The sequence below is a fragment of the Muscardinus avellanarius genome, assembly GCF_963383645.1.
Source record: "Muscardinus avellanarius genome assembly, chromosome: 16".
Taxonomy (NCBI): domain Eukaryota; kingdom Metazoa; phylum Chordata; class Mammalia; order Rodentia; family Gliridae; genus Muscardinus; species Muscardinus avellanarius.
Window position 1 is genome coordinate 60,465,355 of NC_137802.1, and position 111,015 is coordinate 60,576,369.

At 53.3% G+C, this 111,015-nt stretch overlaps 2 protein-coding genes across 2 annotated transcripts; both read right to left on the minus strand.

Moving 5' to 3' along the window:
* Positions 1 to 502: 502 nt before the first annotated feature.
* On the minus strand, positions 503 to 11,268 carry CACNG1 (calcium voltage-gated channel auxiliary subunit gamma 1; the record flags this gene model as incomplete). The annotated part of the gene is made up of 4 exons (XM_080712458.1): positions 503 to 729; positions 961 to 1,098; positions 1,518 to 1,592; positions 11,034 to 11,268. The coding sequence occupies 4 exons, from the start codon at positions 11,266 to 11,268 to the stop codon at positions 503 to 505; spliced, it is 675 nt and encodes a 224-aa protein (XP_080568584.1).
* Positions 11,269 to 27,166: 15,898 nt separating this feature from the next.
* Positions 27,167 to 74,162, minus strand: CACNG4 (calcium voltage-gated channel auxiliary subunit gamma 4; the record flags this gene model as incomplete). The annotated part of the gene is made up of 4 exons (XM_080712456.1): positions 27,167 to 27,705; positions 29,104 to 29,244; positions 34,821 to 34,904; positions 73,943 to 74,162. 4 exons carry the CDS (start codon positions 74,160 to 74,162, stop codon positions 27,167 to 27,169), a joined length of 984 nt encoding a protein of 327 aa, XP_080568582.1.
* Positions 74,163 to 111,015: the final 36,853 nt, after the last annotated feature.

The window sequence follows — 111,015 nt, forward strand, 5'->3', positions numbered from 1 at the left end:
AGCGGGCATTCCCGCCTCCCAGGCCCGCACCTCCCCGGAGACAGGCCTTCCCTTCTCCTCCAGGGTCTGGGGCCCCTGGGCAGCTGCCGGGAATCCAAGCGATTGCTATGTAAGGCTCGAGGGAGAAGCCAGTGTTGGGGCAGCTTTTATTTCAAACCACAGGCGTATTCTACCCAACAGGGCTCCTGGTAGCCGAGGAGGGGCGTTCAGTTCACTGGAAAGGAGAGTTGCTGGCTCTGGACGCAGGGGACTCCCAGGACTCCTAACTGAGCACAGGGCGTCCCTGCAAAGCTTTTAAAGACGCCTGGAGCCTGCTCATGGGAGACAGCCAGGGGCAGGGCTGTGCGCAGGTGCGCTTGCTCTGATCCCAGAAGAACCTGTGCAGCCTGCGAGTACCTCTGAGTGGGGGAGAGCCCGGACGCCATGGCTGGGCTGGCGGGGCACGGGGCTGATGTGAAACTCCGCCTCCGCCCCAAGGCTCTAGGCTGGGGCCGCTTGAGGCCTAGTGCTCGGGCTCGGCGTCCATGCAGGACTCCCAGGGGTTCTGGGGCATTCGAGGCAGGGAGAAGAGCAGAAGCGCCAGGCCTCCCAGGAAGAGCAGGACGAAGGCTGCGCAGGCGCAGGCGAAGGACCAGGAGTAGTAGTATTCGATCCACACGGTGTCCTCGCTGTCAATCATGCGCTTCACCGACTGGCGCATCACCTCCACCGAGACGAAGATGCAGAGCCCTGGGGAGGAGCGCAGAGCGCTGGGGAGGAGCGGGCTCAGGCCTCGGGGCTCCAGCTGCCACCCCTCCCTCGCCAAGGGCGTCAGTGACCCCACCCTTCTTTCTTTGGGTCGGGGCTTTCTGGCAAGTTCCCCCAGTGTCTTGAGGATAAAAAAGAGCAAGGTCTTTTTCCCTCCTTGCCCTCTAGGGACCACCGAGGCTTCTGATCCCTCCCCCAGCCCCCGGACTCTACCTGCAAAGGCATAGAACATGGACGCCGGCCTCAGCAGGTAATCCCGCTTTCCGCAGAAGGACAGCAGCGCGCAGGCGGTGCCCGCGATGATGAAGACCAGGCTGAAGATGGAGATGGCCGCCGCCGAGATGCTGTACTCTGCAAAACAGGGTGCCTCGCAACTGGCCGGTGGCCCGTGGCCTCTGGGTTCTTGGAACAGAGAGGCTTCCACCTGCCCCACCTGCTGAGAATTCTCAGAGGACCGTGAGCACTCCTGAGACGTTTTCTCAGCTACTTTTACAACAGCCTTCCTAGGCTTTGCTGCAAAACGTGCTCCCAGGCCACTCAGAGCCAGCCAGGAAGTGTCTCCTGCAAGGGCTGTCCCCAGCCCTGATGCATCGCTGGGCCGTGCTGGAGAGGGCTGCTGTCCTGCAGTCCCCAGAGTGGAGAGGTGACCAGGCTCGCCGCACCAGGCCCCCGCTGCTCCCCACCAGGAGCCGGGAAGTCAGCGTTTTTCTTTTCTGCCAAGTGACTCTGGCTCAGTTACCTCCCGCCGCCCCTGCCCTCCCCAGCCTCACCCTTCTGAGTGGTGAATTCAAAGATCTCCGAACTCTCTCCGGGGTTGAAATGCCTGAAGTAGGAACAGTTTCTCTCTGCAAAGGAGGGAGACAGCCGTGGGTGGGAGAAAGGATCACCGCCCCAGTGGAAGCGCCCTGGGCCTGCGGGGTCTTCTGGCTGGCTGGCTTTCCCCAGAGTCCTGAATCTGGGCCAAAGCATCTCTCTGGCGCCTAGAACGTTTCAGCAGGACAACCGTGTTGCATAAGACAGGCGGTGCTGAGCCGCCAGGCACATGGAGCAGCGGAGACCCGCGCCCAAGTAATTTGTCGGGGGTACGGGACACCCGGTCACTCAAGAGCCGGACAGTGATCCCCAAGCCAGGCCTCTCCCCGGGGGACTCTGGGCAGAGCCTGGAGACTTCTTGGACCAAAGAAGAGGTGCTCTGGGCATCTAGTGGTGGAGACCAGGGGCACTGCCAAACATCCTACTATGCACAGAACAGCCCCCAATATCAATATATTAGAAATACCCAGCTCCAAATATCAATAGCTAAGAAACTCTGGATCTACCCCAAAGCCCTTTTCAGAATTCAGGCCCTCTCTGATTCACCAGCGGACTCAGGAAGCAGCAGTTTCCAAACGCTTGCCAGGAGATTCTGATGGTCGGCCAGGTTGGGAACCCCTGCTCCAGGTGCCTCTAAGTGCTAAGCAAAGGGTCTCCCTCCCTCCCTCCCTCCCTCCCCCCCCCTCTCCCTCTCTCTCTCTCTCTCTCTCTCTCTCTCTCTCTCTCTCTCTCTCTCTCTCGGTGGTACTGGGGTTCCTGGAAGCCCTTCTACCTCCGGGCTACACTCCCAGACCTACTTTGGAAACAGGGTCTCTTAAGCGCCCGGCTCTTTTTTTTATTTTGAAACAGGGTCTTGCCAAATTGCCCAGGTTGGACTCAAACTTGTGAACCTTCTGTCTCATCCTTCCAAGTATTGGGATTACAGGTGTGTGTCACCTCCCCCAGCTTATTTTATATTATTTGATGTTTCCTTAAAAAAATTAGCTGGGTGAGGCCGGGCGTGGTGGCGCACGCTTGTAATCCCCGTGCTTGGGAGGCGGAGACAGGAGGATCGCGCAGGTTCGAAGCCAGCCGCGCTGGCGTAAGAGACCCTGTTTCAGAAATATAAAATAGGTCTGGGAGTGTAGCCCGGAGATAGAAGGGCTTCCAGGAACCCCAGTACCAAAAAAAAAAAAAAAAAAAAAAAAAAAATTAGCTGGGTGTGTTAGCAAACCCTTATAAGCCCAGTACTTGGGAGGCTGACACAGGAGGATCTCAGGTTCTCAACCAGCCTCAGCTACTTAGTGAGACCTTGTTTCAAAATAAAGGCGTGGTGCCGCACACTTGTAATCCCAGCATTTGGGAGGCTGAGATAGGAGGATCATGGTTCGCGGACAGCCTCAGCTACTCATTGAGGTCCTTTGCAACTCAGTGAGACCCGGTTTCAAAACAAAGAATAAAAAATAGGGCTGGAGGTGTAGCTCAGAGATAGTCTGCCCCTGGGTTCCATCCCCAGTGCTGAAAAAAAAAAAAAAGTCTAAAAAATAGGGCTTGAGGTGTAGCTCAGAGGAAGAATGTCCCTGGGTTCCAGTACCTCAAAACAAAACAAAACAAAAAACCCCCAAAAAAGTAGGTTGCTTTTTATTTGTGTGAGGACCTTTATTGATTTCTTTTTCCTGGGGCTCCATGACCCTCAATATAAATACATCTCTCTGCCTTTGGCTTAACTGGCATCTAGTTTGTGAGTTCCCGGCTTCGCCTCCAGGCTATATTTGCATGATCACAAGGGGTCTAATGCACAGTTGCTTCCGGGAATGTGCCCGGCGCTGCCCAAGTCATGGCTTTCCTTAGAAGAAGCCTTCCTTTGCCTTTTTGCACCAAGGATGGGCCGCAGGGCATTCTACCTCTAAGTCACACCCCTGACTGTTTTTATTTTGAATTAGGGTCTACCTAGGATGCCGAGACGCTTGCTCAGTTGCAGAGGCTGGCCTCGAACCTGTGACCCTCCAGTCTCAGCAGCGTCCTTCTATCTGGACACATTATCTTACAAGCGCTGGTGCCTGTGTTCTCCTCCCCTTCCTTCCTCTCCTGAGGTTAGGAAGGAGAGGACCTGGGGGACGGAGTTTAGCAGCAGCAAGTGCTCCTGGGGGGAAACGGCCTTCTCGAGAGCCTCTGTATTGAAATCTTCCTCCTTCAGAACCGAGCTCCCTGGGGTTCCTGCCGCCGAGGTCGGAACTGATTCTGCATTTTCCTCTTACACAGCACCCGCTGCTACTCTAATTCATAACGGGAAGCTCTCGTATGTGTTAGACAATTAGTCATTAACTGTAGATTCTCTTGAACCGCTGTTTCGAAGCGGCTCATGTCATAAGTCTCCCCGGGCCTCCCTCTGGACAAAGGAACCTTTCTGTTTTGTTCTTGAAGGGCCAATTTCAGCTGTCATTGAAAACCCTCCGAGAAGAATTGACCGATTCAAGTGGATTTCACGGTCAGCCGCCTCTGGCGACTGGCCTCTCTATCTGTGAGTTAAAATCCCTGCAGCGGGTGCTGTGAGCTAAGCCACCTCCAGAGCCTGGCCGGGCACAGCTGTTTGGCCCTTCTGGATTGCTGGGGTGACTTTCCCCAGGAGCGTTTGGGGGTCAGCCCCCACCAGGTAAACACCGGGCTCGACTCTGCCAGACGGGACCGCTGCCAGGCATCGGCATGGGAACTGAGTGCGCTGCGGGCCAGGCCGGGCGTGCGCCTTGGGGGACTGTGTCCTCGGGTGGTCCAGGCCCTTCTTGGTCACTGATGGCCCTGAATGGGGCCAGGGTCACCCCAGGAGGACACAGGATTCTGTCACACAGGCCGATCCTGGCCTCACATCTGGGTGGGTGGTAGCTGGGAAACGGAGCGTCTAGACACCTTAAAAAGGAAGGACTTCCTGTCGGCAGATTAATGGATTAGGAAACTAGGGTCTCTACACACAATGGAATTTTACTCGTCCATAAAGAAGAACAAAATTTTGCCCTTTGCAGGAAAATGGATGGAACTCGAGAACATTATGCTAAGTGAAAAAGTTCCAGAATGTCGAGGGCCATGTATTCTCTCTCATATGTGAAAGCTCACACAAATGAGGAGGGAAGAACAGGGGCAGGGGACTTGGGGAGGGAGCTGGGAAGGAGAAAGGGGAGACTTGATGGAGGAGACGGTTCACAGAACACTGTGTCCATACATGAAGCTATCATGCCGTGACCCGTATGGGGGAGAGAGGGAGCCGGTGAAATCCAGAGGGAGACACACCAGTGCTGCGTGGCCCTATCGCTCGGAACCTCATCGTGATGTCATTACAGTGCACCAACAAAAGTGTTCTTTTTTTAAAAAAAAAGGAAGGGCATCCAAAATGGGTTCTGAGTGGGCCACTTGGTTGCGATGCAAGGACCCTGCCTCTCTGACATCCCTCACATCCCTACCCCAACCTCTACCCCACCCTTTGCACAAAGCCTGGGGGACTCACAGCTTTGCCTCGAGGGGCTCTGGCCCCTTCTTGGGGAGGAAAGCAGCAATTGTTACAGACTGGGAGGGGCCGAGAGCCCTTTGCCAGGACGACGATCCAGGACAAAGGCAGGTCCACTGAGACTCCCCCTTGTTCCTCTGCAAATGGCTTATGGTGATTTCAGCACGTCTAAGACTCAGTGGTCTAAAACTGTGAAGTGGGTTTCTGCTCAGAAAAAGCGGTGAACTCGGCTATCAGGTTGCAGCAGTCTGGCTGAGCACCTGTTCTGGCAGAAGGCGTCTGTAATGGTTTGGAAATAGAAAGTCCCCAGCCCTCATGACAATGGGGTGGCGATGTTGGAAGCAGGGCTTGGTTGTAATCCCAGCAGTGGGTAAATCCGTTATAATGACTGTAATGGGTTTATTGGGTGGTGGCCCAGGCTGGTGGGGTGTGGTTGGCGAAGCTGGGCCCCTGCAGGGGCTGCAGCCTTGGGGATTATGCATGATTTCTCCTCCCCTTGCTCGCTCTCTTGCTTCTGGCCTCCATGATATGAGCGTGAAGGCTTGCGCTCTGCCTCTCTCTCTGCTTCCTGCTGCCGCCATGTCCTGAGATCTGCGGTCCCCGGGCCTCCCATGGGCTGAACTTGAAATCTCCAAACTGTGAGCAAACAAACCTCTCTTCCTCTAAGTTACATGGTTGGTCTTTTAGGTTATATCTGTGAGAATGCTAAGGCAGAGTCCCAGGTGGGGCCGAGCCTTGCTAAGTGTACCAGTTTCAGAGGACCAGAAGAGAAGAAAATTAAACTCCAAGGTGAACTTGAATATGTATGGTACTAGGGATTGAACCCAGGGGCATCCTATCTCTGAACTATACCCTCAGCCCTTTTTATTTTTACTTTTTGTGGTACATGGGCTTTCTACCTCCAGGATTCACTCCCAGACCTATTTTTATATTTTATTTGCAATCAGGGTCTCACTAAGTAGCTGCGGCTGGCTTCAAACCTGTGCGATCCTCCTGTCTCAGCCTCCCAAGCACTGGGATTACAAGTGTACTCCACCACGCCTGGCCTCCCAGCCCTTTTTATGTATGTATGTATGTATGTATGTATGTATGTATGTATGTATTTGTTTGAGTTGCTGAGAATCTCACTAGTTGCTGAGGCTGTCTTCAAACCTGGGATCCTCCTGTCTCTGCCTCCCCAGTACAGGGATTATAGACATATACTACTATACCTGGTCAAGGTGAACTTGGATTAATGAGGATAATTGTGGATTATCATGGAGAACCTAGTCCATTGGGGAAGCAAGTGCCTGTCTGTGAAGACTGTAATATTCTAAGAATAATTCATTGAGTTGCACAAAACTTGTGTGGGGTTGGGAGAAAGCTCTCACTTGAATTGATGCCAGTGTTGTCTCCAGCCTTTTTAAAAAGATGTTTATAAACTGGGCTTGTTGGCGCATGCCTGTAATCCCAGTACCTGGGAGGCCAAGACAGGAGGATGGATTGCAGGTTTGATGCCAGCATCAGCAGTTTAGTGAGGCCCTCAGCAACTTAGTGAGACCCTATTTCAAAATAAAGAAAATAAAATAGAACTGGGGGTGTAGCTCACAGGTCGAATGTCCTTGGGTTCAATTCCCAGTTCCACAAACAACAAAACCACTGGCTGGAGAGATCCAGGACCTGAGTCCAGCACTTCGGAGCGCTGCTCTTTGATAGGGAAAGTCTAGTTATGACCCTGGTCTCTAACATAGACTTACACAAGTGGTGAGGGAAGCCCCTGGAATTCTTGGGGTCCGTGGCACGATGCTCTTTCATGCAACCCCAGTATCCACACTAAGATGGGGGAGGACACAGGCTACAAGGAAAGTAGGGTCTGCTAAAGGGGCAGAGGCTGAAGGGAGCGAGGCCAGGTGGCCTCCTCGGGACTCCCCTGGACTTTGAGACATGTGGTCTCTTCTGACAGCTGGGGGACCCCCTACGCTGGCCACAGGCCTTGAGGCGGGCCTCAGATGTGGGTCCTGTGCACAGCCTCCTTCTGAGGTGCCTGGGAAGGTAGAGCATCACACAGCTCCTGTCCTCAAGCCCCAGCCCTCTGTGTCTCCTCTGGCACCAGCTCCTGTCTTGCAGCCCCAAACCAAGCACGTCAAAGCTGGCCGCCCTGGGCTCGTCAGAGTCAGCGGTTCTTTGAACAGTGTTTGTATGTGTCCTGGAGGTGAGGTGGGGTCTGGAGGGCAGGGGGCTCTGGGTTCAAGACTCCAGTGTTGAACTCCCAGTTGTTAGAGGAGCAGGCTTGGGAAGGCCAGGCCCAGCCTCACTGTCCCTCCCTGCAGAATGAAAGCCACCTGCTGGGCAGGGTGGTACATGCCTGTAAGCCCAGTACTTGGGAGGCTGAGACAGGAGGATCACAAGTTCAAGGACATCCTCAGCAGCATAGTGAGGCTCTCAGCAACCTAGTTAAGACTCTGTTTCAAAACAAGAGCATAAAAATGCTTAGGGGGTATGGTTCAGAGGTAGGGTGCTCCTGGATTCAATCCCTAGACCACAAGAAAGAAAAAAAAAAAAGAAAAGAAAAGGAAGGAAGGAAAGAAAGAAAAGAAAAGCCACCTGTAAGAGAAGAACCCGTGCACTGAGTTGCTGGACGGCAGCATAATGCAGCGACTGAGAAAGGGGGTGAGTGTTGGGACAGAGGTAGCTCAGTGTGACCCTGGCCAAATCACTCAACCTCTCTGGGCCTCTTTTTTCTTTTCTTTTCTTTTCTTTTCTTTTCTTTTCTTTTCTTTTCTTTTTTTTTTCCTTTCCTTTTCTTTTCTTTTCAGTACTGGAGATGGAGCCTGGGGGCATTCTACCTCTGAGCTATACCCCTGCCCTATTTTTTATTCTTTATTTTGAAACAGGATCTCACTGAGTTGCAGAGGGCCTCACTAAGTAGCTGAGGCTGGCTGCAAACCATGATCCTCCTGTCTCAGCCTCCCCAATGCTGGGATTACAAACAAGCGTGCGCCACCACGCCTGGCCCTCATTTCCCATAAGATGAGATGATGATATAATAGTGTGGACTTCATGGAAGTTTCTCAGAGGCTCCGATGAGGTAATGACTGTGTGTCACCACTGCCTTCCAGCCGCCACAGCGTATCTTAGGAAGGGCCCTGTGTGTGATGAGTCACTTCTTTCTGTTTTCAAGACTGTGTCCTCATTGCCTGTAATTCCTGGCTGAAATAAGAGGATTGAAGGCTCAAGGCCAGCCCTAGCAATTTGGCATGACCCTGTTTCAAAATAAAAATGGCTGGGAGGTATAGTTTAGAGGTAGGACATCCCTGGTTCAGTACCACACACACAAAGAAATTCTTTCCCTCCCTTCTACTTTTCCTCCCTTCCTTCCCTCTGTCTCCTTCCTTTTTTTCTCTTTCTGTCTTCCTCTGTCTCTGACTCTCTCTCTCTCTGTCTGTCTCTCCTGGGGATTGAACTCTTCTACCTCCTTAGCTACCTCCTAGCTGCCCCCCCCCCACCATTTTGTTTTTTGAAACAGGGTCTCAAGTAGCTGAAGGTCTTGCTAAATCCTGAGGCTGGCCTCAAACCTGCGATTCTCCAATCTCAGCCTCCCGAGTTCTGGGATTGCAGGTGTGTGTTACCATGCTTGGCTCTGTCTTTATCTTTCAAGAGCCTGATTATGCAGTGACTGGGTGGGTCTCTGAGTTTATTCTACTCAGGGTTCATTGAGTTTCACGGATTTGTAGATTAATATTTCATCCCATTAGGGAGCGTTTGACCACTGATTTTTGCACATTCTCTCTCTCTCGCCCTCCCGGGACTCCCATAGGGATATGTTGGTGTGCTGGGTGGGGTCTCACAAGCCCCAGAGACCCTTTCATTCTTTTTTTTTTTTTTTTCCTATCTGTTCCCAGACTGGCTGATCTCAGCGGAGCTATCCTTATGCTCACTGACTCGCTTTGGCCTTCTCAGATCTGCTCTTGATCCCTGTCTCGTGAAGTTTTCATTTTAGATATTATACATCTAATGCCAGAATTTTTATTTGACCCTTTAAAATTAGAATTGTTGTCACTAAGAGAGGAGAGAACACGTATGAACTCTCATGCAGAAAAGAATGATCCCAGGAAGCCCAGGAAGGGCGGATGGAAAGAGAAAGGAAACTCCATTTGCAGAGAAAAGGGTGGTGGCAGAGAGCACACAGCGCCTGCTTCGGGGAGTGTTGGTATGACTCATGGCTGGACCAGGACGAGAGGGAGAGACAGACTCTGCTCAACCTCAAGGCCACGCAATGGCCGCCGCAGGTCCCCTGAGGCTGGCGCTCCCCAGGCCAGCCGGCCTCTCCCCTGCACAAACGCCCATGCTTACTGTTCTGACTTTAAAAAGCAGATGGCTCCAAGGACAGGTGGACAGGACCATTCTGTGCATTCCATGCAGGGTCCCTGGAGAAGCTGCCTCGCCCCGCCCCGCCCCGCCCTGATGGAGTTGGCTGGCTGATGATTCTGTTTACAAGTGGGCAGTGGCAGCCAAGGGCCGTGGGCGTCTGCGCTACGTGATACCCGCAAAGCCATGCCTGTCACAGCCCTCAGCCCCTGTGGGCCCAAGACAGCTGAGTATTTAGGAGTCTCTGAGCGCCCAGTGGGGGTAAGCAAGGCTGAGGGTCCCTGAAACAAGCAAGAGGGAGGAAGAGGAAGAGGAGGAGGAAGAGGAGGAGGAGGAGGAGGAGGAGGAGCAGGAGGAGGAGTAGGAGGGTTGGACTTGGGCTCTTGGCCTTACATGAGAGATTTGCTGGGCTCAGTACCAGCTCCCTTATATCTGATGTAGCACTAGAAGGGATAATTCCGAATGTCAGGAAGGATTTCACACAGACCCTGGTCCATGGCCACCTCGAGCCCTGTTTGTTAGCACCGGAAGGGAGGAGGAGACGGAGGCCGAGATCGGCCTCATCCTTCACGAACAGCCATTTAGGAGGTGGCGAGCACTGGCGGCCAGAGCCAGCCCTGACTCTCCACGGAGCACTTCCTGCTCCGTGTGCTCGGAATCCCCAGAGCTCCATGTTTGCAGAGTAGAGACCAGTCACACGAGCACCCAGGTTTGTTCCTGAGTCAGGAGCTCACCTGCAGGGTGACTGGGTCAGAGGGTGGGAGATGGAGGGCTACCCTCAAGTTCCAGGGGAAGGGATGCTGTGTCCGGAGGAGGAGGAGGGAGATGAGCAGGAGGACCTCAGCTCTTCACGACAGGGCAAGCGGCTAGTCCAGGACCAGCCCCGCATCACCCTCTGTGCGCCCTGCACCCCAGCACCCCTGCCAGGCCTGGCCCCCAGCAGGGGCCATACTTGCTGTCACAATTAGCTTCAAATTCTCAGCCACTAGGAACAAGGCGCCCTGTGTTTTCACTGCGCACAGGCCCCCATGAATTGTGCAGCAGAATTCCTGTCTACACTCCTGCTCAGAGGCCGAGGAACGAGCCCGCCAGCCCCATGGCTCCCTCCAGCCTGAAAACATGGGGCCACCCAGCTTGTCTCTGCAGAGAAGGAATACAGCTGGGATCCAGGGAGGGACACATCTTAGGAACCTCTTACTCCTCGTGCCCTGCAGTCCACTCTGGATGTGAAACACCCCGCAAAACAGAAGTAGCTGGAGAAAAATGCCTTTTGTTTTTTCAGTAATGGGGATGGAACCCAGGGTCATTCTACCTCTGAGCTTCACCCCTCCCCTAGGGTCTCACTAAGTTGCAGAGGGCCTCACTAAGTAGCTGAGGCCAGCCGCGAACCTGCAATCCTCCCGTCTCAGCCTCCCGAGTACTGGGATTACAAGCGTGCACCACCATACCCGGCTACAAATGCCCTCTTTTGACAACCAGCTCCGGCCATCAGCACAGCCACACGCGATTCTGACCCTCCTACCCCAGCAGGAAGGGCTGGGTGGATGCTCTGTTCTGAGATAGAGAGTCCTGCGTTGCTTTCTCCAGGGGAACAGATCTGGGGTCCTGGGCAGGGCAGGAGGCGGGGAGGGGGCAAGTGTGGGTACGTTACCCCTGGGCAGGGTGAGGGTTCCACAGTTCTTGTCCTCGCCGTGGTCCGGGAGAACGCGTGTGGTGCAGATCCTCCAGAGGCCGAAGTGGGCCGCCTCGCAGGTGGCATTGTGCTGCTCCCCGTGTGGGCTCAGCACGGCCCAGTGGTCGGTGACCACGGCCGCCATGGCTAGCACCATACCCACCAGGATGCAGAAAAGCGTCACGCGGACCTTCAGCGTTTGGGTCTGGGACATGGCGGTCGCTGGGGTGTGGGGTGCTCTGGGTGGGGGGCAGCGGCGTCTCTCAGGGGAGGTGACAGCCCAGCTAGGTGGTGGCCGTGCTTTTTGAGCCGGGGCGGAGGCTAAGTTTAGTGTGCCTGGCTGAGCCAGAGGGGGCTGGCCTTGGGGTTGAGGGACGCCTGCGGCCGGGCTGAGCAGCTGCCCAGACGCGTCAGGGGCCTGAGGGAGACTTCTATTAAGGCCGGCTCGTGTCACAGGGCGGCTTCTGCTCAGGTTTCAAGGATTTCTTCTCCTCTTGGAGCCAGAAATACCCCAGGGTAGGGCAAGGAGAGAAGGCTCTAGACCTCTAGACGGTGACTTGAGACCTGGATGGGGTGGAGTCGGAAAGGGGCGAGGAGGAGGAGGAGGCAGGCTCCCTGCTCGGGGCTGAAGGGCACCGTCAGGAAAGGGCAGGTGGCAGGGGTGAGGGACACAGGTGCACGCCTTCCTGATCTTACCCCCACAGGGCGGGCACCAAGGCGGGGCAAGCAAGTTCTCACCCTGGGGACCTAGGGACTGCCTAGGAATGCCTCAGGGACCCCAGCCGGGGCCCAGCAGCCCGCCTCCCAGCAAGGCACTCTAGCCACAAACCCCACTCTGCCAAACTGCAGGAAGATGCCAGCAGGTCCCCAGGCCCGGCCTTGCCCAACTCTGAGCCCACCGTGACAACACAACTGCCTTTCCAATTCTCTTCCACCCCACCCTTGGATCCAGAAGAAAAGCTCCATCTGGGGTTAGAAACCCCTAAACACCTTTCTGACGCCCTTTGCAGACCGCCCTTTGAAACCAAGATGGGCGCCAAGAGCCCAGCCGGGCCGGATGGCCGCTGGGCCTCCCTGAGCTTTTCCGCTTCCGCTTCTACCAGCAGTTGGTAATAGGGATCTCCCTCTTGTGTTTCCATGGGGAAAAAATAAGTGAGTATGTAAAAAAGATTAGACGTGGGTTGATTTACAGCCATTGGGTGCACACTTATACGAGAGAACCTATGAGGGTTTAGGGCCCCCGCCTGAGGGTCCTGCCCACCACGTGTCCCCCAGGCTGGCCCTTGACTTTCTGCTCCTCCATCCCCCGACCCCCCCCCCCCGCTTTTATAGTTCCTTTGTTCTTGGCTCAGCACCGGCCCTTTTTGGGTGGACACGTGGCAGGAATAGAGCCCTGAGCTGGGCAGGGCCTTGAGCTGACACAGATTACAGAAGCACTCTGCCCGGGCCGGCCTGGAGAAACACTTCAGTGCCCACCCCTGAGAGCCTGGGATGTTGACGACACTGGTAACAGTGATAACTGCTGGTTTCAGGGAGCGCTTGCTGCCTGCCAGGCGGTCTGCTAAGCCTTCCCGCGGTTCCTCAGTTGGTCTTACACTCACCCAGGAGGAGGGCAGCCATCTCTCCCAGTTTACAGGTGAGGACACAGAGGCTCAGAGACGTGAAGCAACTTGTCCAAATTTACACAGTGACGAAATGGGGAAGCAAGCGGCAAAACGCAGAGCCTGGACTGGACCAGTGGGTGAAGCTGAGAGAAACCTCCAAGATCCACCGTGACCCAGGAGGAATCCGTAGCCCCAAGAGAAGATGGGAAAAGCCAAGACCAGCCAGGGAACAGGGGCCGGGGCTGAGCTGAGGCCTCACGTCCCCGGCCATGGGCTGCATCAGTGCGCTTCCGTCTGAATTTTTATTTGTACAAAACCCACCTCCCACCAGAATGTTATCTTCTAGGAGCTACTCTTGAAGGTATTCTTGTCTTTTTGTTTTTTTGGCTACTGGGGATTGAACCCAGGAGCATTCTACCTCGAAGTTATAACCCCGGCCCTATTTTATTATCATTATTATTATCTTTTGTTTTGAAACAGGGTCTCACTAAGTTGCTGAGGGTGTCTCTCTAAGTTGCTGAGGCTGGCTTCGAACCTGTGATCCTCCTGTCTCAGCCTCCCAAATATTGATTATGGGCATATGCCATCATGCCGGGCTAGTCGTTTTTATCTCTGCTCCCTTCCCCTGCCCCTGCCCGTGGGGATGATCCATCACAGTGCCTGAATGCTGAGGGACCTGCTCAGCTCAGAGCGGGACCTTCTACACCCCCGGGGCGGTGCAAGGCAAGTCCTCTCCAGGGAGAACTCCTGGAAGCTGGGAGGAGGCCCGCCCGGCCTTGTGGCCTAGCCCGAGTCCCTGTCCTCCTGTGGACCCAGCTTCAGCAGCCAGGCAGCCCGGGCTTTCCGGTGCTGGCAGCCTCAGGTAGACCCATTCCTTGCAAAGCAGCAGGAATTCCCAGGATTTTAAGACAGACACATAGATAGAGGCTGTTTAATTTTAGCTTAGGAGTAACTGTGGGGTCATTTGAAGAAATATGAACGCACTTTGACTTTCCCAGTGTGGTGGGCACCCGTGCCTTCCGGTGCTACCCCTGGAGGTCTTGGGAAATGTCCCCAGTGCGGCCGGTGCACGGGTTCGCTCCGCATTGACTGGTGTGACATTGTGGGACCATCAAAGAAGCCAGGCTCGGGCGGGGCAGCGTGAGCAACTCGTGCTGGGCGCTCCCTCCGCAGGGCAGGTTTGCGCCAAGTCCTCAACCCAGCGTGACTGGAAGCCTGAGAGGTAGACGCCTCTTCCTTTTGAAGTCACCTTTGTGTGAAGAGCTCCTCTCAGCCAGCAGCTCCTTCTCTTCCCTGTTTAGTCAATCTCTTCAAACAGACCTGTTCTGCCCACAGAGGCCACAGTCAAGCCGCCTGCTTGGCTCCCCCCGGGCCTTGCTGGGCCAGGATGGGGTCCGGACAGTGGCCCCATGTGGCCGAGGGCATTTGCTGGAGCCAGGGCAGGGTGACGGCCATCTGCTCCCAGTCAGGTGCACCGCTATCCAGGGCATCAGAGCGGTGTCTCTGTGGGCAGAAGCTGGCTGGGATGGAGGACAAACCCAGCTGGGCTGCTCCCCAGCTGAGCGGCTTCCAGCAGGTCCTGAGCCCGGCTAAGCTGCCCTTTCCTCCTCTGTAAAACGAGGGCAATGGGCCTGGAGGGAGCTGGCGTGAGGACTGGAGACGGCGTATTTGCCAGCTGAGCCTGTGACACATGCTACAAATTGAAGTGTGACCCTTGAAGTTCGTCTGTTGAGGCCCTGGCCCTTAATATGAAGGTGAGGTGTTTAGACGAGGCCTTTGGAAAGGAATTTGGTTTAGATGAGGTCAGGAGGATGGCAGATTTTTTTTTTTTTTTTTTTTTTTTTTTTTTTTTTTTTTTTTTTTTTTTTAGTGCTAGGGACTGAACCCAGAGGCATTCTACCTCTGAGCTACATCCTAGCCCTATTTTATTTTTTTATTTGGAAACAGGGTCTCGCTAGTTTGCCAAGAGCCTCACTAAGTTGCCAAGGCTGGCTTCAAACCTGTAATCCTCCTATCTCAGCTTCCCAAGTATTGGGATCATAGGCATGCCACCATGCCTGGCTGTGATGGGATTGTTAGAAAAGACCATCTATTCACTCTTTAACCTCTCTGCCCTGTGAGCAAGTGAGCAGAGAGGCATCTGGAGGCCAGGGAAGGGAGGGGGCCCCCAGCAAGATCCAGCTGTGCTGGCGCCTGGATCTTGGCCTCCCCACTTCCAGAACTGTGAGGGCACACGTTTCTGCTGGTTGAGCCACCCAGGCTATGGTGTTTTCTTATGGCAGTCTCAGCTGAATAACACAGCAAGAAGTTGATCCAGAATGGTGGTTATTATTATTTGTAGACTACAGATGGATCGATTTTTCCTGCTAGTCGGTAAGTGTCTGAAAGACAAAGACACTAAAGTTATGTTATATACTCATTACAGGTCTCCTCTAAGGGCTCAGCCCAAAGTAGAATTTTCATGAATGCTTTATGGAATGACTGTTGGATGGATGGGTGGATGGATGGATGAGTGGATGGATGGATGAGTGAGTGGATGGATGGATGGTTGGATGAGTGGATGGATGGATGAGTGAGTGGATGGATGGATGGATGGATGTATGGTTGGATGAGTGGATGGATGGATGAGTGGATGGATGGATGAGTGGCTGGATGGATGAGTGAGTGGATGGATGGATGGATGGATGGATGGATGGATGGATGGATGGTTGGGTGCGCAGATGGATGGATGAGTGAATGGATGGATGGATGGATGGATGGATGGATGGATGGATGGTTGTATGTGAATATGTGTGGATGGTTGGGTGGGTGGACGGATGGTTTGTTGGATGAGTATATATATGAATGGTTGGATGAGTGGATGGATGGATTGATTGACAGAGGAACTAAATAAGGGCACAGGAGCTTAAATGCTTTGTTCTACCAGATAACCCAAAGGGCATTGCCACATGTTTAAGGTCATAGGAACCTAAGAGTGGCATTAGGGACAGCTTTTGGACCACCTGGACTAGTAATTTGCTTTTCAGTGCTCAGGGATGTCTCAGGAGGACACAACCATCCCCTGTGAGATCAGGTTCAAAAGGAAGCTGCCTCCTGAGATCCAACATTCCTGTAATCTTCCAAGTGGACAGGCCTCACTCAGCTAATTCAGAGTGAATCAGTTTTGTCCTAAAATACTATTCTCCCAAGAAGGACCAGAATATAACTAGGGGGAAGAATGCACCATCTTTCAGAGGTAGGCTTCATTCTGAACCCAGGGTCAGGCAGTTCTTTAGTAATGTGCTGACCTGGTTTTGGGCCTTTCATGTTTAATCTTTTTTTTTTTTTCTTTTGGTGGTACTGGGGATGGAACCCAGGGGCTTTCTACCCCTGGGCTACACTCCCAGACCTATTTTATAATTTTATTTGAAAACAGGGTCTCACTAAGTTGCTGAGAGCCTCACTAAGTCGCTGAGGCTGGCTTCGAATCTGCATGATCCTCCCATTTTAGCCTCCCAAGTACTGGGATTACAAGCGTGTGCCACCGTGCCCAGATTTTGTGTTTAATTTCAAAATACTATAAACAAGCTAAACCCTTCCCAGTTGGTCCCAACTCCCCAACCACCTTCTCCTTGCCCCTCCAGCACCTTTTGAATCAGACTGTCGGTTGCTTCAAGCTGATGGCCCTCTGTTCTATCCCATAAACCTCTGCCCAGTGTGGTTCCAGGACTGTGTTACCTGCATCTTCCCTGAAACCCTTCCCAGAGCTCCTAGGGAGGCAGATCCTGGTGGGAAAATATGTATTTAATAAAGCACAAAAAACATCATTCGACACAGTGCAAAATGGTGTGATATCAGTTGCCCATAACACCTGGCCTGGCTGTTGCATGAGGTTGGAGATGCCCTCATCCTGTTCATGCTGCCCCAGCCCCTGGGCTCAGCAGGGCTCCTGTCCAGCCTCACCTTCCCTGCAAGCCTCTCTGGACCACCCCGATCACAGGGGCGTCTCCCTCTCTGTTCCTTCAGGACCCTTTTGGACCATCCAGCACACACAGCAGGCCGGGGCCCTTGCAGGACTCCCGCCCTAATACAGTAGGAGAAGATGTACTTCCAGCCTTTGAAAAGTCTGCAGACGCTGGGCGTGGTGGCGCACGCTTGTAATCCCCGCGCTTGGGAGGCGGACAAGAGGTCATGGTGGTCACCATGGGCCGGTCCCAAGGGGATTTGGTGAGTGACAAAATATGGAAGCGAAGGGTGGGGACCAAAGCTGTAGAACACGGGTGGGTAGTAATGCATTTGACAAAGACGAAACATGCTAGGAGAAAGACTGGGTTCTAGGCTGATGGGTTCTGGTTCAGACACTGTAGCCTTCACTCTAGGATCATTGCTACCTATGTCTTCCCTGAAACTCTTCCCTGAGCTCCTAGGAATATGAATATGTATATATATATATATATATATATATATATATATATATATATACTGGTGGTACTAGGGATTGAACTGAGTGATCTGCCTCTGAGCTACAATACAACCTTATTTTGAAATGGGGTCTTGCTAAGTTGCTGAGTCTGGCCTTGGACCTGTGATCCTCCTGTCTTAGCCTCTCAAGTACTGAGATTATAGGTGTGCACTATCACACCTGACTTCCTAGGATTTTTTTTTTAAAGTAAAAGTGTATTAACCTTAGAATTAGGAAAGCATTGGTTTATTATTAATTTTTAAATAGACCCAACTATTGTAAGTTAATCTGTGGGCTCTGGGTGTCCCATAGGGAAAAAAGGTCAGGACGGAGTCCACTAAGCCTGCCGGGGTCCAGCCTCGACCAGTCCAGGGGTCTTGAAGGAGGCGTAGGGTCGGCGAAATTGAAGAATGAGAGATGCCGTGCTTAGTAGCAGGGGGAAGGCATCTCTGCCTGTGCCCTAGAATATACTTTATTTATACATGAATCTGACAAATTACAGCAAGCCACATCATACGTATTTTGCTTTTCATTTAGTTTTTTTAAAACCACATTACACATACATTGCTTTTCATTTAGCTTTTCATTAACCTGAATTCCATGTAGCAGGCACACCTCGAAGCCACCTGTTTTTCCTGTTTTTGCTTTTTGTATGCTTTTACATGGAAATACTTGGTATTAACAACTTTTGGCAAAACATGTCCTTAATATACCTGGATATAAACAACTTTTAACAATATATGTTTTTAACATATGTAGGTATATTATGCACTATATTTGGAATAATTCAACCTGCCTCAATGAGCTCATATCCCAGTACCCGAAATTATCCAAATTAACGTTATACAAATCATTGTGGTTACCTAGCCACAAACATCAATTTTATTCTAATTATTAACCTAACAATGGAGCTCTGCGAAGCACATTCAAATCTAAAGCTAAACCCAAAGTACAGAAAACAAGGGGCTTTTCCATTAAAAGGAACACAAAGATTTTAAAAGATCTTTAAGGGGCACAAAACATTTTACTTTTGCATTTTATATCTTTAAATACCAAATATACAATTTATTTTCTTAAATTCTTATGATCTTTGATCAAAAACACTAGAAAGGGGGGGGGGCTCTACCTCGCCGATTTCTCCATCACACATAATAAACTTTAACTAAACTTATCCTTAACTACTAAATGCTAAATTTAACTATTTTTACTTCTAAAATTAGCTGCTAATTTTATTTCTTATTTTTAACTACTAGGTATTCTATAACTTATTTTGACCCAACCACCAAATTTATACTAAACTTATTTTATTTTTTTAACATACAATGCCTACATCTAATTTCCTATAATACCTATTAAGTTGTTTACCAAGAGAACTCTTTTGTCTTTAGTGAGCAGTCACCAAGAAGGTCCCCGCCTGCCCAACCCTCTGTAGGAACGGCAGAGTCCTGACATCAAGCCATTTTCCAGTAATATTAACTCTGTGTTTTCCAATGATCATCGCTCCTTACAGGAAAGTGGAGGATGGTTGGAGGTGGAAGAGTATTCTGATTAGTGCTATCCCCTTGAGGGGGATACTATAGTCGACCCCCCTAACTTCTAAGCAGTCATATGGAGGGCCTTGCACAGTAGGTATAATTTGCCTAAAGTTATTTTTTTCCTTTCATAACTAAAACTTTAAGTGAGTCAGGTGTTGTAAGCAGAGGAGCAAAGAATTCTTTTTTATGTAGCTTTTTGAAAGTTTTCTCATAGTCATATTCTTCTTAATGCTATTCCCAGCACAAATCTTAGGGCATTTTTCAATCATTTTCACATCAATTTTCAGATTATTATAAAACATCAATCTTCAATCAAAGCAATATTCAAATTTCATTAATATTATCATTATTATGACTAAAATCAAGAGGGATAATGGCTTCAGTTTTGCCAGAGTCCTCCAGCCCTGCGGAATTCTCTTCCCAGCTGCGACCCTCTCATACAGCAGGAATGGTGCAGCCTCCGCCATAAGCCCTTTCCCTGGGAGTATAAACACAGGCATGAAGCCTGTGATCCTCTGTGGCTGCAGGCTTCCATTTTTGTGGCTTCTCTGCAGTTTTGTTGAAAGCTGCAAGTTTAAAAATACCCTAATGTGCCAGGTGTGGTGGCGCACGCTTGTAAGCCCAGCATTGGGGAGGCTGAGACAGGAGGATCGAAGTTCGCAGACAGCCTCAGCTACTTAGTGAAGCCCTTTGCAACTCAGTGAGACCCTGTTTCAAAATAAAGAATTAAAAAAAAATAGGGCTGGGGGTGTAGCTTGGAGGTAGAATGCCCCCTGGGTTCCATCCCCAGTACCACACACACACACACACACACACACACACACACACCTTAATATACATGATGTACATTCACAAACATATCAAAGTCAATCACTAAGCCAAACATGAGAAGGAGGGAGGAAGAGGGAATGGGTGGGATTGGGGAAGAGCTGAGTGAGTGATGTGTGCATGTATGCCTCCACCATCTTGTACCCCATTAAGAGGTATGACTACAGTGCACCGATAAAAAAAAAAAAAGTAAAGTTAGAGCCAGGCATGGTAGTGCACGCTTGTAATCCCCGTGCTTGGGAGGCTGAGACAGGAGGATCGCACAGGTTTGAAGCCAGCCTCAGCTACTGAGTGAGGCTCTCAGCAACTTAGTGAGACCCTGTTTCCAAATAAAATAAAAAATAGGTCTGGGAGTACAGCCTGGAGGTAGAAAAGCCCCTAGGTTCCACCCCCAGTAACACACACACACACACACACACACACACACACACACACACACACATTAAAGTTAAAAACAATGAAAAAAAGTACCAGTATCAAGCATATCTTCCCCATCTCCCCTCTGGATCCTGAGGTCCCCAGGCAGCCCCTCTGCCCTGTTCCTCCTCTCTGTCCGCCTCTCATCTGGGCAGCAGGGTGTTACACTGGGTTCAAGTGCAGGGGGCTCAAGTCACCTGGCTGGTTCTGTGTCCCCTCTCTTCTTCTGCACCACCAGCTCAGGTGGCTCCACCTTAAGGACCAGAACAGGCCCCCTGATGGTGCAGCTAGATGCCCAGAGCTCCTGGGAACTGTCAGGATAGGGCTGCTGCAGCTTTCTGTCACCTTTGTGAACCTGGGAATGCCCCGGGGGGCTTTGAGTTGCCAGGACCTGCAAAGAAAGCTGCGGCCACAAAGTTCCTTGGCTACCTACCACCTCCCAACAGCCCAGGGGACATCAAAAATAGAAATGGACATCAGCAAGAGAGGGGCCCTGGCAGCAGGAGGCCTCTCCGGGTTGGATGATGAGTTCTTCCCAACCATAAAAGTGGGCTCAGGCAGCTCTCGGAGCACCACCTCCAAGGGCTGTTTTAGAACAATCCATCATGGGAAACCTCTTGGGTGCTATCAGCAGACCCTGCAGAAGGCGCACACGGATGCTGGTCATTGAGAGGGGGCATGCATGAATGTCCTGTTTAATTCATTCTCCCAGCACCTTGGTAGGGAGGAGCTGCTTAGAGGGAGCAGGACTGAGGGCCCAGGTAACTTGCCCAGTGCTGTCCTGGGAGCAGGAGCTGGGAAGGCTGGATCTCCATGTTTCTGGCCCTCAGCTGCCAGGCTGTGGGCAAAGGAGACCATCACGGAGCTGTGGGTCCCTGGGTTAAGCAGGGCCAGACTTCCAGTCTTGCAAAGTTCTGTTCCCAAACCTGGGAACAAAGGCTTTGAGGAGTGTTCTACCTGTTATACTCAAAGTCTGGGACCCCAGGGTGACAGAGACCACTACCACATACAGTAATGCAAACAACAGGAAGGGGTTTATTGGGGAACTAGCTCGAGCTGGGGTCCAAGTCCCTCCGACACAGTGGAGTCTTGACAAGGACCCCGAGTCTTTGTTCCAAGACAGTTTTATACATTTCAGTCACTCGGGCTGTGATTTACAAAGGAGTTATCTTTAAACCAAAAGGAATCTTTGCTGCTGTTATCACAAGCAACTGGACAGGATACTTGGTGCCTCCCATTTGGTTCGTGCCTCCTGGGGTTGGTTGGGAGTTTCTCATCCTGACCCAGGTGCCAAAACTGGCACTTAAGTGTTAGTCGTATTCCTGGGAAACTGAAACTTAGGCCTAGAGTGTTTGCTGTATGGATGAAGCCTGTCATGGCCCCGCTTTGGTCCTACACTACCCTTCACCTTTAACCAGGGTTATTTCCCCAACTTCTATTTCTGAAACTGGCGGCTTAAAAGTGAAGAGGGGGAAAAAAGGTAGAAATCTCACTAGACCACAGAGAGCAAATAGACCAGCTTTCCTAACAGGCCCCAGCTGGGTTGCAGTTTTCATGCTTATGAAAATTCTCGAAGAAAAAAAAAAAGCTGACTTCCTTGCTTTAGTGTTCTGGTCCTCCCTTCCTTGCTCCTTGGGCTTGAGTCTTCTTCTAGGATGACCTGATTGAACGAGACAATTCCTAAGGGACTGGCCAGTTCTGCTGGTCATGGTGTTCGACGATATTGTGTTCCTGTTTGGCGGAGGCACAAGTTCACTTTGGCTCAGGAGGAAGGTGGCAAGAATCCACTCTATAGATGCGTGTCTGGGGGAGATGAGGCCAGAGAGCACAGCAGAGCTGGAGGCATAAAGTTTGATGGGGTCCCAGACTGAAGTTTCGATCACTTTGAAGTGGGCAGACTTGAAATGATGGGGCACCTAGGCAAAGGAGGGCAGTACCTTACTCTGCCTGGGGTTGACCTGATTTCTGTCCCCCGGCTAGACTACATTTCCCACACTCCTTTGCTTTGAGATGTGACCACATGACTGAGTTCTGGTGGGTGGCTAGTGGACAGAGGGGGAAGTCATGGCTTCCTGGTCCCTTGACGTCTCCCACAATACCCTCTACCCACAGATCATCTACTGTGGCTGTCTTCCCTCAGCACAACTGCCGAGGGGATTTGAACTACTGTTTTAGCCGCTATTTCTTTGGGGATTGTAGTTGGCCAACTCTGAGTAACACTGCTGAACCAGAGTGGGGCTCTGAGCATTTTTAAATTTTTATTTCTTGTGGTACTGGGGGTTAAACCCTGAGCTACACCCCCTTATTTATTATTAAATAAGTGGCATATTATTTTTATTTTTTATTTTGAAACAGGGACTCGCTAAGTTGATGAGGCCGGCCTTGAACTTGCGAGCTTCCTGTCTCAGCCTCCCAAATGCTGGGATTACAGGCATGTGTTGCCGTACCCAGTTAACGATGTTTTCACTGGGGAACTAGCACATCTCTTTCTGGGTCAGCTCTTGTGGACCTAACTCTTGCAAGTTATATGTACCAGTATTGGGAATGGCCTAGGAAGATTTGAGAAAGCTCTGATTATTAATAGATATATTTCAAAAATAATTGTGTCAAATTGGCGGCAAACCTGGGGAAAGAAAGACTTGGTTTAGGTTTCAGTCAGGAAGCAAACAGCTATTGAAACTTAAATTAACCTAGCTAAAGGTAATTAGCAAGACTATAGGAGAGGGGAACTAGGACTTCCTCATCCTCATTCTAAAGACAGGTTTTCATGATAATTGGATAATCTAGCTAGGATGGGAGGAGGGGGTTGACCTTCGACCTTCATGAAAGGAGACATTTTGGTGGGGAAGGAACCTTACAGGGTTTTTACCAGAATTACATGAACAAGATGGAGGGTGTCATGTATAAAATGTCCGGTCCACATGTTGTATCTTTGGGTGAATTCGTTCGAAACCCCCCCCCCCCACCATGCCACTCTTGAATGGCATGGGGCTGTAACTGTCTTCTGTATTTCTATCTTTTTAATAAACTTCTTTAAATCTTCAGCAAGAGTCTGGGCTAATGTGTATTTATCCTTAGCTCAGGACAAGAACCCGCACATTTTTATCTTTTTATCTTGTTGTGGTTTGAGGGAAATTGTGTCCAGGACCCTAACAGGGGTCCCTGGGGACAGTTTCCCCAAAACCATATCATCTCAAACTGTAACATTATGGAGGCGGAGTCTTTACCTGAATGTGACCTTGAATTTACCTGAATGTGGAGGGGAGTCAGTAAATGTGCTGGCGATCCCACATGCTGGCTGTGAGGCTAGTGCTGAGCCCGAGTTTCCTTGGTGCTAAGAATAAACAAGGGGTACAGAATATCTGAAGCAAGCAGCCTTGGCTCCAGGCTGATAGCCTGATTAGCCTGAAGTGGGGGTCACTTGGTGCAGCCTGGCAAAAGCCTGCACCCCCCAGGGTGGGGGGCTCAGCTTGTCTGCAAATATCCTTTTCCCCAGGGTACCCTTTTCAGGCAGGAGGAAACAAGGTCTGAGCTGGGCATGGTGGTGCTCACCTGTAATCCCAGTACTTGGGATGCTGAGATAGGAGGATTGCAGGTTTGAGGCCAGCCTCAGCAACTTAGTGAGGTCCCTCAGCAAGCTAGTGAGATGCTATTTTAAGATAAAATATAGATGAGCCGGGCTTGGTGGCGCATGCTTATGATCCCAGCATTTGGGAGACTGAGACAGGAGGATCGCAGATTTGTGGCCAGCCTCAGCTACTTAGTGAGGCCCTTTGCAAGTCAGTGAGACCCTCTTTCAAAATAAAGAATAAAAAATAGGGCTAGGGGTGTAGCTCAGAGGTAGAATGACCCTGGGTTCCATCCCCAGTACTGAAAAGAAAAAAAAAAAAAAGGAATAGGACTGGGGGTATAGCTTGGAGGTAGAATGCTCCTGGGGTCAATCCCCAGTAACAGGGCAGGGGTGTGTGGGGACACCAGCATCAGCCTTTCTCTTTGCTTCCTGTTTGCGAAAGGCCTTCGTAGGAACAGTTCTGTTGACAGAAGCTCGGGTGTTCAGTCCTCCGGGTCCTCAGAAACAGTGCAGCCCGCGGCTCTCGGGAAGAAGACTGCAGGCCACACACCTGAAAGAAGCGGTGGTGGCCCAGCTGGATGTGGAGGTGCCGGGAGCAGACCCGGGGGAGGCCACCCACTGTCCTTCCTGGAGCCTCTAAGGCAGGAAGGCTGCCATCCAGCCGGGTACACCTCCAAGTGCAACCCTGGTGGCTTACAGCAGGAGCTGCTGGGGCCTGGGGGATATGCCACGTGGTGCCTGGACCAAGACGGCCACTCTGGTCCCTTTCTCTGGCCCTTACCTTGCTCCTCCCAAGGCTGGGGTGGGGCGCCGGCCGCCCTGCCTGAGATCAGGTGGCTTGTTCTGAAAACAATAGAAGAAAGCCCCCCGCCCCTTTACAGTACTGGGGATGGAACCCAGGGGCATTCTACCTCCAAGGTACACCTCCTGCCTTATTTTTTATTCTTTATTTTGAAACAGGGTCTCATTGAGTTGCAAAGGGCTTCACTAAGTAGCTGAGGCTGTCCATGAGCCTGCAATCTTCCTGTCTCAGCCTCCCAAATCCTGAGATTATAAGTGTGCGTCACCACGCCCGGCAGAAGGAAGCTCTTTTGACCTCTCACCTGAGCTACTTTCTCCTGCCCAGTGTGGCCAGCCATAAGGCTCACATTTTGGTACTAAAGCCCACCCTCTCTCTTGGGATTCCTTATTTCAGAGCTTGATGGGAAAGGAGGCTGGTTAGTGGACTTCCTTAGAGGTACCTTGGGGCCTCTGCAGCTTGGCCTGGCCTGGTCGGGCCTCACCTGCAGATTCTGAGACCGGGCTGAGTCTGCTCAGCCGCCTGTCTGTCTATCCCTGTAAAGGCACCTCGGAGAGGTGGCAGTGCCCCAGATCCCAGCCAGAGAACCTGGCCTCGGCCAGTCTCCCCCTCAGTCCCCAGCTTCTCTGGGAGGGTCCACAGTGTCCTCAGGACCCCGATACCAAGTGCCCTCAAAGACTCCAGGGGAGTCTCCCCCACCTCCCCATATCAAGAAGAGACGATTTCAAAAATGTTTTTATTTAATTAGAAAAAAAGACAGGACTAACAACCCCAGACCAGTGGAGAAAATGGGATCACAGGTGCCCAAGGGGGAAACACAGGGCGGGAGGGCAGGAGGAGGCGGGCGGGGCCACACACGCCCCCTACTGGGTGCAGGGATCCGGCCAGCTGAGGCCGGGGCCTAGGGTCCCCGGGGATGGTGGAGAGGGAGGCTCTGAAGGCTGGGACATCTGAGGTTCTCTTGATCCTTGCACCTCTTCCCCCATGTTCTCTGCCTGGGACCGGGTCAGAGGTAGGATTCAGTGGGACGCAGCTTTCTCTGCGGAATCACAGAAACTCCTGGGCAGCGGTGGGGGCGGTGGCTCATGGAGGAAAGGCAGAAGACAGGCCTGGGAACTTGCTGCTGGGTGAAGAAGGGTCCTCCTGCAGCCCGGTGAGACGGCAGGGCCGTGGGGTGGAGGGGAGGCGGGGCTGGTGGCCGCTGACACCCCGCATGCTCGGACACATCACAGTACAGGGCCAACCTTGTCGGGAGAAAAGGGTTTTAAGCAAGCACAAGGGGGTTTCGGCTCGCCTGGTGTCTCAGCTCACCCGGACACGGGGCAGTCAGCGGGAGCCGCGGCCAGGGACGTCCTCTCTGTGGGGTGAAGGCTGGGCAGGGCAGAAAACGGTCATCACAAGGCCCAGTGGACCTGGGTCTGAACTTCTAGGACCAAGTCCCCCGGGGCTCCGTGAGCAGGTGGCTGAGGTAAGAATTTCTCATCACTTCTAAGTGCGGCAGCTACCGGGGGTCACAGAGGGCTGTTCAAGATGGGATCGAAAGTCTGAAAAAGTAAGAAATCATGTACCCTTAGAAAGTGGGGGTTTTATAGAAAAGAGGGTAAGGTCCATGTTCCAGAGAGTTCTTCAGAACTTGGACACACTTCCACTTTCTTGGCTTGCTTGAGGAAGGGGGGAAATGGTTGGAAAAACACAGAAGCCACTTCTTCCTTTCCACACATAGCGCTGAGGCTTCTCTCTCCTAGTGAGGAAGGAGGAGAAGCCTCGCTCGGTCCCTTTAGTCAGATTTCCTCCACTGCGTCCTTTCCAGGGGTAGCAGAATAAATTACAATAATAGGAGTCGGGGAACGTGTTGCTGCTAATTTATAAGACAAGGAAATGAGTGTAACTTGCTCTTTTGACACCGATTTGCAGTAGATCGTGATTGATAACCAGCTGGGAAGTGGATATTGTCCTCTGTTTTGATTTTTGTTTTTGGTTGCTATGGACCCTCTGGTCTCCCTTCCTTGCACAGGAGTTCAAGCTTCTGTTGCCAGACACGATTTGTGGGTGGAGGTCTGCCCTGCAGCTCAGGGGCCAGCAGGAAAGGTCACAGCCAGAGGCCACAGGCTGCCTTTCCTCTGGCCCATAGAATCCTCCAGACCATCAGTGTGTCCTGTCTCTTCAGAAGGAGGGGGAAACTTCCAGAAGCAGATAGGAAAGCCCACGGTGGCCCCACCCTTTCCCTCAGACTCCTCCAGGAGCCTGGGTCTCCTCAGGTGGGGGGAAGCTGGCCCGGGGACAGTGCAGGGACAAAGCACCAGAAAGCCACAGAGCTTTCTCTTCGGGATGACTGTTTATCAACAACGGGCGCTTGCCAGAGTGCCAGGGAGAGGCTGAGAGAGGAGAGAGGGAGAAGGAGAGGGAGGAAGGGAGCGAGCTTTAGCATCCTCCTCTCTTGTTCAGGGACTTGGGAACTTCTGGTTTGAACACAGCTGACAAGAGTCCAGCAGCTCCTTGTGCTGGAGAAGCCTTCCAGTGGCCCAGGGCCTGGCAGGGGGCGAAGGCCCTGGAATCCCATTCTTCTGGCAAGATTTGTTTCCAAGAGGAGATAATGGCTCAATTTTATGTTCCCGTGCAGCCCCAGGAAAGCTTTTGGGCCTCCTTGGAGATTTCAGAAGGCCCGGAGTGGGGACAGCAAAACGCCCTTTGGGGAGTTAAAGTCAGCCCTCATCTCGTACCCCAGCCCGGATTCCAGCCTCCTGGCTTCCTTCACGCGAAGCCAGCCCGCGGCATCTTCTGGAGACCGGGAAAGGTGGCATCTGACTCCAATTCATTGTCTGTCCGTCCGTCTGAAGAATCACGCCTTCCGGTGGTGTGACACAGACAGCCGTCCTGGGGAGAGGCCAGCGCAGCGCTGAGAGAGGGGCTGGGCAGCTCACACGGGGGTCGTCCGCCGGCTCAGCATGCTGACATGGAAGCCCTCCTTCAGGTCCTGTTGGAAGAAATCGTGCACCTGCAGGAAGCCGGCGTCCTGGTCGGGGCTGTAGCTGGCGGCTGTGGTCACCTTGAGGGGCTCTCTGGACAGCGTGTACATGGACAGCTCGCCCATGGGGATGGCCCCAGCAATCTTCAGGCCCACGGGAGACGCGTCCCTGGAGGGCGAGGCCTCAGTGGACCTGGAGCTGGACCGGGAGCGCCGTCGCCGGTACCTGTAGCTCGGCATCCTGGCATAAGGAGAAGAGGAAGAAGCCTTAAGGAACTCCCGTTTGGTCTTAAACCTCAACTCTTTATTTTTCTCAATGTAAATGTTCACAGCCAGGACGCCCACGGTCTCGGCCACAATGAACGACAGGGCTCCGAAGTAGAAAGACCAGCCGTAGTTGTAATGGTTCTTCTTGTCTTCGTCTCGCTTGTCGCTGGGGTCGCCTGTGTTGCTGGAGATGTAGACGATGATGCCGATGATGTTACTGAGGCCTGAAAAGGAAGCGGGGAGAGGGGCCGGGAGGAGAGAGGCAGAGATCAGACCCACAGGACAAGGGCGGGTGGCCATTCCCCTCCTAGAAGAGCAAAGAATATTTCTGTACCCTGGTAAGCTAATATTTTCTTTAATTTTTATTTTTTTAAGGTAATGGGGTTTGAACCAGGAGTATTCTACCTCTGAGCTACACCTAAAGCTACTAAAAATTTTTATTTTTTGAAACAAGTTCTTGCTAAGTTGCTGAGGCTTTCCTTGAACCTGTGATCCTTCTGTCTCAGCCTCCCAAGTGCTGAGATTATAGGCTTGCGCCACCGTGCCTGGCTTCTGACACGGCTAATTTTTCTTCTAAGTAAAGTCATCTCTCAGTACCTGCAGGAGACTGGTTCCACAGGTACTAATATCTGCGGATGCTTGAGTCTGTTGCATAAAAGAGCAGAGCCCTTGCACATCACCTGTGCACGCCTCCTGGGTGTGCAACCATCTCTGGATAACTTGAAGTACCTAATACAGTGTAAGCGCTGTGTAAGTAGCTGCAGGCCTGCTTTTGCCTGACTGCCACACAGGTCTGTTCTGTCACCGTGTCTTCACCTGGCTCCCTCCTTCAGGTCTTGGCTTCCTATGATGACCCCAGGTACCTCCCTGATTTGGTTAGGCATCTCCCTACAGATCTGAAAAGCACACGGCACTGGGCTTTGGTGGCATTTCGCACACCCAACTTTCTTTTTATTTATTTTATTGTATCTTTTTGGTGGTACTGGGGTTCCTGGAAACCCTTCCACCTCCGGGCTACACTCCCAGACCTATTTTCATACTTTTTTATTTGGAAACAGGGTCTCTTAAGCCAGCACGGCTGGCTTTGAACCTGTGCGATCCTCCTGTCTCTTTCTTCCTCCGTTTCTTCCCCCACCCCCTTTTTGTGGTACTGGGGATTGAACCCAGGAGCATTCTACCTCTGAGCTGCACCCTCAGCTCCATTTTATTTTTTATTTTGAAACAAGGCCTTCTTAAGTTGCTGAGGACCTCGCTATGTTGCTGAGGCTGGCGTGATCCTCCTGTCTCAGCCTCCCAAGTCCTGGGGTTATGGGCTTAAAATGAACTTTTGAAAGTGCACAAATTCAGTGGCCTTTGGTACTTCCACAATGATGGGATGGAGGTACCACCTTTATCTAGTTCCAAAACATTTTTGTCACCTCAGAAGCCCTCATTAGATGGTAGCTCCCCAGCCCGCGCACACTCGGACTTTTCATATTACGCGTGGCGATGCCACAGTCTGCTCTCCAGGTTGGGATGCATGCTCTCCCCGGTGACGGAGACCACGTGTCTACCTAGACACAGCATCCCCAGTGCACATCTCAGAGCCGGCACCAGCGGGGCGGCCGGAGCTGGTCGCTTACCTGCAGCCACGAAGAGGATGCCGGCACTGAGCACGATGTTGTTTTTGCGGCTGTAGATCCTTCCGGCGCCGATGCAGAGTCCCCCGAGCAGGAGCAGGATGGTGCTGAGGATGGGAAAGACGCTGGAGGCCCGCACGATACCTGGGCAGGGTGGGAGACAGAACAGAGGGCAATGAGACCAGCCACCCTCCCGCCCACGGTCACAGAAGTCTCCCAAGAGCCCTGGAGCTAGATGTCCCCACGCCCCAGGACGTGAATGTCCCCATCCGGACCTGACTCACACGGGGTCAGGAGATGTGTGGTCCAGGGCAGCAAGACCCAAGGGCGCGTGGAGGCTCAGGCCTGCTCTTTACTGTCCCGAGTGCCATGTGGCCTAGACACACATCCGCGACCCCTCCCTCATCCTCTCCCCGGCGTGGTCACTGGGGAGGCCATAGTAACAGTTGTTGAAATCTGGGATGGGATCACATCTTTGTAGCACCCACAAACCGCCCGGAGCTTTCGCAGACAGTCTCCACGAAGCCTCAAAAGCCTGGGGAGGGGGGTGTCTTCAAGAGGCGGCCCTCCTTCGTGGTGGGCGTCACGGCCTTTGGGGCTTTAGGTAGGACTGGGTGTTGGCCCAGCTCTGTGACACAGGACTGTGTGGCCTCGGCCAAATTACCGTATCTTTGCAGAACTGTTTCCCTACCTGTGAAACATGGCTTATAATACCACGGGCCGCACCCCATCTGCTCCTGCTGTGGAGGGGGGGAAGGAGCCCCAAGGCCATCCGCCCTCCAGCCACACCCCAGCAGCCTAGGTCACCACCCAGATAAATCTACCGTGATGGATTTAGCCACTGCTGGGATTGCAACCCTCAAGACTCAAATATATCAACTCCAAATGCTGATTCATGGGCTCCTCCAGGGGCCATTCTAGAGCTAACTGGCCTCAAACCTGCAGTCCTGTCTCAGCTTCCCACCCACCAAGAATACAGACGTGCACCACCAAGCCCGACTGCTTTCTGACGTTTTAGCTAACTTTGATTCAAAAACATGACACAGAAAACTCCAGAAATAATGCCTGTTTTAAAAGATTTTCATTGCACTATATTGTTATAATTGTTTTATTAGTTGTTATGAATCTCAAATCACACCTGATTCGTGAGTTAAACTTGATGACAGACATGTACATATAGGAAAATACAGTATGTATAAAGGCTCGGTACTGTGCACAGTTTGAGGCCTCCACCGTAGGACCTGGTGTAAGGTGTGAGTCACCCCCCTACCCCACAGGGGGCAGGGCCGAAGCTAGAAGGTGGAGCCTGCAATTCCGGGGACCAGGCCTCCCGCCCCGGAAGAGGGAGTTCAGAGAGGACCCGGAGAGGGAGGGAGGTATTCTCCCGCCGGCCACCGGCCCCCGCGGCCACGCGGGGGCTGGGGGTTGACCCCCCACGAATAAAGCCTCTCGTAATTTATTATGGATCTCGGCGTGTCTCTATGCTAGTGGGGCACCCCGCATTTTTCTACAATTTTACACCTGGGATGTCCAGGCCCTCGGCAACTTAATGAGACCCTGTTTCAAAATAAAAAAATAAAACTGGATTGAGGGTGTAGCCCAGAGGTAGAATGCCCCTGGGTTCAATCTCTAGTACCACGCCCCCCCCAACAAATAAAAATAAATTGAAAATAAATAAAATAGGGCTGAGGGTGTTGCTCAGAGGTAAACCCTCAATCCTTAGTAACATTCACACACACACACACACACACACACACACACACACACACACACACACACCAGCCTCTCAGCAAGTGAAACTGTGACTAAGAGCAGACGGTGGTGGTAGTACCAACATCCTGTGCTCGGCTTTTGTATGTAAAGTGCTCGGCTTTTGTATGTAAAGTGCTTGGCACAGGGCCGGGCCATAGCGCGGCTTCCTGAGTGACACCCTTTATCTTCAGCATCGTCAGCACGCCCAGCAACAGGCAGGAGGTGGAAGCTCACGATCTGCTGAGGAGGCAGAGCCGGCAGCTGGACGCAGTGAGAGGCCCCGTGTACCGAGGTGTCCAGCACAACTGCCTTCCCTCCCTCATACCACCACCGGCCAGCAGGGGGACCTGGGGCAGGTAACTGGCACCTGAGTCTGTGCTCTTTGGTAGCTCAGAGACGGCAGAAATACCAACCTGCAGGGCATGAAGCAGGGGCCCCGCACTCCTCTGCAACCTAACCCCCGAGACCTGTGTGTGACTACTTGGGGAAAGTCTTTGGTGATGGGATTAAGGGCCTTGGGATGATCACCCTGGATGAGTCAGGTGGTCCCTCAGGCCAATGACAAGTACCCTCCTTCTAAGAAGTGGACACACAGGCTCTCAACCTTACAGGAGGCAGGCAGAGTGAGGCCACTTGGCCAAGGGGGGCGCAGGCCACCAGCAGATAGAAGAGACCAGGAAGCAGGGAGAAGAATGCTCTGAACACCCGGAGCCTGGGCTTCCAGCCAGCACACAGGAGAGAATCCGTTTCTATGTCAAGAAGCCACAAGGCTTGTGATCATTTGCTAGAGCGACCCTGGGAAACCGGCAGCCGCCTCGGAGGATTATCGTGAGAAACACAAAGCGCACAGTAGGGCCGCAGGCGCCCTTCCTGAGTGTGTGGGTAGGAGGGAGGTCAGGAAGGGAAAGGGGCCGAGAGGACGCGCGTGCCTGCGGGTCTCCCGGGCCAGGAGAAATCCGGTTGCGTGGGCCCTGGTGGCCGCGGTAGGGGCCAGTGAGTCAGGGGTGTGGGCAGACACCCCTCCAGGGTCAGCTGACTGGCTGGGGCTTTTTAGCCACTGAAGGCCACATCTGTCTCCTTTCTGAACACCCACCAGCGTGCGCGAGCTCACAGATGAGAGATTGTCCAGGGTGTTAAAGGAGGCTCTTCTCTCCGCCGCCTCCTCCTGTCCTCGTTGTCTTCCTTCTCATGGTCACTTGGGCTCTGGGAGAATCCTGTGTGCTTCTGAAACCTGCCTCTGAGCAGTGCCGGCTGGGCTGGAGAGTCGGGGTCAGGGCCCTCTCCTGAGCCCTCGTCGTGCTGATAGGTCAGAGAGGCCAGAGAGAAGGGGGCTCAGTTCCTCTGGGGGCCCACTGAGGTTGGGGCCTGGCTCAGTGGCCTCTATCCTGACCAGGCGAGTCCAGGTGCACGCACGTCCCTGCTGCGTGTCCTGAGCTCTGGATGTGCGGTTGGCAGCTGGGGTGGCCCGGACAGTGGTGAGGGTCATGGGCCTCATAGGACACGTGGCTGAGGCATGAACCAGGCGACCATGTGGGCCTGCCTGGAGGAGGGACACCGTTCCTCACCACCCCAGACACAGCGCGGGCTCCCAGCACAGAAAAGATTCACCTGAGCCGAAATGCCAGACCCTGGAGGGGCACAAGACGGCGGAAGCTTGGGGCCGTGCAGAGGAGGAGGGTGCGTGGCGGGCTGGCTGTGAATGTGCACACCAGGAGGGGCGCTGCACAAGTCACGAGCCTTCAGGGTCAGGTGGCCAGGATGTTGGGGTTAACCTCCTTCCTGAGTCGTCCAGGACTGGGTGTGAGCAGCACAGCCTTGGACCTGCAGGGCTGGAGCTCCTCCCCCATGCCGAGCAGGCAGCCATTGCAGGAGGCTGTCTTGTAGGTCGTCCCACCATGGAACCTTCTGTTACCTTCTCTCAAGCCCCAGTTTCCCTCCGGCGTGGGGGCGTCGGTACCCAGCACACAGTAGGTCCGCAGTACATTTTTTTTGCTAAAGGAGTAAATACACTCTCACAAGCCTCAGCTCCACAGACCTCTTGCACTTCTTCCCAGTGTGGAGATCAGTCGTCCGTTGAGATTCAGAAGGCTGAGTCCCAGGAGTCTGGGCGGCCAAGGAAACAGACCCTGGCCACTCAGACGGTGGCCTGTCACCCTGGCCCCAAGCTTGCCTGCGCCCTGGAGGCGAAGGAGGTTCAAAAACAAAAGCGGAGCTTGGTTTTCAGGCCACATATCCTGCAGCCGCTGAGTGGGCACACGCCTCCCCGCCGGGAATTCGGCTTTGCCTCCAGCCCTCCAAATCCACCATCAGCCGGAGACCACGGGTCCAGAAGTGGTCCAGCTCTGCCACCCCTGGGCTCCGTGCAGAGCCCGGCTGGGCTCCCACAGGGTGCACTGGAGGACACGCCCTTCCTGAATGAGTGCTAATCGCTGTAGCACCTACGCCATCCCTTTGGGAAAGTCACTCCACAGCGCCGCCACGCCTCTGGCCCTCCGCAGGGCTGGTGAAATCCCAGACCCGCAGACCCTCTCTCCATCCTGTCCTGGCCACAGGAGCTGACTGTGGGCCGCCACAGGCTCCCATCTCTGGCTTTCGAAGCAGTATGTTGTTAACAGAGTTATTCCTCCCCTTCCTTCTGCCAGATGAAGAGCCTGTGTGCTTTCCTAAGGGCCCAGCTCCTGCCAGGCGGCCCTGTCCTGACCTCTCCCCTCTGCAGGCCCCACACTGCAGAACCCGAGGGCCATGGTGCGGGTACACTACAAGCCTCATCTGTGCAGGGTGGCAGCTCCAGCATTCCCTGTGGCCATCTTGTTTGCCTGGTTCAGTGTGGGCCCCAGTAAGCAGAGTGTGAGGACAGGGAGAAAATGAGGGAGTAGGGATGGGGACGGGGCAGGTCCTGGGCCTGGCCAGAGCAGTCCCGCGAGGCCGCAGCTCCATGGGAACCACACGCTGCTGCTCTGTTTCATCAGATGACTCAGAATCCAAATCCTTTCTTTTAAGGGGAAAAAATCCATAAGCAGGTGCAGAATGAACTGCGCTCCCTCTGAAGGCGGTGGCATCGATTCTCTATAAATGAAGATGGGCCCGAGCCCCAGGGTGCTACGGTGAGCAGCCTGTGCATCTTCTAGATAACGTTGTGGGGGAAATGGCATGCAAACGTGTCCAGGCTCCTGCTTCTTTCCAGGGAGGTGTTCACAGATCCAGGGAGGCGATCAGGATTTAAGTGTGGGGTAGGTTTACCCTTTGGGGTGTGCTCTGACACTTGGGCTCCGGTGTGGGGCTCCCACTCAGCCACAGGACCCAGGTTGGGGCGGGGCTAGGGGGCAGCCAGGCGGGCAGAGGTGGTGGCTCCTGCAGTAATGCCCAAGTATTCCTGCCCTTCCCAGCAGCCGGCAAAGCTGCCTTGATGTGCGACTTCCTCTGATCTTTCAGAACCAGAATGCAGGGAGTGTGTCCATGCGGGAAGGCAGGACACGTGCTTGGGCGCAGCATTCCTTAGCTATGCTTGGCCAGGGTCACAGCCTGTCTTTCATCTCCTTTGCCCCAACGCCGCCTCCAGCCAATCAGCAAAGTTGGCCACGCCCATCGAGTTGGCTACACCCAGAAGTCCACTGGGAATAAAGCAGGCCACGCCCACCAAGTTGGCCACGCCCAGAAGCCCACTGGGAATAAAGTTGACCACGCCCAGCAGCTCGCTGGGAGCAAAGCTGGCCACGCCCAGCAGCCCGGGAGGGGCGGGCAGTATCTTCTCCGGCCAGGGCTCAGTCTTTCCCGGGCAGGGCCCTGTCGGTCAGGTCACACAGATCCACGGGGATACCCGGCCTGTCAGCTAGTGCTGCAAACTCAGGATTTTGGAATGGATCGGCGTGTCCATAGCTTCACCTGCCCCCGGGCCCACCTGTCCCCAGCCGCCTGCCCGCCCCTTAGCCCCCACCCCCACAAGCGAAGCCGAGGGTCTCGCCACTCACGAAGGAGATACTCCGAGCTGTCGTGGTCGTAGTCGTTGTCCTCTGGGAAGTGATTGATCCGGAAGCAGTGCCCTTTGTAGATCCCTGGAGGGAGGAGAGGAAGAGAATTTGGTAAGGGTTCTGTGGGTCCTGTCCTTTCCATACTCGGTTTCTGACTGAGATGCTGAGCGCAGGCCCTGGGACAGTGAGGACGGCCAGGCTCCAGGTCCCTGGCTTGGTGGGGCCATAGACACAGATGCGTGGCATCGTGGGGGGAGCGGGTGGAAGGGCTTCCAGGCAGGGGAACCAGGCTGGCAGTGGGAGGGGTGGAGTTGGGGCCTGTCTGTCTGTCTGTCTGTGCCCTTCCTTCTTTCAGTCACTGGGCAAGAGAATCCGTCTGGCACTCAGGTCAGGCCGAGTCAGTACACAGTCCTCTTACTCAGTGCCACTGGAGAAACTTCCAGAAGGGCCCAGACCATCTCCTGCCTGGGTTTCTCTTTCCTGCTCTGAGAAGTGGCCTTCACAGGTGGAAGGCAGGATCCCTGGGTTTACTAACTGCAAGAAGCCAGGCCAGTCCTCTCTTCCAGAATCTTTTCTCCGGCTCTTCTAGCCCCTTGCTGCCCGTGGTTGGGGAATTCCCATCACAGAGCTGGACAGTACTGGAGAGGGGGGCACTTGGGGTGTCCCTGCCCCTGCCTGGGCCCGCCCACCCCTGGTACCCAGGTCAGCCTCCGCCTCCTGCCGCTGCCAGCAAGGAGCTCCTCCTGACCCCTGCGGCCTGAGCCGGGGCCGCTTCCAGGGGCGGCTGCCAAGTGTTCCGCTGGCCTCCGGCAGCCCGGCCTGACCTCGCTGTCCACAGGAGCCGTCTGGAAGCAGGGGCTGTGCCAGGCGCATGGCCCTGACAAGCCGGGGACACGCTCCTCTCCCACTGGCCACCGCTGAACTGGCCTCCGGCTGGCCTTCCCAAGGGTTCCCTTTAGCAGCGGCCTCCAAAGGGGCTCAGGGACGGTCCCGCTTCCTGAAGGCTCCTGGGCCTGAAGGACCACCAGAGAGGAGCTGGGCTGGGCCAGGGGTGGCGGGGACAGAGCGAGGGTGAGTGGGCTGCTCTCTGGTATCAGGCACCACCAGTTCACCCCTCGGTCTCCTCATCTGTGCAGTGGGTATAACCACAGCCCTTATCTCCCAGGGAGAGCTGCAGATGATGCTTGGGCCGCTCTCAGGATGGTGGCTCAGGGTAGGATGGCTGCTGCCAGTCCCAGGTACCCAGCCTCAACCCTGTGCATCCTTGCTCTAATGAGCGGCCGAGGCAGCGGACAGCTGTAGGTGTTTGTGAGCAAGAGGAAGGCGTATTCAGGAAGGTCGGGCTCAGGACAGCCGGAGCCGGTGTGATCACAGGGGCCGGCGTGGGCCCCCACACCTCCCAAACTCCTGGCTCCCACACCACAGAGTTGAAATGTTCCTGGAGACTCAGAATAAGCACTTTCTACCAAAATGGGTGGAGGAGGCAGAGTTCTTTACCATCTTCCCCACCTTTTTTTATTTTATTTTATTTTATTTTTTGCCACTTCATGGATCTAAACAAAATCACTTGAGTGGCACCTGCTTGTTAGAACAAGCAAAGAGGAGGCTGAAAAGAAGTAAATAATCTCTCTTTTCAGATGTGTTCTCTGGCAGAAATCTTGTTAGGTTTGCCACGTATCTTCCCACATCTTCCTTTGTGTGCCCACCCCCACACACATACATATGTGTGGGATGCTTCCCCATTTGGGGGGACATTGGGGGTTGAATCCCAGACCTTACCCATGCTAAACACACAACCCCAGGCCCTGTATTAAAAAAAATTAAACCTTATTTTTAGATCATTGTAGATTCACATGCAGTTTTAAGAAACAATATGGAGAACCGGACGTGGTGGCGCACGCTTGAAATCCAGCATTCGGGAGGCTGAGACCGGAGGATGGCGGTTCGCGGCCAGCCTCAGCTACTTAGTGAGGCCCTCTGCAACTCAGTGAGACCCTGTTTCAAAATAAAGAATAAAAAAATAGGGCTGGGGGTGTAGCTCAGAGGTAGAATGCCCTTGGGTTCCATCCCAAATACCACAAAAAAGAATAATAATATGGAAATACCCAGTAACCTTTACTCAGTTTCCCCCAATGGTAACATCTTATAAAGCTACAATACAGGCCGGGTATGGTGGCACACGTCTGTAATCTCAGTACTTGGGAAGCCGAGACAGGAGGATCATAGGTTCAAAGCCAGCCTTGGCAATTTAGGAAGTGCTCTCCGTAACTTAGCAAGACCCTGTTTTCAAATTAAAAAAAAAAAAAAAGAATATTGGGAGTGTAGGTTGGAGGTAGAAATGCCCTGAGTTCAATCCCCGGGACTACCCACACGCACACACAAAAAGACAACAGCACAATAACTATCACATCAGGAGAGCAGCATCAGCAGCGTCCAGGTGAGGAAGGTCCATCGCCATGGGGTCCATCCCGGGCCCTTTCCTGGCCACGCCGCCCCTCTCGGGCCCCAGCCTCGCCTCCGCAGAGGCGGTCACTAATATGTTCTTCATATCCATAATTCTGTCACTTCAGGATTGCTCTACAAATGGAATCATACAGCCCGTGACCTCTGGGGACTGGCGATTTCCTCTCAGCCTAATTCCTTCAAGATTCATCCAAGCTGTTCTACCAATAATTTGTTCCTTTTATTGCTGAGCAGTGTCTGTGGCATGCTGTTCTGTCGTTTGTTTAATCTTTCACCTGCAGAAGGAAACCCGTTATTTCTAGCCATCAGTAACAGTGGTGCGTTGAACACCCGTGTGCAGGCCTTGGTTATGCACGTTTTCATTTCCCTGGGACCAACGCCCAGGAGTGCAACTGCCGGGTCATATGACAAAGCCATGTTTAGTTTTGTAAGAGACTGTAAGGCTGGTTTCTCGAATGGCGTCGCCCCCTATTTTTAAAATGCAATTGGGCTATACACGTCCATTTACAACCAGCTTCTTCCCCCATCTAATAATGATGACGAACATCTCTCCAGTTTAAAATTCCAGTTTTTAGAAAACTTTTATTTTTTAATTAAAAAATAAATTGACATCAACCCCAAAGTTGCTGAAAATCCCCAAAGAAAATAGCATAGGAATTAGAGGAGTAAAAAACTTTCTCTAACACCAAGAATGCTGAATTCACGTGTACTTGGGCAGAAACCAGGATATCATATCTTATTTTATTTATTTATTTATTTGGTGGTACTGGGGATGGAACCCCGGGGCCTTCTACTTTGGGGCTATACTCCTGGACCTACTTTATATTTTTAACTTGGAAACAGGGTCTCTTAAGCCAGCGGTGGTCGGCTTCGAACCTGCGTGATCCTCCTGTTTCAGCCTCCCAAGCGCGGGGAGGACGAGCGTGCGCCACCACGCCCGGCAGGATGGCATGTTTTATAGTTTCAGCCTGAACACAAAACTCAGTTTTGGAAACATTAGCTTGCACACAGAAATATTTGCTCCAAATGCCCCTCCAATACATTTTGCTAACTCCCACTCTACATTTAACATTTTAGGGTGTTATTTTATATTGGATAGAAACTGTAAATAGAAACCACATGGTCCAATATATAACTTTTTTTCCTTCCAGGGCTGGGGCTTGAACCCAGGGCCTTGTGCGTGCTAGGTGAGCTCTCTGCCTCTGGGCTACCTCTCCAGCCCTAATCTCCAAGCATATTATTTTTAGTGGTGACATAACTGTTCATAGTTAGGGGTGTCACAATTCAACTATCCCATTAAGTGGTCATTTCCATTTTGGGGGGCTCTGGCCACACATCATGGGCCTCACCATGAGGATTATGCTCGAAAGTAGGTAACATCCGCACTGATTTCACTAATCTACTTTCTTTCCTTCCTTTTACTCTCTCTTCTTCCTTAAACATCCACGTCTTCTGCACAAATTAAATAATGGGCATTGGGGGGTTGAAATGTGTCCCCCCCCCCAAATGATATACTACAGGACTGGCCACCAGTATTGCGGAAGGTCCCTAAGTTAGCTCTCTGTCACTGTAACAAAATACCTGACATAAACAACTTATAAGAAAGAAATTAGTTTTGGTTTGTGGTTTCAGTCCGCGGTGCTTTGGCGCTGGTGCCTTGTGCCTGGGGCGGCATGGTACACCAGGGCAGGCGCGCTTGGTGGAAAAGGCCTGTTGGCTTCATAAAGGCCAAGAAGCAAAGAAAGAGCGAGGAGAAGGCCAGGGGTCCCCAAATTCCTTTCACTGGCACGCCCCCAAGGACCTAATTTCCTCTCACTAGGTCCCAGCTCCTAAAGATTCTGCTACCTTCCAGAAGTGCCAACATGCTGGGGACCAGGCCTCTGGTCCTCTGGGGCCCTTTCATATCTAGCCAATATCTGGCCCTTATCTAGAAAGAAGTCTTGCAGATGTAACCAAGTTAAGTTGGAGCCATGCAGGACAAGGTGGGCCTCCCCTTATTAACAGGCGAGAAGCCAGACCCCACCACTGTCGACCTCACCCACCCCAGTCTAAAGGAGGGGCCGGACTGTGAAACCGGGGTGGGGGGCACAGGTGGTCTTTGGCCTCCTAGACAGGGGGAAAGATTCCTCCCTGTCCTTGGAGCCAAGAATTAGAGATGTTTCCCTTGGATATCTTCTTAGGTCAAAGAGTTTCAGATTGTGTGTGTGTGTGTGTGTGTGTGTGTGTGTGTGTGTGTGACTACTGGGGATTGAACCCAGGGGCCTTCTACCTCCGAGCTACACCTTTAGCCTTTTTTTACTTTTTGTTTTGAAACAGGGTCTAAATTGCTGAGGCTGTCCTCAAACCTGCAACCCTCCTGTCTCAGCCTCCCAAGTACTAGGATTACTGGCATGTACCACTACGCCCGGCAGCTATTTCTTTACTAGTGATTCTAAGAGTTAACTCCACCCTTGCTCTGTCCTCTGGGTCTGTTAGGGAACTCTGCTCTGAAGCACAGTGCCCACCACCAAACCCAACACCCAGGCTGGTTCTGAACAGCCCGGAGAGCTGCCAGGATTTCCCCTCCTCTTCCCTGGACACCATGCTTCGTATTGTTGACTCAGTTTCCTGGAAATTCTCCCCGAGAGGCACCTCCGCTCCTCCCACCGGCTGTAGTGGAGCACAGCACTCAGTCCCAAGGACTTGGCATTTGTCCCTGTCAAATCTGGTCCTGTCTGCGTTGCCCTAAGGCATTTACCGGGGAGAAAATTCATGACTGATGCGAGAAGTAAGAGAGAGAAAGCCACTTCCGATCCACTTCCTGGAGCTCCCTCTCAGGAACGGGCCACTTGTGTGTATCTGTTGACACTTTGGTTGTTAACTCGGAGCCTAGCCCGGGCACGGCCAGTGTGCTGAGGGGGCTGGAGGGTGGCTGGCTTCTAATCCCAGAGACTCTGCGGCCCTCGCCATCCCGAAGTCCAGGAAACCCCGTGTGGGAAGACCTGGCCAGTCACGCAGCCCCAGGCAGGTGAGTTCTTCATCTATAAAGCCCAGGACGGGGCAGAGGAAGGAGCTCCCGCTGTAAGAGTCCCTGAGCATTCCTGGAGAAGAGGTATGAATGTGCCCCACATCCCTTCATCTGTATCCATTGCTGGCCACATTTGTTAAAGGTACGTTGATAGACATAGGAAACCTCTAGAAAGAAATTTCCCCAAACATGCCCGACGTTTGATTTCTGGGTGATAGAGTAATGAGTAGGCTATATTTTTCTTTACCTCTGTGTTTTCTGAATTGTCCACAAGGACTTCGAAGGAACCAATGAAGCTTATTCGAAGAAAGTAGAAGGAAGCCAGGCATGATGGCGCACACCTGTAATCCAGTACTTGGGAGGCAGAGCCAGGAGGAGCGCGGGTTCTAGACCAGCCTCAGAAATTTAGTGAGACTCTCAGCAACCTAGCGAGACCCTGTTTCAAAACAAAAGACAAAAAAAGGCTGAGTATGTAGCTCAGAGGCGCTGAACGCCCTGGATTCAATCTACAGTAATGAGAAAAAAGAAAAAAAAGCAGCTGGATCCCTGAGTTCTAAATGAAAACATGGAGGTGGGTCTAGACTGACCATAGATGTCCTTAGCCATGGAAGATGGTGGCTGAGGTGTGAACCACTGAGATAGGAGGGTGTGTGGGCAGCGTTTCAGCCCTCGTGGGTGAGGCTCCCTCCGCAGCCTCTATGAAGGTCACACTCTTAGGTTACGCCACCATGTCCAGCCTGGGTGGCCAACCCCAGGAACTCAGGGTACATTATTATTATTATTATTATTATTATTATTATTATTATTATTGATGTTGTTGTTGTGTGTGGTATTTGGATTTGAATCCAGGGATGTTCTACCTTCTTCTAAGCTACACTCTCAGCCCTTTTTATTTATTTTATTTTAGTTTGAAACAAGGTCTCCCTGATTTGCTCAGGCTGGCCTCAAACCTGCAATCCTCCCGTCTCAGCTTCCCATGCACTGGGATTACACGACCGGTGACTCGGGTAATTTCAGCACTAAAGCCAGGGTGAGCGGTCACCGTGGGAGCTACTTTGCGAGTGCAGGCATCTGACATACGCCTCTGTAATGAAACACTTCAGAGGCCCGCCATGATTCAGGGAGCCCTGGAGTGAATGTGTCGTGAATGTGTCAGCGGCGACTGGATAATAGTGGTGATTCTTCATTCACGCCTTCATCATCTGCCAAGAATTCCCATAAGCATCACCTCCCCGGAGCCCCACAAGTGTCGACAGCAATGGCCGCCTACTGAGAGTGTGTGGTGCCCGGCCCGCCTCCGGCCATCCATCTTCCTTTCCTTTTTTATTTTATGGTACTGAGTGAGGACTGAACCCAGGGACATTCTATTCCCAAGCTATTCCCTCAGACCCCTTTATATATGTATATATATATTATTTTGAAACAGGGACTCGCTAAGTTGCTGAGGCTGGCTTTGAACCTGTGCCCCTCCTGTCTCAGCCTCCCGCGTATTGGGATTACAGGTGTGCACCACCACACCCGGCGGCCGGCCACCTGTCAATACTGCAGCGATAGGCTCCATGCAAACATCACCTATTAGCCACACCAGTTACTTCCTGCCTTTTGCCCTGGCACTGGGTGGGCTGTCTGGGGGGAAATGCTCAGGCTCTTGGAAGTTTGAGGACTTAAAACCTGCCCCACCTGGTTCCTCGAGCGATGGACGATGGGAACTGGTGGACGAATACTCCCCGACTTTGCCTCTCGAGTGGGCAGCCCTGACCTTCATCCTACGTGGCTTCTGGGAGGCTGGGTCCCAGCAGGACCGGGCCAAGTGGTGGTCAACTCAGGACACCCCTTGCCAGGGCTGCCCCGCCCCCACGCCTGGTCCCAGGGATGCTCCTCCGCCGGGAGACATCCACCTGCACGTGGGCCCGGCTGAGGCTCAGAGCGGAGCTAACTTGCCGAGCGCGTTCCGGGCATTGGCTTTCATCCTTGTGACAATGGTCCTTTGAAGATGGAGAAAGAAGGCTTAGAGATGTCACAGGGCCTGCCTGCACGGGCCCCACGGCAGAGGCCCAGCCCAGAGCCATTAGCATTCAAGTCCAAGCTGCCAAAACGGCTCCTCTGCCCTTCCCACTAAGAGGAGAGAGGCCTGGGCCTCTGGCAGGTTCCTGACTCCTCAATCAGTGCTCTTTACTGCCTGGTGCTTCCTGTCCCAGCAAAAGGGGCTCTGCAGGTAGCGTGGCTGAGATGATATTAGGAGATGGGGGGGGGTCTTTGGGAAGTAATTAAATCACAAGAACAGAATCCACATGAGTGGGATATTTTTTCCCTTTTTTGGTATGACTGAGGATTGAAACCAGGGGTAGTCTACTTCTGAGTTACACCCCAGTCATTTTTATATTTATTTATTTATTTATTTATTCATGGTGGTACTGGGGATTGAACCCAGAGGCATTCTACCTCTGAGCTACACCCCCAGCCCTATTTTATATTTTTTATTTTGAAACAGGGTCTCGCGAGGTTGACGAGAGTTTCACTGCTTGCTGAGGCTGTCCTTGAACCTGCGATCCTCCTCATGTCTCATTCTCCCGAGTACTGGGATTACAAGCATGCGTCACCACGCCCGGCAGGGATTGGTGTCTTTTAAGGGCCCCTGGAGATCTCTCTGGGCTCCTCCATCATGTGAGGGACGGTGAGAAGGTTCTGATTATAAATGGAGATACAAGCCATCTCCAACGCCCTGCTCTGGAACTTCCCAGTCTCCAGTATGGTGAGATTGAAATTTCTTTGGTATTTTAAGCCACCTGGTTTATGATATTTTGTTATAGTAACCCAAAAAGACTAAGGCAGGTTCAGCTGGAAGTCGGGGGCGGGCTGGGGTGCCCCTCAGGGAGCCGCGTGGGACGCTGAGGCAGCTGCCGGGAAGGCAGCAGGGGCCGGAGCAGGCGAGAGCCCCGCGTGGGCAGCCGGCTCATCCTCAAGTGCGTTCACAGGCAGGGGTCGGGTGGGATGGAAGTGCTTTGGCCCGAGGAGGCCACCAGCACACCTGCATCTGCTTCCCAAGGCCACAGCCCGGGCAGCTTAAACCACCGCCAGGGACTGTCTCAGAGTCCCAGAGGCCAAAGTCCAAGTCCAGGGTGCTGGCGGGGTTGGTTTCTTCCGCGGAAGAACCTGGATCTACATTTCTAGGGGCCTCCACCTCGCTTGTGGCTGGTACTGGACATCTTCGCCTCTGCCGTCTCCTCACAGGGCGCGCTCCCTGTGTGAGCATCCGTGCCCAAATGTCCCTTTTTTGTAAGGTTAACAGTCACGCTAGGTTAGGACCACTCTAGCCTAAGAGTTGCTTTCACTTCAACTTGATAATCTCTGTCAAAGCCCCGTCTCCAATAAGCTCACATTCTGGGGTACTGGGGTGAGGACTTCTCTATAAAATTTTGGAGTGGGGACACAATTTAGCCCATAACCTGGGGTTCAGAGCACATGTACTGGCCACAGATGACCAGGCACCCAGGACAGTGTGTGCCCACAAACCCGTCTCCCCACTTCTCTCTCACCCCCAGGATTTTTGCCCTGCTCTGCCTCCTGTTCCCCATAATTCCCCCCCCCCCAAAGCCCTCATAACCCTTCTGCCTCCACGCCCATCTCCAAAGAACACTCCTGATAACTGTCATTTCCCAATTGGCACCTGCCGGTCTCCTAGGGGCTGCCTCTCCAGCTGCACAGTAGGCTATTGGGAGACTTCTCCACGGTTCCTACAGGGAAACGCCAGGCTTGGAGAGGCAGGGGGACCGCGCTGTGCTTCCTGAGGGTGAGGGGCAGCCTAGCTTCTTGGCTGATTGCTGACTCTCTGGGAGACCCTGTGAGGCCACTATGGCCTTCAGTTCCTTCATCTAATTTATATTTATGGTGCACCTGCTCTGGAGTGGATGCTGGAGCCTCAGAGCTGTAGCTCTGAGAATATCTGTTCACTGAAACTCATTTCCTCTTGCTATGCAGCACAGGCTGCATGGTATTTCCCAGTTTGCCTGTAGTTAGATGCGGCTGGGCCGTAGGTGACCTAATTGTCTGGTGAAAGATGAGTGGAAGTGATGGACAGGCTCTGGGGCTCTAAGCACACCTCTGTGTCTCTGCTCCTTTTCCACGCCAGCCCCGGAGAATAGTAGAGACACAGGGTGGCAGGGGCCTGGGTACCCGAGTTCCGTCAGGGAGGGCTGCCGTCCTTGAAGAGGACCACCTGCTTGGGACTGATATATGAGCAGGAAAGGAACTATTATGCTTATTAGAGTTAGATATAAAATGTCCCCTAAAGTGTTCATGTATTAATGTCTGGAGCTGATATAACTGAGTCATAGGGGTTGTAATCCCAGCAGTGGATAATATATTGTAATGGATTTTTCTGGGTGGTGGCCTGGGCCCATAGGGTGTGGCTGAAGGGGGTGTGGTCTTGGGGATTATAAATATATATCTCCTCCTACCTCTGCTCACTCTCTCTTGCTTCTGGCCTCTGTAACGTGAGGAGCAGCCCATGTGCTCTCACCCCCAACCCCCGTCTTCTGCCGCCATGCCCGGAGATCCATGGTCCCCAGCCTCATATGGACTGAACCCCAAACCGTTCTTTCTTCTGAGTTCTGTGGTCAGGTCTTTAGATAATGGCTGTGAGAATACCGACCAGAACAATGTTGAAGGCTTGCACGTTCTGGTGTGCTTCTGTCACAGCAGTGATCAACAGCACAGGAGGAGAACAAGACAGATGTGGTATCTGCCCTTCTGGAACTTTCTGGACACTCGGTTATTCAATGGTGACGGAGGACAGAGCTCTGAGGCGGGTGTCCAGCGTTCCAGGAGGAAGCTGCGGGGCTGAGCTCAGGAAAGGTGCTCCTCTCCTGGAAGATGGGCAAATGTCTTTGGTTTTTCAAAGCCAAAGTGAGACCGTGTTGAAGGAAACAACCGGAAGAGACAAGTCGCCATGCTGTCACTTGGATGGCATGGTATCAGATCGCTGGCTTCCTGGAGACGCCTCTGATCAGAGGGTTCCCGGCGGGAGTCTGGGGAGGAGCCTTCTGTGTGCTCCCCAGGCAGGAGCTTGGGGCCCAGGACTGGGAGGTCTCTCCAGGAACATGGCGACATCTCCCACCTTTCACAGTGTTCTTTCTTTTCTTGACAGCCTTGGCTCAGTGTCCCTGAGGTCCCTGCCTCGTGGTCCCCCTTGGTGATTCTGGGGGCTTTTCATTCTTCCATTGGGCCTCCCCATCCTTTCCTTTCCTTCAGTATCAGCAGGATCCAAAGACCCAGATCCACCTGGGAGGACCACAGCCAGGAGGGGAGGGGAGCCGACACCCACCTGAGACCAAAGAGCCAGGAAGGAAGGAGCAGGTTCACTGGGCGCCACAGAAGGGTGGGTGCTGGGTGCCTGGTACAGCCACAGGAGGGGCCCAAGAGTCAGAGTACTGGACACATGGCAGCCCCGGTGGAGAGGAGGCTCCTGGAGTGGTGGGCTTCTAGGACAAGCATGGGAGGTGGAGGAACTGAGGCTGGAAGAGCAGGCACACTGCTGCCACAGAAGTGGCCTGAGCATCTGTGTAAGGGGACTGGCCGTTACCATCTGCTCTGAAATGCCATCAGGAGGAGATCACGCATCAAGGTTGGGAACCAGAGAGCCACTGTGGAACCATGAGAACCATGTTCATCCCTCTGCGGCACTTCTCCTGGGGCCTAAGGACCCCACTGGGAGCTGGGAAAGTCTCCTTATGACCCGTGCAGGGAACTCTAGTCCCTGGGGGGCTCTTAATGTCCCCATGTGATTCCCAGCAGGGCTGGGTGTCTTCTGGCCTGTTGGGGTTTGAGGATCCCACCCTGGGGAGGGCTCTGGACATCCCCCTTCAGTCCCAGCTGTCTGGAGGCTGCAGGCCTTCCTGGCCCAGGACTAACAAGCTCTCTCTTCATGGCTGGCTCTTAGGAGCCCTTGTAAGGAGGGACACATTCAGCTCTGGCTCCCAGTGGGCAGCTTCCTGCAGCTGCCAGGGGGCCCTGGGCAGCCCCGGTGGCTGCTGCTGCCAGGAGCTAGAAGTGGGAAGGCGATGGGGATGGGTGTGGAGGGCACAGGGCTGGGCTTCTGTACTCAGTCTAATTCACCCCTCACCTGCTGACAACCATAAGGAGAGCCATCTTGAGCTCTGGGTCTTAAATTGCACGGTCATAAAGAGAGCCTACAGTGACCCTGGCCCAGCAGGAAGGCACCTCTGTGGCTTGGGTGTGGTTGGCCCCAGGCGGGTTACGTGTGTTGGGAGCTTGATCCTTACTATGCTGGATGGCATTAAGGGCCCTTTAAGGGGTGGGGCTTAGTGGGAGACCCTTAGATCACTGCGGGGTGCCCTCTGATGGGACTGACATAGTTCTAAGGGAGCCCTGGGTGCCGTCTGGCTTCCCGTCTATCTTATTTCTCCATGTGCCCCCATTATGATGCCACCTATCACGATGTGATATCCTCGCTAGAGTTGCCCTAGTGCTGTTTGGACTTTTGTCTCTGAAACTGTGAGCTAAATAAACCTCTTTTCTTTATAAAGTCTCAGTCTCAGGAACTTTGTTATGGCAATGCAAACCCAGTCCAGTCCTATCGAAGGGGCTGTACAAAGTCAGGTAGGGTCCAAGTCTGTCTGGATCCCGTTGTGGTTTCAGGAAGTGAAGTTCTTGGAGGGAATCGATTTCTGCCTCCATGGCCGGGTGTGGTGGCACATGCTTGTAATCCCAGTACTCGGGAGGCTGAGACAGGAAGATTGATGTTTATGGCTAGCCTCAGCTACTTAGTGAGGCCCTCTGCAAGTTAGTGAGAGTCTGTTTCAAAATAATGAATAAAAATAGGGCTGGGGGTGTAGCTCAGAGGTAGAATGCCCCTGGGTTCAAAGCCCAGGACTGCAGAAAAAAAAAAAAATCTGGCTCTACAAACCTGAAGATCAAAGCTAGTTTGGTAAACTGAGGCACCTCTCTGGGCGCTGTGGATGGCTGTGACTCAGAGGGGCAGGAGAGTGAGGAGGGGCGGGCCTCTGCCTGCACCAAGCCCCCACCCTCGGCAATTTTCTACTTGTGGGAACCCCTTTCTCTGGGAATAATTCCTTCACACAGAACTACCCATGTGGCTGCATTCCTGCTCCCTGCCCCCTGCCAGGGATCGGGACAGACCTCTGGACCAAGCCGGACCGATCAGGCGCACCCTTTGTGGCTTGGATTTTGGATTAGAGAGAAAGGAGACCCGGGGGTGAAGGGATAGTGGGGTGTTCTCAGGTGGCCCATGACCCCGGGTCTGGGGGTTCTGAGTGGAACCCTTCTTCAGTCTTGGCTGTCAAATGTCTCTTCCTGATGGGTCCCCTCTGTGCTCTTTCAATAACGTCTTTTATGGGGAATCAAGCCGAAAGTTAGTTTCTGTGTTTGCATCTGAGAGAACTCTAACCCCCAGTGGCTGCTGGGTGGGGAAGAAGAGTCCAAGCCAAGTCTCGTGAAGCCCGGACTCCGTTTCACGCCCCAGGGCAGATGTGCAATGCTTTTATGAGACAGGGAAAAGGGCGCGGGTTCTCAGGAGACCACAGAACTCAGGAAAGGAGGATGGGAGTGCTGAACACCAGCCCCGCGCCACCACGGAGAAGCCACCCGATCAGTGTATTCCAGTCCCGAGGGTCCCGGAACGCGGCCGCTGGGCCGGTCAGCTAAGCTCACACGGGCATCCGTGCTTCTCTGCCTCTCTGAAATGGGGATGTTCATGGACCTCAGAGAGTTGCCACGGGGAAGCAGGACATGTGTGGCTGGGAGGGACAGAGGGAGAGCGCTCCCCAGACACGATGCCTTCTCGCCCATCCTGATTTTAAAAAATGAGCCTTCCGACTTGTCAGTGAAGCAAGCCCTCAGCAGTTTCCTCCTGCCTGGGAGCTGCCACTTCGGGAACCTCCTCCTGCCGAGGGGACCCTGGAAGTGACGCCCAGGCCCTGCTGCCCCCACCTCCCGCTCACCCACCTCCTCTCGCTCACTCGGCAAGTGTTTCAAGAACACAGAGCGCCAGCCCTCGCCTCCTCCTGCCCCGCTCCAGAGCGGCCAGGATTTTTCCAGGCTTCCTGCCGAGATTCATAATTGAACAGAGGCCGGGCGATTTCCCCAACCAATCGCTCGTTCCCCCCCAACACGGGGAAATGGGTGTTCAGTTATTGTCTCTGTGATTTTTCTCCTTGTATCTGCCTGATAACTGCTGCACGGATGAAACCTCAGTACCAAGGGTTGGGTTTTTTTTTCTTTCTTTCTTTCCTTCTTTCATTTAATGATGAGCAAATATGAAGCTCCCTGGGGTAGAACGGGTCTCTGCAGATTCCAGCCTCTTCCGTCGGTTTGCCTCTCTGCAGACCTCTGGAAAGTTATGCTCCAATAACCTGAGAGTTTTAATTGAAGGGCTGGGGTGCGGGGAGGGAGAATCATAAACTTCTGCGAAGGGCCCTTGGGATCATCTGTTTCATTTAGTTCATTTTCTACACTAAGAACCTCATGCCTGGAGGGGCGAAGAGACATTTCCATGGCGACAGACTGGCTGGTAGCACAGCCGAGCCTGGAACACTTGTCTCTGGACTCCAAGTTGAGTGCTCTTCACTGCCACCTGGCTCTAGCACAGAGATTCTCGACCTCCCAGGTGTTCCTGGCAGCTAGTGGGCAGAGGCCAGGGATGCTGCTACACACTCTATAGCATATAAGGCAGCCACCCCCAGACCCCAGCAAACGATTTAGCTCCAAATATCAAGGGTGGCCGATGGTGAATAAGTGGCCGGCAGAGTCCTCTCTTCCCAGGTCCCTGGCAGACATTGCTAATCGATCACAGTACTGTTCTGTGCTCCATTCAGGGGCTACTAGTCGAGACAGTACCTATCGCTCTTCTCATGGCAGGACGACGGGGAGGAGGTAGGTCAGGAAATCATTCCGTCTCGGCTCCAGCTAGTGTGATCTGGGCTCCCAATTAACCTAGTTGTGCCTCACATTTCCCCTCTGTGAAATGGGGACCATAAGTGGGGTAACCTCAGAGGGCTATTTGGGGGTGAAATAAGTCAACAGCCATGCCGGGCACATGGTCAGTTTGTCAGATATGCTGGCTAATCAGGAGGGAGCGGGCCAGGTTTGTCCCCCTGACCAGGATTGACTTGAACTCCTCCTTTTCCTCGTGTGCCCATGATATTCTGACTTCCAAAGTGAGTGGAGGTTCCCTGACTCTTTGAAGGCCCAGCAAAGTGACCCTGCTTTCCCCGGCTCCATTGCTAAGGGGCTGATAAGGGTTGTCTTCCATGCAGCACTAACCTCCCAGCAAACCCCTCTGCTAAGCTCTTCCCGTTTTCTCACATCTGCATGTGAAGTAGGAGCTCCTATAAGCCTGTTCTACAGATGGGGAAGCCAAGGCTCAGAGAGGACAGATAACTTACCTGAGGTTAGCAGAGCCCCAAGACACCAACCCAGGATTCCCCAGAACCAAACTGTGGCCCCTGTGCCACCCTGCCTCCTCATTCTATCAGAGAACAGAAGAGAGCGTGCTAGTCAGCTTTCCGTCACTGTGACAAAACACCAGAGATAAACAGCTTAAAAGGAGGAAAGATTCCTTTGGGCTTGTAGCTTTAGTCCATAATTGGCCCGTCCCTTTGGGGCCTATGGTGAGACAGAACATCTGGTGGTGGAGGTGTGTAGTGGAGAAAGCTACTTTGTGGTGGTGCAGAAACAGAGAGTAAGAGGTAGGGGGTGGGGGCAAAAATATACCCTTTGAGGGTGCACCCTCAATGACTCACTTCCTCTAACTAGGTCCCACCTCTTGAAGTTCCTACCAGCTCCCAACCAGCCCATCAAGTCATGACCCATCAGTGGACTAACCCAAGGAGAGGACAGCACCCTCAGGATCCACTAAGCCCCGGAGGCCCGGCCACAAGAGTGCACGTGCGCTTCTGGGGATATCTCTATCTACCCCATCACCGCGGGGAGGAAAGCCGGGGTAGAGAAGGCCAGCGTCCGGGAGGGCGCACCTCCAGGTCACCGGCTCTTTCTGGAAGCCAGGTAGGGCTGAGAGAGCACACACCTGCTCCCCGAGTCCCTCCGGGGTGGGGGCAGCTCTTCTGGTGGGGCCAGATGCCGAATTGAAGCCTGGTTTTCAGGAACTCCTTGTTCCCTCCTAGCAGCTGGGGTCTGGAGCGCCAGGTGGGAGTTCTCCATCACCTGCTGTGACCCTAGGGATCCTAGGTCCCTTGGTGGGGAGCCACCAGACGCCGGGCTGAGAAGGCCTGGGAGCTCCTGGCTGATCGGCCACACCGGATGCCTGTATCCTTTGCCTGTCAGGCTCTGAAATCCTGCCAGAGCTGTCCCGGCAGCTTTCCAGGAAGACCATCATGATATAGATATATATTGGGGGGACCCTTGTACTGTCCAGTCTCTATGGAGCCAAGAGAGAGCTGTTCATTTCCCTCTCCCTTGAGAGCCCCTCAAGGCCGCAGAGAGGCTGTCTGTCCAGTCTTCTAAGCTGCCCTCTCACACTGCATCCCAGTGCCACCACCCCAGGCTCCTGGGCACAGGTTCCAGCGCAGGTGCCCAGTACCCTCGGCCCTTCAATCCTAGGGCCCAGCACCCTAAGCCTCGGCTCCCTCGGGAGGTCTGAGGCTAAGGCTGAGGCTTTCATTGCATGAAAAAGAAAAAGGTAAATAAAACGCACAGGGCAGCCTGCTCCCTCGCAGCCCAGCTTCGGCTTCAGCTTCAGCGAGGACTGGCTGGCTGGGAGCCAAAGAGCGGAGAAAGCCCTGGGACACAGCACAACAACTGTCATTGTGAGTTAAGCAGGCCGTTTATGGGGAGGATAAAAGTTAATGAGGAGCTGTACTCCAGCTCCCCACCATTAAGCAAGAGAGATACTGGCAAAGGAGGGAGGGCACAAAGAAAGAGAGGCTGTCTGAGCACAGGCGGCGGGGCAGGCAGGTGGGGGTGCTGAGGGTGGCCGTGGCCATCAGCCCCCGGCTAGGAAGGCCACTGAGTGTGGACATCACTAATTGCATCTACATTCTCCAGGTGTCTTCTTAATCTATGACCCGCTGTCCCCTTCCCAGGTCCTCAGAAAGCCGGATGGGGAGGGAGGCGTCGGCTCTCTGCTAATTCATCTAAATAAAGCCCAACTCTCTGGTGGCTGCCTGGCCAGAACCTGGAGCTTCATGTATCCTAATAGTTCACAGAGGCCCTGTTTTTTTTTTTTTCAGACTTCTGGGCTGGGGAAGGGGTTTGGGCTGGGTCTGGGGGCTCCAGTGCTGGTCCCTTGCTATCACCAATGCTGCCATTAGTGCTGATAATAACAACAGTAAGAACAGCATCACCATCCTAAGCGCTTGGTTTTGGTCCTCACTAAAACCAACCTTACAGATGAAGAAACCTGAAATAAATAAATAAATAAATAAAGAAAGAAAGAAAGAAATAAAGAAAGAAAGAAAGAAAGAAAGAAAGAAAGAAAGAAACTGAGGCCAGAGAGGCTGAGTGACTTTTCCAGGTCGTGAATGCAGTTGGGGCCAGAGCCTAAGCCACCATCGTCAAACCCTGAGCTTTAAAACCACTACACTCTCCTATCTCTTCAACCAAACATAACACACACACACACACACACACACACACACACACACACACACACACACACACACCAGCTGGCAAGTCCAGGGCTGGTGGAGGCCCAACTCAGAGGATGAGTGTTCTGCAAGTTCCCTGGGTCATCTCGGGAGCGCCTTCACCTGCTACCGAACAAGCCCAGGCACCCAAGATCCAAGGAGGACATCTGTGTGGCTCCTCAAAAATGTGCCTGGAAAGACTTGCGGGGAGACAAGTGGGGGTGCAGGAGAAGGGGATGGGGGGGCAGCAACAGGCAGGGCACAAGACTGGATGGGTGGCCCAGGAGCTTGCTCAAGGGTCTGCAGGCCCTCGGAGCCCTTTCCCCACCAGTAAACATGTAAAAGGTGATGGATGCTCTAATTACCCAGATCTGATCATTACACATTGTTTACAGGTATGAAAACATCAGGCTGCACCCCAGAGAGCCAGGTCTGACACTTACTTACCTCTGTATCTCCGCTGGAGTTTTGTGGGTTCTATTGCACTGGTGTTCTTTCTCTAAAGAGGGCCTCTGTGGGGCTTGGGGTGTGGGGGGCACTGCTTGCTACCCCAGGAACAGAAGACACCGGCAGGACATCAGTGCCCCTGTCTACCAGATGCCACGGAATGAGCTGCTTGTCATCAGCTCTGAGTCAACAAATCACTCCCTGAATTTGATACGATTTGTAATATGATAGGAGAGAATGTTTCAGAGGCACATCCCTGGGCCGCATCCTGAGAACCAAGCCTGGGACCCAGCACGATCAGAAGCCAGACAAGTTCCATGGTCATGGATTCTAAAACCAAAGTGACATTACCACAAAATGCAAAAGAAAAGCCAGAGGTCTGTGCACCTCCCATTTGCAACACCATGTACTTGGGCCTCAGTCCTCACACATGGAGGATCCTGAAGAGGAACTGGCCTGCACCCAGGACATGGGGGGCCTCGGAGACCCCACCCTGCCAGGTTCCACTATGCCCCCGACACCTTTTTGTTGGCCAGGGCTAAGAAGCCAGAGGTTCCTCAGCGCCCCGACAGGCGGCCATGGGAACGCAAAGCTTTCATTATCCATTAAGCCATTTTTCCTCCCAGTTGAGATCCGGATCGAGAAGCGTGAACGGCACGTTTCCAGCTCTCTGTGGCGCCTCTCCCACCCAGACAGAAGCCGGAGCTGCTCACTTCCAGTGCATAAGTCTCAGCGGGAAAATGCAGCCGGTCCAGGTGCCCTGACCTGGGCCAGCGGCGCGAGCATCGTGGCCAGGAGCCAGGCAGCGTCCACGGAGGCCTGAATATTTTACACCTAATGACTCTGAGTTATAGGCTTTATACCTTTAGACACCGGATTAAACTTGATATGAAATTGGCCCTGGGGGAAATTTGCTAAAGAAAAACAAGGATGTTAGATGGGGAGTTGAAAGCCCTTTGCAAGGCCTCCACCTACATTTCAAGGCTGTGTTATCTGTGGACAATCCAGGGGCACCAGCCTCCCTCATATCAACTGTGACTCTCCCCTGCCGTACTCCACCCTCATTCTGGAAATATCCCTTCTTCCTCCTCTTCCTCAACCTCTACTCACCACCAGCCCCCAAGACGGTGCAGAAAAGCCAACAGGCACCTTCAGCAGGCTCAGGACAAGGAGTGTTACACCGAAGAACCCCTCTGAGAATCCAAGAGGTAGGAACTACTATTCGCATTTCACAGGGGAGGAAACTGAGGCAACAGGAAGTAACAGGAAGAATGTGCAGAGAGCCATGTTCATAATTTGAATATACCTGGCTCCAAAGACCATGCCTTCTACTTACATAGCACCACTCATGTGCTCAGAGGTGGCCAGAACAGGGCCACTCAGAGGCCAATCTGGTCGTCTGGCTGAGACCATCACATGCTGTTTGCGACAGGTTTTCACCAGCCCCTGTGCCTCCCCTTCATGCATGGAACAGGCTTAGGACCTGAGGCTTAGGACCTGAGGCTTAGGGTAAGAACAAGAGAGCCCAACACACACACACACACACACACACACACACACACACACACACACACACACACAGCTCCCAATGTGCCTTCTCATCTCAGCTGCTAGACAGGATGGCAACTCTAGCCCCAGTGTGGAACCGCCTCTGTCCTTGAGTGGCAGGTAGGATGACCTATCTTTGTAGACAGGCGCGTGGGTGAGCTGGTGGCTGGGGAGCTCCGGCTGGCCCAGCAGTGGGGGAGAAGCACCTGCCACCTGGCCCAGGCCAGCCTCAGTGGGGGGCAGAAGCTGCCTTAGCCAATGTCTCAGTCAGCATTCTCATTACCGTGACCCCAAACACCTGACCATACAACTTAGAGAAAGGAAGATGCATTTGCTCACAGTTCTGGAGATTTCAGGGGTTCAGTCCATGTTAGGTCATGTTACATTGGCAGAACGCAGGGCATGGCAGCGGGCAGCAGAGAAGAGAGAACAAGTGCTCTGCTCTCCCATCATGGAGACCGGAAGCAAGCAGAGAGGTAGCAAGGAGGTCAAGACAGGTACAGCACTCAAGGCCACACCCCCAGGGGCCCACCTCCTCCAGCCACACCACCTAGGTTACCTACCACCTGGTAAATTCCTTACAGTGGATTCATCCACTGATGAGATTACAACCTTTGTGATTTAATTACATCAACTCTGAACATCAATACATGAGTTCTTTCAGGGACATTCTCTATCTAACCACAACAGCCAGCAAATGCCTGCTTTTTACTCTGGGAAGATGAAGCCCTTTGGGCGTGGTCTGCACAGTAGCTAGGGCAGTAGGAGCAGCGGCACAGAGCCTCTCTAAGAACCAGGGATGACGCAGCCAGGAAGCCGGGCCTTGCTCGCCCAGCCTTGCAGAGCCCTGGCCTCCAACTGAGCCCTAATTCGCAGGGCTGCTGCCAGTGCTCATTCATAAATGATGAAAAGCCTCTTAGCAAATGCCGAGCTCTGTGACGGCCCGAGGCCCTGCTGCGAACCCTAGGCTGCCACTAACTGAAGCCAGGCTGCCACTGGGTCCTGGGGGATCGGGGTTGGTGAGCGCTCCCACCCTGGGCACACCCGCTGAGGGCCACAACAAGGTCTTCTATAGCTGGTTCTCACCTGGACAGGTGCTCCTGGCTGGCTGCTGACCTGGGGGAAGGTTGAAGGCAGCGTTGAAGTACCCTGCGGGATTTCCCTCCAGAACCTCAGAAGCAGTTGGGTTTGGAGGGTTCTGTCTTAGCTGACAGGTATTACAACTGCTAGAGTCTGAAAGGTCAGCCTGGTGAGCGTGTTTTGATGTTTGGGGAGCTAGAGAACAGGGAAAGGGGAGGAAAGGCACTCAGGGCTCTGACTTTGGAGCCTGACCTGGCCCGGGGTGGTGGGGCTACAGCTCCATCCTGGAGGCACCATTCCTGGAGACTCGGACCTGCAGAAGTCCCAGCACACCACAGGCCCCTCCTCCCCTTGCTTGCTCAAGGTAGATTAGATAGAAGAACATGGCCATCCCCAGGGGTGGGCATTTCCACTCTGGGCTCCCACAGAGAGGGACGCCCATCTTCCTGAGAAGGCCTGATTGGTTGATGATGTTTTAATCCATGGCCCAAATGGAGACAAGACCAGGTTTTGTTGGGCCCTGAAGTTTGTATAATTAGGGGTGTGTGTATGTGTGTGTGTGTGTGCGCACGCACACGTGTGTGTGTGTGTGTGTGTGTGTGTGTGTGTGTTTACAGGGGTGTTTTACTTCTGAGCTACACCCTTACCCCTTAGTTTTATTTTGAGATAGAGTCTTGCTAAATTAACATGAGCTGGCCTGGAGTCTGCAATCCTTGCCTCAGCCTTCCAAGTGATGGGATTACAGGGTTAGGCTTACCACAACCAGCTAGACAGGCCTTCTTAAAGAAAAAGAATGCACAACAGATCCCAAACTAGACTCGGCCTAGCCGGGGGCTGGGGTGCCTTGGCATCTGGCAAGTACACCGTCGGGGAGCCGAGCCAGCCAGGGCTCCCCGGGGCCCCAAGGCTGATCCTGTCTGAGAAAACAGTGCAAACACAGGGGCCTCTCCCACTCTGACACCTGTTCAGGAACTCCACCACACAACTGAACCAGGCTCTGGGGATCTTGGATGTCTCATGGAGGGGCTGCTCTGAGCTGTCTAAACCCAGTCACCTCTGTGTAGGAAAGTGGACTAGTGGTGGGTAGGGGGGCTCCCTTTTGTGTGGTCCTGAGAACTCTGTGATGTGACACATGCTGTGTACCTTGGAGAATCAGTGCTAGGTTGGATGGATGGATGGATGGATGGATGAATGGTTAGATGGATGGATGGATAGATGGATGGATAGATGGATGGATGATGGATGAATGGATGGATAGATAGATGGATGGATGGATGGATAGATGGATGATGGATAAATGGATGGATGGATTGATGGATAGTTAGTGGGGGCCTCTCCCCAATAGGGTCTTTTGTCTCAAACTTTACAAGTTCCCATATAGCTTCTTGGATTGACCCAATGTGGTGTTTCCAAGAGAGAAGTGCAAACAGCCCTCTGCATTCAAAGTTTCCATGTCTGTGGGTTAAACCAACTACAGATTTAAAATACATATATGCACATAGAAGATTTGCATCTGCATGAATATGTAAAGAATCTTTTCTTCTCATTATTCCCTGGATAATACAGTATAACTGCGCAGTGTTTACACTGTACTAGGTATTATAAGTTATCTAGAGATGATTTAAAGTACACCAGAGGATGTGTGTACATTATATGCAAATATATCATTTTACATAAGGGTTTTGATACTGGAATCTGAGGAGACCCTGGAATCCATCCTCAGTGGGGAGGAGGGACCCTTAGAAGTCTCTGTCCCCATCTTCTCCCCAATAGATCGGACATATCTGTGCATCCAGCCAACACTTCCATAGCCCGCTGCCTTGGCAGCCCCAGAGCAGATACTGTTCCCTGTCTTCCAGGAGTTTGGCAGGGAACGGCCGGGTACCCTATGGCATGGTACAGTGCATGGTGCCCACGTGTGAGCACAAACCCGGGGCTCCTGGGGTACAGAGAAGAGCGGTGTCACCTGACACTGGCAACAGCCAAGGCTCTGAGGGGAAGATCACCTTTGGGGTGAGCCCTGAAGAACAGATGGAGCTGAGTAGGTGGCTCCCCCGGGGAGGGTCCATCTCAACAGACATGGTGGTCATGAAGCTGGGAATATAGACCAGACAGAGGGACTTGAGGTGGATTTCTCCTTTATGTGAGAATGCAAACCCAACTTGCAGTTCCTGGCCCTCACATCTGTGCATCCTGGACATCTGACATGAGGGACGGCCAAGTCTTTGGATGGCCGCTGGAGACGCCCTACTTGTCCACGCACCCAAGAATCCTAGGCATGTGGATGCGGGTTGTCTGGTCCTATCGAGGGCTGATATCTGGGGTCTGTCTGGAGGTGTGTCTTCAGGATGGGGAGGGACACGTCCTCACCCATGGGAGGGGATGCTGCCGGGTTCAGGAGACTCAATGGAGGGTCTCATCCAAGAGAACACTCTGGAGCTGCTGATGGACCAACACAGGGACCACATAGGAACAAAGATACACCCTTCTGCTCAGCTCAGCCTCGGGAGGGGAGGGGCTGCAGAAATATCCAGATAGGTGGCTGTGCATGGGATCAGGCTAGAGCTGGACAGGTCCTTCTGGCTCCAGCACTGGGTGGGTACCTCCCATGAAGACCGCCCACACAGTGTTTTCTCCCTGGGGAGATCTATTTGCACAGGGGAGGGGATGGAGAAGCTGGCTATTTAGCAACTGCTAGAGTTTTTTTTTTGCTGAGCTAATCTAATCCTCCTGAGGGCTCTGTGGGTCTGGTGTTACCATCCCATCCCCCCACCCTTTTTTTGTGCTACTGGGGATGAAACCCAGGGATATTCTACCTCTGAGCTATGCTTCCAGCCCTATTTTATTCTTTTACTTTGAAACAGGGTCTCACTAAGTGGCAGAGGGCCTCGCTAAGTAGCTGAGACTGGCCGCAAACCCGCCATCCTCCTGTCTCAGGCTCCCAGGTACTGGGCTTACAAGTGTGCGCCCCCACGCCGGCCCGGTTGGTTGATGATATTAACTAAGGATAATAGGCAGAGAGTAATCATAATTGTGTAGCTTGGGAACAGGTGTCTACACCTCCCAAACTACCACCCAGGTGGACATACAGACCAGGCGCACAATCCGGAGGCTCCCTCTGCCCACCCCTGACAAGACCCCACAAAGGCAGCCGCTTTGCCGGCTCCTGTGGCCCTGAAGTAGTCTGTGTTTGCACTTGGTGTGAGGAGAAGCGCACAGGATGGTCAGATTGCTCCCTGCCTGTGCCAGCCAAGGGTCGCCAAGTGACCACCCCCGATGGGGGCTTGTGGCGGACGCTGGCAGGGGGCATTCCTCGCAGAGCCCCAGACTTTGCAGTGTGCGGTGACTGACTGTTTTCTTAACAAGCGTTCTCCTGGAGCACAGTGATTTTCCCTTCCTCGCTGAGAGCACCATAGCCCGAGAGCCGCCCTCGGTCTGACAGCAGAATCCTTCCTCTCCTGGCTGCATGAGTCAGACCTGGGACACGCGCTGCATGCTGTGGTGGTCACGACGCTGCACCCACCTCCTCCGAGAAGCCTGCCGTGCCAGTCTGGCCTCCAGCACGCATCGCACAACCACTGGGGTGCCCTGTGGGATAGGCGCTGCTCCCTCATCCCTCTGGCCTCCTGCTCCAGCATCCGGGGGTGGGGGGGCTCTGGGGTCACTGTGAGCTGCTTGGGGTATTTAAAGACATGGGGTCACCTGGCCCCCTCTCCTGGAGCCCCAGACCTGGGTGAGCCATCCGTGGGAGGCACTACCCAGGCTGTGCGGTGCGGGCACAGTTCTGCAGAGCGCAGGTGCAGGACAGATCTCTAGTAAGCCAGCTGCTGCTGTCGTCACTGGGAGGCTACCGGCTGGCTGCAGGGGAGGAGGTCCGGAGCTAATCAGACTTCACCACCTGCTGGCTGTAGGCCTCCGTTTCCCCATCGAACAACAGAAGTAGCCATAGCCTCTGCCTCACAGGGAACCTAAGGAGTAACCAAGTTAATTATGTAGAATGCACACGAGTGTGGTGGCACACATCTGCAATCCTAGTACTTGGGAGGCTGAGACAGGAGGATTGCAGGTTCAAGGCCAGCCTCAGCAACTTAGTGAGACCTTATTTCAAAATAAAATGTAAGCTAGGTGTAGTGGTGCACGCTTGTAATCCCAGCATTTGGGAGGCTGAGACAGGAGGGTTGCAGGTTCGAAGCCAGCCTCAGCTACTTAGTGAGGCTCTCAGCAACTTAGTGAGGCCCTGTTTCCAAATAAAGTATAAAATAGGTCTGGGAGTATAGCCCGGAGGTAGAAAAGCCCCTGGGTTCCACTCCCAGTACCACACACACACACAAAAAAAATAAATAAAACATAAAAAGAGCTGGGGCTGTAGCTCAGAGGTAAAATGCCCTTGGGTTCAAATGCAGGTACCAGTAAATATATATATATATATATATATATATATATATATATATATATATATATATATTATATGTGTGTATATGTATGTGTGTCCACCATATACACACACATCTATCTATCTGTCACCTATCAGTCAATCAATCAATCAACCAATCATCTATCTATATCTGTATGCATGCTCTGGGCAGTTCCTGTACATAGCAAGGACCCACAGAAAGGACTTGCTGTCTTTCTGTGTCTCATATAATACACATATAATACACCATGGCTAATTCAATAATAATTCAATAATAACTAAACAATCCTGAATCTTGGCTGCTGGGAGGATGGAGTGAGCTAACGTAGGATGGTACCTGGTATATGAGATGGGACCTATGGGCCGGGTGCACCGCGCGCATTCAGGAGAAAACTGCTGTGATTTTCCAGCGCCTCATAATTACAGATCCTAGGCAGAAGCAAGCCAAGCGTGTGGGGCGGGGAAGCCGAGAAGGGTGGAGGGGACCCGGGAGCCCTCGGGACGTGCAGGGCCAGCCTGGCACCTTCTCACCGCGGCCTCCGATGGGTGGGGAGGGCCTGGGGCTGGTGTGTCCCCCCAGCCGCCTCTTGGCAACGGCCGATTGATTTCCAGCCAGAAGCAATCTGGACTAAACAACCAGGTTTGAGTAATAATAATAAAAAAAGCATCAGAACTCAAAAAACGAAAGTCCAGGGAAATTTCTTTCCCTTTCCAGCAGAGATGGGAAGGCTGAGGAAGAAACAAGAAGAGCTCCCAGGACGACGAGGGGCTTTCGAGGGCTGGAGATGCGTGTTTTGTTTTCAAACTCCAGAAAAGACTGAAGAAGCAGCAACCTTCCATTGCGGGCACCGGGACCCGGGACTAACTTTCTTTCTAGCCCCAGTCCTGGAAATTTCATCAGGAGAAGGCTGATGGGGGTGGGCTGGGGGGGACCTCACCGTTCCTCTCCGTTCCCGTTCCTGTCCCTTTCATCCTCTCTAAGGATGAGAGGAGGCAGCTCTGGGACCGGGCCGCCGTGACGATGGGGAGCTGACCCCTCTGTATCGAGTGGCATTTGAAGGGTCAATGGATTTGACACCAAAGCACGGTGAAAACGGCCTTTCCTGCAGGATTCACCAGGCCGAGACTTTCCTAAAAGAATTTACACAAATGGAATTGGCAACGGACATTTTTTTTGAGACAGAAGAACCCTTCATTTGAAAGAGTTTGAGGGTCTTTGGTGCAACGGGGCATGCTTAAACTTGCCATGGGGAGACTTCCCAGGGAGTGAGGAGGGGGACAGAAAGAAAGCAGCTTCTGTCTAAACTTGGTCAGATTCATATTTCAAGAAACCTCAGCCAGTCTGGCTCCGGCAGAAAAACCCTCCCTCGGGAACATCTCCCAAACGCAGTACTTTTTATTAAGTCCTTAGCTTTACATACGTGATAAAAGTTCCTAAGGACATAGATCCCGGGTTTATTTTCTCGTGGCTTGCTTCTGTGGTCAGTTCTGACCTTTTCATTGCGGGACATAGATTTCTAGGGATGGAAACCCCGACGTGGAGATTGTGACTCACAGAAAAGAAAGATTCATCTACAGATGGTTCTCCAAGGCTTTGATCCAGGGATCAATTCGGTTATAAGTCGGGGCTGCCCTGTAATAAAAAAAAAAAAAAAACCCTGGCAGGAAGTTAATGGCAAGGCGCCTGGATGCATTTAATACAGAGATCAAACGCCATTAGCAAAGAAGAAACACACGGCCACGCATCTGTCTGGAGACGGGGGGGGCTGGGGTTGTTCTCCTTTAAACATCAGGCTTAAATTTCCCCTCCTTAACAGAAAATGGGGGAAAGAGGAAAGAAGAGAAAACACATCTCCAGTTCCTGTGGCCACCCTGTTAACCATTTTGGTATCTTGTGTGTGTGTGTGTGTATGTGTGTGTGTGTGTGTATGTGTGTGTGTGTGTGGGGGGGGGTACTGGGGTTCCTGGAAGCCCTTCTATCTCCGGGCTACACTCCCAGACCAATTTTTACATTTTTATTTGGAAACGGGGTCTCCTAAGCCAGCGCGCGCGGCTGGCTTCGAACCTGCGCGATCCTCCTGTCTCCGCCTCCCGAGCGCGGGGATGACAAGCGTGCGCCACCACGCCCGGCCATTTTGGTATCTTTCCAATGTTTTTTCTTCTCACCTAATAAAACAGCCGGCACCACAGTCACATCTATTTCATACCACATGATCTCTAAAGGCTCCACATCTGTGGGTTTTTGACTCACTCAATTTGCTATTTAATAGAATTCTCTCCATGTTTAATAACCCTCCTAATCATCCCTGAGTTAAAACGATACATTTTTATCTAGAAAATGCTTCAAGAACTTTCAAAAGCCTGCCTTGCCCAGGAAACAGGAGAGGGCTTGGGGGACTTCAATATGGCAGAGAAGAAAGGGAGAATAAATCATTAGAAAGATAAGTAAAAAGGAAAGGAGAGAAGGCGAGGAGAGAGGAAGGCACTGGGGGAGGTGGGAGAAGGGGGTTCATAAAAGGGGGACTCACGGCTTGGCGAGGGGGTTGGGGATGAGCACAGAGGGAGCCCCTGGGACACTTGAAAACAGGGTGGGGGCAGGCCCAAGGCCAGCAGGCAACCCCCCCAGGAGACCCTCAGGGCCACGCAAGGGACCCAGGGGGAAGAAGGGGGGTCTTCCAAATGGTTAAGCCACTGGGGCCTCTCAGCCCACCCGGCATCTGGCCTGGCCTCACAGCCAGAAATCTGTGGGCAGAAAAGACAACAAAAGCCATTTTTCATGCAAGAAGAGCTGAACATCAGGAAAAATCAGAGCCCCTTTGTATGACATGCCAAACTGCTGAAGCGAGAAAACGTCTCGGGCGAGGGCTCAGATGCGAGCTGGGGACAGCGCGCTGGCCCTGGGGGACCCGGGCCATCAATGTACACTTGTTACGGGGCTTTTCAGAGCGAGGGCCGGAAGCAAGTGCGGGGTGGCTTCTCCCCCACCCCCACTGCATGTTAATGATGAGCTGGTGATGCCGCCTTGGCCTGCCCGGCTGGCCCCTGGAAGGGAGCCTGGGTGTCCTGAGATGTCCTCAGGGAGTCTTGGGGGCATCCGGGTTCTTTCCTTGTCCACAGCTTGGGGTGTGGGGTGTGGGCGAGGTGGGCAGAGGCTCTGGGAAGGATGAGCCAAAGACTTTCTTCCTGGAGACCCATCCTGGCGCTGGGCTCCTCTCGTGGCTTCTATGCGGGGCATTCTTCGAATGACCCGATGGGTAATGATCACTTTTTACTTCAGCCCCAAACCAAGCCCTTACCTGTCTCCTCTTGACTCCTGCCAGCAAATCTGCACAGTTGGTACTGCTAACAACCCATTTTGCAGACAGAGCAACTGAGGCTCAGGGTGGGTGTGCTGACTGGCTTAGGGTCCCCTAGTGAGAAGGAAGAGCTGGGGTTCAGCCTGTCTTCCCCAGGCCCTGCCTGCCCCACTCTCACCCAACCATGGCAGTTGCTGTCTGTTTCAGGTCCACTGTGAGACATGTATTGGGGTCCTGCTGGGATTTTCCATTTGCTCCCCCTGGCAACCCCAGGGAAGCCCCTAACCTCCAGGTGAATTTGGATGCTCCCCTGCATCCACACTGTGGTCTGTCTTTCCTACCGCTGTGGCCCCCGGCTCTCCAGAACCAGAGAGCAGGCCCTGCAGGCTTTTGGTACCCACGAAGCCCAGCCCAAAGCCAGGCACTCAGCAGGCGCCACATAAAGGCTTGAGGGTGAGAGACCTCTCAGCACCGCTGCTAATCAAACACGGCCCTGGCTCTGGCGTGTGTCTGGGTGGGAGATCTTAGAAAATGCAAGAAGGACGTGAGCTCTGAGTCTCCCCTTTCCTCCTGTACCCGCCATCCCTGAGCAGTGCCTCTTCCCTCCAGGCACCCAAAGTCTTCTCAGGGTGGAACAAGGCACCCAGGACCAGCTACGGAGTCGGGTCTGGCACAGAAAGAAAATGCAGGCTGCTTTGTACACAAATAACTAAGCTTCAAGATGGTGGCAAGAGAACAGGAAATAAAGCCTGGGCCCTTCCGAGTCCAAGGCCCTGGGCGACTGCTCCAGCCCGTGACACCAGCCCTGGCGACACAGGTCACTTTACCCCCTTTGTGCATGACCTCTGACTATGCCCGGAGTCTGGGTTTCCCTCTTGTACCTCCCTCCCCTGAAGTAGGAAGGCCAAGTTTGCAGGCTCCTGACGGCCTCTCCTGTGTCTCCGCTCACATCTGCAACCACACATTTGTTCTCTAGTCTCCACCCGGGGCTTTAGTTCAGAAGATATGGTTGCTGGCGTGCCCCTTATCCCGTGGGGGGGGGCACGGACTGGGGTTCACATTTCCAACCCGGCTTCTCACTGGGGGAGGAGCTGTTTCAATCCACACAGCAACTGACTCCTGTGTCTGTGTCCCCAGGCTAGTCCTGCCTCAGGTCTGTGTAGGGGTCCTGGCCCATGCACTCTATGGCAGAGCTCTCTCAGGCCGCTGGACCCCACCCCTTTGTGCTTTTTGTCTTGAGAGATAACTCTACCATCCAGTTGCCTGGGGTGCTCTGGACCCCATCCTGGACCCCATTCATTACTCTGCCTCCCAACTCCATCCCAGCAGCTGGGTCTCCCAATGTCCTTAGAATCCATCCTACAGCTACTGCCCCGCCACCCCCAGCCCCCCCTCCCCCAGAGCTCAGACCCTCGCCACTTCGATCCCGGGACAAGCACAGTGACCCCCGTGAGGATCCCCCGGCTCGGCCCATCTGCTCCACGGGAGGAATCGCAGCCTCGCACCCCTCCGCGGCTGCCGGTTGCTTTTAGGATCAAGCCACCTCTCCAGCTTGGCAGGGCAGGCCCTCCGGGACCCGGTCCAGCTCCCGTCCCCAGCATCATCTTCTGCTGCTCCCAGGCTCCCTGGCCTTGCCAAACTAATAGCTGCCCCTTCAGCACAGCGGGTTCTCCAAGTGACAGCTACGCCCTGTGCCAGGCCCCGTCAGCAGGGCTTTCCAGGCACAATCTCACTTGATCTTCGTGACAATTCCATGGCAGGGCAGCCGCGGGGCAGGGGCTCCATCATTATAACCCCTTTTGCAGATGAGAACTGAGGCTCAGAGGAGTAAGGGCATTTGCCCCAGGCTCCAGAGCTGACTCAGGAAAGAGCAGGATTCACACGCATGTTTCTCTGGCTTCCCCAGCTCTCCTCCCAAGAACCACCACACGGAGGTGTTTTCAGGTGTCGCCTGGGTCTCCTTGCTACACAGATAAGCTCCTGGCGAGAGAGGTCAGAGGGCAGGGCTGGGATTGGACTGACCTGCCTAGGTTATAGGCAGGGCATGGTCTTACGGAAGAGCCAGGGAATGACCTGGCCAGGCCCACTTTTACTATTTATTTATCTTGGTGCTAGGGATGGAACCCAGGAGCATTCTACCTCTGGGCTACACCCCTGGCTCTATTTTATTTTCTTTTATTTTGAAATAGGGTCTCATGAAGTTTCAGAGGGCCTCACTAAGTAGCTGAGGCTGGCCGCGAACCTGCGATCCTCCTGTCTCAGCCTCCCAAGTACTGGCATTACAAGCGTCCACCACCACACCAGGCTCCGGCTGGTATAGGTGTGTATATGTATATATGTATATATGTATATATGCATATATATTATATATATAATTTTTGTTTTGGTGGTACTGGGGTTCCTGGAAACCCTTCTTCCTCCGGGCTACACTCCCAGACCTATTTTTTTATATTTTTATTTGGAAACAGGGTCTCTTAAGGCAGCGAGGCTGGCTTCGAACCTGTGCAATCCTCCTGTCTCCGCCTCCCAAGCAAGGGGATTACAAGCGTGTGCACCACCACGCCCAGCTCCAGCTGGTATTTTGATAAGATCTTTGTGGTTGTGGGTGGAGAAAGCCAGGGAAGGTCAGGACACTACTGGCATCCTGGTGGACATGCTGGAGTTTGGACTGGGCGCACCAGGCAGCCTGGGAAAGAGGGGAAACAGGGAGAGCCGGGGTGGGCGTGCTCTGCAGGGGAAGCCCCGGGACTGAGGGCACCATGGGAAGGGCTTGGCTTTGTCTCTGCAGTGGCTGGCACTGTGCTGGGGACCAGGCAGACCCCGGTGTTTGCTGGGTGAAGACAGTCCTGATGGAGTGAGTGGGAGAGGCAAGGGGGCATCACCCTCTACAGTGAACCCCACCAGGCAGCAGCCTGTTCCAGGTGTGAGGCTCCTACTTGCAAGCCCTTCCCTGCAAAGGTGTCAGAGGGGGAAGCCGCCCTGCCCTCCCTCGCCTGTGCAGGAGCAAAGCTAACTGCACTGCATCATCACACACCCCGGCCCCTGAGTGGTACCTGGAGGCAGGGCTGAGACAGGCTAGGGGGAGGCAGGAGGTGGGAAGAGGAAGGGAAAAGGGGATGGAGAAAGGATGGGGTGGAGGAGGATGGGTATCATCCCCCAACCAGACTGCTGGGGACGCACACCAAGGAGGCTCTGAGAGGCTAAGGGTCCAGCCAAGGACTGTCCAGAGGGCTAGTGGCAGCCTAGGGACCTCCTGGCCTCCCTGTCGATGGTCTTCATCACGCCCCAGCACCCTGTCATCCTTTTCCCTCCCTCATCCCCGACACCAGGAGTTCACAGCTGCAACCTCGGGTGCTCAAGCTAAGCACAGGGCCCTCCCCCTGCCAGGTGGAGGAGCTTGTAGGCCTTGGGGGATGCCTGGCCAGGCCATGCCCCTCACAAGTGCCACTCAGACCCCGTCCCCAAGCTTCCCTGTGGCTCCAGGGCACTCGGCAACTGGCTTCTACGACAGACCTGGAGTGAGGGCACGCCTGGGGGGGCCGCTCTCTCCCACTGATTTTATGGTTCGAAGGAATCACGCATAGAGGCTATGGGTCAGCGAGGTGACAGGACAACCCTACAGCTCTCCCTGCAGACACTGGAAGCTCAGAGCTCAGCCCAGGCCCTGCAGCAGAAAGTTCCAGTGACTTAGTTCTTCTGGGAAAAATCCCAAAGTTCAGGAATCGTGGGATGGGGAGAAAGTGAGACCTGTCAAGTATCTACAAGGTACCCCACACAAGGAGGACCATTTTGTGTGTTTTCTCGTGTAATTTCACAACCACCTCAGGAGTTGCTTCTGTGGTGCCTGCATTTTACGATAGAGGAAGTGGAGTTCAGAGAGGTTGGGTAATTTGTCTGGAGACACACAGCTCACAAGTGGTGGAGCCTGGACCCGCACACAGGTCCAGGTGATTGGTCTACTGATGGGGAGGGAGGGGGAACTAGGATGAGTGTCCAGCGCCTGCCTCTGCCCCCAGCTTCTGGCGGGAGGATAGGGAGACTGATCATTTTTAGTCATTTGATTTTCTCCCAGGCTGTCTGAACCTGGGTGGAGTTAGAAAACTCCTCCCTGTCTTCCCACTCCTCTTTCAGAGATGAGGCCGCGGTGGGACGGAGCAGGGTGCAGGAAGCAGCCCTTGCTGAGCACCTTCCCTGAAGGACCAGATGTGGTAGCCATAGAGACCTCGCTCTCTGCCTGAGCCCTGGAGGCGGATGCATGCACGGCGCAGGCGTGTGAGATGAGCCGGGCTCCAGGTAAGACCCAAAACCCTCACAAGCCGCCTCGCTGCGAGGCCGCCCACCTAATAACTGGAAAAGCCGGGGGAGAGGGCTGGCTTAGGGACGATGCTGGCTTGAGGACCGAGAGAAGTCCAGGCAGTTCCCCTGTCCCCACCATGGCCCCAGGAAAGTGGAGGTGCTGACGCCCCAAGTGGTTAAGTGTGAGGTCGTCCCCTGCCGTGCACTCACCAGAAGAGGGCTTGGGGGCTGAACCGGCACTGTTAAGAACTGGCTGTCTGCTCTGCAAAGACCGCGGAGCTGGAGGCTGGCAGCTGAGTCCCTCATCTGGCTCCATGCGTCAGACACAGACGGCTCATACCCAGGAGCCTCCCTCGGGCCACAGGGGCCAGGGACAGCTCCGCTTCCACCCGAGGGGCCTGACACGTGCTCCACTGGGGGGCGCCCCTGCACTGTGGCACGTGCGGGAAGCTTTTCCACCAGGGAACAACAATTAGAGGGGTCAGCCAACCTGCCCAACCCTATACAGCATCCTGGCCAAACTGAGATGTGCAGTCAAGGAATCTGACCCCCAAACTTGGCCTTTTCCCTCCACCAAAGTCCACGCTATTCTTTATTTTGAAACAGGGTCTCACTAAGTAGCGGAGGCTGGTCGGGAACCCGCGATCCTCCTGTCTCAGCCTCCCAACTGGAATTACAAGCGTGCGCCAGCATGCCCGGCTTCCTACTTTTAATTTACATCCATCCAGGTCCCATGCCTCATTTATTATTTATCTTGTCCTTTCTTTATTGGTTGGAGGAAGAACTAAACAGAGTAAACTTGTGTGATGTAAATTTCACAGGTTTTTTTTTTTTTTGGGTGGAGGTACAGGAGATTGAACCCAGGGCATTCTACCTCCAAACTATACCTCCCCCCCCCAGTTCTATTGTATTTTGAAACTGGACCTAAGTTGCTGAGGCTGGCCTCAAACCTGGGATCCTCCTGTCTCAAGTTCCACTATGCCTGGCTATCTTTTCTGTTTTGTTTTGTTTTAAAAGGGTTTTCATGGGAAGAAATGGACATGTTAAGGAAAAAAATGTCCATCTTGGAGTTCCTCAAAGTGTCTGGTGACACCTGCCGAGTGCCACGGGACGGTGTGGGGGTGAAGAGCGGGAACTGTAGGGTCTTGGGGCAGATCTAGGCAGGCCCTACCTGGTGTCACTCTGGGGACAGAATCAGCTTGTCTACTTTTTGGAGCTGTTCAGGACAGTCAGCCCTGCAGGCAGATTGGCATGGGAGTGCATGCCTGTAATCTCAGTACTTCAGAGGCTGAGACAGGAGGATCAAAAGTTAGAGGCTAGTCTGGGCAACTTGGCAAGACTCTATCTCAAAATAAAACACAAAATAAAGGGCTGAGGGCACAGCTCCGTGGCAAGTCCCGGTGGGTTCAATCTCCAGTACTGTGAATAAATAAATATAGGAACAGAGCTAGACACCTAAAGCAGACTCGGGTCATCCCATTAATAGGGTGCATATAGGCCGGGGCTGCTGCTGGACACCCCACAACAGAGGACAGCTGTCTTCAGTATTTGGATGTGGGACCATCACAGCAGGCTGAGGTAGCCCAGATCCAGGCAATCAGCCATGATTCCTCACCCCTTGTCCCCTGTACAGGCCCCGCCCTGTGCCTCCATCTCTGCTGTCACTCCTTGGCCCGGGTCTCCAATCCCCCCCTCCCCCGCCGCAATGTCCAGATGGGTCTCCTTACGGCCTCCTGGATGCTCCCCTCTCTCCACACAGCAGGTGGCTAAGTTGCTGAGGCTGGCCTTGAGCCTGTGATCCTCCTGTCTCAGCCTCCCAAGTACAGGGATGGCAGATGTGCACCACGAAGCCTGGCGGAAGGATCTTTTAACACATGCAAGGTCCCTTTACTCCCCTGCCCCAGCCCCCAACAGGAGCACCTGGGTGTGAATGAGGCAGGCCGCTGAGCTGACCTGCTGCTTCTCCATCCTCAGGACTCTCACGCCCAGCGTTTCCTTCCCCTGGGAGGCCTTCCTCCAGGTCCTTTTTACCTCCTGGCTTTGGCTTAAATACACCGTTTCCCATCACTCTTTCCGACCCAGCCACTCCCAGGAGCCCCTGCTCTGATTTCTGCAGCTAGCCAATTAGAACACAGTCCGTCTCCGGCGGCGCCTCAGTGCGCATGTGCCAAGCGCATGAATAAATGAATGAATGAATGAATGCAGGCAGGCGCGGCAGCCAGGTGACTTCTATCCCATCGAGGCTGAGAAGGACCAGCTGAGGAGCACAGAGACTCTTCCAGGCCCCCGAAGTCAGGGGCGCAGCTCGCTGGGCTGGTGTGGAGGTGGGAGGGACGTTCCAGACCAGCCCCTTTGGAGATGAGGAGACAGAGGCCCCCGGCTCTCTGGCCAGCACTTCCCAGCTCAGGCTGTTCTTCCTTCTGTCAACTCTGCGCCCCTGGGTCCAAGGACCTGAGGTCGCTTCCAACTCTGTACTGTGACTGTCCTGGAAGTCCTCAGACTCTGGGCGGTCTGGGGAGATGGACACTGGAGATTTCATGAAAGACCTGCTGATTTAATACTGAGTCTTTCGGAAGCCCTCTTCTCCAAGGCCAGCCGGTGCAGGGCCATGAGCCCTTTTTCTCCTTGTACCATGGCTGGAGTCGACGGTGTGGGGATGCTGACCAGGTGAGGAGGCTGAACATGGCTAGGACAAAGGACTGGCACTCTCAGGTTCCTCCTGCTGGTACCTAGCACAGAGTCGGCACAGGAGCCACCCCCCGGTGTCAAGGATGCCTCGTGAAGACTCTGAAAGAGCGTGCTGAAGCAGCTTCATGGATGGGGACGGCGGGAGGGGAGGAGCTCCTGAGGCCCGGCCTGGCCAGGACCATGCGTGCTGGACTCAGAGCTCTCCTCTCGGTGGCACGAGTGACTGGTCCCTACAGGCCCTAAGGACCTCCGCAGCTCTGGCGCGAGTGCCAGGGTGACAGGTGGGCATGGGGGCCTTGGCACGTGGCCATAAACTGCTGCCCCGAGTCTCTTCCTCCCTCCACCCCGTGTCTGCGCGGGGTCTGGTCTTCTGTTCCAGCACAGAGCGGACTCTCCATGTTTGCTTAGATTCTTCCCCCGGCCCATTCCAGAATGCTCTAGAGAGCGATCAAATATTGGCTAATGGCGCCTGTGATGGAAAGAAGACTGATTACCCCTTTCCTACGTCCCCAGCTGCAGCCGGGTGTCACCAAAAACACAAAGAAAAAGTTGAGGGTCTCAAGGAGGTGGGGAGAAAGGACTAAGGCCAGTCCAGAATACAGGGGAATAAGGGAGGCAGAAACAGACAAAAACAGACGAGAGAGAGAGCAAGAGAGAGAGAGAGCAAGAGAGAGCGAGAGCAAGAGCGAGAGCGAGCGAGAGAGAGCGCGAGAGAGAGAGCGAGAGCGAGAGAGCGAGAGCGAGAGCGAGAGAGAGAGCGAGAGAGAGAGAGAGCGGGAGAGAGAGCGAGAGAGAGCGAGAGAGAGCAAGAGAGAGAGCGAGAGAGCGAGAGAGAGCGAGAGAGAGAGCGAGAGAGAGCGAGAGAGAGAGAGAGAGAGCGGGAGAGAGAGCGAGAGAGAGAGCGAGAGAGAGCGAGAGCGAGAGCGAGAGAGCGAGAGAGAGCGAGAGAGAGAGAGCGAGAGCGAGAGAGCGCGAGAGAGAGAGCGGGAGAGAGAGCGAGAGAGAGCAAGAGAGAGAGAGAGCGGGAGAGAGAGCGAGAGAGAGCGAGAGAGAGCAAGAGAGAGAGCGAGAGAGAGAGCGAGAGAGCGAGAGAGAGCGAGAGAGAGAGCGAGAGAGAGAGCGAGAGAGAGAGCGAGAGAGAGAGCGAGAGAGAGAGAGAGAGAGAGCGAGAGAGAGAGAGAGAGAGAGAGAGAGAGAGAGAGAGAAGGGAAGGAAAGAAGGGTGAGGTGCCTTATGCAATTTGTGTATCGGTTGTACATTCTGGTTTCCAAATGCCTCATGCTGCTGCCAGCCCAACCTCAGAGCTGGGCTCCACTGGGCACTCAAGTCCTTGGTTCTATTTTTAATGGCAACCCAGAAGCTGTAGAGAAACCCCAGAGAAAGGGCAGCATGACATGGAAGAGCTTTGTAGTGAGACAGAGGCTCGAATCTGGCCCCGCTGCCTCTGGGCAAGTCCCGGAACCTCTCTACACCTGGTTCCCTGTCCGTCCGTAGAAGGGGGTTAAGACAACACCCTTGCCTTCTGGGGGCCGTCGTGAGCTTGTCGGCAGCTCCACGCACAGGCTGTGCACCTCTTATTTTCACACTTGTGCTGGAGAGGTGTGTGTGTGTGTGTGTGTGTGTGTGTGTGTGTGTGTACGCTCCTTTGGAGTTGGAAGGAGATGATGCTAAGCCAGATGGGATGGGACACACCTTGAGCACGCAGAGGGCCGGCTCTCCTCGTCCAGCAGAATCATTTATGGGAGACAATCAGGGAGCTGGACTGGCTGCCCCGGAGTTGCCAGCAAACTCATCAGAGCTCTGCCACCGCGCCCCAAGCTCCTGCTGCAGTATTTCTTTAGCTTCCGCTCAGAGTTTGATCTTTCCTTTCTCCTCCTTTTTCTTTTTTCTTCTTGTTCTACCCTCTCCCCCCCCCCTCCACCTTCTGGTTAGGATGTAATCTTTGGGGATCTTTTGCAGGAGACCAGGTGGACATAATGCATGGCACACAGGAAAGCCAATGGAGGTACCCCCCGCCCTGCCCTCAGGGAGCAGCCCGGGTTAATTAAGTGCTGTCTAGCTCTCAGCCCTGACCGCTCGCTGGTAGGTGTCCGCGGAGGTGGCATCCTGGCTTTGGGAGCTGTCGGCTCCTACGATGTGTTCTCATAAGATAAGCTGAGAGTTCCCACCCAGTTACAGGACAGCCGTGATGATCCAAGCCACGGAGGACTCCGGAACCCGCTCTCCCAGCCCGGGGTCCCAGCAGGTTACCCTGACCTTCGCTGCATGGCTGGGTTGGCCCTCGGAACCCCTGAGCTTTGGGAAATGACAGGGGCAGCACAGTTCTTTCCGTGAAGTCCCCCAGATGGCTCCCTCTGCCAGCAGAGCCAGCTGCCCAGATCAGCTCGGGGCCGTCTTGATGAACAACGCGTGCAAACGGCTCGAGGCAGCTGGCAAGATACTAAGTGCAGCATCAATCCTAATTAGGGTGAGGAATTAATAAAGGAGTCAACCGAGTCCCTGTGCAGGCCCGGCTCGGTGCGGAGGAGTTAGCTCCAATTTCCGCTGGGAAACTGGAAGGCCCCAGGTCCACGCGCTTCCCAGGATGGATGACTGAGGCAGGACCGGCATGCCCCGCTGATGGCACCCAGAGGAGTCTATGGAGCAGACCCACGGCTCCAAAGCCCCAGCTCCGCGCCTAACTCGGGTGCAGTGGCAGGTAGTGACGTGGGTACATGCTTCAGATGGGAGTAGGTGTTCATGATCTGAGCCACTGCACACCCCAAAATGATGTTTTTCAAAAGAAAAAAGGAGGGCGTGATCGTGGGCCCACCGGCTCCATTGTGCGGCTGTTTCCTGAACTGTTGATTGCTGGGTTCTGTTACCTGGAGACTCCACGGAGCCCTGGCACTGAGCTGCAAGCCCGGGAGGGGCAGAGTCGCCGGAGGGGACAGTGGATGTGGGGGACAGGGTGGGCAGGACTCCGGATGAGAACCGCCATGGTCTGGAAGGGGACAAAAGGGGCAACTCCGACTTCACCAAGCAGCCGCAGCTTGACAAAGCCTCCTTTCAGATGCCTCCAAAGGCGGCGGGGAGGACGCTCATCGCTCCAAACGCTCCCTGCCAACCTCCGCCTCATCCCCCACGCGCAGAACTAGAGGCAGGGGTTGGAGCTGCAGAAGGGAACAGAGGTGGATGGAGAACTCCCCAAACGACCAAGGCGCGGAGTGAGCTCACGGGGAAAGGTGACAAAATAAATAAATAAATAGAGAAAACTCTATCCACGGATTTTTGAAGAATCAAAGCGACGCTCCACCAACCGCCCCGATCACGTCCCCAGTCTGAGAGCCAAGGCCAAGCAGCAGACCTGTCCACAACCTGGCCGGATGAGGCGGCCCCTCCACGGCCACCTGTTAGTTCCAGTTCCGCGGCTGGGCAGGCGCAGCAGCCCAGCGCCTTTCGGTGTCCAGGTGTCCCCGCCCCTCCCCTGGAGGCGGCGGCGCTCGCGGTCCCGCGGGGTGGGGTCCTCGCCCTGGGTGCGCGCCCACCTCGCCACACCTGCTATTCAGCCACAGCTCGCATCTGGGGGTCGCGGCGCCGCGTCCCAGCCGGGCGACCACGCCCCTCCGGGGCCCGCGGACGGCCCCGCGCACCCCAGCCTCGCGCCCACCGGGGTCTCCCGCAGCCTCCCCGCGGAGAGGCCCCGGACCAGAGCTCGCAGCCTCCCTTGGGGGAGACTCGGTGTGGCTCCCCTGACCTCCCCATCGCGCAGGGAGGGGCGGAAGGGGAGAAGGGCGTCGGGCGGGGTCCGGAGACCCGCCCGGCGTCCGGCCTGTGCCCCGCCCCATCTCTCGGCGGGGACCGGGATCGAGCGCCCCGCGGCCCCGCGCTCCCCGCCCCCGCCCCCGGCCGGCCCCGCCCCAGGATGGCCAGTTCCCATAGCAATCGCACAGACACCGGTTGCCAAGCAACCCCTCCCCCTCCTCCCGCGCCCGCTCCCCCCGCCCCCACGCCAGCCTCCACCTCCCCGGGGGCGCGGGCGCGGGCCCGGGGGGCGCTCGGGTCCCGGGAGGCGCGCGCGCGCGTGCGAGTTTCGGCCTCATTGTGTCTGCGGGCGAGGGGGTGTGCGCGCGGGTGCAGAGTTTGTGCGCCGGGCGTGTCGGGGCGTCCCCGGCCCCCGGCCCCCCGCCCGCCCTCCCGGGCTCCTTTGTGTCTCGGGGGAGCCGGCGCCGCGCCCGCCCTGGGGGCCGCGCGGTGTGCGCGGTGGGGGGGGGGGTCCGTACCTTCGATGCAGCACACCCGCCACAGCCCCGAGTGGGTGAGGTCGCCGCGGGCGCGGCGGGGCGGGGGCCCGTCGTCCATGGTCAGGTTGGTGCCGTTGCAGATGTGCGCGCTGGAGTAGAGCCAGTAGTCGGTGCCGATGGCGATGGCCATGAGCGAGAAGGCGGCGAAGGCTCCGGCCGTGGTCAGCAGCATCTGCAGCCCGCGGTCGCATCGCACCATGGTGGGCGCCTCATAGTCCGCCGCCCGCCCGCCTCCCTCCGCGCCTTCCCCCGGGGGCGCCCGGGCTGGGGCCGAGGCCGGGGGGCGGCGCCGCGCTGCGCGCTCCGACCCCGCGCCCCGGCCGTGCCTGCGCTCCGGCCGCCGGGCTCCAACTCCGGGCTGGCGGCGCCGGGCTCCTCCCTCTCGGCCCGCCCTCCGCCCCGGTCCCTCGGCGCGTCTCCGCAGCCGCGGCTTCCCTCCCCTGCGCCCCCCTCCCGGCCCCTCTCCCCGCCCCGCGCTCGCGCGCCGCCTCTCCAGGGTTCATTCACATTATCAGAGCGCAGGAAGCCGAGGGAGGGGTTTCCCAGGAGGACGCAAGCGAGGCTGCGCCGCCAGACACCTCTAGTACTCCGCCCGGGACACCCAGGCCCCCCCCCCATGCCCCCCGGGCTCCTGCAGTGCGTGGAGTGTGGTGGATGTCTTAGCAATGACCCCCAGCCCCCGCTTTGCCCGGGTGCCTGTGTCTCTACCTGGCCACGGGGGTGTGTTCGTGTCAGATTTCCGGACGCTCCAGATGTGGTCACAGCTGGGAGGTACCTTACTTACGGGCCACCTTCCTTCCCCAACCCAAGCTACTTCCGCGCCCGCCAGTTCCTCCGGACCTCCTGGCAGGGGCTGGGGAGGGGAGCAGACCCTGTAAGTGGGGTTGGAGGTGGGCTCCGCTGTATGCACGTTTCTGGAGGCCAGGACACCCGGCTGTGCTGGACACCCGCATCCCAGTCCCCAGCTGTTTCGCCCTTCCTCCCCAGCTCTTTCTTAATACCTTGATTTTTCCTGCCTTCGGCTCTACTCGAGCTTAACCGGCTTTCCCTCACCTCCTCTTTATTGGCAGCCTCGCCTCCAGCCCTGCTGGCTGCACTTAATTGCCTCTGCTGCTGGCGTGATCCCAACCTGGACCCGCCGGCTTCTCCCCCCCACAGCCGCCCAGGCTCCTCCTTCGACACCGGCTCCAAACTCTTCCCTCCCTAAGGCCTCAGAGAACAGGGGCGTTTCTTCACAGCACATCTGCCGGTGCTGTGGGCACCCTCGAGAGGTGTCCTGTGAGACGCTGCTCTGGACCCTAGGAAATCGGATGTTCTTTTTGCCAAGATGAAGCTTAACATTGTGAGGCCTTCTTAGCGACTCCCCAGAGACAATCAATTACCCGGGGCCGGAACCACTGTTCTGGCTCCCAAGAGACTGTGGGCTTTTCCCTTGTCCGGTATATAAGGTACTTTACAAATGTTTGCTGGGTAAGAAGTGTTTCTTGCCCCCTTGAAAAATTAGGAGGGGGAATGTAAGTAAAAGGTGCAAACATTATCAAGTAATATAGCCCCCAAACCAGAGTGGCTGTATTAGTATTTGTCGGCCCCTTCTCTTGCCTTTGGGATGTTTATTCTGCCTTTCAAAGTTTCAAAGGACAAGGGTCACCCCTCTTTTACTTTTTATTATGTTGCCAGCTGGGCTTCTGCACACAGCAGGTGCTCTCTCTGTGTGTGAGCAGACTAGAAGGTTCTGTGGCTCAGAACAAGGCACTCACCTCTACTTCTAATGTCCTCAAAGATAATCAAGGTTCTGGGCTCAGAAGCTCCGAGCAAGGTGAATCACAAGCTTTTCTCTTTCAGGAGCAAATCCTTGTTTCAAATTAGATCTTAAACAGAAGCCCGACATGATTAAACCAGGTGCCCCACCACTTGCTCCGTATGTAAGGGCTGGAGCTGCCTCCAGCGCATGGGGAACTCAGAGTAGCCGTGTACACAGTCCCTGCCACCCCTGCAGCCCGAGGCCCCTCGGTGACCTAGGCTCAGGAAGCCTGGTGTGAAAGCTGACATCCCAAGTCAGCTGCTGGGTTATAGGGGAACATCCCCTCCACCCCATCCTGCTTGCAGCCTTCTTGGGGACTTTGGGAGACACAAATGAAGGGGACATAAAGCTATCTGCTCTTTGGGGGTGGGGAGGAGTTGCTTCCTTCAATCTCCTGTTCTCTACGAAGATGAACCATGGCTGTTGGGACCCTCACCCACGCCGGTGAGTCTCGTGTCAAAGCCTCCAGAGATGGAGCTCCACCTTTCATTCATCAGAGTTGTGTTCCACCAGCTTTCACTGTCTGCTCGAAGAGGAAGCCCGAACCAGGAGCCCAGAGCATCGCCGTCTCCAGCTGGATCCTGCTGGATCAGCAGGGTGAGCTTGGTAAGCCAGGCCCACGCGGAGGGAAGACACTGCTCCCATCCGTCCACTTTTCAGAGTTGCTTTGAGGATCACAAAAGGCAGCCTGGTCCCTTGTACCCTGCACCTGGCGGCCGTCTGTGGGTTGGACAGTAAATGCTGGGGCAGGTGGATTTCTTTTGGGGAGACTGGGAGGTATGCTACATTCTCTGTGCGTTCCCACTGACTACCCCCTTACAACATCTGGGAAACCCAGAGCACAGAGAAGTCGAGTGACTTGCTTGAGGTCTTGCTTCTGGAAGGTGGCAGGGTCAGGACCTGGCTTAGGTGTGGGTGACTTTGAGGCCAGAATGTTTTAAGGACAATTCAACAGTCTGCAATATTTCCTGGGCTGTAATGATTACCTGTTAATGTGGGGACACCCCAGCAGGGGCGTGGCAGTTTCCCCTCGCTTTCTCGGACACCCACTGGAAGCCATGGTCCATCCTGAGGTCGCGAGGGTGTAGACTGCGGAGTCAAATAAGGACCTGACCGGCGGCACAGGGAGCTGGAGCAAACTCAAGACTGTCGGAGACCGTTCATCATGCCTGAGCGAGCACAATTTAAATCTGGAAATTTCTGCTCAGCTGGATTAGAAAACTAAATGACAGAATTTCACCGCTGCCAGAGGACCCTGGAATTTTCAGCATTCCCTGAGATAATTCAAGATGAGAGAGAGTGGCGGGGGGGGGGGGGGGGGAGAGGAGAGCTGCATCCTCCCCTGGTTTAGGAGGAGGTTCTGGACTGGTCTCTTTCCAGAGAGACTGGACACTTGTCATCTCCCCAAGAGAGGCACCCAGTATAAACCATACGGCGGGGAGGAAACCTATTCTCACACCTAGTATTACTGCTCTGAGAAGGTGGGACGTTTGACAGTCGTTTGGACCAGTCCTCCAAAGCCATCTCCCCTCCCCCAAGGTGGCTTCTTCCCCAACACTGGAGCGTTTGGGTCATTACCTAAGTTCTTTGTTTCACTTAGGCTTTGAAGATGGAGCCATAATGAGCTCAGAACCTTCCAGGGTGAATTGGGCGGCCGCGGCTGAGGGAGAGAATACAGTATTAGGCTGCTCACGCCGCATAACATGCACGTCAGAGCTGTGGAGCTGAACTGCTGCATCTGGCGGGGTGAGGGAAGGGAGGGGCCTGCCGCCAGCCAGGGGGGCGCAGCCCCTGCAGTCTGCAGCTCCAAAAGCCTTTATTAAAGCTTTTGTTTTCTCCCTTTGTCCTCCAGAAATAATGACCTTTGCATGGCAACTTTTTGTCATATCTCATTTCTATGCCCAAAGCAGATGGTTCCGGTGATTTCAGGAGGCTTAGCCAGGGGGGATTTGGGGAGCTGGGCGATATCTCGGGTGAATAGACAGAAAGTGATTTTGGGTTTCTATAGCCCAGGGCTGGGGATGAGTCTCCAAAGGTTCCAGGGCTTGGCTCAGAGGGGAGGCTTATCTGCAAGCCATCCAGGCTGCTCCGAATCCAAGAAGAATACCCTGAGATCCTGGTACTGAAAGCTCCTCTCCATCAGATTATGCATATCGAAAAGAATGACTTTTCTCCCCCTCCTTCACTATTTTAGTAGGTTCCTTTGAGGGAGAGCACAGATCAGAAAAATGCTATTTGGCTTTATGTATTCAAGTTTATTCCATTTCATTTGCTTATCACTGATAGACCATTGGAGCTGGATACACAGCCTTCTTTTGCAGCTCCGCCACAAAAATATGGCGGTAGGTCCCCAGCCACACCAGGAGCAGCCCCCAGAAGTGCAGAGGGAAGACAGGCAGCGTTTGGTGTTGGCCATTCGGTGGCCTCATTCCAGTTCATCATGACCCAGTCCTAGCCGGCGGACACCTTGCCCCACATTTTGTCAATGCTGAACTTGCAGCTTAATAGTGACCCCAGGGCTGGGATTGGAACTCAGCCCTGCCTGGAGCACAGCCAGGCTCTGCCGAAAGCTATGATGCAGCCTGCTCCCCAGGTGAAAGACAGTTCGAGTGCCTATCAAGGTCTCAGGGCGGTGGAGAGGTGGGGAGAGGCTGCCTCTTGCAAGCCGGGTGGGGTGGCACAGACTGCTCATTTCTTTCCTGAGCAGGCAGTGGGGCTGAGCTGGGCTAACTTCAAGTGGGAAAAGCCACTGGTCTTAGGAACTCACCTCCTCCCCGCCCTCCTGGCTCCTACCCCAGCTCCTGCCTGGTGCTTCTGGTTCCGAGCAGAAGGCAGAGGACCAGCCCCTCACCCAGGTGTCCAGCGCTCTTCTGAGTCAGCTCTTGGCCGCACCTGCTGCCGTCTCTTGGGTACTTTCCACGCATTGTCCTTTGGAGGAAAACCCAGTGCCCTGCTGTCAGTGTTAAATAGCAAACAAAACAAAACAAAACAAAAACCTGACGGTAGGTGAAGTCCGCGTGGGCTTATTCAAGACCTGTGAGTTTTCAAAGCAGATCCCGTCGGGGACTTAAACCCCAGGTGGCTGGGCTGGGCGAGCTCCCTGCTAGAAGCCAGTCTGAAACCTGCTCCGTTGATGAGATACTGATATTAACAGCCTGGCTTGCCCAAAGCTTCCGGCCCAGCACGCTTGAGAGTTAGCTGGTTATTCTGAGAACATCCTTTTCAAAACACTCTCTACAGGACAAACAGCCAAGGGGTTCCTTTGTCCTCAGCTAGCCTCTGAAGCTGCGCTGACTCTCAAAGCTTGACAGGAATTCAAGGAAGACGTGATCAGCTCTGGGAGGCCGAAACCTTTGAAAGTGGGGGTGCGGGCGGGGGCGGGGAAGGTGGCCAGCGAAGGCACATTCTTAGCTAACACGGGCCATTTGTGCTTTCACCAGGCGCAGCTTTTTAATTCCTAAAATATAACAGCCTTGCGCAGGAGCTGGAAGAAAGGGCAAGTGTGTCATATGCAACTTTGTTAAGTGCCGGGCCGCCAGATGAAAGGTTTGGTTTTGGGAAGGTCCAGTGCCTGCGCCTTCTGAACCACACCTTCCTTTCATCCCCCGCCTCTCCCCAGCTTGGCTAGCAGATGCTGCCTTCCCAGGGGCAGCAGGTGGGTTGCTCTCGGGCCTCTCGGAGCTGTGCTTGCCCATAGAATCACCAGGATGCAGGCATCTTTCGGAATCACTGGTTATTAATTGAATATTTGCACTCTGTGGACTATTCCTGCTCATTCAGTCACTGAAGAACTCCAGGTCTTCCTGCTTTTCTCTCCAAGACCTTTCGAGGAAATGGACAAGGAAGGTCACAGGACTCAGGCTAACCTGGGTTTCCAGTCCTGCATTGTGAGCTGCAGCTCTGTGGCTTTGGACTAGTGATTGAATCTCTCTGGGCTCTGGTAAGATGGGAAACCAAGCCCCTGCCGTGGGTTGTCGCACAGAATAAAGAGGCCAAGGGAAAGCTCTGACACAGAAGTCTCAATAGTTGGTGTTCAAGGAGCACTTCCTATGTCCCAGCCTCTATGCCAAATGCTTTGCCACACATTGTTTGATTTCAAAATCCTTGAGACAGGTACTATTATTAGTTTCATTTTGCCAAAGAAGTAAAGATGGCATGCAGAAAGCAAATCACTTGCTAAGGGTTGCATGACTTTGAGCAGCCCGGAACTAGAAGCCATGCTTATCATTTTATTTAAGTATATACTAACTAAATAGTAGCATTTATTACTTTGTTTGCTAACATTCCCTAACAATCAGGTATCCTCATCTTGGTATCCTTACCAACTACCACCAGCTTCATGAGACTCAAGAGCTATTTGTAACAGAAGCCCATTAATTTATCCCATCCAGAAATGTTGGCCTCCCAGTGGGTCTCTCTCTGATGGTCCATATTGCTCTCTGGGAACCTAATATGGTGACAAATACATCATCAAAATCATTTCCATCAGTTGTCAAAACTCTCTTCAAATCCTTTTCCCATCCAGAGAGCTGTGACAGTGCATGCTATGTGGTTCAACTAACATTCTCACTGGTGAGACCCCGAATACCGACTGACAACAACTTAGAAGAAGGAGGATTTGTTTGCTCACAGTTCTGGAGATTTCAGAGGGTTCAGTTCATGTTAGGCTGGGTGAGGTCTACAGAGTTCAGGGCTTGGTGCAGGATGAGCACGGGGGCTCTGCGCTCACATCACAGAGGCTAGAAACAGAAAGGGCCAGTGAAGGGGACCCATAGACATATGTATAGCCCCCAGGGCCACAACCCCAGCAATCTCCCTCCTCCAGTCATACTGCATCTGCCGAGGCTACCACCCAGTGAATCCAATACAATGGATTCATCCACGGGTGAGATTGGAACCTTCATGATTCAGTGATATGACCCCCAGACAGCAGTACATGGGTGCTGCTGGGGACATTCTATCATAATGGCATTTGAGAAGAGCGGCAGTATTACTCAACTCTCTGAGTCCTATGGTCCCCAGCTATGAAATGGCATAGAGGCATCTGTCCTTATAAAGCTATCAGGAGATTTGAAGGGGATGATGTATGAAGTATCTAGCACAAGGTCCAGCACATGGGTGCCCAGGCTCAGTGGTCTGGCATCTGGGATGTCACCAGTAGATGCACATAACATGACATAAGACATCATGTTTATTGCATGAGTTAGCCACGCACCCAAGGCCTTGGGGTCTTCTCAGGTGACTCTCAGGTGACCCTGAGCTGATCGCTGTGCATCTCAGGGTCTTCCCCATCCCAGCCTGACCCAAGGCAACACCAGGCAAAGCAAATTCTCAGACACTTGCCTCTGGGTCCCCTCTCTTGCCATAACAGCATGTTTCCAGCTAAATGGTATGGGAAACAAATTGGCTTCCTAGAATCGATATTTTAGATGCTCTAGAGCCTTTAAAATTCCAGGAGAAACATTCTTTGATTGGCGCTGCAGCTGTAGGGAGTGTTGTCACCTGGCTCAAGGTCCACATTGCCCTCCGGCAGCCTCTGCACAGCAATCGTGAAGCCCTATGGCAGATTTGCAGCAGGAAGCCAACGGGTCTGCGGGACCAGTTCTGTTGTGTCTCTGAAAACCAGGTGTGACTGTTCCCAGCACCCTTTGCTCTGCTGCCTGCCTAGCATCTCTTGTCCCAGAAGATGAGGTTGCGTTGGAATAGGATGGATTTGTTGAACAGTTACATGTGCCAGGTGCCATATAATAAGAAAGAGCTTGTTAGCCCCACTTTATAGATGATGCCGCCTAGGCTTCAGAGGGTGAGGAACACATTCCAGGTCACACCTAGCGAATAAAAGAGCTAGGATTCCAGTGTAGGGCTGTCTGTGTCCAAGGAACAAAGTCTATCATTCAATAGTTCCCAACCCCGCTTGCCTTTGATGATGACTTGGGAGAATTTAGATATATATGCTCCACTCCTAGATGTTCTGACCACCCAGAACAGGGTCTAGGTTCCCTAAAACTTCCAAATGATTCCTAATGGGCAGCTCAAGCAAAAACCAGGCACGAGGCCATGAGGCCTTTGGACCCAAGTTTTCTTGGAAAGCGTGTGAGTTTTCAACTGAATTCTTCAGCGGCAGATACGGCCTGGCTCAGGGGTCTGGGTAGCTAGCAGGGACTGGGGACTGGGGCTCCTTGTGTCAGCTTGGCAGGTGTACCTCCGAATGAACATGGAGGTGGCTGTTTGGCTGAGGTGAGCTGGGGCATTCTGCGAAGCTAGCTCTGCTTTCCAGCTGGCTCCCCTGTCCCCGGTATGGCTCATGCCATCCTGCCATTTCTCTTCCTGTGGAATGACCACCCAGGAAAATCAGGGATGGCTCCAGCCTGTATCCCGAAGCCCCCTGGGATGGGTGAGCTTGGGGTCTCAGGGTCTGAATCAGCACGTTCTTTACCAATCTTCCTCATTGCAAATTGTCACCCAAAAAAGATTTGGAGTGGGCCTTGGGGAACCGGGCACCACCCAGGTGGGTTACTTGGCAGTTCTGTCACTGGACCAGAGGGTTCAAAGGCAGCCAGAGGCAGGTGGGGTGCTCACGAGGGTCTTGTGTCCTGGCTCGTGCAGGCCCTTGGGGCTGTGGGATGTCGGGTGACAACCATACTCTGCTCTCTTGGGACATCCAGCCATCCTCCGTCCTCTGGGGCATGGCAGAGCCTGGGGGTGTGGGCAGTGCTGCCAGCCCGCGGCTCCTCCCCACTCCACTCCGGCCAATTCCCAGCAAAGGGCCCGCTGCACTTGCCAACTGAGCCAGATGCTGCTTTGGGAAAAATACCTTCTGGAGTTTGTTGTCTGCGCCCTCCCAGCTGACACCCACGGTGGGGAAGACGTGCCAGGATACATGGGAAGTCTCTCCATAAATATTTGAAAAAAGGCAAAAAGGAAAAGGAAAGAAAAGCACGAACCCCCAGCCTGCGGAGTTTGGAGCGTCTTCGTCTTCGCGGTTGCGGCTAACAGATGGAGGAAAGCGGGTTGTCGACGTTCATCAATCCGTAGGGGGATCCCAGCAGCGCCTTTCCCTGGCTCAGCCAGGAGCCCTAGTGCTCATTTCCCGGGCCTGCCAAGGGGCCCCAGGGCAGGGCACAGGCCTGCCACCAGCTGATGGGCGCTCGGAGCCAGTGTAGCCTGAGCTGGCCAGCAGGGGAGGGCGGCGACCTGCCCTTTATCCATAATGCATAGTGGTGTCTTTAAACGCAGCTGCCTTGGGACTGTGTGTCAAGTGGAGTGTGGACTAAAGAGGCTTTTAGGGGAGCTGCTGGGAGATGAGGAGAGAGGCCCCAGAAACCCGAGGAGCTAAGAGGACAGTGTTAGTGTCCACCCAATGAGACGAGAGGAGGACGCCCAGGCTGAATGGCCGGGCTGTGGCTCACTCCCTGCCCGAGGGCCTGGGCTAGGGGGAGACAGGGCACTTTAAGGCTGAGGTTGGCACAGTGAAAGGGGCCTGTCGCAGGTCTGAGTACCAAGAAACTCAGCCACCAAGAAGAGCGCCTCGGTCTTACCCGTGATGCCCCAGTTCCAGCTGCAACAGCCCTGGAAGCAGAGCTGCGGCCCCTAGACCATGACCTCACCTGCCTTCCTGCTTGTCCTGGGACGTGGTCTGCCTCACTCAGGGCCTGGCCCCGGCTGGTCTGGGATGCTTCGTGTAGAAGGAGGAGTTGGGGAGGGGGGAGGAGGGGCTCTGGAAGGTAGGACCCTGGTGAGGGAAGTCTCAGGCAGAGAGAAGTCTTCCTCCTGAATCTAAACATAACTTGGACAAGCAGACAGGAACCCCGCAGAAGCCCCTCTCTCTGGAGTCTCTGTCCGAGAGCGGGCCCGTGGGTCACTGCCACGCCTTAGCAGCGTTCATTTCCGGCATGAGCGGCTTCGGGACGGAAGGAGGCTTCAGTGCAGGTTGGCGTTGGGAGGAAGCTGCACAGGAACTGAGGAAGACGGAGGGATGTCTGTCCCTGGCAGAGGCGCGAGGGAGGCTACAGGGACCTTGACCACTGCACTCAGGTGGCATTTCTGTGGCTCTGCGTCTTCCTAGATGTTGTTGGGAATCATCATTGCTGTGCCGCCTTGGCTGGGAGATGGAAGCTTTGGGCAGGAAGAGGCATGAGGCGCCTCCACCCTCGAAGCCCCTCCACACTCACCTAAGGAGTGGAGAAAATCTTCTTTGGACTCAAGTCCCCTCCTGTTTGTTGACCATGAGCCAGTCCTACCTGAGACACTGAGCTCTGGACACATTTATAAATGTCCACCTTAGAGAAACTCAGTAGGTCTCAGAAAAGGCTGCTCGACAAGCCAAGGGTTCTCTTTCGGGAAGCATGTGAGGTGTGCGTTGTCCTTCATCGGGCCTGTGAGACCATGGAGAGCTCGCTCACGCGTGTCTGGCCGGTCTCTTTCTCTCTGCTAAGTGACTAGGAAGGAGATGGGCCCCGTGCTCATTTTCTCATTTGATGGGTCACAAATATATGTTGGTATCTCAACCCCAGAACCTGTCATGTCAATGTGACCTTAGTTTGGAGAAAAGAAAAAAAAAAAGATCTTCGCAGACGTGATGGAGTTTGTGATTTTGAGGATTTTGAGATGAGATCATTCTGAGTTAGGGGAGGCCTGTGGTCCAGGGAAGAGGAGGGAGGGGACGCAGAGGTGAGACAGAGGCAAAGGCAGGGCAGCACATCTCCCGGCCAGGGAGCAGGGAGAGGCTGGACGAATTCTCCCCCAGAGCTCGGGGGGCCTGCTCTGTCTACAACTTGACTTCAGACTTTTGGCCTCTTAACGATAAGAAAATCAAGTTGGGTGATCGTTTGAAGCCATCCCTCGTGAGGCCCTTTGCCGTGGCTGTTCACCAGTCGGCGGTGACCCCCCTGACCTACACAGAACGCCCGTCTTAGAAGGAGAACTGAGGATACGACATGAGCGCCAGGGCTGCAGGTACCGTGGAGCCAATTTTCCCCTTTTAAATGGAGCCAATTTTCCCCTTTCAAACCTTCTCTGTCTCCAGCTGCTCCATCTCCGTAAGGCACCGCCCATCACTCCAGCACAGGCCTGGGAGACACCCCCACCCCCCCGCCGCGGCCAGCCTCCCCATGGATTCACGTCCATGGTGCATTTTGGACCTGCCCACGGCCCCCGTCTGCAGCCTCCTCCCGGCCCAGCCAGCTCAGCTGGCAGCGTCTCTTCTCTCCGGATGAACCTCCTCCGGCCCCCAGCTAATCCATCTTCCTGGCTCATGCCACCTGCACCCTTCCAGGCAGCCTCCCCTTGGCAGCCAGCAGGATTCTGCAAATGTCACTTCCCCCATGGCTCTGCTGAGAGCACCCAATAGTAGCTCTGCACCCGGGGGTCCAGGCCACTTGTGCCCACACCCCGCACCCCGCACCCCGCACCCCGCACACTCAGGTTTCCCCTCCCTTCCCTTCTGCCGACCCTCCAAGCTCTTTCCTCACTCAGAGAGTTCACAGTATGGCTAGGGCTCTGTCTAGAAAGTTCTGCCTACTCTCTTGTCATGGTCTCAGGGAGTTCCTCTCTCTGCTTTTCTGTATTATCCCTATAAGTAACATAGGGATTAGAGATTTGAGTGCTACCATTTTTCCCCCGGTGCTGGGGATTGAACCCAGGGCCCCATGCATGCTAGGCGAGCTTTCTACCACTGCACTACAGCCTCAGCTTGCTGTTGGCATGTTTGACGTTTGTCTTTCTCACACAGGAGAGACCCCAGGAGGACCCTGGCCATGTCTGTTTAATTCCATTCTGATTCTCCACTACCTAACACATAGGGTCTGGTATATAGAAATGCTCAAGCCAGGTGTTGGTAGCACATGCCAGTACTTGGGAGGTTGAGACAGGAGGATCACAGGTTCAAAGCCAGCCTCAGCAATTTTGCGAGTCCCTCAGCAACTTAACAAGACCCTGTTTGCAATTTTAAAAAGGGGGTGGGGACTGGGCGTGGTGGTGCACACTTGGAATCCCAGCATTCAGGAGGCTGAGACAGGAGGATCACGGTTCGCAGACAGCCTCAGCTACTTAGTGAGGCCCTTTGGAACTCAGTGAGACCCTGTTTTAAGAGTAAAAAATAGGGCTGGCGATGTAGCTTGGAGAATGCCCCTGGGTTCCATCCTCAGTACTGAAAAGGAAAAAAAAGGGGGGGAAAAAAAGGGGACTGGGTGTGTAGCTCCTGGGTTAAATCCCTAGCACTACAAGAAAAAAAAAAGAAAAGAAAAGAAAAGAAAAAAAAAGACTCAATAACTATCTTTTCAGTGAGAAAATAAATTGAGTATATTCCCTGAGCCATGGGGGAAGAGAAGGGCGGAGAAGAAAAAAACAATAGCTGCATGGTAAACTTCTCAGCTCCTGAGATCCTACTGGCTTAATATTTCAGGGCGGCAGGCTTAGAAATGTAATTACGTTATCTCTCTCTCTCTCCTCCCAAAGCCTTGTTTTTAACGTTTGTTTTCCCCCAGCTGAGTAAACACTGTGTAGTAACCCCGAGGCCAGCGAAGGGGAAGGGGTTGCAGGGCTCATGAAGAGCTGGCTTGTGGAAGTTAGCCCCCCAAAGGGAAAAGTTCCCGTCAGACAGCACATCGGAAGAAAGTTAAAATGCACTTGCAGAAATAAATTGGTTGCTGTAGCAACCGGTCCTCCCTTTCCCCCCAGAAGAAAAACATAGAAAGAAAAAGGGGGATAAAAAACCCAGCTGACTGTGGTCTAGGCGTGAGAGAAAGAGCGATCCAGAGAGACTAACGGGCCGCATAACATGGCGTAGCATGGCGTCTTGCTTGCCTGGGTTTGGAAACTGGACTCTCACAGGCCTGATTCTCCATTGCACCCCGCAGCAACTCCCCGGGTTTTGCTCCCAGAAACTGTGTCCCAAGGCTCCTGTACCGTAGAGACCCGGGGTGAGCCCTTCTGTAAGGAGGAATCTCCTACCAGACACTCGTCGTCGGTGCAGATTTCCATCATCTGTGGTTTTTAAGAGTGGAAGCCACCCACCTGTGCCGGGGGGTTCAGCAAAGGTGCGGGAGCCGGAGTGAGCTGTCAGGGGCGGCGCTCCCCCGCGGAGCCGCAGCACCACTTTGGGGGAGAAGGGCAGCCGCAGGGCACCAGGTGCGGGCGCCCCCTGCTGGCCACGCGGGGCTGAGCGCCGTGGTCTGGGGAGCGAGCAGCCCCGCCTTAGCGGACTCAGTCGCTGACCCCTTGAGGAGTGGTTCCAAAGAAGTGCTTTTAAGATGTGGTCGGCCGCTTTTGATAGCAGCAAAAGGGCGCAAGGAATTGGAGGCCCACGGAGTCTGTAGGTTTTCTTTGCTCCTCCGTCTTTGTTCAGCATCCCTTAATAAGCACATCTGCTCTGTGGTAGGCAGAATAATGGTCTCCAAAGACGCTCACCTCCTTGGCCCTAGAACCCCTGACTGTGTTATGTTGCATAATAATGGGGGACTGGGGTAGCAGACGGAATGAAGGCTGCTAATCGGCTGTCTTTAAGATAAGGGGGGTGATGGTTAACTTAAGGCGTCAACATGAGTAGGTTCAGGAGTACATGGCATTATTATTATTATTATTATTATTATTATTATTATTATTATTTGTGGTACTGGGGATGGATCCCAGGGGCATTCTACCTTCGAGCTACACCCCCAGCCCTATTTTTAAAATCTTTTTTGTTTTTTGAAACAGGGTCTCACTGAATTGCAAAGAGTCTCACTAAGTAGCTGAGGCTGTTTGTGAACTGCGATCCTCCGGTCTCTGCCTCCCGAATGCTGGGATTACAAATGTGAGCCACCACGCCCGGCTTATATTGTTGTTGTTGTTGTTGTTGTTGTTGTTGTTATTATTATTATTATTATTATTATTATTATTATTACTGCTACTACTACTACCACCACCACTGCCGTTATTTTCAGAAGTGGTACTGGGAATTGAACCCAGGGGCTCTGAGCTATACTTTCAGCCCTATTTAACTTTTCCTTAGGAGACTGGGCCTCCCTAAATTGTGAAGGGCCTCATTAAACTGCAGAGGCTGTCCTTGAACCTGTGATCCTCCAGCCTCAGCCTCTCAAGTACCAGGATTACAGGTGTGCGCCATGCCCGGCTGCAAAGCGGCCTTTTTCCTGGGTGCTTGCTGAGGGTGTTTGCAGAGGAGACCTGTGTGTAAGTTGGTGGACAGAGTGAGCAGATCCGCTTCAATGTGGGGGGTACCATCCAATCCTCTGCCACCAGGACGGCACAGGAGCCAGGGCAGAGAGGGTTCCTCCTGCTCAGCTGGAGCCAGAGCACCCTCTCCCTGCCCTTGGACCTCAGAGCTCCTGGCTCTGCAGCCTCGGGACTCTAGGACTTACACAGTAGCTTCCTGGGTTCTCTGGCCTTCAGCTCCAGGCTGAGAGTCACACCATCGGTTCCCTGGTTCGGAGAGCTTTCAGTTTGGACTGAGCTACACTGCCAGTCTCCTAGGCGGTCTGTGGTGGGCCTCCACACTCCCCGGAGCCAATTTTCCTAGTGAACCCCTCTCAGGTATCCCCCTTTAGAGCCTACTACATCTGTCTCTCTGGAGAACCTTGACTTAATACAAGGAGATTATCCTGGATTATCTGGAGTGGCCAAAGTGAAATCACCAGGGGCCTTTACAAGTGGAAGAAAGCCGGGCGTGGTGGCATAAGTCTGTAATCCCAGTACTTGGGAGGCTGAGGCAGGAGGATCACAGGTTCAAAACCAGCCTCAGAAACTTAGTGAGATTGTCAACAACCTAGTAAGACTGTTTCAAAATAAATAAAGTCGGGTGGGGGGTAGGGGTGTAGTTCAGAGGTAGAATGCCCCTGAGTTTGCCGGGCGTGGTGGCGCACGCTTGTAATCCCCGCGCTTGGGAGGCGGAGACAGGAGGATCGCGCAGGTTCGAAGCCAGCCGCGCTGGCTTAAGAGACCCTGTTTCCAAAAAATAAAAAAATTGGTCTGGGAGTGTAGCCTGGAGGTAGAAGGGCTTCCAGGAACCCCAGTACCACACACACACACACACACACACACACACACACACACACACACACACACGGAGGGAGGCAGAGGGACAGTGTGAGGACTCTGCCACCGCGTGGAGGGATACCACAAGCCAAGGAACAGAGGTCACCTCTGGCAGCCGGGAAGGGCCAGGAAACAGTCTTCCGGAAAGGGACTCAGCTCTGCCAGCTCCCGCCTTCTAGTTCAGGGAGATGGGATCCCAAATCACACAACCGTTAGATGAGTGTATGTTGGGCTGAGCCCTTGAGATCGTGCTCCTTTGCTTCAGACAGCCCTAAGACACTGATCTACTAGTGCGACGCCCTGCCCTGGGTTCTGGGGAAAAAAAGTCAAATTAAACTCGCCCTCCTGCCCCTGTCACCAGCCTCACAGGCCAGAGGACCTCAGCCACGGAGGCAGCTCAAGTGGCTGTGGGTGCTCAGAGTGGCTGGAGGTGCGATGAGGGGTCTTCCCAGAGCCATTTTTTTGTATACTGGGAAATGAACCCAGAGGCGTTCTAACCTCCGAGTGAAATCACCAGGGGCCTTTACAAGTGGAAGAGAGCCAGGCGTGGTGGCATATGTCTGTAATCCCAGTACTTGGGAGGCTGAGGCAGGAGGATCACAGGTTCAAAACCAGCCTCAGAAATTTAGTGAGATTGTCAACAACCTAGTAAGACTGTTTCAAAATAAATAAAGTCGGGCTGGGGGACTGAGGGGCCCTCAGTCCTTAACAGTTTTTATTTTGAAACAGGGTCTTGCTAAGTTGCCGAGGTTGGCCTTAAACCTGTGATCCTTCTGTCTCAGCCTCCCAAGTACTGGGACTACAGGCGTGCGCCACCGTGCCCGGTGCCCAGAGCTAACTTTTGAGGACAGTTGGTGTGGTGCAGTGAAATGCTGTCTTTGGTTCTCATCCCAAATCCTGACATAGACTCCTAAAATCCTTGGAATCTCCAAGTGATATGCTCATGAGCTGACTGGTGCCTGGGCTTCCCTAGAGAGCTTCAGGACAGCAACTAGGCTGGGTTTTTGGCTCCACCCTTGATCTCTGGGGAGGGGAGAGGGTTTGAAGGTTACGCTGATGGCCAATGCCAGCGATGCTACCAGTGATGTCTGCAAGTGAAGCTTCCACAGGACCCAGAAAGACTGGGTTGGGGAGATTCCAGATAGCTGAACTCGGTGGCGGAGGTGCTTGGAAAGTAGTATCCTCCCCCCAGGTCCCGCCCTAGGGATGTCTTCATCTGTCTCCTTCCAAATCTCCTTTATAATGAACCAGCAAGCCTAAGTGGTTCCCTGAATTCTGTGAGCCTCTTGAGTAAATGAATAGAATCCAGGGGGGACCCCACTCTACAGCCAGTCGGTCAGAGGCATGGGCTGGCGCTGGGCACCGGGGTCTTGTGGGAGAGCGTCCTCAACCTGCGGGATTCGACACCACTTCCGGGCCGGCAGGTGCCAATGGAACCGAATCAGATCCAGGCCACCCAGCCGGCGTCCACAGCAGAGCTGCTTGGTTGCTGGTGGGGGCAGAGCCCCACGCGTTTCTTGGTGACTGGAGGTCACAGAAGTGTCTTGTGTTGTGGGAATTCAGGAGAAACGGTTTATGGGTCTGATATTTTTCAGGTTGTGCTTGAAAGATCAGCTAGCGCGGGCGGGCTTGGGAAGACGTGGAGAGCTTGGGTAGGGGAGCGATGTGGCCGGGCCAGGCCGGGCCAGCGGCTGGGCGGGGTGGGGGTGTCTGGTGAGGAAGCGGTGGGGGCAGCAGTGCCCTGTGGGTGGGGGCAGCAGTGCCCTGTGCCAGGGGCCAAGGGAGCTTATCCGAGCTGGTGAATTTCACCTGGAGCCGCAGGGGCCTCACAAGGGCTTCCAACAGGGGCCAACATGTTTTAATCAACCTGACCAGAGGAATCTTTCAGAAGCAGAGTGTGTCAGAAAGAGCCAGTGGATCAAAACAAGTGCTTCTGGCTGAGCCAGGTGGACCTGCCCAGGAGAGAGCCAGGTGGGCCGCACTGCACCACAGCCCTGCCTCCCCGGTGGCCTCCTGTCCCTCCACCCCGCCACCCATCTGAGTCTGGACCCAGTGGGTGCTGCAGAACAGCCCCGCTTCAATCTGTCCCCACCCCCATGCGGGGCAGGGGCACGGGGGAGGGAAGGCGAGCCCAGGACGGTGTCGCGGTCACAGGCAAGCGCGGGCCGGTCATCCTTTCGTAAATTAAATGTGAGCCGTAAAACTTGATTATGGAAGGGATAATTGCCATTATTTTCTAATGGAGGAGAGCAAGGGCGAATGCCGCCATGGTTTACAGAGCCAGAAGGAAGAGAAGTGTTGAATTAATTCCACGAGGTGGCTGGAAAAGCCCGTGGCTGCGGAACCCAGGGCTGCAGCCGGCTCTTCTGGGCGTGCTTGTTCAGGCTGAGGCCTGGGCTGCCTGGGGTGGGCAAGGGGGCAAGACACTCAGGACACTGCGTGTCTGGGCTTAGATGACAGCGGGGAGAGCTGACCCAGCAGGTGCGCGAGGCTAGGGAGGACCTGAATCTGAGCTGTGGAAGGTCAAAGTCAAGGACAGACACTCAGCTCAGCCTTTGATCATCAGCCCCTACCAAGGGGTCCCCACACACTCAATTCATGGTGGCTCTGTGTCAGGGTAGGCGGCTTTGGAAGGAGCCCAAGTTTATTCCTCTGTGACCGAGCTCAGGGGCCCGTGGTGCTGGCCCCATCACAAAGACCCTGTCCTCTGCAGCTTCACATCTGCCCCTGCTCCGCCCTTTCCCAGGTTCCTGGGTGGCCCGGAGGACAATAATATTTTATTGAAAACCCACCCCGTGAGCTGTGTTTGGAGGCACATACCTTATCCTCATACTTGGGAGGCTGAGATTGGAGGATTAAAGTTTCGAAGTCAGCCAGCCTCAGCAATTTAGTGAGACTCTCGGCAACTCATCGCAGTGCAGATGGAAGGCGTGGCCGGCTGCTGCTCCTGGGTCCCCTCTCCCAGGCCTCCTTTTCCCATCTCCATTTGACACAGGCAGCTCTTACCTGCACCGTCAGCTCAGTGCCAGAAAACACCAGACTCCTTCCTTTGTCCCTGCTGCAAACACCAGTTAAACGTGTGTCATTTCCAGGGCACTGAACTCCAGGTACAGAGTCAAAGGCCCCAAGGTGCCTCCCCAGATATCCAGGCAAATAGGTGATAATTCCACGCAGCCAGTGTGTGGGGCTAGGTACTTTAGAGAAGGGTCTCCCCCGCTGGGAGAGCCAGTGGAAAGGGACATTTACTTAAACTACCAGGATTGTGACCAGACTTTTTTTTTTTTCTGAAAGAAGCTATCTTGACAAGAAGCACAGTAGAGGCTGCAGGCAGAGGCTGGGGGTACAAGGGACAGGTGAGCACAGACAGGGCTCTTACAGACATGGGCTTGGGAGTGTTTCTCCTGCAGAGATTTCCATGAAAACTAAACCAGAAAGGAAGGGAAGACGGACCCAGCCATCTGCACCCCAGTGTCATCACGGCCTGCCCTGGGCTTCCGGGCTGCGTGATTCACGGTCCCCGTGGCCCGCTCCTAGGAAACTGGCTTGGCCCCTGTGGCTGCTGGCATCTAATTGATTTAATACATCAGCGGAGGAGCTGCTGCGTCCTGAGTCAAACTTCAGATTGTCTCCTGTGTGCTATGGCTGCCACCGAGAGAGAGACTTCGCTCCAGTGGTTCAGAGGACAAAATGGAGGTGGCCCTGGGATTGCGGGGATGGGCGCTGGAGCTAAGAACTGCTTCAGCATCTTTCATCTCTCCAAGGGGGCATGAAGACAGGGGAAAATCATGTGGGATCTTTGCAGGGCAACAGGGAGCCAGGCGTGGTGGGGCACGCTTGTATTCCCTGTACTTGGGAGTCTGAGACAGGAGGATCGCGGGTTCAAAGCCAGCCTCGGCAGCTTAGCAAAGCTTTCAGCAACCTAGTGAGAGCCTGTTTCTAAATAAGAAATAAAATCAGGCTGTGTGTGTGTGTGTGTGTGTGTGTGTGTGTGTGTGTGTGTTGAAACAGAATCTCGCTAAGTTGCTGAGGCTGGCCTGGAACCTGGAACCTGTTTCAGCCTCCCAAGTCCTGGAGTTACAGGTGTGCTTCACTGTCCCCAGTCAGCAGTGGCCCCTTGTAAGAGAACAGGCTTCCCGTCCACCCGGCTCCCCCCCACGCACAGCAAGATGAAGATAATGCATGTTCAATGAGCAGCTCTCCTCTGAAGGGAACTAATTGATTTCAATTTTCATTTTACCGGGCCCCATGATTCTTTATTATGCCTTCCTTTATGACTTGGGAGGCTGCGACGACGCGGAGCTGCCGTGTAACAGGCAGGCCGTGGAATCCGCAGGACAGTCATTGCTTTACCCTCAAACAAATGTTCCTTCGGGTCGGGAAGGCTCAGCTGTCATCCTGGTAATCCTCTTTCCCCACCTGAGACAGGTGCATCAATCTCAGGAGAAAGAGGGGGAGCCAGGGGCCACGGGGGGGAGCCGGGGGCCACGGGGGCACATCAGGGATGAATCCAGAAGCTCAGCCTCCTTCCCTCCAGCATCCCGGGGTACATGGGATGCTGCTGTGCCTCAGGATGGCTCCCTGGTGGCTGGAAACGAAATGCCTTCAGGAGAAGGACCAGGGTCGGCCCCCCTCCAGTGCGGGCAGGGTGTTCTTCTCCCCAGAGCTGCCCGGGCAGCGTTCCAGAGAGCCAGGGTGTCAGGCAGGGTTTGAAAGACCTGGCTCAGGGCTGCTCCTTCTTCCTCCCCGCGAAAACACAAAAGGTCGGTCCCTCCCGCCGTCGACTTCACAGGTTCCAGGACGGTGGCCGCGTTCAGTTCATTCAGCAGCTTGCTCCCTTACTGCATTTACCAAGGCCCCGCAGCGTGGCGGGGCCGGCGACACAGAGATGTATAGCACTGGCCGTGTAAGGAAGCGACTTCCCGGTGAGGTAGGGAGAAAGAGCCAGACAAATTAAAGAGAGAGATGGCTTGGTGCAGCGCCCGAGGCGTCAACTGAGATGGAAAAGTTATAAGAAAAATGGAGTGTGAGGTGCTGGCCAATATCCTCCTGCTCCTCCTTCCAGACCAGGAGCGCAGCAGTTGAGAGGAGGGCAGGTGCATGCAGGCCGTCTGGGCAGGCCTGCTGCTGGGCGCTCCTGGAGAGAGATGCCCTTGCGGAGGGCTCTGGAGCAGCCGGAGTGCGGAGTTCCGGGCAGGCAGGGCTGATGTCCGGTGAGTCGAGTCACCAGAGTAGTGTCCATGTTGCTGAGCAGTTTAGGTTTTATTCTGAAAGCGACAGGAAGTCAGAGCCAGTTGTGAAGCCCCAAGAGACACTATCCGATGTGCACAACATGCAATATTTTTTTGCAGTACTAAGGGATCGAATCCAGGGGCATTCCAAGTCCGAGCTACACCCCCAGCCCTCGTTTTTATTCTTTATTTTGAAATAGGGTCTCACTGAGTTGTGGAGTGCCTTGCTAAGTAGCTGAGGCTGGTCGTGAACCTGCGATTCTCCTGTCTCAGCCTCCTGAGTACTGGGATTACAAGTGTGCGCCATCACGCTCGGCTTCCATAGGTGTTTTTAGAAAGTTGTGGAGCATGAGAGAGAAGGAAGAAGTGAATTTTACCCCTGGGATCCTGGCGTGAGGTAGACACGTAGCCTTCTCTGTTTTAGGAAGTCTCTCAACCTATAAGAGATAGAAACCCAACACCGGCTAAAGTGATACCTGCAATGAGTTCTTAAACACATTGAGAAACTTGGAGGCGAGTCTTCTAGAGCTGCCCTAACATTTCATCGTGTCATTTAAAACCAAGGATCTTTCTATTTTTCCTTCTGCTCCACCATCCCTAGTGTACTGGCTTTTTACCTCTTGGTCACAAGATGGTTGCTCCAGTTACAGACATTTCCATGGTGTTTAAGTCAAGAAAAAAGGGGAAAGAGGTGGCTACAGCCATGTCACTTCCCTTTAATCAAGAAAAGAAAAGAAAAAAAAAAAGGCCATCTCTAACTACAGAGATATTGGGAAAGTGAGGTTTTTAATTTCTTTCTTTCTTTCTTTCTTTCTTTCTTTCTTTCTTTCTTTTCTTTCTTTCTCTCTTTGCAGTACTGGGGATGGAACCCAGGGGCATTCTACCTCTGAGCTATACCTCCAGCCCTATATTATTCCTTGTTTTGAAACAGGGTCTCACTAAGTTTTGGAGGGCCTCACAAGGTGCTGAGGCTGGCCTCGAACCTGGGATCCTGCTGTCTCAGCCTCCCAAGTACTGGGATTCCAAGTGTGCACCATCATGCCGGGCTGAGTTTTTTATTTTTTAATTTTCCCAGCACCTATGGTGGAGACAAACAAGGAAGAAAGGGGTTGGGAGTGGGAAAAGAGTGGCGTCAACTGAGGTGGAAAAGTTCTAAGGGAAGTGGGGTGTGGGGCATTGTCTGGCAACTATCCTCCCACCCTCCTTCCAGACTAGGCGTGACGCAGCAGGTGCCGAGCTCTGGAGTGTCTCACTACCACGTCTAGCTTATCAGCAGCTCCCCAACCATGTGATCAATTGTCCTAGATCAATTAAACTCTGTCTGTTCACTAGACATGGCAGTCTGTAAATCTAGTATTTGAGAGGCTGAGATAGGAGGATCACAGGCTCAAGGCCAGCCTTTGCAAATCAGTGAGACTCTTAGCAACCTGGCAAGACTCTGCTTCAAAGCAAAAACAAAACAAAACAAAACAACCCCCCCACCCCACATGGCTAGAAGTGTAGCTCAGAGGTAGAATGCCTCTGGGCTCAATCCTCAGTACCAAAATAAGTAAATGAACGAATGAATAAATAATTCTCTGTTTTAAATACTCAGAAAGGTTTCTATTTTCTGGGTTGGACCCTAACAGACTTGCCTATCTTTGAAAGAGACTATGAGTGGTGGGTTGGAAGGGTGTTTGATTCCTGAGATAATGGTCATAGGAGGCCCCCGGGAGACAGAAATGGGAAGAGAGGGAAACACAGGAATGCTGGGTCGAAGAAGAAACTGAATGGAGACAGAAGGGGAGCAGGAAGGAGAGCTCGCTGGCATCCCAAGTTTGACAGGGTCAAGAGGCCAGCTCCAAGGGGGGCCATAGTTAGCAACTTCAGTAGCCTGGAGGGCAGAGGGATGCTGGGCACAGGCCCAGCTGTGCAGGACCTCCAGGCATTTGGTACCTGGAGTAGGTGGGGCAACTGCGGCAGCCACTGTTTCTACCCAGCGTGAGTTAGAGATGCGGCGTTCATCCAGAGAGCTCTGTGGATGGTATGAGCAGGCCAGGAGGGCTTGCTATCATTGCATTCTCTGCTGAGCCAGCAAGAATCTTTCTTCTAGTAGATCTATTGGATCGCAACATATTGATGGGACTGTGGAAGATTCTGAGGAGGCTCACGGGTGAACAGCTTCACCCGTCAGGACATGCTCAGTGATGCGGCAGTAACAAGCATCCCCTGAATCTCAGTGGTTTAATGCAGCGAGGATCTATTTCTCACTTGCGCTGCTCATCCCCATGGGGGATTTGCACCTCTCAGCCACCTGTAACCTATCTGGTCTCAGGCATCCCTGAGCACTGCAGCTGGGGTGGGGGGAGGCGGTAAGCCATACAGAAAGCTTCCACCAGGATGCCTGCCACTTCTGTCCCTGTTGCAGGTGCCAAAGCAAGGCACAGGTTCACCCCGAAATTCATCATCCAGAAAGAGGAGAAATGAAATTCCTGACCAGACTTAATGAATATATCCCAGTGGAAGCCATCTGGAGCTACTCTCAGCTACAGCCCCGTTGCCTCCTGCAGAGGAAAGCCGCTCACACTTTAGTAGTAATTAGAGCATCTGCCTGTGATAGAAGATCCGCTGGTGCTCACAGTGACGGAAGCGCCATGAGGTGTCTCCGTGGATTGCCATCACCCAGGTAGCTCAAGCACCGAGAACGGTGACCACCGTGAACAAATATTTGTGGAATGATTAACTCCTCGACCCTCACAACACCCTGGGTGACATGGGGAGTGTAATTAGCTCCCTGGTGCAAAGGAAGAAGCCCAAGTTCCAAAATGTTCAGTAAATTGTGCAGAGTGGAAAACTTCTTGGAGACGCTGCTGGCTCCCTTCAGTGGTCTGCAGAGGGGACGTCTTGCCACCTGGGGAGGCGGGAACAATGCCTCTCCTGACATTCAGGGGGCGTCTTCTCCCTGGGGTGTGACTGCACTTGTCCCTTCTTGGTCTGGTGGGTGGCAGGCATCCTGCACACTCGAATTCCTTCCTGTGCTAGAGGTCACGACCCTCCCCTGCCTTGCAGTGGCTGAGCATCTGTGACAAACCGGGACAGAGAGGACTGACCTCTGTGCGCGCAGGGGCACACACTCCGCTGCTTCTCTGGAAACCCCACCTGCAGGGGAGTGACTTGGCCCCCGCCAGGGAGCTGGTCCTATTGAAACTGTGGGCTGTGGGCTGGACGCTGTGCTTGGTGGCAGCCTTGAACTTGGCGGAGCTCACAGCCACGTGGGCTCCTTCAGACGAGATGCTTTGGAGTTGAGGAAAACCCCACCAGTGCAGGTGTGACAAGGGGCAAAGAGGACAGCTCACAGTCTAGGAGTGTTCATCCTCAATGGCAGATTCAGAGCCAGTGTTTCTGGACTCTGGTCACGTCACCCAAAATGGCAGATTCTGCCGGCTTCACCCCTGCAGCCTGGCTCCCCTTCCTGCAGCCACAGTGCCCAGTCTCCCCCGTGGAACCTGTAGCCTCCTGGTGTAGCCTGGAGGGCCATCCATCTGCCCTTCCTGCTGCTGGCCAAGGACTGGGGGGCTCCAGAGGCTGACAGGAGGGTGTGGATTGCCCTGGGGAAGGTACCCAACTTCTCCCCTCTCTGGTCTGTCCCTGTCTCTAGTTCAGTGAGCACCTCTCCCCTCTCCTTCCTTGAGGCTCTGTCTAGGCAACTTGGTTATTTGGGCCTGCAGCCTGAGACCCAGATAACCTAGCTGATGCATGCAAGTTCTAATCCAGAGCCTGGAGGGCAACTTGGAGACCACTTGATCCAACCCTTTTATCCTCAAGCTGAACAAATTGAAGCCTGTGAGGAAATAGAAGGCTGGATTGGAGACAGCAGCTGGCGGTGGCTCAGAGCTCCCCAGGGCCTGGCTATTTGGAAGCATCACAGGCCACCAGATGGTCCAAGACAGGGAGGCTGCAATGCAGAAGGCAGAGAGACCTCAGACTCATGCAGACTCCAGGGCAGGTGGGTCTCCGAGCCCAGAGCCTGAGCTGCCCCGCAGGGGCTTGTCTTCCTCCAGGCTTCTCTCAGGGCAAATCTAGGTGAGAAGACTGGAACCCAGCCACCTGGGGTCTGCGTGGGGACTGACCCCAGCTCATCACCAATCATGTGGCCACCAGGTCAGTGTCAGACTCTTGTGTGTTTCTTCCCTCTTACCCCACCCCCCGTCCATTTCTCTGTGGGTCAGACAGACCCTTGCTTTCCTGGGGCTTTATTTTTTCATTCATTTATTTTTATTTTTTATATTTATATTTTTATTTTTTTGGTGGTACTGGGGTTCCTGGAAACCCTTCTACCTCCAGGCTACACTCCCAGACCTACTTTTATATTTTTATTTGGAAACAGGGTCTCTTAAGCCAGCGAGGCTGGCTTCGAACCTGCGCGACCCTCCTGTCTCTGCCTCCCAAGCGCGGGGATTACAAGTGTGTGCCACTATACCTGGCTATTTTTTATATTTTTATTTTGCAATGAAAGGAAATAAAACCCAGGGCCTCGCCAGGCAAGCGCTCCACCTCTGAGCCACACCCCCAGCCCTCTGCTTCTCTGTTGTCAAGGTTGCTCCTGTTGGGCATTTGGGGGTCCTAGTGTCTAATGCCTGTTGCATGGGTCGCCTCTGCATGGTTGAGGAATTGTGGCCATCTCCAGAGAGGCCCGGCTTGAGAGTGCAGATGGCTGTGCTGCAGAACCTTTGCAAGACGGTTAGGAGCCTTGGCCAAAGCAACTGCCAGGAGGCTCTCCTTTGGGGCTCCCTGCACCCCATTTATTCTCCCCCAACCAACATGGCCCTGACTTCAAGGTCTAGGTGGGAGTAGGTTCACCCAGCACTTGCCTCTGTGTAGGGTGACTGGCCACGGGGACGTCCTGACCACTTGGTCCCAGCTGCGTCCTGCCCCTGCATCGGGGCGTTGGCTTGGCCCACTCTCCTTCCCTTCGCGGCCCTTTTCTTTCTAGGTCTTCTTCTCTGTAACACCCTCAACTGGGACCCATCCAGTCTCCTCTCCCCGGGAAGGAGACCCCTGCTCCTCTCCTGCTATCCCCACATCTAGCTGGCCCAGGCAGGACTCGGCTGATGCCAAAACAAGTTCTTTCCTCTTCTCTGTCCTTTCCAGAAGGTGTGGAAGAGGCCCAGTCTCCTGCCTGGCCTCACGCGGGGCTCCAATCCTACATTACCAGCAGAGCTCCCTTACCCCCATCTGATGCAAGAAACAGCAGCCCCTGCTGGAGGCAGCATGCACTTTTCTGGGGCCCCTGCAGCACAGCCTGGCATGGGAAGGGATCCCTGTTAGCAAATAAACCCCGCACATGGCATCGAAGGGCATGGTGCTGTCCTCCCAGTGCCTTTGTTAATCTTCATGTGGTTTGTTCAGTGCCTTCCAAGACCGAGGAGCAAAGCTGAGTGGGCTGTGCACTGAGTTCCCTCCTCTGGCAGGAGGGAGGGCTTTCCGGTCTTTCTCCATACACGTCCACTCCACTGGTATTTAGGGAGGGATGACGGGGTGCATGCTAATGTGCCGGGCAGGGATCACCTTTGCTGGCACTGAGCAGGGCAGACAGGCGTTAAACACGCAATGACAGGTAGAGGCGGGAGCGTCGGCATGCCGTGCAGCATGTACAGCTCTGCGGATCTCGGGGCAGGGAGGGGTGTTCCCTGCAGCTTGGCAGGCCAAGGTGGGCAGGGCAGAGAGAGCAACCCAGGCAGAGCTTCTGCCAAGTAGCAACTGGAGAAAGATGACAGTGGCCGAGGCTGGAGTTCAAGCGGAAGAAGGGCACTGGGTGTCAGGGCATATGCCTATAATCCCAGTACAGGAGGCTCACAGGTCCAAGGTCAGCCTCAGCAAAACTTAGCAAAGCCCTCATAAATCTAGTGAGACTCTGTTTCAACATTTAAAAAAAATGGGCTGGAGGTACATCATGGAGGTAGAATTAGAATGCCCTGGGTTTAATATCCAGTACTAACAAAGAGAGAGAGAGGGAGAGGGAGAGGGAAAAGAAGAAGGAGGAGGAGAAGGAGGAGGAGGAAGAGGAGGAGGAGGAGGAGGAGAAGAAGAAGGTCTCAGATAACATTCTTCCTCCTGGACCCAATAAGCCTGGCCACACATAACCTAGAAGAAGGTAGATTTTATTTGTTCACAGTTTTGGAGATCTCAGCATTCAGCACGTTAGGCCAGGCATAGTGGCTGGAAACAGAGAGGAGAGAGCCAGGCTCTCTTTTCATCTTCACATCACAGAGGTTGAAGGCAAGAGATAGAGAGAGAAAGAGCAAGGGGAGGAGGAATTCTATATAACCCCCAAGGCCGCCCCCCAGGGACCCACCTCCTCTAGCCACACCCTACCTGCCCAGGTTACCACCTCGAAATCCACAATGGATTTATCCATTGGTGAGATGACAACCGCACACCTTAATTATACCAACTCTGACCATTAACACATGAGCAATGCTTTCAGGGGACATTCTATATCTATAACAAGGGGCGAGGATGTTTACAGTTGTCCTGTGATGCGCTGGTGGGGGGGACTGGTTCCAGGACCCACCGCAGAGACCAAAATCCGCAGATGCTCAGGTCTCTCGCATACAATGGTGTAGTGTTTGCATATGACCTCTATCTGTCCTCCCATGTACGCTGTCATCCCTAGATGACTTATAATATCTAATATGATACACATGCCTCATATGGTTATTCCACATATTCAGGGAGTGATGACAAGAAAAAAATGTCTCTGCATGTTCAGCACAGAATTATTCTTTTCTGAATATTTTCCATATGCAGTTGTTTGAATCTGTCTATACAGAACCTGCAGATATGGAGAAAGCACTGATACCTACTGTGTACTGAGAAAGGAGGAACAGGAGGAAGGCTGGTCAGATCGGGGCGGGCGTATGGGTCAGGTGGAGGGATTCCAGCTTAATGCTGCATCTATTTACATAGGTTAAACAAAGGAGCGACCCAAGGGGAATCCTCCTGGATCTTTGTGTGTAGGTAGGACTGGTGGGGGCCGGGCTAGGGGTGGAATTATCTGGAAGCTATTGTTTTAACTCAATGAGACCTGGAGATGGTTTGGGCTAAGCTAGTGTCAAGAAAATGAAGACAAATAGGTTGATCCATTAGATATTTAGGGAACAGAATCAATAGGTGGCAAAGAAAGACAGAGGTGTTTTTAATAAAACAATGTCCCTCTAGCTGAGTGCAGCGGTGCACGCCTGTCATCCCAGTACTCAGGAAGCTGAGGGTCTCGGTGAACCTTCTTGCTCTGTAATCCCAGTCAACTAACCGCACAACTTAGAGAAGGAGATTTATTGCTCACATTTTTTTTTTTTTTTTTAAGATTTCAGGTTCTGTCCATGTGAAGCTGAAGTCTGCGTCTCTCAGGGCGGCAGAAAGCAGAAAGAGGGAGAGAGCAAGGGCTCTGTTTCTATGTCATGGGGAGCAGAAGCAAGAGAGATCTGGCAAGCAAGGGAATTTCAAGACAGACGCACAGTCCCTAAGACCACACTGCCCGGGACGCACCTCCTCCAGCTGCAGCCATCTGCCTAGGTCGCCACCCAGTAAACCCATCACAGTGAATTTATCCAGGGATGAGATTATACCCCTCGTTGCTTCATTACACCAACGCTGAAGTCAATACATGAGCTCTTCAGAGGACAGTCTACATCTAGCTATAACACGGAAGCAGGAGGATGGCAGGTTTGAGGACGGCTGTAGCAATTTTTTTTTGGGGGGGAGTGGTACTGGACTGAATCTAGAAGCATTCCACCTTTGAGCTATACCCTCAGCCCTATTTTCTTCTTTTATTTTGAAACAGGGTCTAACTAAGTAGTGGAGGGCCTCACTAAGTTGCTGAGGCTGGCCGCGAACCTGCCTGCCATCTTCCCGTCTCAGCTTCCCAAATACATGTGCCACCATACTCAGCCAATTTAACTAGCAATTTAGTCTCAAAAACTAAAAAAGGGGGTGTAGCTCAGTGTTAGAATGCTCCTAAGTTCAACCACCAATCACACACACACACACACACACACACACACACACACACACACACACACACACACGTCCTCTGCTAGGTCTGGCCTTACCTTGGGGCCCAGGAGCTCCCTGGTCAGTTTGGGAGATACAAGAATGACCTTTGCTAATGAAAGGCAGTAGGATCTGAGGATCATAGTTCCTTGCAGTTAGCAGCCCAAGAACCTCAGTCTCCCACCCCTAACTGTTCTCAGGGCTCCCAGTCCTCTGCGGTGTCCCTCCCCACCTCCATGTCCCTTCCTCACAAGGACCTTCAAGCCCAAGACCACAGCTGGTGGTCAAGTATGATGCCTCTCAGGGATGGCTTTGTTCCTGTGCTCCCCACGGAAGAACTCATTAATGAAACAGGGGTGATTTGTCCACTAAAAAGAAAAAAAAAACATGGAAGTCATAATGAGATACCATCTCACATCTTATAGAATAGATACCATATATACATGCATATATAGTATCTATTCTCTCTCTATATATGCAAGGATGTAGAGAAATTGGAACCCTTGTGCACTGTTAGTGGGAATGTAAAATAGTAGACCCACTGTAGAAAGCAGTATGGCGGTTCTCCAAAATATTAAACATAGAAGCCGAGCGTAGTGGTACACACCTATAATCCCAGTACTTGTGAGTCTGAGACAGGAGGATCCCAGGTTTGAGGACAGCCTCAGCAATGTGTAGTGAGGCTCTTTTTCAAAGTAAATAATAAAATAGGCCTGGGATGTAGCACAGAGGTAGAACACCCCTAGGTTCAATCCCCAGTATGTATACACATAATATATTTATATATATTAATATTTATATATTTAATATTTGTATGTTTTACATATTATATATATGTGTGTGTATGTATTTCAGTAATTCCATTTCTGGGTATATATAGAAGAGAATTGAAGGCCAGGACTCAAACAGATGTTTTATACCTGTGTTCCTAGTAGCATTATTTATGATGTCTGATAGACATAAGGAACTCGCATGTGTGTGCTGAGTCAACACATTGGTGTCTATGTACAATGGAATAGTAGTGTTTTAAAAACACTAACTTTTAGCCAGGCGTGGTGGCGCACGCATGTAATCCCAGCATTCGGGAGGCTGAGACAGGAGGATCGCGGTTTGTGGACAGCCTCAGCTACTTAGCGAGGCTCACTTTGCACTCTCAGTAAGAATAAAAAATAGGGCTGGGGTTGCAGCTCGGAGGTAGAATGCCCCTGGGTTCCATCCCCAGTACCACAAAGAACAAACAAACAAAAACTCCACTAACTTTTAAACATGAACTTTTAAAAAGTCATGAAATTCAGACCCATGCTAGGACATGGAAAGGCCTTAAGGACAGGACAATAGGTGAAAGAAGCCAAATCCACAAAGACACCATCGTGCAGTTCTACTTAGGTCGTACCTAGAGTAGCCGGATTCACAGAGACAATGCTGACCGGTGGCGCCAGAGGCCAGCGTGGGGAAGAGAACGAGGAGCTGTTGTTTGGGGAGTGCGGCGTTTCCAGTTTTCAAGATGCAGAGAGCTCTGGAGATGGAAAACACTGAGTGAACTCAATACCAAATGCACATAGGCCGATTTTCAAAGGAGATCTTTCAGGGCCCGTTGTACCCACCGGCTGGAAGCCTGGCATCCAGCCAGGGAGAAAAGACCAATGGGGAGAGCAGGGCGAGGGCCAGCCTTCGCCCACCCACCCTGCCGGGGTGGCCCCTTGCCACCCAGGAGCCTCACGATTCCTAAGGTCAGCTCCATATTCCCAACACTGGTTGGAAAACAAGGTCGCTGCATTCACGACTCCCTCTGTCCTGGAGGGAGGGGATTTGCCTAGGGGAAATTCTACTCTTGTCCTAAGACCTGAGACCTGGAGCTGCTTCTGGGGCCATTCTGTATTCTTCTGAGTGTGAGAACAGCACAGTGTGAGGTCACGCAGTGGACTTGGCAGACCTACAAAGTGTCAAGACTCACCAACGTGACACTGGGCAGGTCACTTTACCTCTGTGAGCCTCAAGGTTTCCTCTGTGAGACAGTGATCCTGATCCCGTCATCCAGCCCCCTGGATTTCTTGCATTATCTCAGTGGATCTTCCTAGCAACCCACAGTGACTGGACTCTTTGGAGACCTCATTCTGCACAGGAGGAAACAGTCTAAAAAGTTTTGTGGCTAGTGAATGGCAGATACAGAAATCCAACCTGGATCTGACTCCAGATGCTGGGCACCTCCCTATCGCAGGCCTTCCCACCAATACAAGCATCACAAAAGTGCAGTCCACTTGGCCAGCAGATGGATAGCCAGCCAGCGGGCAGAGAGAGGTTCCTGTGCCACTGGGCCCAGAATTGTGGCCATTGCTGCCGGTGTCAGCTCCAAACAGCCAGAGGCCCTCCCACAATCCAGGCCAGCTGGGAGAGAGCTGGGGAGAGATACCATTGGCAAAACACATTAGCATCCTCCTATCTACTAATTAGCTTTTGAAAAACGATGTATTTATCTATTTTCAGAGCAACTGGGGTTTTGGAAACGTGGTGACATGTTTTACATGAAAAGGGAAGAAAAGAAAAATATTGCTTCCTGTAAGCTTCGTAGCATCTCCCAGGTGGCCAATGAGCAGGAATCTGGGAGACCTGAGGCCAAGGTGGCCACCCAGGGATGAAAAAGGACCCCTGGGCAGTTTTGGGTCACTGGGGATGGTGTCTCAGGCCCTGTGGGAAAGCTTCCAAAATATTAACAAGAATACCATCAGGTTCTCACATTCCTGAGGTCTGGAAAAAGATGTCACAGCCAGGGACAGTGTTTATTTCAGGGTAACAGGATCGGGCGTCATTAAAGGCCATAGCTGTCTCCAACCCCCTGCTGGGCTGTGCCCTGCTTGGGTTGCTTTTCCTCCCCTCTGCTTCCTAGAAAACACCAGCCCACCTCTCCAGTGCCAACCCCAGCAGCATCTACTTTGGGAAACTTTTTGAGCCAACAGGGTTAGAATGGGGCTCCCTCTCCATTGCCCCTTTTTATGGGCTACCGTGGAATCTGCAGACACATTAAGCATCTCAGTGGTTTCTAGAGCTGGCTTATGACCGAGCATGCTGGTGCTCTGTGACTGTCGGCTGAGGAAGGGTGACTCTGTCTGGGCTGGAGAGGGAGGGCTCCCTGGAGGAGGGGGCTTTGAGCTCTGTCAGAGGTGGTAGGAAATGGCAGCTGGCAGGGAGAGCGCCACTTGGCATATGGCATGGGTCGGCTCACATACCTGGGGCTTTCTCTCCCACTCTAAGTTTTTCCCCAAAGCAGGAGTGAAGTCACATTTGAGAGTTTATCCCGGTCTTAGCACCATATCTGGCTTAGCATGGGCATTCTTGAAATACTTGCCAAAGGAATGAAGAAGACACAGTAGTGAAACCCAAAGTCACCAGCCTATTAGTTGGCTTAGGCAAAGATGCTGGCCATGACTGGAATTCCCCTTTTAGCTTCATTTCCATATCTGTTTGACTAAAGGTATCAGGCTAAGCGTGATCTCCAGGATTCCTGTTTGTGGTGTAGATATCTGTTCTCCTATATTTAGAGAGAGTCCCTCCCCTAACTACCCCCAGGGGGAAACCAAAATTCACTTTCCCAGCCTCCCTTGCAGCTATGACCTGGACTCCACCCATCAGAGGCCCTGCCTGTGCCTCATGCAGGCAGGGCAGGCAAATCAAGCAGCAGACAGGCACTGCTTGCTGGTCATGGAGTAATGGGGAGGGGTTTAGCCTTTGGGCAGTGGGGGCGGAGCCCTGGAGGTAGCACCTGTGCAGGGCACACCTGTGGGAGCCGAGGTGCTCGTGCTGCGCCGGGAGCATCTCCACTGGGAGCAGCAGGCAGAGCCTGCGCATCCTTCAAGCCTCATTCCCTGACCTCCTGCAGAAGCTGTGACTTGCATAATAGTCCTTACATCAAAATCTTGGCTGAAACCAGCTAGAGTGATCCTGTGCTTGCAACTAAGAGCTGTAATGGATACACCTTCTGACTCAAAGATCCCGTCCCTCAGCATGGGACCTGAGAGTCAGAAATTAGATTTTCAAATGGAGCTCCAGAGGAATTACCCCACGGTATCCATCTGTGGTCTGTTAGCCACTTCTTGTTACCCTTTGTACATGGTTCCTGGTCATTTGCAGAAGCTTGGAAAGCCATATATATTTTTTCTTTTATGTCCTGGGGATGAACTGAGAGGCATTCTACGTCTGAGCTACGACCCAAGCCCTTTTTATACCTTTGTTTTGAAACAGGGTTTCCCTAGTTGCTTAGCGTCTCACTACGTTGCTGAGGCTGCCCTTGAACCTGCAATCCTCCTGTCTCAGCCTCCTTAGTGCTGGGATTACAGATGTGAACCACCATGCCTGGAAAAGCCATATGTTGAGAGACTTCACCACTTCAAACCACTAGTTTGGGGAAAATATCTTGGGCACTGGTGTCAACCTTCACATCTACTGAAGGCCAAGTCTGGTGTCATTTAGTTTTCTGCCAAGTGATTTTGGTGTCGCCTGGGACCAGAGACATCCATCCTGTCTCTTGCAAACCTTGCCCCTTTATGCATATGAGCCTCAAAGTTATTGTGCTAGGCAGTGGGGCAGAAACAAAGCCTTTGGAGTCTAATGGCCCTGAGTTCAAATTCCAGGTTGGTCATGTACAAACTGTGTGGCCCTGATTATGTAACATAAGCTCCTCACATCTCAGTTTGTTTGAAAAATCGGGACAATAATGCCTACTTTGATGGTTTTTGTGAGGCTCAAATGAAAATGTTTATACAGCAAGATAACATTTTGATGTGTTCTCCTGAATCCATTTTCCATTCCCATACAAAAGTCACCCCAGAACTTGGTAGCTTAAAATGGCAGCGGATTATGTGCTCATGGCTCAGGACTGGACAGGACTCACTGGGACAGCTCAGCTCTGCTCCGGGTGAAGATGCATGATCCAGGAGCGGCCACACTGCCCCATCTGTCCTTCAGCAGAGGCGGCTTGACCAGAGTGCTGGCTGGTCTGCTCTTTCCTGCCTGTCTCTGCCTTTTTGGTCTCTTGTCCCAAGGGCCCCCTATGCTATCTGCTTGATCTCTACAAAGCAGCTCAGGACAACAAGAGACAGGAGATGCAACTCTCTTGAACTGTGACTTCTGGAAATTGCACGTGTTCTGTGGGTCACTTCTACTGCCTGGCATTGGTCCCCGTGCGCTGAGGCCAGCCCAGTCCACAGGAGGCTGTGACTTCAGAGAGGCAGCATTTCCCGGGGTCGTTGTGTAAATTCGACAACGCCATTCATGTGTCTTTCTCATGTTCTCAGTCCTCGATCTCTTCAAGCACCTGGACTCTTACATGTGGTCATAGAGAAGAGATGTAAGAAGACACAAAGAGGAAAGGGGCATCTTCCTGGATTTGGTTTTCAAAAATTCTTCAACGTCTTCATCATATCCCACCCCACCCCCGCCCCAGAAAAAGAGGGGGGACCCAAAGCTGACTTTGCTTCATAACATCATAGCCAAGAAAAGATCTTAGATTCCTACAAGATTATAAATATGAAAGAGAAATTAAGAAAAAGAAGGAAAATTAGGAGCCAGGCTGACAGGAAGGGTGGGGATAATTGGATAGGCCAGGATCTAAACATCTCAGTGGAATAGACCAGAGACCACAGGATGAGGAACGCCTGCTGCCCCTTCTCTGTTCTGAATGGCGGGCACCATTAATCAGCCACCTCATGCCAATTCTGGGTCTTTCCCAGCCCTGTGCTCCAGGCAGCAGCCACAGAGCTTTCAAGCTTAGACACACAGACCTGGTGAGCCCTGTTTGCCATTGTTGGGGGAGTCATTTTCTCTCTCCTCAGGCAAGAGGCAAATATATTCATTTGGCCATTTGGCTGCAGGAAAGATCAGTCGCAGAGTAAAAAAACAAAAACAAAAACAAAAACAACAACAACAACAACAATAAATAAATAAAAATAAAAATAAAAATAAAAACCAGAACTAACTCCAGACTCCAGTTTCCTGAGGATAGACCCCGGTTCCTTCACGGGCAACTGCAAGAACCTGTGAAAGACATTGGATCTCTAAGTTTCCCAGTTTCTGCGCCTGAAAAAAACCAAGAAGAATAGGATTCCTAAAAGGCCGAAAAGAGATAATGCAGCCAAAACACTTGCAAGGTGCCAGCATGTCACTGTTTTATTCTAGAGCGTGTACTCTTGGTTTCTTAATCTTTCCCCATCGCAACAACCAACGTCCAAATGGATCAAGAGGGGAAAACAGACTTGGCAGAAGTACACAAAGAGTGTGAATATGTAGACAAGGACAGAGCCCATCATTCAAGTGGCCCCTGGGGAGAAAAGTCATTGCAAACCACTTGGACCTCCACAGGAGCATCCCCACGGCCATGCCCAGCGAGGTTAGGTGTCTTGGCTCTCTCTATTTTTTTGGGTGGCATTGTTGGCTTGCTCTTTTCTTTTTAGTTTTAATTTTGCTTTTTTTTTTTTTTTGGTACTGGGGGTGGAACCCATGGGCTTTCTACCTCTGGGCTATACTCTCAGACCTATTTTATATTTTATTTGGAAACAGGGTCTCGCTAAGTTGCCGAGAGCCTCACTAAGTAGCTGAGGCTGGCTTCGAACCTGTGCGATCCTCCTGTCTCAGCCTCCCAAGCGCGGGGATTACAAGCGTGCGCCACCACGCCCGGCTTAGTTTTATTTTAGAAACTCCCATAATTACTTGACTCTACCAACTATTTTGTGTGCTTGGCTAATTTGATGTTCTAACATTGGGATGTCAAGACTGGCAGAAAAGTACCCAGAAGGACAGAAAATCAGTCTCCAGGTTAAAGACCCAGGGATCCCAGACTCCATCACGGGAGTCAGAAAGGATGAAGAAGCAGGAATTCCCTCTCTATACAGAATTCCTCTAGATCGAAAAGAAATAGTCTGCAAGCCAGAAGAAAACTAGCCAAAGGGTGTGAACAAGGACTGGGGAGAGAAACACAAGTAGCTTTTAAGGAAATGAGAAGATGTTCAACCTCTCTCATAAGATGAGAAAAAACTACCTTTGATGCACCACATTTTATTCATACAATAAGCCAAGAAATCAAAGTTTGATTAAAAAAAAACAGGGTGGAGAATATGAGAGGAAGCAGGCTTTCTCCTGTATTGACAGTGGAGACGGTCAATGGTAGATCCATTTGACAATATCTATCAAATTTGCACATGCATTTGCCCTTGGCCAGGAATGCCATAATTAAATGACACATTTATGAGATTCTTATGGCAGCTTTATGTGTGTTAGCTAGAGATCAGAAACTATCAAACAATATGGAATTGTTAAGTAAACAATACCACCACAAAATAGAAAACTCTGCAGCCACAAAAAGAAATAACAAATAGTGTAAGGTGGGGTTTTCCACGCCCCGTGATATGTAATATTGAGACATATTGATGAAGAATTGCTTCTGTAACGCAACATGACAGTATCATCTGAAGTTTTGAACACACAGCTTTTCTGTAATCTAGAGTCTCCTATGTTAAAGTAATTTGTCCTAAGGAAAGAATCAGAGATGTAGCTCAAGAGATCTCTGTAAGAATATTCCTCATGATATTATCAAGACAGCAAAATTTAAAAACAATGTAAATGTCCATCCATAAGGGACTGTTTCAATGAATTGCAACAGTATAATAGATTGCATATGGTTAGTAAAATCATACTCCAAAATAGTGCTATATTATAACAAAAAATATTCAGTTTACTTACTTAAAGAGTTAGAGTACAAATTCACTGTTGTTTCTGATGGAGGTGCTGTAGGAGCTGGATGGACTTCAGAGCCCCTCTTTGAGGAGCACCCATCCTCCTGGTGTCTGGTGTCTCCCCACGGATGTGAAATAGCACATTGATAAACTCCTCTTTGCTGTTCTCTTGCTAATGTGTTGGTAACAAGGGTCCAAAATCAACTGAGAACATATTTGGGGCTTATTCTCCCCTACGTGAATATTTATGTTATCTGGAGAAAAATACACTTAGTTTTCCTCTCTGATTCTCTGCACAGCTCCAAACACTCTTGGAGTCTTTGAGATGCTGGTGAGATGGCTGGTGGCGGGGCCTCATGGAGTGTCGGGAGACGGACCAAGGTGTGATGGGGCTGGAACTCTCAGCTCCATTCCTGCCAGGGGGAAAGGGGCGGAAAGTCAATTTGATCACCAGCGACCAACGATGCCATCAGTCGTGCCAGGGGAATAAAGCCGCCATAACACCCAAAGGCACTGGGTTGGAGAGCTGTCAAAGAGCTGAACACATGGATGTTCCTGTGAGGCAAAGTGCTCAGAGAAGTCAGGGGACCTCCTCACTCTTTCACCGTTCCTTGCCCTACGAATCTCTTCCACCTGTGGTCCATCTATAGCGTTTGTGATATCTAATGGGGAAACACGAGCGAAGCATTTTTTTCCTGAGTTCTGTGAATGGCTGTGTCAAAGCAATAAGCCTGCATGAGAGGAATCCTGGGAATCCCAAACTATAGCAAATCAGTTAGAAGTACAGGTGGTACCTGATGTGGTAGTATACGCCTGTAATCTCAGAATTTGGGAGGCGGAGACAAGAGGATTGCAGGCTTGAGGCCAGCTGCAGCAATTTAGCAAGATCCTCTGCCACTTAGGGAGACCCTGTTTCAAAATAAAAAATAAAGTAGAGCTGGGGAGTATAGCTCAGGAGTAGAAACACTCCTGGATTCAACCCCTAGTACTAAGGAAAAGGGAGGAGGAGGAGGAGGAGGAGGAGGAGGAGGAGGAGGAGGAGGAGGAAAGGAAGAGGAGGAGGAGGAGGAGGAGGAGAAGGAGGAGGAGGAGGAGAAGGAGGAAGAAAGGAAGGGAGAAGGAAAGGAAGGGAGGAGGAGGAGGAGAAGGAGGAAATGAAGAGAGGAGGAGGAGGAGAAGGAGGAGGAGAAGGAGGAGGAAAGGAAGGGAGGAGGAGGAGGAGAAGGAGGAGGAAAGGAAGGG